At 48.0% G+C, this 143,356-nt stretch overlaps 1 protein-coding gene and 1 long non-coding RNA gene across 6 annotated transcripts; one reads left to right on the forward strand and one right to left on the reverse strand.

Moving 5' to 3' along the window:
• The first annotated feature begins 10,345 nt into the window (after positions 1–10,345).
• Sh3bp4 (SH3-domain binding protein 4) lies at positions 10,346–95,100 on the forward strand. Of its 4 annotated transcripts, none has more exons than NM_133816.3 (6): positions 10,428–10,610; positions 47,271–47,349; positions 77,572–77,816; positions 83,563–85,919; positions 92,213–92,401; positions 93,140–95,100. In NM_133816.3, exons 3-6 carry the CDS (start codon positions 77,699–77,701, stop codon positions 93,362–93,364), a joined length of 2,889 nt encoding a protein of 962 aa, NP_598577.1. In that variant the 5' UTR covers positions 10,428–10,610; positions 47,271–47,349; positions 77,572–77,698; the 3' UTR covers positions 93,365–95,100. The 4 variants fall into 4 exon arrangements, with proteins under 4 accessions (XP_030099750.1, NP_598577.1, XP_030099747.1 ...); XM_030243887.1 differs by lacking the exon at positions 10,428–10,610 and adding an exon at positions 10,627–10,975 and having other exon boundaries at positions 93,140–95,081; XM_030243890.1 differs by lacking the exon at positions 77,572–77,816 and having other exon boundaries at positions 10,346–10,610; positions 93,140–95,081.
• On the reverse strand, positions 42,268–43,566 carry Gm34331. Of its 2 annotated transcripts, none has more exons than XR_387243.4 (3): positions 42,707–43,566; positions 42,407–42,553; positions 42,268–42,307 (listed from the first exon to the last, which is right to left on the reverse strand). It is a non-coding gene; the product is annotated as a predicted gene, 34331 (long non-coding RNA). The 2 variants fall into 2 exon arrangements; XR_387242.4 differs by having other exon boundaries at positions 42,284–42,322.
• Positions 95,101–143,356: the final 48,256 nt, after the last annotated feature.

The raw sequence follows: 143,356 nt of genomic DNA on the forward strand, positions 1-143,356 counted from the left end.
ATTTCACTTAGCATAATCGTTCTCCAGTTTCATCCCGATTGTGAGGAACGACAGAATTTCCTTCCCTGCTGGACCTGGTAGCATTTGAATTGTGCATAAGCTGTTCCTTTGCTTCATTCACCTGCCAGTGAGACCTTAGGTTCCATAGCCATCGCTGGGAATAGCATTGCAAGTGACACGAAAGTGCAGCCATCCTCTGACATGCTGCTCTCAAAACTTTTGGATATATATCCAAAAGTGGGATCACTGAATCATGCTAGCTCTATTTTGTTTTCAGAAAACACTCAATACTGTTTTCCATAGTAGCACTAATTTTCATCCCCACCAACAAAGAACCAGTGTTTTGTTTCCTGTGTCCTTGACAACGTGTGTGTGTGTGTGTGTGTGTGTTGATGGAGATTGAACCCAAAGTCTTGGCTAGGCTAAGCAGACATCCTAAGTGCTCTTTCCTCTTAGGTACAACCTCAGTGCTTATTTTTCATTTGTTTTATTGCTTTTAATTTGTTTGCACTTTTGCTATTTTGAGACATGGTCTTCCTAAGGTGCCCGGCTGGCCTTGGATTCACTCTGTAGCCCAGGCTGGCCATGAGTTTGCAATCTTGCTTCTGAATGACAGGGATTACAAGGCTAAACCACTAGACCTGGCTTTTCTTCTTCTTTGTACAATTTTGGATTTTTATTATGTGTGTGTGTGGTGTGTGTTTGGGGGTGGGTATGCACACGTGAGAGCAAGTGCCTTCTGAGGCCAGGGGTGTCAGATAGCACTGGAACTGGAGGTTCAAGTCATGAGCTATTTATAATGGGTACTGGGAAGTGAACTCAGGCCCTCTGCAAGAACAATAAGTGTTCTTAACTGCTGAGCCATTGCTCATGTCCTATTCTTTGATAATATCCAGTCTGATAACTGTGAGTTAATACCTAACACTGTGGTTTATATTCCCCAAATGTTTAGTGATATTAAGTATGTTTACACACTTCTGTTGACTGTCTGTCTGTCCTATTGAGGAAAATGTTTATTTCAGGTCTCTAACCCATTTTATAATCAGATTGTTTTTTCCTGTAGAATTGTTTGCATTCCCTGTATAGTTTATAGGGTAGTCATCTCCTTCTAAGATAAAATATCCCATCTTGGAAGGAAGCTTGTTAAAACTTAGATGTCCAAAAGGGAGGTGAAACATTCCATTCTGCAGGGAAGTTGGTTAAACCTCATGAAGCAAATTTAATAGCTTTAGGAAGTTCCTGAAACTAACCAGATTCACTAGACCCCTCCCCTCCCCAGCATATATAAGCAGTAAGAGCTGCTGAGAGACACTCAAACAAGAAATCAACCTTTTCCTTCCCTACGTTACTTTCGGTTACTGAATTTATCATGACATTGAATGAAACTGTAACAGTCCAACAGCCTATCAGTTCATCTAGGTAATTTTATGTACTTGTGTAACTTACAGTACTCTCTCAGGAGCCTCTGGATTTCTGTGGTAGTTGTAACATGAAGTGGGAACTCCTGGTTTTGTTGGAGACTCGCAATGTTTTTCTGGAAGCTGTTGTATGAGAGGATGTTTTGGTGAGAACTGACACGTGGTGGTTTTCTGGGAGTTGTCTGGTAAAAGGTCATGTGATATTTTGCTAGTGCTGATACTTGAGAGCCATATGATGTTTGGAAAGAGTATAAGTATAACCCAACAGACAGTGGATGACGCCTTTGCATTGGTTCGCCTTGCTTTCTTCACTGATGACCTTTCTTCATAGAGAGAAATGCTGCTTCTTGCCACTTCTGTGGACTTGTGCTGGTGGAGCTTTGTGGTTTCTTCTGGAATGAACCACTGCTACCGATTCGGATTTGGTGTTTGCTGAGTAGACTGGACTGCTGCTACTGATTTGTGTTTGGTGTTTTGCTAGTGGACTTGACTACTGATAGCAAAGATTGGAATCTGCCCAAAGAAGTATTTCTAAACAGGTCTACAAACCCCATTTGCCAGTAACCTTTCTTTCCTCCTACCTCTGGTGAGTGGTGAACTAGAAGGGATTAAAGAACCATAATTAAGGTAGGTTTTGAAAATTCCAAGCCTACATTAACATCTCTTGTTTCTGACTCACTGAGTCTTTTCTCTTTTCCTTGTAGTTGGTCTACCTGAGAGCTCCTGGCTTTATCTTTTCAGTAAACCAGCTCTTTTTTTTTTTTTTTTTTTTTTTTTTTTGGTTTTTCGAGACAGGGTTTCTCTGTATAGCTCTGGCTGTCCTGGAACTCACTTTGTAGACCAGGCTGGCCTCGAACTCAGAAATCCTCCTGCCTCTGCCTCCCGAGTGCTGGGATTAAAGGCATGCGCCACCACGCCCGGCTTCAGTAAACCAACTCTTATGTTTACTGGTCTTTTGAGTTGCTTTTGTAGTCTGTATTTCATCCACCTCAGTTCTTCATAATTTTTCTCCTCCTCTAACGTACCACAGCTTGTTCTGTTTCTAGTTCTAGAGCCCTGATTCTATTGATTTATCCTCCTCTTCTTCTGCAGTAGAGTATTGCCAGTCCCTACAGCTAGGTTCTCCTTAGGTAGAAGGGGCTAGAATGCATATTGTCTTCTCCTCAGCTTCTCACACACTGCTTGGCATGCAGCAAGCACTCCAGATACAGTTATTGCATGCATAATGAATAAAGGAAGGAAGTAGTGACTATTTAGAGTAATTTCCAGACGTTTTCTTAAAGTCAATCATTTTGCCTGCATCCTTTCTGCATTCTGCATGGACCTTCTGGATGGTACATTGAGAGTCTAGTATTTCCATGATGTCCTAGTCAACTCTGTGTGTGTGTATGTGTGTGTGTATGTGTGTGTGTGTGTGTGTGTGTGTGTGTGTGTGTGTGTGTGTGTGTATGTGTGTGTGTACAGCCACCAAGATGGACAGACTCAACATTTTAGAGTTTGAAGAACAAACATCTCCCAGAATGACAAACAGGTCACACAATATTTTCTGACTAAATTAGACATCCTTTCCTATAGTCTGTAATATTAAATTCTTGGTAAAACTATATTCTCTGGGCTGGGAGAGAAGTACCAAAGATCAGAGCTGAGCCTGGAGTCCCTGTGACTCTTGGTTCCTGACACGGTCCCCTTAGAACTCCTTCAACGTCACCTCATCCATTCCCACCTCCGGGATTTCTTTTCAGTTATGTAACCATGCACAGTTCTTGGCAAGCCACAGGGTCTCTGCCCACCACACCCCTTCCTTTCCCTGCTGTGTCTGACCTCAGTTCTCTCCAACCTGCTCCAGCCCCAATTCCCAGAGCAGTCGCTTTGTTCTTCACAGCTCCTTGTGTTTTATTTAAAGCACCTATCATGAGCTTATGATACTCCATACTAGCACCCCAGTGATACAAGCAGATCTGCCTATCTCCCTGGGGATCATCCTCTCCCAGAGCCAGGTCCAGGGGTTGGCAAATAAATACTTCCTCAACAGCCCTTGCTGCTCTTTAGAGGGTGTTTTTCAGCAGTCCAAGTAGACATTTCTGGACTGTCCAATGACTTTTGTAGTTTAATGACTTTTTTTTTTTTTTTAGAAAGGAGGTTATATTTATTTTACTCTGCAATATTCATGTCCCTCCTTGCATACCTGGGATTTCATGAAAATAAGGAAATGTTAAAAAGTAAATTATGGATTACTGTCTCGCTGTTTACTCTGAGAATGGATATATAAAGAAGGATTCTGGGTGTAGCTCAGTGACAAAGGGACTTCTTAGCATGTTATTCGAGATCTTGGGTTTGGTCCCCAGCATATACACTGAATGAGAGAGACTTAAGAAATAAATGTATAGCCACAGCAACTTATCACAAACAATATGTCTTAGACTTTCATCCCGTGACAACAAAATATGTAACATTTTAGGCTAAATTTCAAATGGGATTCATGTTTAAAATATGAGTAGAATGTGTCTCCAAAGCAAGAAAAGCTAAAGCATGTGAGGGCGGTGGTTCTCAGTTCTGACTTCTGAGAACTCAGCTGTGCCCCTTGGCGTCACATCTGCAGCTGACCTCAGTGGCATGGCTACTACTTTTTTAGAATCACAGCTGACTTTCATTGTTTTATTTTTGAAAGTGGTTTTGAGGTAGGAGTTTTATTAAGAAAAAGTTTCACACAGATTTAAGTGTGGGTGTTAAGAGACAAAGTGAACTGCTTTTTAAAATATCAAAATTTATTTTGTGTATTTTTCAAAACAGGGTTTCTCTGTGTAGCCTTGGATGTTCTGGAACTCTGTAGACCAAGCAGGCCTCAAACACAGAGATCTGCCTGTCTCTGCCTCCCAAGAGACAGAATTAAAGGCATGAACCACCATGCCCGGCTTAAATTGTTAATGTATTAATTTTGTTGCTGTCGGCAGCTATTTATCTATCTATCTATCTATCTATCTATCTATCTATCTATTCCTGCCAGAGATTACAAGTATCTAGTTTATTTCATGCTGGGACTTGAACCTGGGTTTTGCACCTGCCAAGTAAGTACTTTACCAACTGAGCTATGTCTCCCAGTCCATTTGCTTGCTTATTTTATTGCTGATTTTATATATATATATATACACACACATACATACACACACATACACACATATATATGTGTGTATATATATATGTATATATATATATATATATATATATATATATATATATATAATTTATTTTATATATTTGAGTATACTGTTGTTGTCTTTTGACATACCAGGAGAGGGCATCAGATCCCATAACAGATAGTGGTGAGCCACCATGTGGTTGCTGGGAATTGAACTCAGGTCCTCTGGTTAGTGTTCTTAACCGCTGAGCCATCTTTCCAGCCCCTTGTTGTTGAATTTTTAAGGCAAGGGCTTGCTGGGTAGCCCAGGCTGGCCTCAGACTTGAGGTTTCCCTGCCTTAGCCCCCACAAGTACTAGCATTACATATGAGCACTGGCACACCTGGCTCATAGCTAACTCTTTTAACAACAATTAACAAAGGATATGCTATAACATTAGTTTGTTCTAAACCTTTCTACTCAAAATATTAGTCTAAGAATCATGTTGACGAATTGTCAGTTTAGAACAAAGACAAAGAAGAGGGAATTTCGTGCAGATTCTGTTGATTAGACAATCTCTTAAATGTGACTTTTAGGCAGAGAGACATTTGTTACCAGTAGAAAGCCTGAGCTTTTAAGAAGAAAGCAGCTTTGTCTTTAATCGTTCTTTGTAATGCTGTCTGCAGAATGGATGCGGGGCTGTGCTTGAAGTCCTGGGGTTTGAGGGCAAGCAGTCTCTCTTCTGAGCTCTAGTCCTTGGCGAGAATGATACATGCTCTTAACCGTTGTACCATCTCTCCAGCCCCACATCTGAAGTCCTTTTCATTCCTTCAGGTGAGTCAATTTCTGTTACATGACAGATAACAACTGTTGGCTGTTGTACATATAACTCTCTCTCTTTCCAAATAATATTCTGTGACTCTTATATTCTACTGGAAAAGTAGCAGCTACTATATGCCTTTAGCCCTTCTTTGGCGAGGTTACATATGCGTTTTTTATTTGTTCTTTGAGGTATACATACATGAATGTATACAATGTACTCATGTATCCAATGAAACATGATCATATCCACCTTCCATTCACCTGTTAACTCTCCCTAGATCTTCCTCCTAATTCCATGCCCTCTGCTTCTGCATTTTCACTAACTCACTAAGTCCAGTGAGCAGTGCCTGTCTGTGTGTGTATGTGCGTGCATGCATGTGTGTGCGGTTGTGTGTGTGATACCTACCAGAGGTTAGGTTTCATCCCCAAAGAATGCCTCTTCCTTCCCTTGGAGCTCTCGATTTATCTTATTTCCCCCTCCACACCACTGTTTTAATCCTTATTGATTTCATCCCTCTAAAGAAAAACTATCCTTTTTATCTCACGGCTGAGCCCGCACCCTGGTATATGGAGAGATGCTTTACTGGGCCCGCTCTTGATTCCTAAGTAGTTATTCCCTTCTGTGAAGTGTTTCCCAGGAGCACTGTGGTTCCCTAGAGAGTGTCTGCAGAGTTCAGCACGGTAAGAGGCACTTGGCCTTGCTCTAGTCTGAGCTGCTGTTTCTGGTAGTGTTTTAGCTGCTTTGCTGAATACTTAGCATGGAGCAGGGGTGGGGCATGGAACACTGCTGGGCTTCGTAATAAGTGTTCTATGTGGACTCTGGTCTCCACTTCTCGCTTTCCCGGATACCGATGTCAGAAGTCAGTTACTTTTGTATCAGTGTAACAAAATACTTCCTTATAGGGAGAATGAGTGAAGGGGGTAGGGGGGAGATTAAAGTTGACTCACAGTTTCAGCCGGTTTTCAGTTCAGAAAGTGAGGGAGGCAGTTTAGTTCCTGGTGGACCGGATTTATGAGAGACAGAAGGCACAGCAGAAGACAAGAACCAGGGGCTAGGCTCTCACAGGGAAAACCCCATCCTGAGTGACAATCTTCTACCTGCGACGTCTCAGCTCTTAAAGGTTCTACAGCTTTCCCAAAATAGCACCACTAGACTGGGAAACAAGGATTCCAAACGTGATTCTGTGGGATCCATTTCAGACTCAAGGCTTAACAACATATGAGACATCCCCTCAAAGGCAGTTTCATAGCACACTGTGCCCACACCTGCAAGGAACCTATGCAGAATTTAGCTGAGGCACAGTATCTTGGACACTCACTAACCTGCTTCCTGAAAGCAACATGGACATCGCTTTGTAAAGGATACTTCTATTTGGAGTTTAAGAACCAGACTCATTCACTTGGATTTAATGTGAACCAAAGAATCATTTGTCAGAACATGTACGTATAAATAATAGGTTGTATCTGTAAGTTAATTTCTGTGTGCCCAGTACTATATCGAACAATATTTACACATTATCTTCGCTAATTCTTGCAAGAGTCACACTGATCTGGTTTTTTTAAACATTTATTTGTTTATTTATTTATATTTATTTATTTATTTATTTTTGGTTTTTTGAGACAGGGTTTCTCTGTATAGCTCTGGCTGTCCTGGAACTCACTTTGTAGACCAGGCTGGCTTTGAACTCAGAAGTCCGCCTGCCTCTGCCTCCCGAGTACTGGGATTAAAGGCGTGCTCCACTAAGCCCGGCTATTTGTTTATTTATTGAGAGAGGGTTGTGTTCATGTCACGGCCTGGGTACAGAGGTCAGAGGGCAATTCCTTATGTGAAGATCTATAAGTATATATACCAAATTCATTCATATATACATGTACAAGGTCTTAGCTTATAATAAGCCTCCAGACAGACAAGTAGACCACCTTTACCATGAGATGTCCAGAAAGGGTTAGGATCAATGTTTACATTTGTACCACTTTTCTCTAATATTTTTTGCTTTTCTGTGTGTTTTGAGACAAGGCCTCATGGATCCCAGGCTGACCTAGAGCCCAATCTGTAAGAGAAGCTGTCCTTGACCCTCCTGTCTTTATCTTCCAATGGACAGACCTATAGGTGTGTGACACTGTGCCTAGCTCTTGGAATTCTTTAATCCACCAGATCACCAAGCACCGTTCTTTTGCTGAAAACCCCAAGTGACTGACTGGGTTATTGCCATCCCATTTGCACCAGGAATGCTCGCTGAATACTTGAACGCGGTGACTGCTTGGGGTGGCTCATTTTCTCCTTTCTCCTGACTTAGCAAACTTTACAAAAGAGCAAGCCATAAAAACTGGTGGAACCACAAAGCATCGGTTCGTCAGGAAGCATATCTAGAGACCTCGTTCCTTCCAGAACACTCAGAGAATGCTTCACAGATGACTTAACATAAACACAGTGTTCTCCCCCCCAACGCCCCCCCCCCAGTTTAGTTCTTCCAAAGTCAGATCCAACTCATGGCATCCTTTTTCTCTACCTTATTTTGCTTCAAGATCCTGAATTCTATCCACTCCTCGCTCAGGAAGCAAGCTGGCTTGAAGACTATACGGTATTCTATGTCCAGGTGGACAGGGGAGCCCATGCCCTCTGCTCCCCCAGGCAAAGCATCATGTTATAGTCTGGATTTCTGCCCAGCTCCATACTTTGATGTGTCTCTGACCTTTGTTTCCAGTCACCAAGCATCACCTAGGCCACACTTGGGCTTTCTCATCTTCTTGTTCCTTTGTGAGCATTTTGCTCAGTGCAGCTAAGGAGTCTTTCATGTGCGGGGCCATTTGCAGTGTTTGGGGGACTCATTTTTTTTATACCTTTGATCATTTATAACTCGCTTGTCTTTTTCAATGCTTTATAAGCAGTTCTTCTTTTGAGACAGATTCAGTATAGCAGTAGATCTAAGTTGTCTTTGAATTCATAATCCTCCTGCCTCATTTTAGCAAGTACTAGGATTAAGGTATATGACACCTAACCCAACAGGTCTTTGTTTTTTAAAAGATTTATTTTCATTTTGTGTAAATGAATGTTTGCTTGAATATATGTCTGTGTGCCACTGGTACGCCTGGTGCCGTGAAGGGCAAGGGAAAGTGTCAGATGCCCTGGAACTCCAGTTAGAGATGGTTGTGGGAGCTAGGAACCGAAGCGTGGCCCTCTGGAAGAGCAACCAGTGCTTAACCTCTGATCCATCTTTCCATTCTCCAAGACAGGGTCTCACACATCCCAGGCTGATCTTGAATTCACTATGTAGGGGAGTATGACCTTCAACTTTTGATCCTTCTGCATCCACCTTCCTTGAATCCCCCTTGAATCTCTTGAGTGTGGGCTTGAGTGACTACATCCCCATTTCTTGGCGCTGAGGATGGGACCCATGGCTTTGTGCATGTTTGGCAAGCACTCTACCAACTCTAGCTATAACCCCAGCCCACGTTCATGCATATTCTCCCTCTCCCTCTTTCTGACATGGTTTAGACAGGAGACATTCGGAGTCACGGCAGTACAAATAGCTAATATTTAGTGATGGCTACTTTGTGCTAGGCATTCTGCTGAGGCTTATGCTCTGTATTTAATTTTCATACTCAGAGGCAAGTGACTCACACAGAGGCCTAGAGATCCCAGCACAGCAGGCTGGCTCCTGACACGCCCTCCAGTCTGGATGCTTTTGTCTCCTCCACCCCCACCCCCTCCAACCATGTAAGTCACTTGCACCTTCAGGAGACTGCTTCTTTTAAGGTCGACAGCTACACTTAAGGAGTAATTGTACTCGTTTCCATGTTCTAAGAGAATATGAAATTCTACCCTCTTAGCCTTAGGTTGACCAGTATGTCTACCTGACTCCACTAGGACTACATCTAGAGCGGGGTGGGGGTGGGGGTGGGGGAAGGCGGGCAGCCCGAGTGCAAGGGTGGAGTGGAAGGGGAGCATAAAGAACACGGGAGATAGAAAACTGGCTAGTATTCCGACTCTGAAGCCCTCTCCCATGTGATCTTGCCGAATATGATAATCTGTGTTAACGTCTGAAGTCACTTAGAAAATATAAATGGTATCTGTCGCCAGCGATGATAGTGAAGATGGACTCAGTGGGCTGCTGGATTTGGATCTGTGGCAACATTGAAGACATGATTGCCACTGGTTCCAAGTGGAAGCCTTCATTCCCTGGCCTCACCACCACAGCAGTCAAAGGCTGGTTCGACCTCACTGAGGCAATCAACCCCTACAGGCCTCTGTCTACTCCCGTGAGAGATGACTCATGAGCTTGGGCTTTTGCTCCGCTGCCTCGCAGTGTGTTCATTCACTGAGCTCGCATCGAGCGTCTACTTCTGTATGTGAGTCTGGGCAGAGGAAGTGTAACTATGCTGACATGTATTCAGTTGCAATCTGCCTCGCAGGCAGCTCTCCTCCACTTGTAGTTGTTCCCTAAGCTGAGTTTTGTTTGTTTTTTCTCGGTTTTACTGCTTAACCACTCCCGGGGGATCAGAGGCTTCCCCAAAACAGAGCACCGGAGGTCTCCATCATCTTTGCTCATTTCTGGGTCCAGGGGTAAAGATCCCGAGGCCCTAACCCCACTCTCTTAACTGGCGCTGTTAAGGAAGGAGACAAGGAGTGTTGGCGGGAATCGCGCCGGAGCACTGGAGGCGCCAGTAAGCCAAGCCGCTTCTTTAAGTAAATCAGCGGCTCAGTCGGCCCCGCCCCTCCGGGACATCCCGCCCCCTTCATCCAGGCCCCGCCTTTACTAAGAACTGCCCTCCCCCAGCTCGAGGCACAGCCCCTACTTGCTCCAACCTCATATTGACCACGCTCATTTGAGCACACCCCGCCCACTTTTGCCCCAGTATCGTCTAGGCCCCGCCTCTCCGACAAAGACTCCGCCTTGAGAGTGCGATTCCGCCCCCGGTCCCTACGCCCCAGCCTGAGCTTGACCCGCCTCTTCCTCGCTCCGCCCCCAGCTTTGGCCCCGCCCCTCCCGCGGTCTCTGCTTGCGCTCCGCCCTCCTGGAGCCCGCTGTTTGCGCCCCGGCCCCGCCCGCGCTCGCGCCCCGCCCCGGCCCAGACCACCTCTGCGCCCGCTGGCGGGGGCCGAGCGCTCTGGGCTGTCGCGGCGTCTGGGCACCTCACCACCTCTGCTGCCTCGATCGCTGAGGCCGCGGTACCGGGAGTCGCGCGCGCCCCCGGCCGGGTGAGCCCCACAGGACAAGAGAACCGCAGGACCCGTGGGGCGCCATGCGAGCCAGGTAGGAGCCTAGGGTCGGACGGCGCACCCTATCCCCGCGCGCGCTGTGGCTTTGGGCAGCATCCCGGGCTCTGGGGCGCGGCTAGCCTGGAGCAGCTCCGAGCCCCTTGAGCTCCCGGTTCCCTGCCCTCTGTGGTCACAGCCCGACCTGGGCTGCGGATCGTGGTCGCTAGGGCCCGGGGCGCGGGGAGGGCGGAGGGGGTCGCGGCGCCACCCGCGCGGTTCTGAGAAGGAGCGAAGAGAGCGCGGCTTTGGGTTAAACTTGGTGACAATGCACATTTCAACTTCTTCGGAGAGCCCTCCTGGAGGATGAAATTGAAAACTCCAGTTTCTGTCTTGGTGATCGAGTGACCGCGCAGCCCCGAGGTGACAGCGCTGGGGTGTGCGGGTGGGAGCGGTTAGGATAGAGGAGCGTTGTTCTGCAAGTGCTGTTTACCGTGAAGCCGCCCTGCGCCGCCCAGTGTGTCTTGTTAGAGGGTTTGGGGGCCAGGAGGCTCCCAGCTGGGATCTGGCGTTGTAGTATGCAGGTTTGGGGGGCTTAGCGGTGCGGACTGTGGGGCTGGCTGGCGCTGGCCCTTCCCGGGTGTGGGGCGCCTGCAGATGCCGCGCGGGAGGAGTGGCGGAGAGCTGGCTGGCCGCTCTGCGTGCGCAGAAGGTTGTGGAGCCTCGTGGAGCTATGAGATTTGAAAGGGAATACCATGCTGGGCTTTATTCGTGTTTATTCTTCCCTTGTTAGTGCATCAGATTGGTGTTCTGTGATTTAGCAGCAGAAATAAAGTTCGTATAACTTTTGCTCTGATTATAAAAGCAATGAGTGTCCAGAGCGGAAATAAACACGAGATCTACGCCGATCCCACATTCGTTGGGGGTGGGGGGTGGGGATGTCGCAGCCTTGTAGATTTAATCATTGAATTATACCTGGCGCCTTCTTGCCTAACCTCAAGAAAACCCTTGCTTGAAACCCTTGATTGTCTCGTGCCCAAAGTTTGGAATTTTTGACCTGCCTTACCACAAAGGCTGTTTCTGATAGTTATGAGTACCCTTTTGATGTACTGGGGTTTCCCATGAGATGGTGGGTACAGATGGAGAGAATGGTGGTGGGAGGGCCGAAACCTCAGCCCAGTCCGTGGTTTTGGTACCGAGCCTTGTAAAAATGACAGTAATGATTCTCAATCTGCTTCCTGGGCCAACCATAAAAATTAATGGGTGGTTTGCAGAGCGTTTTTGGCATCCTTAGATGGACAGCGGCTGTATTTCAATGTGCTGGGGAGCATTTAGCTGTTACACAGTGTCATCTAGGTAGCTAGGTAAAACAAGCTACCTAGAGCTTCGCTACCCTGCCCAGGAAGCAAGATCTAGGCAGGCCCTAGGGATCCCAGAGCACACTCCTATTCTCCTGTTGGTGCTGGCTAAGTCCTTCAAAGTGAGAGGCTTGGAAGTAACTGGTCTTCTCAAGGATCCTTTCTGCAGCATCTTTTGGACTTGGGGGAGGGGGTTGTCCCAAAGTCAGGGGGCATTGGTGCCTGGTATATGCAAAGCTGTAGAATGTCCTGTAAATGCCTGCCCAGGTCACCCTCCAAGAGAGAACAGTTGGTCCTGGGAGGACACATGAAGTGAACAACCTGGTTTCCCAGCAATTTGTTTTATGTCTCACGTGTTTACCGACTGAACAATGACCGGCTCGGAGGCTGGCTGCAGAAATGCCAGCAAGGCCTCTGTGGACTTTCCTTTTTTTCCTGTTGTCCCCAGGTCCTGGCACCAGGCTTTAATGTTCTTACAGAACAATTAATAGGGACCCAGACCGAGAGGTGAGGCACAGGCTGCCTTTTGTCCTCACCCTGTCTCCCGGCAGGAGCTGGGCTGGACGATTTTCTTCGCGTTACTGGTGACCCTTTGATAGTTTCGGTTTTTTAATTGTTATCCCCACCAGCACTTTGATAAGGCCTGAGTCTAGTTGCAGATGTGAGCTCAGACAGGGCCTTGGAAGGGCCTGAAAGCTGGCTGGATACATTGTTGATGAGGCACCCTTCACTCTGGTTGTTGATCACACGGAAGTTGTGTTGCTAATTTTTTGGTTAGAGGTAGAAAGGGCTGGGGGTGGGAGGGGTCTTCCTAGTATTTCTCCTTTGCTGTTTGCTAATCCAGCAGCAGGCTGGAATTATTCCCCTTCCGGCTGTTTGCATAGACTTTCTTTCTATTCTAATGTTGATTTTAATCTGATAATGAGATGGGAGAATGAATGATGAATGGGGTTTACACCCTCGATTCGATTTCTGGGAGGCCTCTTGGGTTTGATTCCTCTGTTCCCAGCCAATTAAGAGCCTTTTGCTCTCTGAAACTGAATGGTGTGTGTGTGTGTGTGTGTGTGTGTGTGTGTGTGTGTGTGTGTGTGTGTGTGTGTATGTGTGTGTGTATGTATGTGTGTGTGTGTGTGTGTGTGTGTGTGTTTGCCTGTTTGCTTGCGCCTCCTGGGAGAGAAGGCTATTGGTGTCTCTCTGAGAGCCCATGACTTGGAGGAGGCCAGAGCCACTGTGTTCCTAACTTGCAATCCTGGCTCCGGGCACAGCATCTTAACTCCCAGTTGGAATCATATTCAGTAAGTGGACAGCTTTGTGGCTTCCTATGGCTTTGTTATTTTCAGGGTTGACACCTGTGTGAGATCGTTTTACCCTCTTTCTCCGGAGACTTGGAATCAGGTCCCTGGGACATTTCCCAGGACCCTAGAGATAAAGCACCAAGATTTCTTTGTCCCAAGGTTACTATCTGACGGCCAGGAATGGGGATAACCAGCAGATAGCTTTGTTAACCACCAGTGCACTGGCTGCTGCATTTGCCGCCCCATTTCCAGCACAGCTTCTAGTGGTTTTGTCTAGGTCCTGGCTGTAGAGAAACTTTGCACAACGCAAGCCCTACGGCTGCCCCTCTTTGGAGAAGTGACAGGAAAATTATTGACCAAAACCCAGGACACCCAGGGAACAATGCATCCACATTCAGTGTCCTCCAAGAGGCCTTGGCCAGCTACTCAGTAGGCCCCAGGGCATCTGCATTGCATAACTTCACACCCCAGGCATGGAGGCCAGCTCCTGGGAGAAGATGTGAGTCTCCAGAGGGCAGAGATTGCACAGTGCTTCAGAAATGAAGGAGCTAAGGCTGAGTTTTAAGGAGGAAGAGGAGACCATCCTATATGGAAGAACGTCTTTAGTTGTCTCCAAACCTTCAGTTGTCAGCATGCTATGGAGCACTGCTATCCATCTGATGGATGGGTAAGACAACTAGACATCTGCTGTGTAACAGTTTTCTCCATTGCATCCTGTGGGGAAGCTCCTTAAACAGTTAGGTGAGCAACTTAAAATAGCTTCAGGAAGTCCCTGAAACTGACCAGACTCACTAGGTCCCTTTCAAAGGAAGCAATAAAAGCTGAGAGTCACTCTCAGGCTAGCTAAACTGCAAAAAGGACTCAGAAATCAGATCAGCTTCCTGGAAGAGGCAGAGACAAATTGAGTTACCTAGAAAGGACATTCTCCAACCTGTTGAACTGCCTGAAGGCTATGCAGTGTGCTTCCAATTCCCAGCTCTTGTGAGCTGTCACCCATGCTCTGGTGACTCGGCTGTCTTGAGTCATTTTAGCTTCGGTAATTAAGCCCAATAAAACTCATTGGTTCACCAGCTTGGATTTTCGGTGTTGGCATTCGTACTTTGGTCTATCGAGGGCTCCCTTCTGGGGTGAATAGACGTGTATATTGTCTCCCCAGGACAAGCCTTTTCACACAGCATCACTCCTATGACACTTTCTGTATCGTTGGAATCTTCCTGTATGCACTTCAGGGAGTCTTGTTGACAGGAAAGCTGGCCGACTTCTGCTTGCTCTTCCACCTCGATAGGTTGATGCATGCTTGAGGCAGGATTTGAACTTGGACCAATGCATTCCAGAGCCTCTCCACCCCCATTCCTCCTCACAGAGTGCTGAAATGAAAGAAGCAAATAACTCCCAGTCATGCATTTGGGGAGTGTTAAGAAACAGGCATGGAAATAGCTGAAAGCCGTCTTTCTTAGGTTATTATAAACTCGCTCACACTCTGAAGGTGATGAAGTCTTTTTGGCCTCATGGAAGACAGCCAGTGTGCACCTCCTGCAGCGGGTGTCTTCATTGCTACCTGTCTGCAGGGCAGAGCTTGATGTATCTGGAAGATCTGAGGTTCTGCATCTGCAATAAGGCTAGCGGAATTGACTCAGAAGCCTGCCCCTGAACCACCGAGTGAGGTGTTCTGGCCTGATGACGTCACATGAGTTAAGATTATAGGAAGGCTGTTAAGTAAACGTAAGATAAGGACTCCACCTTCCTCTTTACAGCCAAATAAGTGACACACTAACAGGATTATTCTTATCTACTCAATGGAGGCCTGTCCCAGGAGAACTTTGTGGATGGAGGCCTGTTAGCGCAACTCTTCTGAGCTAACAACAACAACAAACCCCAAATCCTTTCTTTCAGAGAATTTTATAGATCCAAATTCTTTTCAGTCTTTTCCTGGCCACCATGAAGATCCCAGAACCTGACTGAAATCCGAGGGCCTGTTTACCCAGCCTCTGGTGTAGGAGGCCAGGTGCCAGGTGTGTGCTGGGAACCTGCTCCAGGGGAGAAACAAAGAGCCCGGGTGGCAGCCTTTGCCAATTGCTGTGGTGTAAACACTCCCACCCAGGCTGATTTTAAGCTCCCAGCGTGGGCTGGCAAAATTCCTACACGTTTAACCATATGCGGGGGCCAGCAAAAAAAAGTTTCAGATCATCTTGCATGTGCTGAGCCCCTCCACCAAACCCTTCAGTGATGTAACAGATATAATTGCCTAGCTTAGGCAGGGTCTTCCTGCGTGCAGATGTTGCAGAGGTTTTCGGTGGGGGTGGGGGGAACGACACTGTGCAACCTAATTTGACCAGCAAGAGAGCTTCAAAACTCAGACAAATCACTAGGGACTTTTAAAATGTGCTTTCTATTCCTACTTGGGCCTCTAGGTCTATAGCGGTGTGTGTGTCTGTGTCTGTGTGTGTGTGTGTGTGGTGTGTGTGGTATGTGTGTGTGTGTTGGTGTGTGTGTGTTGGTGTGTGTGTGTTGGTGTGTGTGTGTTGGTGTGTGTGTGTTGGTGTGTATGTGGTGTGTGTGTGTGTGTGTGTGTGTGTGTGGCACCGATGGAGGTCAGATCAATCTGTCACACTAAGGAGCTACCCACTGTTTAATTTTGCCTGCCTGTATGACTGTGCACCACATGAGTGTCTGGTTCCCGAGAAAGTCACAAGAGGGTATCTGATCCTCTGAGACTGGCATTACAGGTGACACCATCTTGTGGGGGCTAAGACCTGAACCCAGGTCCTCTGCAAGAGAGACAAGTGCTTTTAACCATCTCTCCAATTCTCCTCTACCTTGCTTTTGAAAACAAGGTCTCCCACTGGCCTCAGATTCACCAAGTTACCTGGTTGGCCAGTGAGCCCCTAGTCCTGGGGTTGCAAGCATGTGCTACCATGCCAGCTTCTTGAAGTGCGCGGTGGGGGATTGAATTCAGGTCCTCCTGTTTTACAAGGTAAGCACTTTACCTACTGAACTGTCCTCCCAGCTCATCTATAACTTTCAAAAGTTCCCAGATGATGCTCACATGAACCCAGGCTTCAGTATCACTGGTGTGTGTGTGTGTGTGTGTGTGTGTGTGATGTTTTCCCTGGTGCAGAAGATTATTCAAGGAAGTGCTGTGTGTTTGGGAGGAACAGGCAGAGGCCAGTTTCCCCAGCTGCCTTCTGGAGTCTTGTGTGGCCTTTTTATCACAGGGTAATGGTAGGTCCTTCCTTGCTGGGTTTTGGTTGCTTCTGGTTTGGAAGAAAACTGGCTAGAAGGGATTTGGTCCTCAGGTGTGTGTGATGAGGTGATCTTGCAGGTTAAAGCAGGGGTAAGGAGGTCCAGCAGCCTTCCTGGGGACCATCCAGGTAAAGGAGGAAAAAGGTCCAGGGCTCTGTCAAGGGTCTTTTTGAAATCATTGGGCTTAGCACACAGATAATGGGTGCTTAGATTTACTCCACCATGATGAGCAGTAAAGTAATTTTAAAGCCTAGGCATGCTCTTTAACAGCATTAGGTACACCGGAGAGAAATGCCCTTCCACTGTTAGCCATGCTTAGCAAGACATCGTCAGCCCCAGCCAGCTATGGTTAGCAGGTCTGGTAGGGAGGAGACATTGGATCCCCTCGGTGTAGTATGTATAGTATTGGAGGAGACATCAGGTCACAGGCAGGAGAAGAGAAGAAACACAGGAGAAAGGGGACAGGCCTGGGCTCTTCTCTGCTTTGTCGGCTCTGGAGACTCACTGTGAAGCTGCCACCTTGGGTCACCCGTGAAGGTGGGCCGGAAGGCTAAGGGTGTGCCGATGCCGAAGCAGGTGGCATCGGGTGCTGTGTTACAGTAAAGAGAACTGAGAGTCCTAGGATGAAGGCCTGGAGGCTTGCGGGTTAGTTCTGAAGGAGCTGTGCTGTTAAGACAAAGGAGAAGAGTTTCGAGTAGTAACAGAAGCAGATCCATCACTTGAGGGTAAGTAGATAGACAGGATGGCAGGAGCTAGGGTAGGGCCGAGATGCTCTCAGATATTCAGGGGCTGACATCACATGGGCAGTAGGATTGAAGGTCCAGGGAAGGAGGGAGAGACATTCTTCAGGTCTAGCAGCCTAAGAACAACCTGCAAATACCTGCCCAGGTGTTAATATCTGCAGCTCTTGCACAGCCTTTGTGAGGGCTGGTGGCGGGCTTTTGTTCTAAAGACATGGCTCATGATGTACCTTCATCCCCAGGGTCCATCAGGTCTCCCCAAACAGAGCCCCCCCTGGTCTCCCAAGGTCAAGAGCTGACCCGTACCATTTATCTGTCTATCCAGTGTCCTTTTGCCTTTACCTCTGTGTGTGTGGTGGTGGTGGGGGGGGGAGTTAGTCTACCTGTGTGTGTGTGGGGGGGGGGTTAAACATGCCTATGTGTGGGTGCATGTGTATCTCTGTGCAGGTGCATGTGTGTACATGTGTATGTGGAAGCCAGAGGACAGCCATGGCCATCAGTCCTTTACTTTATGAGACATTCTCTCTGACCTGGAATTCGGCAGTAAGCTCCAGGGGTCGGTTGGTCAGTCTGTCTGTCTGTCTGTCTGTATGTCTTTGAGTCCCCAGTACTGTGATTATGAGTGTGTGCTGTCACACTCTGCTTTTGCTTTTATTAGGTTCTGGAGATTGAACTTAGTCCCTTTACTGGCTGACCTCCTCCCCTGTTCTTTATATCTCATAATCTATGCATCTTCTAGGCACAACGGGGTGCACTGGCCGAGTGAAACGCAGTGGTGACTCTGTCTGACAAGCCTAACTTTCTCTTTTAAGGTATCTTGGCACTCTAAAAACTTAGCATATATGACCAGAGTAATTCCTGGCTTATTTTATGAATAATAATAAGCTTACTTAAAATGCTGTCAGGTAACCATCACAGAGTTGTATACAATTGAATTTTTAATTCAGGCAGATATACCCTGCCTTTGTCTATCAGTCTTATGTTATTGCTTTTTGTAAAGGGGCTTGAACGTTCAATAGCTTTAGGATACAAAGTTGTCTGTGGAATATGCTAAAAAATTCAAATGCATTTAAGTGTTTGAAATTCACCAAGGACTATGGCTCTGACAGACAGCATTGTCAGAAGTTTGCATGTAGTCCATGCATGTATGGAAAATCGGGGTACTACCAGAAAACAATTCACCTATGAACTACTAATGCATCGTGCTGGTCCACAGCAGCCTGTGTTCTGTGCAGCCCAGTGGCACTAAAGGGGTGAGCAGAGCATAGCCACATGGTCCTGGCTGCTACAGTTTATTCTCAGCCAGACATCCTATCACAAAACTTGTGTTTCATTTCAGAAATATGTTCCTAAAGCCTTTCAAAGAGCAGTTCTATTCCTGGCAGGTACTGGGAAACCTTTGAATAGCTCACCTTTTAAGGGTTGGGGCCAGGAAATGGCATTTGAATTTGGTACCTCTCCAAGACCATAGTGGAGATAAGACATCAGGATCCATCGTTATTCCTGTGCGCACCACCACACCGAGTTTGGCTTATGTTTTTATCAGAATTAGGAGAGAGTCAAAGGACTTGTCATTGTTTGGACACACACACACACACACACACACACACACACACACGCTCACACACGCTCACACACACACATACACATGATACCCACTTGAAACAACTGTGATTTTTAACATAAGAGTTTCTTCTGTGGTTTCAGATTCTTTCTGACTTTATCGGACTTTCCCCTCTGTCGTGCATTGCGACATGTCTGTAAGTAGCTGTTTCTTTGTGGTCTGTCAAATCTGAAATGGGCTAGTTTGCATAACCAAAGTCATCCAGGAAGATCCTGGCTGGGAATTAAGTAAATGAAAGCCTATTGGGGGTTCTCCTAGCGCGCTGCATTTGTACCAGGCCGTCGTGGCAAACAATAGCTGAAAGAGACTTTGGTGAGCTAGAATTTGAGAAGTTCCTTTCCCCAGAGGCCTCTACAGTGGCCTTTGGCTGGGCCAGTTTCGAGTCCCAGTGCAGAAGAACCTGGGCTTCCCCGGTCTTTCCTTTTGAAGTTGGGTCTGTAAGTGTTGACCTCAGGGCGGACCTCTTGCTATTGGGATTTTCAAAGGATATCATGAGAAGTGTCCACACCCTGTCCCAGGTAGATTTGGGATTCATCCTGACTTAGGGCCTCTTGTGAGTCTTGTGTGCACACTTCTGTTCTTAAATATTGAGTAAATGGAGCATTTTGTGGTCAGGGCAGTGACCTGATGGAGGTGTGACCTGGTCAGGATGTCTTCTCATCAGAACAGAGTACTGGGTTTTGGTTCTTTGGACCTTCCAGCTGACCTTTAAAGAGCAAGTGTGTTTACCTTGCCCTTTGTTCAAGGTCCTGGGAGGAGGAGGAGGAAGAGGAGGAGCCCCGTAGAGGGAGAGGAGGGGGGTAAGGTAGAGGAAGAAGAGAGATGAGATACTGCAGTTTGTGCTCCAGGACCCAGACGTAGGTTGGTCTGCTCTGCCTGAAGCAGAGAGAGACTCTAGGAAGGGAGGAAGCAGCTTGCTAGAGGATCCTGTGCCTTGCTTGGCTGGGGCTTGGGGAAGCATGGTTGCTGCACTGTGAGTACTTTATAGATGCAGGAGTTGTCCACAAAACAGATGCTTTTTCCTTTTCTAAAAATTATCACTGTTCCCCCCCCCCCCCCCAACCAAAATCTGTTTCTGCATTGAATTTGCATTATTACTCAATAACTAAATGTTCCTTTTAGAACACAGGAGAGTGTTAAAGGGGAGGAAGTTCACAGCAGTAGTCTCCACACAGATGACGGAGCCATTCACATTTTTATGTGAGATTTGAGGGTACTACGGCATGGTGCTTCTGGCTACAGGGATCTGTTTTGGACAAATACTTTTTTTTTTAAGGTGCTTGTCTGAAGTCGATGTTTTCAGGTTGATAAATAGGATCTGCATTCCTGCTTTTGACTCTAGGTTCGTGTTGAGGTTCATCATGCACATTTTATATTTATTGAGACGGGGGGGGGGGGGGTCTCAGTATGTAACCCTGGCTATCCTAAAATTCGCTGAAGAGACCACGATGGTCTTGAACTCGTGGGAGATTCTCTTGCCTCTTTCTCCAGAGTGAGGGGGGGCTGGTAGTAAAGGCATACTTAACCGTGTAACCACACAGTTCATAGTTGCTCTGATCATAAGCTACATTCAGGGAATATCTCATAAACATAAGCATCGTTCAGTACAAGCTTCCCTTAGAATGAGTCAAAATCTATAAAGCCCTTTTCACCGTGATTGACTATTGGCGACTCTCATCCTGTACAGTAAAGCCCCTCCCGAGGCGATGCTGCTGGGGGCAGGTTCTGTTTGCTCTAAAAGCAGTCCCCCTTGCCCACCTCTCCTCGGGGCTGGTTCCCTAAGGTGCACTACTCTTGGAAGTTGTGTTTCTCTTGGGACCCTCGGGTAGGGTGAGGGGCTGCACCTAGGAAGGGGACAGGTGGTGACTTTCATGTCTTCAGGTTTGAGAGCCAAGGTCTTGAGCTCTCCAGGTCGCCTAGGAGAGACTTAGGGGCTCTCTATCAGAAAGACTGCACTCTGCCTGTGATTTAGCACAGGGAAAGGCGCCGACCTGACTTTGGGAACCTCTGTGTTCATTGAGAGAAATCCTGATCCCGGCTGCTGACTGCCCCAGGTCACAGTTCTCTCTCCAGACTGCAGTTCAGTGTCACAGGACTTCTTCAGTCTGGCAAGAGAGAAAAACCAATTTATGGGTGGAATATTTTTTTGGCCTGTCTCCTGAGAGTGGTTTTGGCATTGGCTGTGCGTGTGACTCATCTACCCATTGGTAACATGAAGCAGCATTTTGGGGGCCTTGTAAAACCCTAAGGAGGGTCATGGACTGGCTTGGCTGGCGGTCTGAAACACTCAGGGCTCATTAGCTTTGCGATTTGGTTCTGAGTGCCAGGTGCTCCCTTTATTGGGTTTGAGGTCAAGCGCTGGGCTTAATGTTAACCCACTCACTGCCTGACTAAGTAGGTAAAGGAGGTATGGAGACCCCAGAGACAGCTCTGCAGGGGTGTCTACTCATCGCATGAGAGAGTGTTAAAGTACACGGGGGAGGAAGGTAGGGCTTACAGATTGAAGTTGGGGCAGGAGAGGAGTCTCAAGCCTTAGGTCATGTAGGAATGTGTAGGTCAGGGTAGGTAAGGTAGGAGTTTACCCGCTAGTTGGTCGTCAGTCAGGTTCCAGGCTTGCAGAATCCAAAGAACCAAAAGGGATGCAGTGGTAAGAGAGTTTCCAAAGCGCCTGGGGAGGATGCCAGAGGCAGGTGCCTGGTCGGACATGGCCCTTTTGGGCTCCTGTCAGCTTTGAACTTTATTTGAGGACACTGGGGAAATTTGATTAGATGTGTGAGCATGATTTGAAAGGCCAGAGGGCAAGCCACCCAGGGGGTGAGCAGTCCAGGGGGTGACATAGCTTGGGAGGTGACCTGGCAAGGGACTGAGCCCTTGAGTCCCTTCCTCAAAGTCTTGGTGTGCAGAGGAGTTGGGCTCCCTGCCTGCAACCTCACATGAATGCCACACAAGTGGAACACTTTCCCTCCAGTCCTGTTGTGAGATCTTTATAAAATTACTCTCCGTTGAAGAGCCTTTCCCTACAGTTCTACATTTTATCGCCCAGTTGCCTCTGCTGATGGGAATAGCTGTGCAAAATCTGCCTGTGGACTGGCTTCTCTGAAGTCGATCAGGAAGGTGGGTGGTCCCCTATGAAGACTATCTTTTCTACACACAAGCTTACTGTTAACTTGTAGTTCACTGACTGCCAGAATGATGTCCCTTTAGCACACATACACCTAGATAGTCTCGAGTGTTCTTTAGGAAACTTGGAGACAGCCTGCTCCTTGAAGAAAGCGGAGGTCCTCAGCACCCCCAGGCGGAGTTCTGAGAATGCTGCCACAAAACCTAAGAATGATGCTATAAATACCTTTTTAAAAACCATCTGGAAATTGACTGCTTGCTAAGCATGAGTTCGATTCTTACAGTGGAGAGAAGGAATGATTTCTGAGGGCTGGAGGAGAGGAGAATGGCATCCATTTGGCCCCACCAGGAGGCGGAGTAACAGGTGATTGATGCACTCAGAGCTAAGTGCCAATTGCTTAGCAGATGACAAGAAACTGGGCAGTATGGGAAAAACTTGGGTGCTTTGAGAGCATTCATTTGTTTGTGGTCGTCTTTTGCCCTCAGTTAGCGCTGCTGGCAGTCATTCCACAGAGCTGGCGAAGTGGCTAGGAAAGGAACATGCAGGAATTGGTTAGGTATGAGCTTTGACATGGAGACCGTTGGGTCACTACTCCCCTTATTTAAGGAAACAAAGCAAAGTGTGCCTTTGAAATAGGAGCAAAGAGGGTCAGAGAAGCGGCAGATGCTATTTGCAAAGTCCTGCCAGGCAGTCACTACAGCAGGATCTTTGATTTATTTCGTCTCTGGGGACATTCGCAGGGTTAAATGGTCCTGACCCTGGTTTGCTGAGAAAGAACGGAAGCCCCATGACGATTCGAGAACCCAGGGCATTGATACTGAGAACACCAGGCAAACATGGCTAACCAAGGCACCTGCTTAGCTTCCCGCTCCTTTCCACCTCTCCCACCTGGCTCCCGAGGTTATCCTTAGTTGTGGCTAATGTCTGGAGTCTCCTGTCTTCCTTTGAATTTCAAGGTTCTGCAGAAACTTCAGAAATTAAGTCATTTTCATGGATGGCAAGTTCTTGCGATACCGACCAGTGTGCACATCGCCCATCTAGCAGAGAATAGGATTCCTTGCTTTGTTAAGCTAGCGTTATGCATGAGCGAGGAGCTATTGGAAACCATGGTCTCACTGACCTGAGAGGCCAAGCTTGTATATTCTCTCCTCTTGAGTCTTGGATGCTTGTGCCAGACCTGTCTCTGTGGTGCCAGGATAATTGTAGTGACAGACATGGCCTCTGACATTTCTGACAGCCTGTCCAGAGTCTTCAGCATTTTGCCCGGAAATGTATTTTTCTGTCCCAGTTGAGGGAGCGGGGACTCTTACTTCATTCATGTAACAGAGAAAGTCAATCACACTGTTAGAGCCGAGAAGCCCAGAAGCCAGCAGCAGCGAGGACCAGACTGCTTTCCTTAGGCTGCTCTCAGGCCCTCCAGATTCCAGGGTGAACAGGCCATTGCTGCGACCAGTCCAAGGAGCTCACAGTGGGAGGCAGGAACCTGGGGTGTCAGGTGACATGTGAGAGAGGCCAGAAGATGTCCTGGTGGGTGATCTGAGGAGCATGGTGTTGTCCAAAGGCAGGAGGTGAGGCTTGACTGGGTGAGACCCTGAGGGAGAGCATGTGGAGGTGTTAGAGAGTTCTCCAGCCTCACCTTGATGCTTTGCTTTGCCATCATTCACCTCCTGGCTATCTCCAGGCTACCTATGCTCTTGGCCTCTGGAGCAGTCTGTATGCAGCAGTTACCACCCTGCACCCTGCTTCCTGTACACCTCCACACCTGAAGCTTAGGGCAGTTCGATCGGCCTCATTCTCGTGGTGTTGTGTCTAGCGTCTGCCCTCATGCCACAGCCCTTCCCGTCTCTTTCCCTTTTTCCATAGGCTCTTACCATCCTTGCCCTTCAGTATTCACATAGATACTGCCCTGTAGCTGCCTTGTCCAGATCCCTGATGCAAAGTATGATGTGACACTGGCTGCTTCTTCCCATGGCCTCCTTGGCTCCATCCATTGGAGCCTGCTGCCTGGTTGAGGAGATCTGCTCATGGCCCTGCCTGGTAGGTGTTGGAGAGGCATCTTTGACCTTAGTGGTCTGTGTCACACATCTCCATATGCTGTTCTTCTGATCACCCACCAGTAAGAAGCTCACCACTTGGTGGACCAGAGTACCTCCTGCCACCCATGTAGAAACCCACCCCTTCCATGCGGGTGACCTGAGACACCTGGTTCTTTTCACTAGTCCTTGGTGGAAGGAATGAAGAGTGGGGGCTCTTTGAACTGTGGTCTACCAGAGACACGTTCTCAAATTAACTGAGTGATAATAATCATGCCCGACAGAATGTTCCAGAATTACCTTTCTTCTTCTAACACAGTAGTCATGGCTGATGGAATGTTCTGAATATTTTTTGAACTCTGCTCAGAGTGGGTATTTAGGGGTGGCAGTGTTTATGGTTATTCTTGGGCACTTGCAAAGCGGTCATGTTTTCTCTATAATGGAGAACTTGACATAGACAGTTGGTGTTGTGCTTTCGGTTGTGTGTTGGGCATCTTTATCAGGCAGCCCCAGTATTGACAGAGGGCTTGCTGTGTGGCTAGTGCCTATAGTTCACACCTTGGTGATAGCTTCCTTCCTCTGTTCTTTTGAAAGGTAGACCTAGTTGTCTTTTATAGCCCAGGCCTTTTTTTTCATAGGGATTGTGATGCCCATAGTGGGCTGGACCCTCCCACATCAATTATCAAGATGATCTCTCCCAGACAAGGCCATAGGCCAATCTGATCTGGGTTATTAATTTCAGTTCTGCCTTGCCAGATGGCTCTAGGTGTTAATAAAACTAACCAGGATGGGCGGTGATGATTACTGCAGCCTGGGGTTAGACCCAGACCCCTTCTCCTCTTCCCAGTGGCCCCTGAAGGGTAGCGAGTATTGTGTCTACTAGTGCTGTAAGGTGTTTTCTTGTTTCTGATTTCTAGTTCGTTAGTGTCTGTGGTGTTTTATGTGGGATTTCCCTCCGTGTGTTTAATCTTGATCTGTGACTGACTTTGGAGTATGACAGGTCTTTCTACCTCAGTGTATAACTTTCTTCATGGAAGCTTGGAGATCGTGTGTTAACATGAATGCTGATGGTCTCCAGGGGCCTTGAAGTCCTGCTACAACCTTTTGGGAGTCACAGAGTGGCCAGTGAGTTCGCTGCTTGTCTTTGAGCCCCGCCTCCAGTTCTTTCTACTTTGCTTCCTGGATTCACCCAGCAGACACACTTGATACCCTTCACCCAAGACATGCCATTGCAGTCTTGACCCTTTTCCAAGAGCCAGACTATGGATCTGATGGTGCCTCCTCCTGGCCTGCAGGTGACCCAGGGTCTTGTAGTGTCACAGAGTGAGCCCAGACTTCTCGGATAGCACACAGAGGCTTTCCAGCATCTCACCTCTAGCCTGCCTTCCCCGCAGCCTCTGTACTGACACGACTTTTCATGGAAGGTGGGAGGGAACAAGCTTCTTCCCACCATTGCTACCTGGAGCCACTTGCAGATTAGGACTTCGGTATTTCTCTGTTGAGACGGACTGGATCTCATAGAGCTCAACTCACCAAGTAGCTGGGGGCGTCCTTGAACTCCTGACTCTTCTGCATCAACCTCCCAAATGCTGTAATTTCAGGCCTGAACTATTGTTTAGGGCCAACACGCATGGTATGGCAGCAAACAGCACATGAAACATGTCGAGGTGGAGGTTTAGACCTGAGATCGGGTTGCCTAAGGCTCTTCATGACTTGAGCCCAGTGGGAATGCTGCCTTTGTTTGAGTAATCTAAACTCACTATAGACAACTTAGAAAACATAAATCAGAGAAGAAATTGATAATCTATAGCTATTGCCATGAGATAAATCGCACAGGCATTATTTTCAAAGTGGTGTCCTTTGTTGCCAGTTTTGCAGCCTGCCATTTTTTGCTGGCCAGGGCACAAGGACAACATCCACCAGTGGACACCAAGGTCACCCACAGGCCATCCAGTTGTGCAGGTGTTCTGGAGATATCACTTTCTGAGCGTCTATCTCCAAGACTCTTCGTTGACTTAGAACATGAGGTTGCCTGCTCTGTGCGTTCTGGGTAGTAACAGTTTCAACCCGCCCTTCCTCTTCAAGATTGGAATAGCCACAGAGCTGTCTTCACAGAGGCAGAATCTTGACCTAAGCCACACCACATTTCTGGGGAAGACGGACGCCTCCTGCCCTTGGTTGGACAGCCAGGCTCATCATCATGCCTTCTAGTTGCCCTGCCCTCCTTTCTCAGCCTGGGGGCTAGGGACCACATTGCAGACAGAAACTGTATCCCTGAGTGCTTTCCCAGATCAACTGGGGCTTCAGATTTCAGCAGCTTCTTGACAGCCTGGGGGACACACAGCTATAAGATGAAGAATATTCAAGGTCCCATCCCTGGTTGTGTGGGACCCTTATGGGAACACAGGGAACTGTGAGGGATTTTTAGCTTTTGTCTTAGGGATGGGTTGGTGCAGCCCCACAGAAATTTGGTGATTGTGGGGTGGGGGTGGGGTGGGGTGGGGTGGGGGTTCTATTTCTTGCTGTGTTTTATGGTGTCGCTGGGCTGTTGCTCAGAGCCCAGGCTAGTGGCAAGTTTCAGAACATGTGAAAAGCGTGGGGCCTGTCCTTCCTCAGATTGTCCCCTGGCTAGTGCTGAGGAGACAGGGAACCTGAGCTGGCCTGCATCTCCCTGAGGTTATGTTTCACTACCACAGGCCCCGCCTGTTCATGACATAGGCCAATTTGTAATGGGGATGGCGATTAGTAACGGGGCTCATAAGAAAGCACCCCGATTAGAAGTGCTGTGGAGTGTGCCTGGCACGAGCCGTGGTCCTGCCCCTTGGAGCCAGCTGTGCCCAGTCTTACAAACAGCTGCCTTTTTCAGGGGGCCTAGGAACTGGCAAGAGAAGCTGTGAGCCTGCAGAGGCAGTGGTGTATGAGGGGGACTGGAGTATCCCCAAGGGTGAGTGTGTGCACAGAGCTCTTAGGAAGGCAGGTGTCACTGAGGGTTGGATTGTTATCACAAAATGGAATTGGTTCCTTTCCTCAGTGGCAGCTGCCAGGCGGCTTGTGGGTCTCCGGGCTCTGCCTCTCTCCTACTATCATCCTTCTGCAAGGCCCAGAGCCTTTCAGCCCCCACTGAAGTGCACAGCAGTTGCACATGAGCCCCTGAGCATGGTGTCCTTTCCCTCCCACACTTGGAACACATCGCCACCAGGCTTTCATCGATTGCCTGGGGACTCTAAATCTAGAGTCTGACCAGCAAGGCATCAGTAACCAAGACACTAAGCAATTTGCCCAAGCTTCAAGAGTCAGCAATGGGGCACAGGTAGTTTGTCCTGGAGCCATGAGATCTGAGAGATCCTGCTACCCGAGTCATCCTAGCTGCTGTGCCTGCGTGTGTGTCTGTTCTCCCTCCTCGATTTCCTGTCGTCTTGAGCACAGACCCCAGAGAAGTTGGTCTCGGAACCCTGAGCCGCCTTCTTACAGCCAAGGGGCCTAAAGCAGAGTCCAGGGCCTGATATGATATAGTCAGTGGTTGGCTGTGTCTTCTAATGGTTAGCGTACCAATTTAGCCCTGTAAAGAATCCCTGCAGACTTAAAGCCCCACTGTCAGGTGAGCACATCTGTCACTAGGAGTGACTGTCTCGGGCTGAGTGTAGGACAAATCGTGACTAGTTTGTCAGTGGTATACACTGTCTGGAACCACCAGGGAAGAGCGTCTTGATGGGTCTGGAAGAGAGATTCCGTTGGATCTGGTTAGTTTGTGGGCATGTCTGTGGGTGATGTCTCAGTTGCCTTAATTGATGAGAAGACAACCTAGTGTGGGCCCTAGACTGTAAAAGAGTGGAGAAAGCTAGGTGAGTACTAAGCACGCATATATTTATTCCTCTTGGCTCTTGATTGGGGATGTGGTGGGGCTTGCTGCTTCACATTCCTGCTGCTTTGACTTCGCTGCTATGATGGAGCTTCTAAGCAATGCACGGGTTATTCATTATTATTATTGTTGCTGTTGTTGTTACTGTTATTATATTTATATCCAGTATTATCCAGTATTACCCACTTGACTAGGTTGGCATAAAGATTCTGGGGAAGGCAGGTGGTAGTCAAGCCCCTCTTTTAGTTGTCCCACGATAAGCACAGATAACACCTTAAGACATTTTTTCCTGCCACTCTCACTGAGGCTTCAGCGAGCTTACTGACCACTCTTTTACTACCTCAACCTCAAGAGCATCCAGATGTCAGGGCAGATGTGTGGGAACGAAAGGCCTCACACATTACTTACTGCCTGCAGTTAAGCCGGGACTTCCCGCCTCTGGATTTGTGCTTCCTGTTGCAGAATGCACGTGGGGGCTGCGTCTTGGGCCTCTCTTGCTGGCAGTGGCACAGGAGCATCTGTGAGCGGAAAGGGATAGGAGCCAGAGAGGGGACGGGGGCCTGAAAGATGCTGGCCAGGTGCCCACAGTCCACCTAGCAATGCTCAACCCTGCCGACAGTCTGGTGTGATGACAGCAGACGTTCCCGTGTGATGATCCTGCCAGTGCTACATAACCCCATAGGACTATCCCAAGACAACTCCCAGCAGCAAAGCAGCTTTTAAAGCACCTGGCTGGTCCTCAGAACTGTCAAGATCACCTAACAGAAATGCATGGGGAAATTACACAGTCAAGACAGCGAGATGATGTGTGATGTCCCTGGAGCAGGTGAAAGGACCAGAGGGAGGCAGTAAGTGGGGAGGTCCAGCATCTCCATTCTCTGCGGAGCGATGCTCAGCCAGCTGGGCCTCCCTCCTCTTCCCATCAGCAGCCTCTTTGTTCAGTCCTGACCTGGACATTTAGAGGTGAGCTAAATGTCCCAGCTAGCTGTGGTGGAGCTTCTAAGCAGCGTAGGGATTATCTCTTTGCAGAGTGAACCTGAGAGAGGGAGGAGGGTGCTGAAGACAATGGGCCATTAATAAACTGCTCAGAAATTCAGAGCCCAGGGCACCTGGCCTTGGAGTGAATTGGCAGGTGTACTGGGAACCTTGTCACGGTCCTAGCTAATCCTGCCAGTGACTTGGGGGAGGGAGGGTGGAAAGTGGGATGGGATTAGCTCTTCCTGCAAAGTTGACTGGCTAAACTTTGCCCAGGTACTGAGTCACATCAAGGCACCTGTTCAATTAGATGGGCTTAGTCAGTGTACAGAGTGATCCCAGGTCTTGGGAGTAAGCATTTATGTGTGCCCTCCCCCGTGTGTCTGTGTGTGTGTATATATATATGTGTGTCTGTGGGGGGAGGGGAGGGAGGGGAGGAAGGAAGGAAGAGAGGAGAGGACCTTGTACTTAAGTTTCCAGTTTTAGGAAGAGGGCTTTCTTCCAGGGCCCAGCGTACACATGCTGGATCCCCCTAGCCCATCACTTCTCAGAGCTTGCTTGCCTGCCCAGAACTGACCTAGTGATGATATAAGATTGCATCCTTTAGCCCAGCAGGTCTGGGATGGGGGACAGCTGCAGGCACTGACTTTGGATTGTGCAGAGTTCTGGATACCTCTCAGGTGTTCCCTATCCACAGCAACCTTGTGAGGTGGTGACAGAGCTGAAGAATTGAGGGTGAGCAGACCTGTGGCTTGTGGGAGGCTCTGTAGGACACTGTGGTACTGGGTTCCGATCCTGGACCGTCTGTGGTCTGTTCCGACTTCTGCATCTGAAAGCTTCTCGGAGAACAGGCGGCAGACAGCCTATAGCTTCCACATTCACGATGGTATCTTTGTTGGATGAGGACTAGTCAGGGTAGCTAGCCACCTCTCTTGGGCCTCTGGGATTTTACAGTTGCTGGTGAATGGGTGGACACCCTGAAGGCCTTCCTGTGGCTTTCTTGGTATACACAGGGTGCTGTTCAGTGCTTGTGGTCCTCAGAGGCACCGAAGTTGATAGCCAGATTTGTCAAGCCCCGGCCCACCTTCTTTCCTAAGCACTGTTCTCCTCGGACCATGCTGTTTTGTCCTGGCTGCACCCTAACTTCATATCACCCCACTCCCACCCCTGCAGGCTTCCTCCAGAGTCCCGACATCACATTTTCCGTTTTCTTCCTCATGCCAACACACAGCTCTCTGAGCTTACTGAAGTGTACATTTGAGGTCTTATCTGTTAGACACAGCCCCCCACACTCACGTCACTTACGTGGTATGCGCCCTAGGAAGAACCTGGAGGTTTGTGGAGCACTTTCAAAAAAAAAACAAACAAACAAAAACGAAGGCCTGAGTATAGTGGTGGAGACTTGAAGGAGTTTCACTCCCTGGGCTGCCATGCACTGTGGTCACAGACATGTAGTGTCCCAGCTAACCCGTAGCAGTTCCTCCTCTGATTCTTCTGTTTGTACACACCCTTCTTCAACGCACACACAAGTGTTTAACTCCCAAGACCTGGGCTCGCTCTGTATGCCGACTAACCCCATCTGACTTAGCAGGTGCTTTGATGCGCCTCCCTTTGTGAAAAACCACAAGGACCGCGTTCACCTGTTCGTTGGCTCAGCTAGTATCTGAGGTGTGAGGGGCAGACACAAATGCCCCTCTGAGCCCCCCACCAGACCCCGGGCCCCTTCACAGAGGCTCAAGTCATCCGGTTCATGCGACACTCCGTGGTGAACCCTCCTAGCCTCCTTCCTCATTGCAGACTGGTGTCTCTCCTCGAGCCTGTTTTGGGAGTGTTTGATTGGACACTCTTACACACAGAATGCAGCTTTGTGTGACTCCTAGCTTCCGGCAGTCAACTGGTGTTTTCAGTTGCCAGAGATGCACAGACACCCCAACAAGAAGATGCTTCAGGGTCCAAGCGAGTCTTATAGCTGTGGCGCCTGTAGTTAAGACAGGTGGGGCGATCCTTGAGTACACTCACCCCACCTGGGAGGAGCAACCTCGCCTCAGAGAAGAATCCGAGGCCGCTGTTGAGGTTTAGCAAGGAGGGCAAAGAGGATTTCCGGGCAGTGGTGTGGGCTTGAGCTGGCCTGGTTCTCTTTCTGAGCAAGATAAACAGTAATGAGGGATGCCCAGCAGGAACAAGCTGAATTTTCGGAGGCTCTCAGTGGCTGTTGTCACTGCCATGCAAGGGACCAAGGAAGGTGACCCCCTAAACATATAGACAGAATGCAGGACATCAGTGTGGTCATTGAAGAGTCACAAACAGAGAGCTCTCGTCCAGACTTACACAGCCACTGCTGGCACAGACCGACTTCAGCCTGTCCTTCCTGTCCCCCTGTTTCAGATGTAGTGTTCTTCTAAAATATTTTAAATTTTAATTTTTTTATGCCTATGAGTATTTTTTTTTCCTGCATGAGTGTGACTGGTGTTGATGGAGACCAAAGCAGGGCATTAGATTCCCTGCAGTGAGAACTACAGATGGTTGTGAGCTGCCATGTAGTTGCTGGGAATCAAACCCTGGTCCTCTGAAACAGCACCAAACGCTGAGGCATCCATTGAGCTCAGTCAGTCCGTTTATCTGGTGGATCTTAAGTAATGCGGAGAGCTATTCCCGACCTTGTTGTGTTGTCGACCATCCTCTGCTTGTTTACATTTGTACCACACAGAGTTCACTCTCATGGTCTCTCCTGTCTCTGGCTGCCTCTTATAAGATTAGTTCCTCTGAAGATATTAGATCCTCAGACTGGATGCATGCACAAGTTGAAAGCAGGAGGAGCAGAAGTTCAAGGCCATCCTAAGCTATATAGGGAGATTGAGGCCAGCCTGGGCTACATGAATCTCTGTGTCAAGTCAAAACAAAACACAACAAAAGGTGAGTGTCTCTCTGTGGTTAGGTGAGTGAACTTGCTTAATAACTCGTTGGCTTTGTTCACAAACTCCCCTGAGGTGGGACGAGGGTGGTCTCGTACAGGCACAGCAAGGAAGCCACAAACCACTATTAGCTCCAACCAGGTGATCAGGTTGAACCTTGATGAGACCCTGACCTTGTTTGAGAGAGAGGCTTAGACCCCAGAAGATGGTGTCTTCGCTCAGCTAAACCAACCCTGCTTCCTGAGCCACTGAAATGGAGAAATGTCCAACCTTTGTTATCTGTGGTCATTTGCTGTGCAGAGCTGGGTTCCTTTTGACCCACCAGGCTGTCCTTGGGTTCACCTGTGTGAATTATCCCCACCTTTGCTGTGGGGATTTTTGAAGCAGGACTACCTGTAGGATGGTAGAATGTGACAGGGAAGCGCTTTGTCTGCCCCAGCATGCAAACTGCCAGTGGAAATCGGATCCTCTGCACACACCTCCCCCCACCCCCACCAGCTATTCCTCTGCATCAAGCTCCACACTGACCACCTTGTGATATTGGAGCTGGTCCGCCCGGGGTGATGTGTATCTGATAGACTTTCAATGCAGGTACATCTGCCTCCCCTCCCCCAGACTCATGTTATTATTCTCCTTTGTTCCAACTAGATTTTTTACATGGTTTCGGTTCACTTTTCTTACTGGATCCTACAAAGTCTTGGAATTTACTAGAACTAGGCAAAACGCGCTGGTTCTTAGAGTGTTCTTTCACTGCGGGGGGGGGGGGCACTCCACCGTGCAAGGCTTTAAAACAGAATGAGACTCCTTGGAACCCTTCTGTCCCAGGGGATGCTTGGCAGGATTGTTTTCTAGGTTTTCCCGGCCATGACCTGAGTGCTCAGGCCCTGGACTCCACTCTGGCTGGAGTAGAGTGATGTTTGTGGTGCATCCTCCTTTGAGAAGGCCTGCCTGAGAGCTGCTTTTTCTCTGGGCTCCCTGGAGGTGGCTGCAAAGGAATGTGGGCCCCTGGCTGAGTGTTCCAAACGCGCGCGCGCGCGCGCGCGCACACACACACACACACACACACACACATTCCTGGAGCAAAGTTAAAATTAGAAAAAAAGCTGCCACATTTCCTGCCATTCAGGCAGTCGCTGGTGTTTGTTTGCACAAAGGTTCTTCGGTAACAATCTGGAGTGGGTTTGGGAGGATGGAGCGGTTGAAGTCATGATTTTCAGGAGGGAGGTGAGCGGTTTCCATGGCGACCTTTGTTGTGGGCGTCACCCAGCTTTTGAGTCCCTGCACAATGATACTGGAATGGAAAAATGCTGTCAAACAACTCCTTTTGATAGTTCACAAGAAAAATTTAATTTTACTTGTTTCTTTCTAGAAGGCAGATGCAAAGGGGAATGAGCACAGCTGACTGCCCCTCTTTTTAAATGACCTTTAGCCTCCACTTTCTACCTACGCTGGGGTGGGGGGCACCATCCCTAATGTACTTGTCAACCAGAATCCTCCAGGTTCAGCAACTTGTCTGCACCTAGGGTATGAGAACCTAAGTCTGTGTCCATACTGTGAACACCCAGCCATCATCTTTGCAATAGTGCCTGCTAGAATCCAGAGGCTTCCTCGTGCACAAGAGATCAGGACAAAGGTCTTGTCTCAGAGAACACTTTTCCTGGAGATACAGGGACAAGGGGGAGGTGCGTTTGTGCAAGAAGGAGAGGCAAGTGAGGCTGGGAGGGGGTTGGGCAGTAAACTAAGTTTGCTAGAGTGTGCATCCCGAAAGATACCCAAGCCCTAGTGTCTGTGACCATTACCTATTAGAGCAAAGGGGCCTTTGCAGATGGGAGGAGCCTGGGGTGTCAGGATTTCTTGGTATTTTCATTAATAAAGAACTGATAAAGAAGAGATTCAAGAGCCTCCCGCCAGCATCATTGGGTGCTGAGATCCCTGGGAGAGACAGAAAACCAGAGAGTCTAGGATAGGGCAAGGTTGTTCTTTTCATCTAGCAGGGTGGCTAGATGAATTCCTTTTAGGGGCGACCCTACCACCGATTACCTTCTGCTAGGCCCCACCTCTTAGAGAATTTACCTTTTCTTAACATCTCCAGTCTGGGAGACTTAAGGTTTCAGCATTCAGACCATGTCCAGGCCGTACCATGCATGGTTCCTACTTCTGCCCTACATGCAAACACATGTGTCTTTGTAAGAGGTGGTGGAGGGAGGTTCAACCACAGGAACTGATGACAGATACGGACTAAATGAGTGTGCTTTGGGTACCAGAGGCAGGGAGATTGGTAAACTCGAGAAGCTAAAAAAGGGCAGAGAAAGGATTTGTAAGTCTAACCCTCCCTGTTCACCCTGTCTCCTTGGCTATCTCCTTGGCTTTACCCCATAAGATTGGGTTCAGATTTCTAGCCCCTAAAACTACATGGGATAAACCTGTGCTATAGCAGCAATAGGAGAGACAGGAGTGTGGGAATCCAAAGACGTGACCACTACACAGAGCCTTCCTTCCTTCCATACTGTGCGCTTCCCTGCGGATTAGCCTAGGATCATGGCACCTGCATTAGTATCCAGACCTAGCTGACAGCCCCAATCCCATCACCTCTGGTGATCTTTAACCTGGGAGTGATCCATGGTGATTGTATATATTATTGACGAAAAACCATCTCTTGGAGTACAGGCGACACTTGCTCTCTCACCTCCGATTTAGCAGGGGTATAAATGTGTTGTATTAATGGAACAAAATATTTGCATGACTTTTTAAATTGGTGTGTGTGTGTGTGTGTGTGTGTGTGTGTGTGTGTGTGTGTGCACCAACAATACAGAGTCACCCTCCAGCATTGACTAGAACCAGCCAGGAGTGCTGTTTTGTGTGTGTATATCAGCCTTGTTTGTGTCTTGGCAAAAAGCCAACCCAGTGACCTAGAGCCAGCTGTACATTTCCCATCTGTTCCAGACTGCGACCCCCCCACCCCCACCCCCAGAGGCAGAGCCTGGTATTTTAGATGGTGACTTCTCTCAGGAACAGGGTTTGGGGCACCAGGAAGATGAGGTGAGAGAGGAAAACAGCAAGAGGTGAACTGCTGAACGAGTGACCTTGTGGACACGGAGGCTGCACGGGTCTGGGACCTTCTTGAGGAGCTGTGAGACCATACCTGGGAGTTGTTCCTGGAGGGAGGGAGCATGGATCCTAGGGTTTCTTTGGGGTGTTTACTGAGGCCTGGTGTGCTGCCTTGGGGAGCACCCTCCCTCCAGAGGGAGAGAGCACCCACCATGTGCACTTAACCTGGTTGCCCCCTAAAAGGAATCTGTGTGTTACTATGGTGTGATATCCATTATGCTATGGTGTCTCTTGCTGTATGGATTTCTATTAGGCTTTCTTCCTGACCCCCGAGGCTTGTAAGAAAGGGAAATGTATTGTTCAGGGTTCTCTAGAGAAACAGAATGGATAGAATGAGTATATATATGGGATTTATTATAGTGCCTTACAGGTTATAGTCCAACAATGGCTGTTTCCCAATGGAAAGTCCCAGAAGCCAGTATTTTTTTTTTAATTGCATGAACACATATCTTAAAAGTGCACACTGGAATCCCAAAGACGAAAGCTCTAATGCCAGTGAAGGAATGAAATGCTGTCCAGAGTGAGGGCAAGCAAAGAGAGAGCTTCCTTCTTCTCGGTCCCCTGTATAGGACTAGATCTCTAGTCACTAGAGAGTGTGTCCCAGATTTAAGGTAGATCTTCCCACTTTAAATAATTCAATCCCGAAAAATCCCTCACAGGTGTGCAGGATTGTAGTTAACGGCAGATGATGTCAAATTGACAACCAAGAACAGCCCTCAAAGGGAGTATTCCTTCTCCATTCAGTGGGCTTGGGGACAGGTGACTCCAAGCCATTGTTGTGACAACACTGAGAAGAACAGGGAGAGTTTGCAGCAGCTCAGAGGAGCCTGTCCTCCCTGCTGGCTCACAGTCCTTGTCATTCCAGGATGGGGTTGCCGGTTTTTGTTTTTTTGTCTCATGCTAACACATGCAGGCAACTCTCATGATCAACCTGCCCCCCTCCCGCCTGGTTCCCAGCACACTTGGCTAATCTTGCCAAATTGCTGTTCACAGAGGCAAGGAGGAAAGGGAGCTGATGAGGACCCTGAGGTGACACAGCGATGGCCCTCTGTAACTTCACATCCCTGGGAGCCAAATGAGCCCTAGCTGTGAGGGGTGGGAACCTCGTTATAGCGGGCTAACCTTTCATGCCTAATTAATGGGGCTTGTGAAGAAGAAAATCGGGAATAAAGAGATGTGTAGAACAGTCAGGATAGCTCAGGCAGCGCCCACTTGCCACGGAGCTAGCTGATAGGTTGGGCGGATCACTCAGCCCTGTATCTCAGATCCAAAAGGTCTCTCCCAGTCCATAGTAACAAAGTAAGCCTAAGAACCCGAGTTCAGTCCTCAGCACCCACATATAAACAGTGAGTGTGGTGTGTGGTATGCACATCCCAGTCCTTGGGAGGTGGCAGGTCTCTGGGGCTCCCTGGCCTGGTGGCCTGGCCTCATTGGTGGCCTCAGGTCCCAGTGTGAAACCCTATCTCAGAAAGCAAGGGCCCACCTGTGGTTAACGCCTGAGGTTGGTCTTGGCTTCCCACGTGCATGTATGTGCACATACACACGGTGCATTAAGCAACAAATAAATGAAAGGTATTTATGGCGATGGGGGAGTTGCTTTGTGTTCTGGATAGTGCTACCGTCATCGCCGAGAGATTTAGACACCGAAGCTTCATTTAGGAGAAAAGTTTAAGATACAGACGGGTCTCTTCATGGTCTTATAACTCCCAGGGGTTTTTCCTTTCTGATTCCACCTGTGGGGGTGTGGTAGATTTGAAAGGAACAGCCGGGAGATAACCTATCAGATTAGTCAACCACAAGTCTTAAGAAAATAGCATCCCCACCCCCTTCCCACTTTGCTCAGATGTCTGGCAGGGGCTTTCTTAACTGTGACTGTCACCCCACCCCCCAGCTCATCTTCCCCCACCCCTACCCCACTGCAAAGCTGGAGAGGGAAGGAAGGCTCTTGGTCCACAATTGTTGCGGCCGCCAGCAGCTCGCAACATGAACGGTTTGACTGAGAAGGCCGCTCGAGCTGTAAGAGAGGAATCTAGACGGGGCAAAAGAAGAAATGTAGCCAAGACAGTTACTCTGATCAAGGCTTAAATTTTATTGTTGCGACACCAGTTATGAAGGAAGGGGGAGGGGACCCGATTCCCGCCGAATAATCTCTGGTCCAGTAGAAAGGTGCACGTGTGTGGCTCCTCAGGTTTTAGCAGTGGGCGTGGCAGAACGAATGAGCAGGAAGCTCCACCCCGAGCAAGCAGGTTTCAGGCTAGGGGAGGGGAGACTACATCTCCTCCCTGTTATTAACAAAATAAAAAAAAAAAAAAAAAAAAAAAAAGAAAAAGCTGGCCTGAGGGGGGAAAATTATCTATGCTCAATAGTTTTGCCTGGAATCTAGGGCTAAAGAAAAAACTTGCTTCACTGGGAATCTTTAACCTTTTTTATGGTAAACTGTATCTGGCTTAAGACTGTCCTTTCTAGTAAACAACTGAAAGGCCTGGAGCTGTAGACTCTGACTTTATAATGCTAATTAGTACTTGGTAGGTAACTTTTTAGTTGAATTTTAAGTAGGGCGTTGGAACTCTGGCTAAGTTTGACTGAACGATGTGAAAATAACACTAAGTTGAATTCCTTCGCATTTTTGGAAGATAGGTGGGAAACAGGGAGAAGGAGTGACCGGCTCTTGTAGTACAAGGCCAATTGGCTTTTTTATTTGGGTGGGAGGCAGTGAAGGGCTTGCCCTTTCAATAGTACGTCTCCAATCTCTCTCCCCCCTATTAATTAAGTTAAATAAGGCAACGCTTAACTGAGGTGATCAAATGATTTTTTTATCCGTAGATGAGTGGGCTTTTAACCTTGGCTTGGGTGGACATGGACCCGATTCTTCCCGTGGGTAAAACCCACACATGTGGCTCTTGGTACCTTTTGGGGAGGCGAGGTAGAGCCGGAGAATATTTTTTATTTTTAACCAAAATTTGGTACCAACCTCTTTTAAACCGGGTTTATCTCACAGGAAACTCAGAAATGGTCAAGCCGGACCTTTCCTTGCAGTAAGTATCTCTGCACCAAGCGGTGCCCATATTGAATTTGTACAATCACAAACCAGTATGCACAGTTTTGAGTGCTGTGCAGCTCCTAAAGGAGAACTATCAACCTCAGAATTAGCAAAGCCTAAGCAAGAATTATGTCGTTAATAACACCACGATTTGTGGGTAAAATAGGAGCTGGAAGTCGTTTCTCTTCATCCCTGTTTTTTTTACAGCCTATTGAGCTAAGGACACCTTGCAGTAACAGCAAGGGTGAAAAGCCAGAGGTCAGCTAAGGGGCTAAGCCTGTCTATTAAAATAAAAACCAATCTTTATTAATATAGAAAAATCTACTCTTCTAGCCCTCTAGGTAAACCTAAATTTTTAACTCAGACTGAAAGCCACATGCTGGAAATGTCCTGAGACTGGGGGTAACAGCTGCCACCTGTGTGCTCTAGGGGGGCGGGGATGCACATCTACTGGTCTGCCTCGGGAATGTTGATTTACCTGCTTGAAAGACAAAATCTTGAAAGACAGTGAGAAAGTAGGAAAGCAGAACTTCTTTCCGGGAAGTCTAGGTACTTTATTTAAATGCAAATTGTAAAGCTGAGGCTAGTCTCCGGCCTCCTGTCGGGAGCTGGTTTAGAGAGTAGCTGGAGAACACCTTTGAGAGCTGTTGCTCTCAGCTGAATTTTAAGCACAAAAGGAATTTTAGTCTTTAGAATGATACTTACCAGAAGAGTCAGAATCTGTGTTTATCTGACGAATTAATCTCTCTGGCAGCCACCGCGCTCTATCTTCATCTCGTGAAAAAACACAAACTGAGTCCCTACCCCAAATTAGAACTGGATCTGGACCCTTCCATTTGTTAGTCAGGGGGTATTAAGTGACCAATTGCTCTTTAATTAACTTGCTAGGTAATTTAGAATATAGGAATCTCTAACATTGGACTGAATATTAGGACCAGTCTAAGATTGAGTTAGAATGGCTGGTCACACTGAAGAAAGGAGAAAAATCATTATGACTCTATTAAATGACTAATTTTACTAAGTCTGAATATACAGTCTCTGATGTACTATTGTCATAAAGTTAAAAGGCTAGAAGCTAGTCTAAACTGGAAAAATGACAAGTAAGGATGGATCTAAAACATGAATTTAATTTAGTTTTTTAGTCAATTTAATCAGGACATGAGTCAACTTACCTACCAGCTCGTCACACGAATTTACTAATATGCTTCTGCAGCGTTCTGTGGAGAAAACCTGTTTTTCCCTTTTTTAATAAGGTAGCTGTTTTAGGATTAATCTATAAGCCAATAAGTAGATCCCTTTAAGATACTATAAAGCATTTATTAAACTCTTTGACATTAAAATATTAGATTTTGAAAATAAAGGTAAGACTTTAATAGTGTGCATGGGAATGCACTAAATAGCATGCACGGGGATACAATTTCTCTCTTTTTTGTCTTTTAAGAAGTTAAAGTTTTAAAATTTTACAATACCTAAACTTTTGAATTAATAACTAGTTGACAAAACATTTTAAATACTTGGCTGTAAAGGGTCAGTGACTAATTGCACTTTTAATCAATTTTTTTAAGGAGCAGTTGTAACTAGAAGGCTTGTAAAGTTATTAAGAGTCACATGTGCATAATTTATTTATTAACTAGAAATATGCATAAGCAATTGTAAATTTGAGAATTAATAGTATTTGAGGGATGAACAATTTAAGCAATTGTGAGCTCAGAGATATGGCATTGACTATTAATATACAAATTAAGGTTTGATAGTTCAGCATTTTAAAACACCATCTACAGCACACAACTAGATCATCTGTGCTGGAACAGGGGAAACTGTGTCTTAAGACTCCGCCCCACAGAAGCTAGTTGGGCCCACATGGGCCAACGATTGGCTGGGAGGATGAGAAAAATGACTTTACAATAATGTTTTCTTTTTGGCCAAAGAATTGTTTTGGGCACAACCAATTTTTAATTACCAATTAATAACAATTATAAAAGCTTTATTTTTTGTAGAAACTTTTGTAGTAAACTAAAACCCTAAGTAATAAAAGGATATTGTCTCTGAATCTTTTGGGTGAGAGCAAGGATTTAAGGTAAACTTTAAGAAGCATTAGTTAATAAAATACTTTTTACTTAGGAAACAATATACACTGAAAGATTAAAACTCTTGACTTCTTGTATAGAAGCAGAAACAATAAAATTTTTTTTACATAATGTAAAGTTACATTAGCCATACCTAGAGGCAAAATTTTTTAGTGATTACAGTTCACTAGAAGCAAAACTCTTTGAATTTAAGCATTATTTTAAACATCTGAATAGATCTGCAACACTGTTAAAAAGAATTTTTCTTGAACACAGGGAAAAATCTTTTTTAGGCACTGTTTGCAAAACAAAAGAAAGGCCACAAGCCACTCTGGGGCTGCCCAGAGCCCTGTATTGACTCAAACGTAAAATACTTTTTAATCTGAGCATCTTGGCCTTCTTGTAATAAGGACCGATTTTAGAGAAACAATATAACTGTCTACGCCTCCAAATTTTGATACTCTTTTTTAAGATGACTTACAGTTAAAACGTTCTTCACAACTTTAGTGTTGTGAAAAAATTGCCTGTACTACAGTTTCCTGCCAGGCAGCAACTATAACCAAACTGTTTGTCTAATCTATTCACAAAGACAAACATAACTAGATAACTCTGTCACAGTTTTGTATGAAGTGAGCTGTATGAGCGCTCTCATAAGATGATTACTCTTGTAATTATCTTAATTACAGTATACAGGTGAATTAAAGATCTTAAATTTGAAATCAAACTGCAAGCTGCAGTCAATGGAACAATAGCAGTTTTAACCATAATTTTTAAGTTTTTTGTGTAAGGTTAGGATAATACCTATAACCTTGGGAAAGTAAAACCCAAGTTTAAAACAATTTATTATCTTTAAAATCAATATTAGAAGCATTACTATCGTATTACGAAGTTTGGATGTCAATTAATACCTATGAATACCTATTAAAGCAAGCTTTAATGCTTTAATAAAGAGACATTGCTTTAAATTTTATTTTAAATTTTACTATTTAGGATACGAACCATATTAATTATTACCTAAACTAGAAATATCTTTAGAGACCCAGCCTCTTGGGCTGCCTTATGCCATGTGTTGGAAGGACTCTAAACTTGAGTTATCAAATTTAACACTAACCATCTGTAGCAATGTAACAATTATTAATCTTAACCAACAACTTATGAGCTGATTGTGAAAACACTTAGAGCACATTACCAATAAAAAAGAACCAAATGAAGCAGTTACATTTAGACCAATCAGAGAATAATAATTTTTGTAGCTACAATCATAAAATAAAAAACACTTTACCATTGTTAAACACATTAATCATGAACCATTTATTAGCTTTTTTACTCTGAAACTTAGAGGCTGTGCACTCGCCCTTATTTTCTAAAACGAACAGTTTTTCCAGCAGGGGCCCTCTCGCCACGTGTCTGATTCCTGGCTGAAACACGTGGCAGCTCTCGGCTTTGCAGATAAAGTTTTTTATACCATCTTTATTATCCAACACAAAACATAGAACATTCATTTATACAGACTGGACACGAACATACATGAATTGAACACGAGAACAGATTGGTGCACCGGACATTAGACAAGACACAAAGGGGAACAGAGTACTCCTGCTATAAGGCCCAGAGAGATATTTCTCTCTGCTTTTTGGGACATTTTTTTTCCTTATGATGTATTTTTTATTAACTGGGGCAATACGCCTATTCCTTTTAATAAACCCTTTCTTTTCTCACACCTCATGTAGCTTCGGAGAGCTACGGCCTACCGCCTGATCCATGACTTTAAACCCTTTCTTCTTTCACCTAAGCAGCTTCCTAAAAAGCTGCGGCTAACCTGCCTGTTTCTGTTTCTAGTTCCGATTAACACGCTGCTGACCCAAGCAGAACCAGCGTTGGGTTAGCACTGATTCAAGCTTAATTCGTATCCTACCGCATCCTCAGCAACACTTTACAAAACTGAAATTTTAAGCTAGCGCTAGCATGTGTACTTGTCCGTTGCTCCGATGTCCGATACGAAGATCCTTTCCTGTGGAGCTCCAATGCAGCGTTCCTCTTAGCATCTCTCTGCCATTCTTCAAGTCCCTGTTCAGGCGCCAAAATGTTGCGGCCGCCAGCAGCTCGCAACATGAACGGTTTGACTGAGAAGGCCGCTCGAGCTGTAAGAGAGGAATCTAGACGGGGCAAAAGAAGAAATGTAGCCAAGACAGTTACTCTGATCAAGGCTCAAATTTTATTGTTGCGACACCAGTTATGAAGGAAGGGGGAGGGGACCCGATTCCCGCCGAATAATCTCTGGTCCAGTAGAAAGGTGCACGTGTGTGGCTCCTCAGGTTCCAGCAGTGGGCGTGGCAGAACGAATGAGCAGGAAGCTCCACCCCGAGCAAGCAGGTTTCAGGCTAGGGGAGGGGAGACTACACACAATGAGTCAGGCACGGAAAGAATTTGGGTCTCATTGAAAAGCCTCTGGCTGCATTTCTTTCTCTTTTGCCCCTTACACTGTTGTCAAGGTGAGAGGTTGCCAGGGTGAAGATTTGACCTGTAGGAAGGAGTTCTGAAGAGGCCAGCTGACAGCCCGAGTCCTGGTGGTCCTTGGTGCTGCTGGAGGGGAGGACAGAGGACTTGTGGAGGCTGGAGCCAGTGCTCTGTAAAAACCAGCAAGTTCAGGGTCCATAAGTGCTGTTGTCTTATCACCCGGCCCAGCATCCAGGAGGGAGTATTTCACTGTATTTCAGGGCAGGGCTGGGGTTTGAGACGCCACTCACACTCACGGATAACCCAAGGTTTCACGAACTCACCTTTGCCTGGACTTTGCAGCCCTTTCCATGTTCCGTGGAGGCCTAGCCACAGCTGCCTTCATCTGCCTTAGGCAGGATATTTAACTTTATCCAACTTTTAGATCTGGGAGGTTTTGTCACCTGTAAAGGAAGGAGAAGGAAGGAAGTACAGCATAGGACCGAATTCTGTCGCTGCTTAAAGACATCCGGTCCCTGCGGCCTGCTTTGTGAAGGATTCTTTTCTTTGTATTTCATCCTCTAATTATAGAGGCCACAGATGTTGGCCCTGTACTGCATTGGTTCACAGACCCAGCTCTGCATTCTCCGTCCTCTGCAAGCCATTGAAGCCTTTCCTGGGGGTCAGTGCTTGGGGGTGGGGGTGGGGCTTGCCAAGGACGGTAACTGGAGCAGAGAGGACAGATGGAAAAGCACAGTTCAGGGTCACTATGCCAATGATTCTCAAAGTGTCAGCTGGGGTCCTCTAAGTCATATACATTCTCAGGCTTCAGCGTCAGGAACCTGGGCAGGGTGAGGATAAAGGTTGGTTGGTCTGTGGCAGTTCTCTGATACGTGCCAGTGTTTGGGAACTCCAGCCTTACTCAGATGTAAGATGCGGAGTTCTAGGCATTCTGAGACATTTCTGTGTTCTCGGTGTTGCGTGTTGCGTAGCTTCTGTTTTATTTCGAAGAACTAAAAGACAAGATCCGCTATTCTCCCAAGTGGTCTGTGGGCTTGTTGAAAAGAAGGCGGGAGAAGATAAATTCACATAGGAGTTTCTCACTTGCTATGGAGAGCCTTGTTTTAACAGATAGGGGGTATGGAGGTCCAGAAAATGTGGTGATACCAGACCCATCGGGCTCTTCTGAATGCGTGCGCGTGCGCGCACACACATACACACACACACACACACACACACACACACACACACACGTGTGACTGACAGTCACCAGTCCCCTCTTCCAGGTGGTTTCCTTACACGCACAGTTAGTGAGTCCTGCAAACAAACTGCTCATCCCCACAGTCCCCAGGAAAGTTGCCAGGTCATTATGGGAGCACAGGCTGCACTCTGCCTGGGGAAGTGGCTTGCTTCTTCCGTAGCTTTTAGATAGTAGTCACAGACATGGCTGGTGGAAGTCTTCAGCCGCAGGGGAAGGCAGAGAGATCAGGGAGTACCCTTGATATCCTTGGCTGTATAGCATATAGACCAACCTGGGCTACCTGAGACCTCGTCGCAAGAAACCGAAGGTAAATAAAAACTCTTCTGCTAGTAGAGGCCAGAGTATGAGGTGGGTCAGACTGAGAGGGCTCTGAGGGACTGACTGAGATGGAGGAGGCAGCTAAAACCTGGACAAATAGCTTTTCAGGAAATGATGAAAGCTGGTAGTCCACACCCACTTGTAGCACAGGCAGGTCTTCCCCAAGAGTGGTGCTAGGGGGTCAAGTTCACATCTCAAGCCTGTGCCGCATGCTCTTTTCCAGAAGACTGACTCTGATGAGCAGTTTCACGCAAGTCAGACTGCCAAACCGTGGGAAGCTGGGGGTTAAATACATAGCCAGGCCCTGGAATTCTGGAATTTCAGGGCATTCCTGGACCTCACAGGGGCTGGTGGAGCTGACCTGCACTTGGAGGCTTTGGGAGGCAACACGTCACCAAAGGGATCAAGACTGCACCCCTCCTTAGTGAAGGACTCTGGGGTGGTTTTTTTCCTCCCTTCCAGGTTGGAACCAGCTCAAGAGACTAACTTTGAAGTTGTGTGGGCTTTGGCCCTTGCTTTCCTCCGTGCCCACGTCCTCGCCTTTGCTCTTCCCGTGCCCTCACCGTGCTGGCTGCTCTTGGCATCTCTCCTGGCCCCCAGCCCGCACCTGTGGGTGGGGGCCCACTTGCCTCTGGCTTGAGCCTGCAGCCGCCTGGCCCAGTGCCTGTTGCGTAAGTAGCCTGGCATGGAACAGGGGCTTGTAAACATCTCTGGAAAGCCAGGAAACAGGTCTTTCAGCTTTGTGGGCCAGAAGGTCTCTGAAGCTGCCCCCGTGGTTGTAGCATGGAAACCTCAGAGCTGACATGTTGGCTTATCCAGTGAGACATCAGTATAAGGAGACTTCAATGTGAATGTCATGGAATGCCCACCTCGTGAGATACTTTTGATTCATTCCACCCCATCCCCCAACTGTTACGCATCTGCTTTTTGTGGGTCTTACAGGGGCAGATGACCATGTTGGCTTCAGCCCCCAGGCCATGGTTTGCTTCTGATGTAGGGTAAGGATTCACCTATTTCTGTCTTCTGTATTTCTTATGGAACCTTACCACTTGCCCATGGGAGGACTGGGGATGCAGGTAGGAGGCTTGGATCCATAGACATCTGCTGGAGCCTCATCTTGGGGTGCTGAGACAGAGTGTATAGAACTTGAGTTATTGGCTGGATCAGAGAGCCAGGCAAGACCCTTCATGAAGACTTGTAGCAAGCGAGGTGGGTGTGAGAATATTAGCTGTCTCAAGTCTCTCCCTCAGCAGCATCCAGAAAGGCAGGACCCTGTGACCGTCTTTTCATGTTTTGCAGATGAGAATACAGGGTGTGGTGGGTTACTTACTTGATAGACAGTTTTAACGGGGAACCACAAGGCACTGGGTAGCACCAACAACAGAAATTAGTTTTCCTAGAGTCCAGCATGTGCGTGGAGGCAGCATAGGCTCCCTCGGGGACCTGCTGTAAGGGGTGGGGCCTGGGACAGCCTATGGCAGCTGGAAGCCATTGGCCATTGCCAGCATCACGTCCATTTGTTGCTATGAATGCAGGGCCTCTCCACATTTTCCATTTCAGCAAATCACCTTGTCATAATATGTTAGGGCCTTAATCTCATTTTACCACCTGAGAGATTCTCGCTGCAGATGGAGTCACATTCTGAGATACTGCAGCCTGTGGGGAGGTCGTCTAAAAACGTGGAAACAGGACTTGCTGGCCATTCTGGAGTGTGGACAGTTGTGTCTCTCTGTAGTTTACTGCCTGAATTTGATGGGATGACGGCCACAAACCTTCTTCGCTCGGCACTAAGCTAAGGTCAAGCTCTGAAATTTCATGTCCCCCAGGACCATGAGAGATGAGCAGAGTGACATGACCACCTTTTTGGAAAAGATGGCGCTTTGAGACTCCTGAAAACACATCAATATTGTCCTCTTGGTGTTGGGGTCTGGAGGGGGTTACCCAAAGTTTTTCCACTGCTGGCACTGGTGTTTTTTGAAGCAAATGTCGAGATGTGGGCACCGGACTTTACAGTGACTTGGTCTGCCCCACATTCATTCTTAAGGTTTAACTTTGATGTTGTGACAGCTGATGGACCTTGGCTCCTTAGTCATACCCTTTCTTTCATTGTGCAGAGACCTTGGGTTTCCAGAGAATTAGAGCAGGAGGAATAGACATGAACAATGCCCACTGTTCTGTGTGCTGGGCATCCCAGCATAGTAACCCCCAGCCACCTCTCCCTCCCATTCCCCAGTACTGGGATGGCAGGTGGTTAGTGGGACACCTCTGCGTCAGCCTGGTTTTCTGTGCTCAGGGTCTCTTACCCCCTTTTGACATGAGCTTTCTGACTGTGAAGTCCTATAAGTGCTCTGACAGGGCTTACCCAATACTTCGGAGTCTTTTGACTTCAGAAAGCTGGCCCTTCTCCAACAAGCCAAACAGCTGAACAGACCATAGTACCCGGAATGGTCCTTACCCTTGGTGTCCTTTGGGATTGAGGTCTGTCTTGTTCATGAACATTTCTCCTTACGTTGTCCTAGCCTCTCAGGTGACATACGTTAAGCTGAGTGATGTTTTGCTGATGCCCACGATGCCAAACTCTGCCTCTGTGTTTACAAGGCCCATTTGTTTCCTCGAGTGGCATTTGCTGGGGTGCTTTGGTAGGACAGCTTTCTTTACTTTCCACCTTTCGGTACATCTGGGATTCGTATTTCCATCGAACCAGAGGTGAAGCCCTGTGGGTGTGCGTGACGTAGATGCAGGGACAGGGACACAGAGGTTGGTTTGTGAAGGTATGGGGCACGGATATGGGTCTGCGTGTGTGACAGCTGTTACGTGTAGAGTGGCATTTGAGGTAGGGAGGTGCTCAGAATGGACCCTTCTCCTCCTACGCTGCCCAGAGCAGCTTTCCTATAAATGTGCACAGCCGTACAAGCACCCCAGTTCTTGAAAGTTGACGTGTGGTAGATGGCGTCGGGAACTCAAGCCTTTAGCCCCACCATATCTTACATGGTGTATGGTGATCAACTCTGCCCTTGCTGGTGGTCATTCTGTGGCTGTCTCACTGTGTCACAGAGATACCTGAGGTGTGTCACACCTGCTCCATTGGGCTGGAATCTACCTGGGTTTGGCTGCTGCTCTATAATAACCAGTGGCTGGAGCAGAATAACCAGTGGCTGGAGCAGAGGTAGCCCAGAGATGGTTGCTGTGTCCTTCCAGCAGCGCAGGCCTGGGAGGCCTGCAGTGACGGATCTGCTGCCTAACTGTCTATCTCTACCCCCACCTCTGCAAAGACTTACAACAGAGTCGACTCTCAGAATCTTCTCACACTTGCCCTTTCTGTCTCCTAGGGCATCCCTCTTCTCGAGGATGGAAGGTGGAGTCTTGGAGTTTTTCCTCTGACATCAAGAGGCCAACATCCCCCAGCAGGTAAGCAGGCCCTTAATAAGGTTGATCCCTTTAACCTCTACCCAGTAGGGCAGCATTTGGTGCCTGAGATGCACAGGCCAGTGAATGCATATCAGGGTTAGAGAGGAGGAAGGCTTCCAGCACACAGAGATTCACAGAAGCAAGGGGAAATAACTTTCAGAAGTTTCCGGTGATGTGTCCTTTCACAGGTATCACCAGCACCTCCCTTATTACCCACCCCCCCTTCATCTTCTCCAGTTCAGTGAGCCCTGCCGGCAAAGGTCAGTTGCCTGAGGCTGGCACCTGTGTGTTTCCGGGATGGCCACGTTCCTGTTTATTTTCTGAGAATTCCCATTCATGTCCTATGGACAAACCAGCCCAGCAGCTTGCTGTCTCTGGTGACAGCATGGGGCAGGGCCAGTGGCCTGTCCTGCCTTTGCACAAAGGAGCTGTTATTTTAACATGAGTTTCTCAAGTCCAGTGATGAGCAGTTGGTTCCATTGGCCCTGAGGTTCGAGATCACACACACGCACACACCCTTTCCAGGAGTGTCGGGAGGAAGGGCTGAAGAGGATTAGTGGGTACATGGTGTTGTGTTCTTGGATTTGTTTCTGATCTTTCCCATCTGACTGCTGGTAGGACTGTCACTGTCCCCAGTAAAGTCAGTGGAGGAGGAATTTACACATGACATGGCGGCACCTTGTGTCTTTCTGGCTACTACCTCTGAGTGCAGAGTGCCTGCTCTGGAGGCTGCAAAAGCAATTTGAGGACCAGCTGCTGGGTCATGTCATCTTCCATTCTGGAACATATATGCACTTTCATAAAGCCCACTGCTGGCTACAAGAGTTGTTCAGGCATTTTCTTTAAATCCACGGTGCCCTCTGTGAAGCCAAGAAAGCTCCTTGGTATTTGTTTCTACGTCTCTGCTGATCTTTTTTGTCTTGTCTGTGTTCGAGTCCACATGTGCACTAGGGTAGGGAGAGTGCCTGGGTGTCCTGGGATACCACAAAGTATGCAGGAGCTGTCAGCCCTGGCTGGGGTCAGTGTTCAGGCTCCTGAGGTCTGGGGGTTTAATGCCCAGGAAGTGGCCAGCAGCAGGCCTTTTCCTTATAAGTGCAGTTCCTTGCCCTGTGGATGGTGATGTGTTTGGGTTGTGGAAACAAGCTGAGAGCCATCCACATTCCACACATTCTTTTGGCCTGGCATTGGGGGCTTGGGGGGGGAAGGGCTCTGAATTTACTATGGGTGGCTGTGGCTTGATTCTCTCTGGGTGAACACAGTGGTTTCCAGAGGGTTGTGCAACAGGAAATGGGGCAGGGGGCTGCTTCTGCTCTCCCTCTTCAGCCTTACTGCTCTTGGTTATTCGGGTCGAGGCTGGTTGAGCAGGCCCTATTCTGATCTGTGTTGGAGGAGACTAAAGGGTGCGACTGCTCTTTGGCCCCAGCACTTTCCTGGGTGGTATTTGTGTGGTTTGCTTTTTCTGGCGCTCTGCCAGATGCACAGGGCCAGCGAGATGTTAGGGAAGAGGAAATAGGAGGTGCCCTGGGGTGACTCTGTCATCTCAGGCGAGCCAGTGGGCCTTGGTGTCTCCTACCTGAGAACCCAGTGTGCTGAGGTAGGCAAAGGGTGCTTACCCCGAGATGATATATCTTTGGGTGCAGTTCAGGGACTCCCCGTCAGTCATCACAGCACTCAGAAAGCCCAACACTTGGTGGCTGTGATACATAGTGGTCAGTTCCTGTGATTTTTGTCCCAGGAAAACAACTGTCCCATGTTCTCAGTGTTTATATTCATAGCCTGATTGGCTCAGAGGTCATTGTGATAGAGAGCTGCCCAGCGTTTCGATGCCCAAAGTGCTGCGCTGCCATTTCTGTTGTTTACTTAGAACACCTGCTATATAAGGTGCAAAAGCTTAGCCTGCTCCTGACCCCAGTTGGTTCCAGTTGAAAATCTTTTGCCCTATGACCATGCATATTGCTGCTCAAAGTGATGGGGGCAGTGTTCAAGTCATCTTTGAGGCCAGTGTGACCAGCCCGTGTACCTGTGATAGATAGATAGGGGTCTTGCTTGATAGGTTCGTTAAAAGGCGGGAAAAGTCTTAAGCACCACAGGTAACATTGTAGAAATTGTAGAAACACTGCAAACAGGAGCAGGGAGAGTCAGCAGTTGAAGGAAGGGTTTTATGAGGTTAGAAACACAGGCATGCAGCAGGCACACAGAGAAAAGGCCCTCTGTCTGTAAAGCCGCATGTCTTTATGCCTGCAAAGGGATATCAGTCTCTTTAGGGCTGTGTGTGTGTGTGTGTGTGTGTGTGTGTGTGTGTGTGTGTGTGTGTGTGTCTGTCTGTCTGTCTGTCTGTCTGAAGTTTTCTCTCCCCTAATTTAGGGTTAGTTAGTTTGAAGACAGGTATGATGAATGTTGGTGGGCCCACAACTGTTATGTGACCTGTCCTGACCTAGCCTTGAATTTGCTGAGGTGGACCTTCAGCAGGGAAGGGAGACCAAAGCCTCCAGGACTTTTATTTTAGGCTACCAGGCTTTTGTCTCAAGTCTGGAGTGGGGAGGTGAGGAACCCTCCTCTTGAAATTCGACACCTTTATTACCTAGCCATGCGCTCCCCCTCCCTCTAGTCTGTCTACCAGGGAGTCTGTCTAACTCGTGCTCTCTAACCTGAGACAGTTCAGAGCTCAGCCCAGCAGGTAAGAACAAGCAGGGAGCCTGAGGTCATGGAGAGCCTGAGCTCTCTGTCTGTCCGGTGTGTCCTGTCCTCTCCCACTACGTCATCCCCCTCTACGGTCCACACCAGCTCCACACCAGCGTGTGGCTCAGAGTCCCCTGCAGCTTTGATGATCACCTGCTCCTTTTGAATTTTCTTAGGCCCCAGGGCTCTCTGTGTTCCCTGCCCATTTTACAGATGAGAAAATAGGCCTCTGAGAGGGCCTCATTCCGGCTTAGCTCAGGGGGTTAGTGTGAAATAGAAAAGCCCAGGCCTAGAATTCCACCGGGTTTGTGTGCCCTCCAGGGTACCTTAACTCACTTCTTAGTCTGTACCTGGGAGGCCACAGGAGTCATTGGGCATGTGCCACATCCCTGATCCCATCACGGACCTGTTTGGAGAACCACAAGGAGCCACAGAGTAGAAATTAACAGGTGAAGTTAATATTGGGATGGTAAATGTCTTTAAATGTCAAATATACAATTAAGAAATTAAATGGTCTAAAAGGAGGGTTCTATCAATGTATGGTGGCTTGCCTATCGACTTTTTCTTTAGAAAACCAGTTTATGCATCGTGGAGAGTCACTAACAAATTTTGAGCTTGTGTTATGTACCTTGTATCTTGAATGCCCCTTAGAGCCCCATGTGTTGAAGGCTTGACTATCAGCCTGGGGTACCACTGAGGGGTGATAGGACCCTTAGGAGGTGTGGCATTATGGGACAAAGTCATGGGCTCACTCTTGAGCTGTGGGTTAGGATCAGGACATAGAGCAGGAGATAGTGGCTCCCAGACAGAGTCAAAGTAATTAATGCCCATAGCCCGGCCAGCATGAAACCCTCAGCCGGCTCAGACCATCTCCATCTGACATTCAAGTGCCAAGTCTCTCCCTTGGGTGCCTGTGGGCCTCTCTGGGGGTCAGGTGTGACCTCACAGTTTCTGGCAGGTGATCAAGGAGGCCTGAGGCCAGCAGTGGCTACGGGAGGTTGTTCTTGGTGTCTTCCAAAACCTCTGCCTTGAGACAGCCACAAAATCTGTGCATCTTCAGTCAGTAAAGGACTTCAGCTGAAGGTGGGCAAGATCAGTGGGGGTGGAGTGGGGGACTGGGGTGGGGGGAGACAGGAAAGGAACCTAAGCCTACTTACTGTTTATAAGAGGCCGCCCATGTGACAGCCTTTTCAAGCAGGTGTGCCCTGGGGACAGGGAAGACATTCTAATCATACTTGAGGCTGGGGGGGGGGGCAGCTGTTGGGCTGTAGAGGAAGAAAAATTCCAGTGTTGTTTATATTAAGGGCCTTAGAATGTCTTGATGAAATATACTTGGACATGGGAGACCCTTCCAGTCCATTGAGAGACACTTCATTCCCAGGCCCTGTGCCCAGAGTTCCCTGTCTGCTCAGTGTTTAGAGCAGATGGAGCAGACTGGCTCTTAGGAGCAGCACATGAATGGGATGGGGTGCACAGCTCACCTGGGAGCCACGGGGTGGGCGATGAGACCCAGGACCCCTTCAGACTATCCAGTGTGAACCTCCGTGCCGCATTGACTATGACCTACATCCTCCAGCGTACTCCACTGCAGCCCTGTGTGACTCCCAGTACCCCACACAGGGCAAATGCTTGCCCGTTTTGTTTTGGTTTTTTTTTTTTTAAGATTTGTTTCACTTTTACGTATGTTTGGATATGTACAAGCCTGAGTACAGAAAGGTGCCCTTGGATTACAGAAGAGGGTGTTGGGTCCCCCATGGAGCTGAAGCTACAAGAGATTATGAGCTGCCTAGCCTGTGTGTTGGGAACTAAGCTTGGGTCTAATGGGTTCCTATGCGCTGTCTAGCCCCTGACATAATTTTCATTGACATTCTCATTCTCTGAGAACGCCATGTGTGTCTGCAGTGTATGGATTCCTGGATGAAGGAGCTCTAGTAAGGAGACTGGATTGTATTTATTTGTTTAGATAAGGCCTCAGATAGTCCAGGTTAGCTCTGATTGGCTATGTAGCCAAGGATGACTTTGGGCTCCTGATTCTCATCACTTCCTCTCCAGAGTGCTGGGTTTACAGGCATGGTCACCATGACTGTTATGCAGAACTAGAGACTGATGATTGAAACCAAAGCTTTGTGCATGCTGGGCAAATACTCTCCCACCAGAGCTACATATTTAGCCCTGTATTTCATTCTTGAATTATTACAATTATCTATGCAAAGAATGTATAGCTACTCTTCTCAAAGTTAGGTATGATGGCCCATACCCGGTAATCTCAGCCCTTGGTAGACAGAGGCAGGAGGATCTCTGCAAGTTCAGGCCAGGTAGGGTACCTATATGCACACATAGTAATACTCTCTCAAAAACAAAACAAACAATTGTCCTCGTAAGTGCAGGCAATTTTTCTTTGATTCAAGCTACAATGGAATTTGCATAAATTAGTGTGGATTTGCATAGATTAGTTTAATATTTGCATAGACTAGTTTCCTTGGACATTCCTTTCCCCATCAGTAAACAGGAATCCAGAGTCTTGTGGACTACAAGGGAATCAAATGTGTGCTCAGACTTGATGGCCAAGGAAAGGTCCAGGCAGTTGGAAGGATCCAGAGTTGTATCACAGCAGGGCCTGGGAGCCAGACCTTGGGAACTGAGGCTGCCCTTCAGGATTTGCAGAATCACATGGTTGCCCTTGTCTGTGCATCCTGCCCTGTCACCAGGTCTCTGCTTCTCACTCTAGGAGCACCTGACCCAGGGATGGCTGCCAGCCCTTGAATAGCAAGCAGTTCTTTGTGGGACATGGCCCTGGCCACTTGGGATTTCTTAGCTCACCGAGGAAGATGCTAGGACTTATGGGTAAGGGACAGACTTGGACCTTGTGCTCCTGCAGTGTGGTCTGTTGTTTTGGTGTATGGCAGACAGCTGTGAGGCTCATTTTCCCCTGGGCAGAGACAGATCCTGGAGCCTGCTGTGTGGTGTGCTGAAAAGGCCGTAGGACCACACTGCACTGGCCCATGGAAGAAGCTGGGTGAAGGTCGGTGGCTTGTCCGAAGCCTCATTAATGGGCCACCTATCTTGTCCCTGTCCAGTGCCCTGCCAGGGTCTCCAGCAGCCCTGGACTGTGCCCTCAGTGAACACATCTTGGGTCCTTTCCTTCCCCCGTGACATGGCCCATACTTGGTCCACACAAAGAGAACATTCAGTGTGTACTAGGCTCAGGAATCCCTAGTGTGGTTCACAGAGGGTTCAGAACACCTGTTGTTCCTGCAAACCTTCACTCACAGTACTTTGGTTTCCTACACACCTTTACTAGATTTTCTAAAAAATAGTTTAGAGTGTGTGTGTGTGTGTGTGTGTGTGTGTGTGTGTGTTGCCTGCATGTGTGTGTGTGTGTGTGTGTGTGTGTGTGTGTGTGTGTGTGTTGCCTGCATGTGTGTCTGTGCAGTCCCCTGGTGGCCGAAAGAGGATGTCAGACAGATCCTTGTGTATAGGAGTTACAGATGGTTATGAGCTGCTGTGTGGTGCTGGAAACCAGCTAAACTTGAGTCCTCTGGAAGAGCTCTTAACTACCGAGCCATCAGCCACCTTTACCAGATTCTTGAAGGATTGCCTATAAAAGTGGCTGACAGCCTGACCTTGGAAGAAGGCCTTAAGGCCTGTGGAACGTAACTAACCATAAGCCAGTCCTCACAAAGGAATTGAATGTCTCCCAGAAGCCACCAACCGAAGTCGTTGTCAAACCTGTGTCCTTGATACATTTTTATTTCTTTGGCATTTGAAAGGGCATATGTTAATGTGCTTGCTTTTGGAACCACCTGCCTTGTGAAATCCCTGTGGATGCCGTTGAACTTGGTTGAAATCAGAGTGTGGAGGTGCTTTCCAGTGACTCACGCAAGCCCAGGGAGCAAGCAGGTCCCTACTACTCACTAGAAGGTGCTTCCTGGTCAGGTTACAGACAGAGGGCACTCCTCAGCTGATTGAACACTTTGTGCTGAGGTGCTGGGGTGGACTTGTGAGGAGACTTGGGAAAGAGAGAGTTTTTTGTTTTGTTTATCTGAGACAGGGTTTCTCTGTGTAGACAGGGTTTCCTGACTGTCCTGGAACTCCCTCTATAGACCCTCAAACTCAGGGATTGGCCTGCCTTGGTCTCCCCAATGCTGAGATTAAAGGTGGACGCCATCAGTGTCCCTAGGAGGTGGGTTTCAAGTGATGTTCTCTTTGATCTTGACAAGGGGAATGTGGAAAGATAGCGTAGGTTTTTCTCAGCATTGGTAAAGTCCTCCGCATTGGTTTGTGATTAATCTTGCACCGTGTTTAGTAGTGTGCAAAGCTCCAGTTGATTCGCCTCTCTGCCTTGGGCTAAGCATTCATTCAAGCTGCACTTCTACAGATGAGGAACTTGTGCCTCCAAGTTGAACATTTTGAAATCCAGGGCAGCTGCTGGGAGAGATCACTCCACATTGGGTCATCCGAGCTTAGCACCAGTAGCCAGGATCCCCCAAATATTTATGAGCTCAGTTGTTGCACAGCCAGAGAAGGCTCTAGAGTGGACCAGCACGAGAAGAAATTGTCTGGCTGTAGCAGAATGCAGAGAGGCTGTTAGTGAGCCACAGGCTCTGGTGGAATGCTGAACACCCTGCCTCCTGTGTGGCTTTGATCTCTTGGTTCCAGGAGAGTTTGGCATCCTCTGCAGGATAATCTGCAGACAAGTCACTATAAAGTCCTAGACCCAACCTGGGGTGCTGAGTTTCAAGGGATTGTATAAGTTGGCCTTAACCCCTGGAAGTTCTTTAGGTATTTATTACACTTGAGTGGTTTTCAAACTGAGTACCCCAGGGGTCTTTTGGACCTGACACCCACCTCCCCACGGACAGCCCATCCCTGCCATGTGAACCTGCTCTGTCTTTGGTTTCCTTCAGAGCAGACTGGGAGGTGGTCCAGGGAGCACCCAATAGCTAAGGCCAGCTAACGAGCAGAACTGTGCTCAGGCTGGGGCCTTCAGGGCCTGAGATTCTACAGGCTCGGGCCGTATAAGTCAGAGTACTGCTCAGTAGATGGGGTGGCATCCCCACTGGGGCAGCAGGGTCCATGGCTCAAAGACGAGCAGCTATTTGTACTCTTACCTGCCAAGAGAGACCTCTTCCTTCCAACCCCACTCACCATGACTATTTTATGGGACCCTTTCCCCCACTTCCCAAGTGACTGTTGGGCTGAAGCCTGTATGTGAACTCACACCTTGCCTCTGGCTGAGCTTGCATGCCTTACTTTGTTCCTCTAGGAAACAGGAGAAGCTCAGCTCTCAGTGGACCCGTACCGGGTGAGATAAACTTCGAGTATAAAGACATTGAACCCACAGTAGGTGACAAAATGCCAGAGGACTGCCCCTCTTAAATGTCTGTATCTAGGTGGTTCTAGGGCCAGACTCCCACCCTTCTCTCAGCTAGGGTCAGGGTTTGCTCAGCCAGTTTGAGTTGGGTTTCAAGGATCCTGGAAAGCATGCACAAAAGCTGTAGGAATCTGTCCCTGTTCATGGTGTGTTGCTCCGGGGACAACACCAGATACCTGGCACCAGCCGCTGTTTGCTGGTGACACCATGGGGAAAGCTTGCTGAGACCTCCCTGGTTCTGCCTCTGCCTCTGGACACAGGTTTTCTTTGTGCCCATCTGTGCCTTGATCCTGAGAGCAGAGCATCTTCTCACTGTACACATTTCTTGGTACAAGTGACTTCTCAGATGGTGGTTCGTCATGTGGGTAAATTCATGGACTGACAGTCTTCAGTTAGGCGTGTCACTAACCCATCACAGTCCAGGGGGCACTGCACTTCCTGAGAGTGACTTTGTTAAAAGTAGAGGTCAGCGTAGTCACAAAGGAGCCACCTCTAACATGTCCTACATATACTCCTGAAGGTGGTGCTCTAGGCACTCTGTTCGGGATAATGCATTGTCTGATGACCCCCATCTCGAGTTGTTTGATTTAGGATTTCTCAGCTCCGTGGTCTGCTTGTCCAGACTAACTCCATCATGAGCTGTTAAGTTTATAGAGTTTTAGGATGGTTTGCTCATGTTTCAGGACAACCTAAGTCAAAGAACATTGGAGAATGTTCTGCAACAGTCTGTGACTTTCAGTGAGTGGAGTCTTCCACTTAGCATGACTTTTAAAGATTCAGTTATACTGTGGTGTGCACGAGCGTTTTCCGTTCCTTTCTACGGCTGTATAATAATTCTGTCTTGTTGGTCTGTTCATCATCCTTCAGGGTTCATGAGGTCGTTTTCACCTCCTGGTGGTTGTGAATGGTGTGGAATAAAAGTTGTTTCATTTTACCATTGAAGAGCTGACTTCTCATGTCCAAGTCCTCTGAGACTGTCAGCCGATGACCCCAATCCCTCCACCACGCCTGGCTCCAGTCTACCAGGAATCCCTACGCCCTAAGGCTTCGTTTGCTCTGGAATTCCAGTTGTGACCCATGTGGGTCAGTCACACATTCTTTGCTGTTGTCCCCAGTGTGGTATGTACATCACAGTAGTGTCCAGCATCCATGGCCTAGTGAGCTCCAGGTGTTTCAGGACAGCCCGAGGCCAGGTGTGCAGTCCAGGGGTGAATCACAGGAAACTTTGTGAGGAAACGGCTTCCTGGACATCCTCTGAGCTGCAGCACCTTCGTCTGCCCTGGTCACCTTGCTGCTCCTTCTGTGGGTCCATTTGAAAAGACTACATCCCAGGCTGCTGGGCCTCTCGGCTTAGTGGGTAGGGCAAGACGTGAGGCAGGAAAGAATCTTCACAGCCACACCTAGGGCTACCCAGGTTCCCCTCCTGAGGGATTCTTGTCTCCTGTAGCCACTTCCCCTTCTCCCTGACCCCTATCACCACCCTATCCACAACTTGAAAAAAAAAAAGTTCCTTTCCTGTTGGGCCTTGAGTAATGGCTGTTCTTGTTTTTGCTGGGTGAAGTCCTCCAAGAGAAGGAGCCTATATTCTGAGTCTTTATGCCACCCTGGGTTCCACAGCAGCTAGGCTAGCCTTCTGCCTAAGGTTTGAAAATCAAAGGTTGATACACACGTTCTTTCAGAGAGGGAGAATAGAAGGCAAGTGTGTTATAAGGAAAATGATGAGCCCGTCTCTGACACAGCCAACACAGGGCATGCCTGACTGAGTCCTCTCATGCCAGGCACCTGGCGGCTTCCATGGTCTGGATCCCACTGTCTGTCCAGTCTGTGCTCCTGGCCATAGAGGCGCCTCTGGTGGGGGAGAAGCAGGCTTTAGCTCCTGCAGCTGTCGGCTCCAGTCCTCCTGGCTCCATTGCTAATCCTGGCTGTAGCCACCTGTCCTGGTCCTGGTAGTCTGCTGGACAGACTGGTGACTTGGGAAGCTGAGTGTGGTGCTGCGCTTGTGCCCAGAGCATGTGTTACCACCATTCTATCTTGTTCATGGTGTAGAGGAGAAAAAGGAGGCCTAGGGCAGACAGTTGGGGGAGCCACCTGATGTTCTGCCTCACCTCCTGCAGTGCAAGTGGCTGTACCGAGGATATCTTAGGACTGTTTGCTTCCTGACTGTGTGACCCAGTGAGGAAGACAGGCAGGACCAGGATGAATACAGGACTTTGAATTCTTGAAGGCAAGCTGGAGAAGGAAGTGACCAAAGAAAGATGAGGAGTCCCCCAGCAAGGGTGAGATGAACCCTCAGTCAACAAAACAGAGCAGAAGGAGACCGCTGTGTGGCTAGGAGGGGAGGGAAGGGGAGGGGAGGGGAGGGGAAGACAGAAAGAGCTCTGGGCCCTAGAAAGGGCTTTGGGAAGATATCCTTGAATGGTTCCTGACGCTCTTCTCTGGTCTCATGAGGCCTGAGGTGGGTGCTTGGTCCAGAAAGGCAGGAAAGAGGATGTTTGTGAGCCTAAAGGAAGGAGATTTTCAGTCAGTCTCAAAGACTGCAGGGCTGGGCCAGCCGGCCAGTGGGAGGGAGAGACCCTGTCACTGTGGGAGCTGACAGGCTTCCAGCTCCTCCAGGGGCCCAAAAGAAGGGTCAGAAGCCATCAGTGAGGGGCCTGAGAGGACCATGCGGCCATAAAGCAGTGGAGGACAGAGAAGCAAGCACCTGGCAGAGGCCAAGCCCCTTGTAAGTGTTGCTTCTTTACTGGCTGCTGTGTATAACCCTGTTCCTTCGGCACTTTAAAGCTGTAGACAGAGAATCTTTGAGAAACTGCCCTGTGCCCTCTGGTTCTAGGTCACCCTGGCCTCAGTGCCAAGAACCTCTCCCCTTGTTCTTTCCATAAGAGTTGTAAGAAAACAAGTCTGGATTGACAGAAGGCTCCAGGCCTAGCTGGGCCCATTGTCCCATGGAAACCTGTCTGATAGGTTGCCCATCACCTACCTCTGCTGGTTCCAGCCGGTGGCAGAGGCTCCCCTGAATAGCAGGCAAGTTCTCACAGGGATCCCTTTGTGCCATGACTCCAAGCGGAGAAGATAAGGCAGGAAGGTGCCCATCTCTCTACCAAGTGTCCTGTTAGTGCTGATGACCACATCTGCACCAACTGGGCACCAAGTCCTGGGCACCACAGGTCCTTCAACCCAGTGAATTACATTCAAGGGAGCAGGGACTGTTGGAGGGACCAGCTTGAATTTATCTTCCAGGACTGGAAGCCAGCTGATTTGCATGAAGTTGTGTTCCCTAGCTGAGAGCTCAAGTCTTCACAAATGACCTTTTGCTGCTGGATTTGTTTGAATAAAAAAAAAAAAAAAACAAAAACAAAAACAACAACAAAAAAAAACCCCAAAAACCCAGTTCCTTTATAATACACCAATCTTCAGAGAGCTTTAAGGCCCGTTGCTTGAGGGGTTGGGGCCTGGAATGTACCTCTGCAGGGTTGTCTGACCCTTCAGCCACACAGGGACCGCTTCTGCAGGCAACCCGGCCAGGCTCCCTGCCCCACCTGTATTACTCAGCTTGGCCTGCTTGTGTGTGTATAGAATGGGGGAATGAGGTCCTTTAGTGGCTCACCCCTGCCTCCCTGAGGCTGGCAGACCTTGACCAGGTGGCCTGGTTCTTCACCTTTGTTTCCTTATCCATGGAAGTGGATGCATGAGTCTCCAGCAGAGGGTGGCCACGGCGTTTATGCAAATCAGCATGCAGAAGTACATGGAGTAGAGTCTAGTCCATCCCCACCTGGCAGGTGGTACTCCAGCAGCTAGTTGTAGTTGGGGTGCAGCTCAGTTGTAGGATGCGTGAGCTAGTATGTGTGAGGTGCTAGGTCTTCTCCCTAGTTCTGAAAAAAATTACACCCTGCTAGTTTTTCCTGCTTCTGTAGATCCAGCCAACCTCAGAGTAAATATTCTAGGGGAAAAAAAATACTGTACGGAGTTTTATATGCTGGCCATTTTCCCCCTGAATATTAACAACATAACAATGTTTAAAGGGTACTGGGGGGTATGTCTAGGTTATCTGTAAACATTACACCCATTTATATAGAAGGCTCGAGTGTCTGCCGGGCCCTGGAAGCGATTCTAAGGGAATCCCTCAGATTCTAAGGGAAGTGGAAACCATGGCAGAAATGCATTCTCTCATAACCTGGTGGCTACAAGTTTACTCTGGAAATCTGACAGGGCCCTTCTCCCTCAGGAATTCTGGGGAGCCTCTGTACTTTTGCCTCTTCTTAGCTTTTGATGATGGCAGGTGATGGCTTCAAGTGGCTTCCCAGGGCTTGTGGCTGCCATCTCCATCCTCACATGGCCGGCTCCTTTCTCTCTCTGCATCTAAACCTCTTTTTCTTTAAGAGCCGCCCATGAGTGGATGGAAGGCCCACCCTAACCCACTGTGAGCTTGCTCAACCAAACTTGACCACATCTGCAAGACCCTGTTTCCCAGTAAGCTCACATGTGCAGCCCACAGAGTGAGGACTTGGACCTATGGATCTATTGGCAAAGGGGCACAGTACAGCTTACAGTTGTGTCTCTGTTCCTTGGTGCCATCTGTATTGTGGCTTCCACCAAGTAGGGGAGCAGTCACGGCCAGTCTGGCTTTTCTCTCTGTTTCTGGTAGATGCCCATGCCAACAGCTATGACTTCAGGGAGCCTCCACTTCCACAGCTTTTGCATCTTCAGAGCGGGAGCCTGAACTATGCAGGCACCAGTCAGCGGTGCACAGAAGCACTCCTGATTTGGAGTGAGCACCAGAGAGCTGTGTGTGCTGTTTGCTGGGTGACTAATGATGGGTCTCAGGTGCTGTGTTGTGTGCTGGAGACCGAAGGACAGACATAGCTCCTGCTGTGGCCAGAGAGATGTGGGGTGGGACCAGCAGTTCCAGTGAGGTCCTTTTATAGTAAAGAACAGGCCCCTGGGGCAGATGACCACAACCTCCATGTCAACCCAGAGCAGCTTTAAAGATGTTCTGTGAACCCTCGTCTGCAGTGAAAGTGTCACAAGGTGCTGACTGCTACTCAGAGTGCCCTGGGGACAGCTGGCTGACAGGAGATATGAATGGCCCCGGACCTTCTTGGACAGGTTCCCAGGGCTCCTCTTACATTGAACATTGGTCAGTGATAGACAGTCACTGATCAAGCTCCACACACACGGTGGGGAAGGGCAAGGATAACCAGCTGTTCCTTGAAGTGCTCTGAGTGGGAGCAGGGCCACCCGTTACTTCTCTCTTTGTCCTTGTTTTCTCATGCACTTGTGTCTAGTAAAGAAATCCTGGGAGAGCCCATGGTGTGTGAGAGGGGCCCATATCCCTGAGCATGATGAGGGAGGACCTGCTGGTCCACAGACCTTGCTCTTGCCAGCCTCCCTCTCCTACCCCCGTCTCACATGAATGTGTTCACACTCAATCCAACCCCAAGTCCCACGGTTTTTTTTTTTTTTTTTTTTTTTTTTCTTGCCATGTCACCTCCCAAGCTCAGTCCCTGCTATAGACCTGTTTAATATTCCATTGAGGATCAGGTGTAGAAGCCAGGGATCACACAAGAATACCATGCTAGCCTTGGAACAGTGGACCCTGCTAGGTCTGGGTCATGGTGCTGAGGGCTGACCTGAGTGTTTAGGGTCTGGCCTTTCTCTTTTAGAGTGGTGATAACATAGTCTGCTTACCACACAGGCTTCAGGGACAATCAGCCTATTACAAGGAGACTGGGGTATGTTTGCTGGTCTCTCCCTGGATTGCTGTCTCTTTGAACAGTGGCACAATTCAGTTTCTACCAGAAGACCTGTTTTAAGATCTTGAAGGTCCACTGCAGGACATGTCTAGCCAATGTGGTAAGAGATGCATTTTTGGAGGCTCCTTGTCCATGTGGCTTTCTCTCCAGCCTATGCCATTGGTCCCCTTTATGGATCTGTGCATGCTGTAGTGCAGTAACTATGTGGATGTCCCTTTGCATGGCTTTGTTGACTGATGTCTGTTCTGCTACAGTTGTCAGGGACCAACAGAACTTCTCATAAAAGCATCCTTTAGCTATGCCTGCATGGCTTTGGGGACTTCATTCTCTGGTGCTGTTATCCCCATCCTGGTATCTGGCTGGGCGAGGAATTCCTAGTGAATCGCAGTGTGCAAACAGCATCTTCCCATAGCCATTTTCAAAGTTACTTGCCTCCCTTCCAGTGCCTCTCTATGACTCTTGAAGTAACTTAGATATTTTAAATCCTACTCCGGGGCTCGAAGTGTAATTACTGGATGCTTGCCAGCATCAGACTCATCCCTCAGGAATTTGCCAAGCAGGACCAGGCAGTGGCTGGTGGTTTTGAAAAGTTCACCCAGAAAGCGAGGAGCAAGGAAGTTTTACCCTCTTGTGTGAGGAATTGTGTCTGAGAGATGCTCAGATAGACAGAGGCTTGCTGGAGAGCGGGGCCACCCAGACCGTTCCACCAAGTCGAGTGTAGTTCTGCAGCTAAATTATAGTTTTAGCCCCTGATTTAGCAGCTGTGCAGGCTCCCTGAGTTGGACAGGGCACAAGCAGGCACAACCGTGTGTTGCTAAACAAGGAAGGTAGTTCTCAGAAGTGTGACGTCTTGTGTGAACGTTGTAGAATGTGTGTATGTGAGTTAGGCCGTCTGTGTATCGGTAGTATGCTCTTAGGAGACCACTATTACACATGCAGTCCTTCGTGGACCTTAGCACATGGTGGCTTAACCAACACAAGCATGCTTTGTGAATGCCAGAGACTAGAAGTTCAAACCCGAGTGCCTGCGGAGTTGCTTCCGTGGTAGCCGTGGAGGGGAGCATTCCCACTGGTCCCAGCTCTGGAGTCTTGGCATCACTGGGGCAGGGAGGTTTCCTGACTCTCAGTATTTTCTCTCTTCCTCTATGTCTCTGTCCACGACTGTCTCTTTTTATAAACAAGGATTGTCCATCATATTGGATTAGGGCCACCCTGATGACATTGTCACTTGGTCATCCACAAGTGTTGGGCCTCAGAAGAGTGTGCAGGAGCCAGCCCTTCCACATCTTCTCTGAAGTTTAAGATTTTAGCCAAAGCTACTGTTCACACTATCATGTTGCACTCCTGTTGAACGAGCTCTCGGCCAGTTCTTGAACATCTCAAGCAATGGAGAAGCGGGCACATGAGAGCCTTTATCTTCAGTGCACATAGCCCACGTGTCAGAAAGGCCAAAGGAGGTCAAGTGACTAATGCTTTTTATAAAGTCAGCCTGCCTGTTTCATGAAGCACCCAGAAACCCTTTGTGTTCTAACCACAGTTGGGTGGGGCCATTGGGAGGTAGCAGAGCCCTGTAAAACAGTCTACAGTACCTGGGGGTGGGGGAAAGCACGAGGCCCCTCCATGAGTTCTGACATGCTGGACAGCAGAGGCCATCTACAGAGGTTCCTTGCCTTGGTCTGAGTTCCTAACACAAGGCTGCATTTCCAGGTTTTACACCCTGTCTCTTCTTGATCCACCTTGGCTTGGATGAGACAGGCTAGGGTCTCCCTGCTTCTCAAGCCATACAGCTAAGAGCTAAAGAGTATGAACTTGGCCAGAGTATGTAGGTGTAAATTTGATGTATTCTGGGGGTCCTTGCCAGGGTACTCTGTGGGATACAAGAGTAGCTTGAAGCCCATCTCAAGCTGCAGAATTTTTCCATGAGCCCCTTTAAGTCCCTGGGTCCAGGCAACCCCCTGGTGCTTCCAGGAGGCCATGCTCAGCATACATGGTGGTATTGTTCAGGCACAACTCAGGGCTATAGGAGATGCAGGTGGGCTGCTTCATGGGCTTCTGACGCTGCTGAGTATCAGTCATAGTCACATGGAAGACACTTGCCAGGGTTGGGGGATACACTTGAGGCTCCATTGGAGTATACTCCTGCAACATTGGAGTCATTGAACCAAGATGGGAGGGGAGGAGGTCGCTGGCCAGCATCTAGAGGGTGGAGAAGAAAGGTGTAGCAGATCTTCCTGGAAGCTGAGGACAGCCCCTAGCACAGAATTGCCTGATTCCCAAATGTATGGGTAGTGCCAAAGCTGCGCAGCCTGGATCCTAGCAGTAGCAGGGCTGGAAGGAAGGGGGTAAGGAGGATCCCACATGTCCTGACATGTCTTGAGAGTTGGAAATAAGAAGTGCCCTGTATGTTGCTTCATGGTTTAGAAGGCAAGGTCATTCTATGAGGGGAAAATAGTTTTTGTGTTTGGAGTGAGAGCAGCTTGCTCCCCAAAGTTCCAGGAGTTCTGCAGACAGAGTGGGGCTGAGCCCACCCTGTCCTCAGCCCTTCTGTCATCCATTGCCAGTTCATCGTGACCACAAAAAGCCCCTGTGGTGCCGGAGTGGGGCACACATGACCTCTTCATAAGGGCATTGATAATTTGGGGGACACAGAAAGTGGCAATTAGCCTGGTCACCTGAAGCCCTCTTCTGCAGTAAGAAAGAAATGCAGACCGTGTCAGGATATTAAGATGCTCTACATCTAAGTTCTTGTGCCCGTCTGAATTGCTAATGTCTTAACTCGAACAGGGGAGAGCTCTGGGTCATAGGCCTAAGGCTGCCTGCATCTTCATACCAAACCCTGGGGGTAGAGATGGTTGTGGAGTGAGGACGATGGTGTAGTGAGTGTGTTCTACAAGAAGCCAACGGGGGCTTTCATGAACAAGGCGTGCTTCTAAAGGTGAGGGTGGGGAGTGGAGAATTGACAGCAGGCATCCTGCTGAGCCCTCTGGATTTTAGTGGAGGGCAAGCTGTAACCTCCCAGGTTTCTTCTCTGGGCTGGCAGGTACACTTCCAGAGCCCCGCTGTCTGCCCTGAACCGTCACCCGACAGGAATTTCCTCCTCCAGCCTCTCATGGTCTTGGCAAGGAAACACCATTGAGGTTTGTGAGCCATGCTTTTAATGGGAGTGGCTCGGGTGCCTTTTAAGTCTCCACCACAGAGTACCAGGAGGCTGCTGAGGCTCTGGAGTTGGAGTCCCCAGGTGGAGGGTAGGGTGCTATCTTCAGATGGGGAACCTGGGAGGCTATGGCTTGTTCTCCGCTAAAATAGGGAGGGCACGGGGCTTTGCGGTGCCAATCCTCCACTCCCTGCTCTAACTTTTAGCTTATTTTCTTGTGGCTGAGCAACTTCCAACCCTGTGCCAAGAGGCAGAGTCATCAGGGGCAGGGTTGCTTCAAATGCTCTGAGGAAGCTGAGGAACAGAACAGACCCAAAGAAGGAGATGGAAGCAAAGACGGGGGGCTAGAAAGGAACCCCCAAAGTAGGATGACTGCAGTTGAGAGGCTGAGGCATCTTCAAAATGGACACTGAATGGAGGGTCAATCAGAGAAACGGAGGCAAGTGCGGTTCTGTGGGGCAGAGCTTGACTGCCAGGGAGAACTGCCAGTCAAATAAGTTACACTGCAGTAGGAGAGCGTGGGGTATTGTGTCAGGATGGGGATGAGTCCGCAGGTCGCATTTATTCTCTTTAGGGATTCTACCAATTTATGTTTTAAAGAGCACAGCCCTGTCCCCACCTCCACTCATCAATGTGCTACTCATGTGGGGAACAGGTGTTGGTCCTGTCCTTCGCCATATGAACCCCAGGATCAATCTCCGGTTGTCCACTGAGATGTCTCACTAGCCTAAGAGTAGCATTTCAAAGCTTTTGGGTTTGTTGTTGTTTTAATATGTACGCATGGGCCTGTTTGAGTACATGTGCATTGTATGTGTGCATGGAGGCCAGAGAGGGCAGCATATCCCTTGAAACTTAAGTCACGGGTGCCTGTGAACTGTCATGTGCGTGCTGGGAACCAAACGATACCCAATCCCAGGTCCTCTGGAAGAGCGTGTGGGCTGTGAGCTCCCACAGGGATTGTATATCAGACACCCTGCAATCAGACACCCTGCATTTACATTGCAGTTCATAACATTAGCCAAATTTACAGTCATGAAATAGCAAGGAAAATAATTTAAAGGTTGGGGGTCACCACCACATGAGACTGTCTTCACTTTCAGTCATATCTCCAGCCCCAAGAGCAGAGTGTTTAAAAGAAAGAATGACAGATTAAAATTGCTGATTAGAAATGTTGAACGTGATATACACACATTGGCGTTTATTTTGTTTGGTTGGTTTGGGTTTTGAGACAGGGTCTTCACTATATATCAGGGTGACTAGGACTCACTGTGTAACCCCAGCTGCTGTTAAACTCATCCTGCTTCAGCCTCGCCCAAGGGCTAGGGTTACGTTCATGAGTCGCCATACCCAGCCTCAAATGTAGTATTTTAAATCAGTTATTAACTAGACTGTGAGAGAAGCTAGGGTGGGTCAGGGTGCCAGGAAGAGGGTGGTTTGTGCCAGACAAGGAAGTAAGGGCAGTGTGGCCACGCCAGGCAGACTGGCAGGCCGGGGCACCGAGCCCTGGGCTACACAAGTCGATACTACTTGTCAGTATCTGCAAAGCGGTGCCTCTCCACCTTCCTAATGCTGGGACCCTTTAATACCATGCCTCATGTTGTCATGACCCCCAGCCATATAAACTATTTTTATTGCTACTTCATAACTGTAATTTTGCCACTGCCGTGAATCATAATGTAAATATCTGATATGCAGGATCTCTTGATCTGTGACCCCTGTGGAGGTCATGATCCACAGGTTGAGAACTGCTCTAAAGCAAGGTTCTTGGCTGCTGAATTTAAGTTGGGTAGATACAGCAGTAAGTGATTTCCCTCTTCCAGAAATACGCCCCTGAAAATATAAAAGGGAAAAAAAAGATGCTCATGGTGGCAACTGCATTGAAGCCCAGTTTTAAATGTTTCTGGGATGCTTTCTGGACAGGAAGTGAGTTGGCTTTGTGAAACAGGTCTCATGTAGCCCAGGCTAGCCTTGATTTCTGGCTACTTATATATTCCTAACACACGCAGATAGGGATTAAGGTTTGGTGAGTACTGGACTCTGAACTGCATGTTCTTAAGCTTGACTCTGGGGGGGGGGGCAAACTGTGGCCCACCATTAATGCTTTATCAATAATACTTTATTGGAGCATAGTCACTTCATATTGCTTCATATTGTTTGTGATTCATTTTGGACTAAAAGAACAGTCTTTGTAACAAACATCTGGTTCCCCGAAGTTCAGTTTATTCTCTGTCCCTTCACAGAAAATTTAATAAATGGAGATCTACCACACCTTTAGACAAAAAGATGAACTAGCATAAAGATGTCAATTCTCATCGATGTAGCATCAAGAAAACCCAGTGGGTTCACTCTTTAAGGGAATTAAGTGGTGAGGAAACATTTTAAATAAAATTATTAAAAAGTTCATGGAAGGAAGAAAATAAGGTGTAAAAAAACTAAGATAGGATTTTGCCAGTGGAAGTGCTGTCACAAGTTCATAAGAGGGTATTACCACAGACATTGTCAGGCTGCTGGCACAGAATGGCCCCCGTGCAGACCCTCATGTCTCTATGTATTAAACTGTTTGGTGGTGACATTGAATTAGTCTGGAGGGGACATGTTGCTCAGGAACACCATGCAAAAGTAATTACTCAGTTCTTTGCTAATTAATTTTGTGACAGTCCTCACTGAGAAGCCAAATAAATTCTTTGTACATTAATGTCAGCACACAAACCAATTTTTTAAGTAAAGGAAATAGATGGGAATGCTCATCAAATTTTTCATTAAGAGAAGCCATGCTGTGCATCCAGGGAAAGCCAGACGGGAAAGATTGATAGGAGTGCATAATTCAGACTTCAAGCCAGCCAGTGGGTAAGCTCGAATAGCAGGGTGGGAAAGACACTGGCAACTGACTCCTTGTGAGAGTCCTCTGGGTGGGAAATAGGGCCAGACAGACAGACACAGGCTCTTATCTCACAGTTTTAAGAGCACTGGCTCTTACAGAGGACCTAGGTTCAGTTCCCAGCACCCACATGGCAGGCAGCTCATAAATAACTGTAATTTCAATTCTGGGGATCGGTGCCCTCTTCTGGACTCCTTGGGTACTACATGCATTTGGTGCACATTCATTCATTCATTCATTCATTCATTCATACAAATATACATACATACATACATACATACATACATACATACAGGCAAACACACACATAAATATTTTTTCTTTTTCTAAAAAGAAAAAACTGAAAGAAAGAAATGGAGGCCTGCCACGTGACAAGGTGCGCTCTGAGACACATAACGTGCAGCCATCTTGTCGCTGTTCAGACAGAAACCTGTTATTACTGTGTCACCAAGTGCTGCTCTCTCAGAACCACTGTTCTGTTGGTCAGTTGCTGGCTGCCTCACAGGACACTGAGTTCTGGGTGGTGGGGAAGGACAGGGACTCAAACTTGAATGCCTGCTCCTACTTAGTAGATTAGCAGAGCTTTCCCTCAGCTGTCTACAAAGGGTAGGAAATTAACTCCCACTGCTGTTGAGAGGCTGGGTTTCCAGAACCTTCCAGCAGAGCGTTTGGCAAGGCTTTCTTGTTCTCATCTAAAAAATTGTCCTAACAAAGTTATTTAAAAGCCAAGTGTGACCGGGCGGTGGTGGTGCACGCCTTTAATCCCAGCACTTGGGAGTCAGAGGCAGGCGGATTTCTGAGTTCAAGGCTAGCCTGGTCTACAAAGTGAGGTCCAGGACAACCAGGGCTATACAGAGAAACCCTGTCTCGAAAATAATAATAATAATAATAATAATAATAATAATAATAATAATAAATAAATAAAAGCCAAGTGTGGAAGCACAGGGTTGTGAGCCCAGCAGTTGGGAAGTAGAAGCAGAAGGACTGCTGTGTGTTCGGCCAGCCTGGGCTACAGAGGGAGACCCCACCCCTCACCCCACCCCCAAGCAGAAAAGGAAGAAGGGAAGAAAATCAGTCAAAATGCAGTAAGATTGGTTATCAGAATGAGCTGAGCGGAGGGTGCAGGGCCTCTGAAGACCTGAAGACACGAGGCTGTTGGCTTGGTCAGCCCTGGCTCCGCTCTAACTTTGCCCTCTTCTCTCAGGAAGTCCCGTCGTCATCTTAGGAGTGGGATCGTAAGAGAAAGGAAGAATGAACAATGTCCTACTGACTCACCCCAGCCACAGCACCAGGACGGGGTAGCTCAGGTTCTATCCACCTGGGGTCAGTTTCCTCCACAAATGTCATGGGAAAGTTTGAAATGTTGGGGGACCCATTTACTGTCAGACAGCATGCCTCTAAGCTGAGAAAGTGGCCACACTGTGGAGGACCTGCGGGGAGCCAAGGCTTGATGCAGGGGCTGGTAATGGGACTTGGAAGAAAATCCTCTCTTCATTATTTAGAGATGCAGAATCAGAAAGCAGGGAAGTTCAGTATTGTAAAAGGAAAAAGCCCCTTCCTTCCTTCCTTCCTTCCTTCCTTCCTTCCTTCCTTCCTTCCTTCTTTCCTTCCTTCAAAGGTCAACACTGTCCTTTTCTGTCAAATGTACACCTCTGGAAATGAGGTAGATTAAGCATTTACCTTTAAATCTACTGAATTAGTTTATTTCTGTATTAGGTTGTATGCAGTCTCTGTTCTTGGAGCTACCCTGTGTTAAGGTTGCCTTTAAAGAGCTCTGCCACCCTCCAGCTCAGGCAGGGTGCTTAGGACATTCCATATCCACGGCACTGTGGACACTCTTTCACCACCCATAACTTCCTAAGGACAAGCAGGCATGAGGGGCAGTAGGATAGGGAGAGGGTCCTCTTCCATTTCCCCAAATAAGCCTTGGCAAAGGTCGAGTTCATCGCTCTAGATATCTGGACAGTGACTCATGGGCAGTTGCTCTCCAGGAAAGAAATACGCTTTCATCCCAGGAATTTTCCCAATTACTTACTATATGCTAAATGCGCACCCCACCCCCAACCCCCAAAACATGGTCTTCTCTGTATTGTGAGTGACCTCTGCATTTGAGGCAATTCTCCTGCCTCTGCCTCCCTAGCAGTATGAATATAGACATATACTACATAGACCTAGCTCCATTTATCTACTTCATGAAGCTGATAGGTGACATTGAGACTGTCCCCTTCCATCTTGGCTCCCTACCTTCTGGCTGGGAGGCAGGCACCTATCTATTAATGACTAAGGCTGAGAGAGAGCCCTTGGGCACCCTGTCCTCACCTTGCCTGTGCAGTGCCTCTGCACGTGCTGTCAGACGCTGGGCAGTGTGGGTTATGTTGGGTTTTGTTCTCATGCTCCATTTGATGGGCACAGCTCTGCCCTATATCCTGGCTTTTGGCAAAGACTGTCGTGGGCTGCCATGGATCTGAGTGGGTTGTTGGAACTGCCTCCCACTTCGCCTCAGGAAGACCCCTTCCAGTATGGCCTGGATTCTCCCTCACTTGTAAAGTGAGCAGCGTGGCTATTCCTGAGCTTCCCAGAGTAATACCTAAGACCATCGCAAGAATCCTGTGATCAGTGGGAAAGATGTTTCCCATCCTGCCTGAGTAGACTTTTTAAAAAAGCATTCTTAAAGCAAAGGCAGCTGTCAAGTGGGTTTATTTATTTTTATTTCTATATTTATTTATGTGTATGTATGCGTATTGTCTGTAAGTGAATGCCACATGTGTGTGGTTGCCTGCAAAGGCTGAAGCTGGCATTGCAGGTGCTTGTAAGCCATTCAGTTCAGATGTGGGAACTGAGTCCTGGGTCCTCTGCAAGAGCAGCAGATACGCTTAACAACTGAACCTCTCCTCTGGCCCAAGTGGATTAATCCATTTTAAGGAGCACTGTTAAGTTACACATATGTAGCGAGGTGTCTGAACTTGGTTTTAAGACAGGGTCTTACTGTGTAGTCCAGGTTGGCCTTGAACTTGGAATCCTGACTCAATTCTTGGGTGGTAAAAGCATGTGTCGCCGCATCTAGCTGTGTGTGTTTGTTTGTTTGTTTGTTTGTCAGGTAGGTTGGTTGGTTGGTTGGTTGGTTGGTTGGTTGGTTGGTTGAATTGTTAGCTTTGTCTGTTTTCCAGTATGGAAATCAGTGACTGGTGTTGGAACTCACATCTGCTGGCTTGCAGTCTTGAGTAACGTGGCAGATGGAGTCTAGACTCAAGTTAGATGAATGAATCTCTATTTCTCACTGCTGTGACCACACTGGAGAGATAATTGTGCCCTTTCTTCAGGGTCACTGAATGGAGATCAGAGCTTACAAGTATGTGCTGTCTGGGCTGATCACAAGATCTTCCTCATGCCTCGTCTGCCGTCAGCTACACCACACGCTGGCTCGGTTTCCCACATGGCTCAGCGGAACAGACCACAGATGTGGTTGTGATGAGCAGCTCTGAGGTCCTAGGAGACAGGCATTGCTGCACTCTCATTGGCTGGCCTCCAGACTCTGAGGTTTTCAGCAGCATGGGGCACAGGGCTTGCTTTGTCTACTATGGCCTGAACAGCGTGACCAGAAAGCTCTCTTGATCCCCACCACAACCCTATGCTCTCCCAACTCAATTTTCTGTGTTTTGTTACTGACCCAGGCCATTCTAGCCTGCTTGGTCTCCATTGTTGCAAGGCAGCAATGCTTCCCTGCTGCCCCAGGCTCTTGGGCTCCCCTTCAAGTGGCTAATAGGTGCTATACACAGAAGGATAGTTCATAAAAGTGGGCAGGCTACTACCTTTCCCCCACAGGATATGGAACCTCAGCTGAGTCAGCTCTGACTTTACGCCGTGGTTGCAGTGGACATGAGAAGAACATCCCATCTTTAGAGCAGGAGACAGAGTCTTTAGGCATTCATGGTTCACACTTTCATCTGTCCCTGACTCCCTCGGTGGCAGAGCACGGGACTTCCTGCAGCTCCAAACCACGGCTGCCTCTACTCTGTGGTCTCACGTGTTCCTGAAACACTCCACACAGGCGCCAGCAGGGGAGTCTTTGGAAGCCACAGGGTAGCACTTTGCTTTATCTACAGGTGGCTGGAGGGAATGGAGGCCCATCCGGCAGGCTGTGGGCGGGGCTCCCATCCCCGTGGGCGGGGCTCCCATCTCAGTGGGCAGAGCTGACCCCCCTCAGGAGGAGGCATCTGAGCATGCTCTCCTCACCTGCTTCTCTAGGCCGCCATGCTTAGAGCCATGCTGTCCCCACATGGAATAGTGCTTACACCAGACCAGTGGAGGCTCAGAAGCAAATTCCTGCAGCTTCGCCGTCCTTGTGAGATCTGGTGTTGAAGTATTAAGACTGAGGAAGTCTTCTAGTCTCAGAATGAAGCCAAGCTCCTTCTTGCACAGCTGTTTCTTAGGGAGCCAGAAAGAGGACAGATACTGAGATTTTTGTACAGAGGCTGGAGGTGCGAATCACAGGGCAGGTCAAAACTCATACTTTTATTGTTGTTTACTGGAAGAAATCTGTTGAGATTGACCCAGTGCTCCACAGGCTGCAAGTACATGCAAAGGGTGAGTCATGTTACTACAACCAGAATCGGTGAGGAGGCTCTGGGAGCATTCATGCCCTGTTCTTCGCCAACTTTGGCTCTCCCTCTCAGACTCCTGGTTTCTGCCCAAGTCACACACGGCCCTACTACCCCAAGACACACCCCATCTTGGTGCCTTTCCTGGATTGGGTAGTTTCATTGTTCCTGAAGCCAGGGTGTTGGCAGAAAGGCCACCGCATGCAGATCCCGTGACTGGGAGGTGCAGAGAGAACAAGCTGGCAGCAGCAGGGAGGGCGCGGAGGGCCTGAGGCAGCCAGCAGGATCTGTCAGCAGGTCTGTCTGTGTAGAGTGCTTGCCAGCCTCCTAACTCCCGGGGTCTTGTCTCTAAACAAGTCAGCCCTGACCCTCAGAAAAGGAAAACTCAGTAGTTAGAGGAGTAAAACCCACCGCAGCTTTCTGGACCCAGAGAGGGATGCTTCCATACCTAGGCACCATCTGGAACATTGGAGTGGAGCTATTTATTGCCTGCCCCTGTCAGTGAGAGTGACCTAAAGGGTAGGCAACCCACCCTGGAGAAAGGATGGCTGGAGACTGAGAAGTGGAATCGTTCTTTTGGAGAAATGTGGCAATCTTCTTTCGCTCAGCTGGATGTCTGGGTACTTCTGAGATGCTCGCCCGGGCAGTCTGTCCGTGAGAATCAACAGGGTGGGTTTCCCAAGTTCAGTGTGCTGGGTGTCATCAAGTCACACCAACCTCCTGGTTCCGTAAAAGATCGTTCAAGGTGCCTATGAAATATCTCAGACCCATCATCGTGGTTGTATAGTAGGAATTCCTAACTCTCTGCCTTTGCGCCTACACAGCACAGTGGAAACAGAGACTGGGTGAGCTCATGTTCTAGGGCTGTCTTGCTAAGGAAGAGCAGGACTTTAGTGGTGATGAGACAAATACAGAAAGAGTGCGGGGTGAAGGCGTTCCTCTTTCTACCAATCAGATGCTATATGGGAGTGAGTGGGTGGGTGGATGGATGAATAGAAGTGTGGGTGAGTGGGCGGATAGATAGGTGGGTGGGTGGATGGATGGATGGATGGATGGATGGATGGATAGATGGATGGATGAGTGAATGGATGGATGGGTAGGTGATAGAGTCTAGTGAATGCCTGAGGAAAGCCTTCCAGGTCTCCAAACCAGCATGTGCTGGGGTCCTGTTGTGGGAAGTGAATTTTGGTAAGACTGTGGAGGCAGGTGGGAGGAAGACAAGACCTGTAAGGAAACTAACCCAAGAGACAGCAGGGTGGGCAGTGCAGGGAGGACCTGGAGGTGCTGTTAGCACTCCTGAGAGCAAAGAAGGGTGGGTGGAGAGACCTGGCAGCCTACGACTGCTGATTGAGGTGTGGACTGCAGTATGCAGGCAGCCTGGTGGGAAGGAGCCAATTACTGTAATTGAGCTGAGCTAAGGTGGTATGCTGGTGCTGGGAAGGGTCAGGTGGAGGTTACTCTCTGACAGTGGAGGGGTACGTGTGTAACTTAAGGGGGGGTGGGTCCTCTGGCTGTTTGGTGGATGTGAATGGGAGCATGGCCATCTATCTGAGCCTTGAAGGGCCCAGAGATCGATAAACAGTGAGGAACGGGGTGAACTTGGATGAGAGCCCTGGGGACACTGGTTGACTGAGTTGGTCTGATGAGAGCTAGTGCCTATGAGTCACCTAGAACTTGCAGAGCCCCGGGGGAAGTGGGTGGAGCCAGGAGGGAGGGGGGATGCAGAGAAGCCGGGCTTCCTGGAAGCCCAGGTAAAGCCATCCTGGTTTTTACTTGGGCACTGAATGGAAAATGCAAAGGCAGCTGTTAGGCAGGCCTGAGACACAGCAGGTTCAGATGTAGTCAGGAGGGGTGTGCAGCTCCACAAAGCTGGAAATGAAGGTGAAACTAAGCCACACGAGGGCACGGCAGGCTGGGCTGGGCTGCTGACTTGCTTCCTTCGGGACAGGACATAGTCCCTAGAGATTTGAGGGAACAAGATGGCCTAACCTTGGAGAAAACAAGGCTCCTACAAGGACAGATGATGGAAGAATCAGGAAGTCCTTAGCACCACTGTGAGGGCGTGGAAGAAGAGGCCAGCCAGGCAGCAGAGAGCCACAGCCTCTAAGGGACTGCTCCTTGGCTACGGGGCCACCTGGCCCTCTTGCCAGCCTCGAGGCTGTCACAAGGCTTCCTGGGATCAATTGCTTCTGCAAGGTGAGCGAGAGACTGAGGGTTGGTGTCCATGTCTTGTCAGCTCAGTTGGAGGGTCAGACCAGTGAGAGGCCCAAGTAAGGGGATATAAGTGTGTTCACCTGGTTGGTGATGGGGACAAGGACCTGTCTTGTGGGTGATGGGGACAAGGACCTGTCTTGTGGGTGATGGATACAGAGGACAGGGCAACTCCAAGTGCCAGTAGCTGCCATACTTTCTGTATGCAGGGCACAAAGAGATGGAGTTGGTAGAAGGGGCTTCACGTTCCACCTGCCTGGACTATATTATGAGGAGAGAGGAGGGAGACCCCAGGCAGTCTAGAGGGATGAACTGTCTGGTCTCTTTCCTTCAAGAAAATGTCCCCAAAGGATGAGGCAGTTAGTGTCCTTGTTTCCACTCAGTGTGGTATTGACAGTACCAGGATCCAATTCAAGGACCGGCTGCCACTGGAGGAGAAAAAAATATCACTCTCGGGATTTTTTTTTTTTTTTTTACCATGAGACAAAAGTCCTCCACTCCATGAGGGGAATAGGATGTGTGTGTGTGTGTGTGTGTGTGTGTGTGTGTGTGTTTGAGTGAGCAAGCTGGTACCCAGCTGTGTATGAGCAAGCGCATTGGTGCCAGCGTAAACACGAGGTATGTCAGGGTACTGGTGGTCACACTTGAGAGCTTGGCTTCTCCATCAGGTTGTAACCTGTCTGTCCCTCCTCGAATGTCTCCTCGGAAGGTGTCAATTTTTTTATATATCCTATTGGTCACTGTGTAACTGCAGTAGGAGGAACCCCTTTTGTCCCTCCCCTGGTTCAGGGCACTAGCTATGTCCCCTCTGTAAGAGACAACCGTGATTCATCTTTTTACAACTCTGTGTCCACTCCTGAGGCCCGGATCTGATCCCAGGACGTATGGTCATGAGAGGGCCCTGGTCTATTTTTCTATCTTGATCGTTTGTGTTTTCCACTGACCTCTGAGTCCTTTGTGATGATGGAGAGCCTCAGCCTCACAGATTTGATGAACCTGGATCCACCCCAGCCTGCCCCGATAAAGCTGCTCGCTCAGGAATCTCCCAGTACCTCTGTGTGTGTGGCCTTCTTCTGTTCTAGACTTGGAGGGAGGCGAGGCTACACAGCCAGTGCCTCAGTGCTGTGTTCTATGTCTGCACCTGACCAACAGCGTTCAGCTTCCCTAGACCAGAAGTAACCATTCCCAAAGGAAACAGCGGGTTTTTCTCAACTACATCATGTGACCGTTCCCAGCCAGGAGTGGTAGTTACTTTCCTGTGGTTAGGATGAAGCACCACAACCAACGAAACGTATGGAAGAGAGGACTTATTTTGACATACGGTTCCAGAGGGATAAGAGTTCACCATGGCAGGCAGGCTGGCAGGCATGGCAGCAAGTGTAATAGAAGACGCAGGAAGCTGAGGGCTCACACACTGACCCGCAGGCACAAAAGCAGGGAGTGAATGAATAGCGTGGACCTTTTAATCGCAAAAAAAAAAAAAACCCCACCTTTACTGATGTACTTCCTCCAGCAAAGCTGCCCAAGTAGGGTCACCAACTGGGGACCAAACATTGGAGCCTATGGGAGACGTGTCTCATTCAAACCACCACACCTTCAGTGGCTTCCAGAAGTCCTCAGGGGGAAAGGTGAGCTGTGACCCATGCAGCCCTGGTCCTCACTCACTTGCCGAGGCACTCCAGGGCTCACCCCAGTTCCAGTCCCAGGCTCAGGTGCCTTTAGGCAGGGCTACTCTGACTCCGTGTCCCGTGTCCCAGCACATCCCAGGCTGTTTACATGGGAGCCAAGGCAAGATTCTGCCCCTAGGGTTCTAAAGTCAGGAGGTTGCCTTGAAGCTTGTCATTAGTGCCCCTTCTTTGTGCCATTCGGACTCGGGTTCTTTAACCCTCCAGAAAATCAGTCTTGTGGCCTGGACTGGGATGGCAGAGATGACCAGCTCATTTCTGATGGAAGGACTTGTTAGACACAAGAGGAAAGCAAGCACAGGTAGTAAACACCAGTGTCCTTAGAGCAGATGAAGAACCAAAACATACTCCTTACTCACGGGTTCTCAGAGCAGCTCTGAGCTTCACCAGTGTCCTCAGGACAAGCCTGCCATCAGCTGTCACAGCCAGTAGGCATCTCCTGACCTTCCCTTCTGTATTGGCAGCACAGTCTACTGCCTCTCCTTAGACACCCCGGCCTTCAGAATCGCAGGGGACACTTGTGCGGCTGGAAAGTTGGCAAGCCCAGGCTGTGTATGGGCTCCAGCCCATTCCTGAAGTGACTTTCCCCCCCCCCCTCCCACTCTCCAACCTCTTTCCTCTGTCATGAGTTCCCCAGTGTCCGTAAATGGCACGGAGTCTCTGGCATAGAGAGCTTGCAAGCTGTGATCTTCTGGAATCTTAAGGTGGGCGGGAAGTCGGAAGCCTTTCTTGGATCTCTGCCCACTGGTCCCTGGAGCCAAGACTGGCCTCTGATGCTTGGTAGTAGTAATTGGTATTCATTGAGACCTTGCCTCACGTTGTGTATCATTCCATCGTGTGTATTTCTTAAGAAATACAGCAAGTGTAGTTAATGGGCTGGATAGGATTCAGGATTTGTATTGTTAGCAGCAGCAGGAGGTGGGTGCTGAGCCTGCACATTCTGTACATGGGTCCTTTGAGCTGGGGATGTAGTGCCTGGGGCTGGTGAGCTTACTTTGTCATAGAGAGCTGTGTGAGGGTGCCACACCTGCGTCAGAGGCCCCATTTTCAGCCATGTTCTAGGTGGAGTGTTGAGCGCCCCATTGTTTGGGGCTGAGGCGGTATGCATTGGTTTCTGGTAGAGAAGCTGCAAATTTCACGCATTGAAATCAGCTCTTATTGCTATTTCTTGCCCGTCGTCAGTCCTGGTTTAGGGTCTGCTCCAAGCCAACGAAAGACCCCGCCACAAATTTTAAGCCTGGTCTACCTCATCCTACTAAGAACCAACCGTACTCATAATTATGTCCACCAGCAGCCTAGGAATAGCAGTTTGATAGTGTGCCCAATTTCACATGTATTCATTAGCTGCACGTCATAAACCTGGTAGCCCCCAAGGACTGTGCGTATGATGTCTGTTCAGTTCTAGTGGGGACTAGGGGTACACATAGGCAGGGAGCAGCCTCCCACCCCTACCCCCACCCCCAAGCCACCATGGCAAGGCTTCAAGAGCAAATGGTGTTACTGGCTCTCTGTTCCTTGTGCCAAGCCTCCCACGGCCACTCCTCCAACAGGACCCGCCACTCTGGACAGACAGGGGCTGTTTTCTTCCTGAGTCCTGGAAGTGCCAATGTACTGCACGGTCTGAGGCTGCCCTCTTTGACTGCACTGAATGGCCATCCAGGTGCTGGGACACATTTCACAGACCCCATTGTGCCCTAGGAAGAGCATCTCTACGTGCCCACTGGGCACAGGGTCTGTGCAGCTTGCCACTTCTGCTCCTGGGCCAGAGCAATGAATTGGGTCTCTCTCTTCACTGGAATGGTCTGGAAGAAACAGGACTCCCTCCTCCCATAAGATTACCCTCGAAGCCATGCTTCACTTGTTCAGAGGAAATTATTTCTCCTCTCCCTTCAGGAAGAAGCACACTGCCAAGTTGACCCTGCCGTGCAGCGTGACTTTATGAGACAGCAGCTGCTGTCCCTGCTGGAACTAGGGGAGGAGACATGAGACCATAGTACCTCACCCACCCAAGAGGCTCACCATGGCAGCCCAGCGTATCCGGGCAGCCAACGCCAGTGGCCTCCCTCGGTGCAAGTCGGAGGGGACTCTGATAGACCTGAGCGAGGGCTTCTCAGAGACAAGCTTTAATGATGTCAAAGGTAAGTTCCTAGCCAACCCCTGCCTGAGGGGGACATGGGGATATTGATGGCTCGTGGATTTACAGGCAGCCAGTTTTACCATCAGCTCTCTAACCTTTCTGCTATTCATTCCTCCCTGAAAACAGTGCCATTTATCTCTGGATGTGTAGGGAGATTGTGTGTGCACGCATGCTCTTACTAACTTATGTGTGCAGAAATGCACATGGGTTGGGGCACACGTGGATGCAAGTTCACTTGGAGGCCAGATGTCACACAGATGCCACCGGCCTTGGTGTTTGAGGCAGGATCCTCCTGAACCTGGAACTTATTATGGAGTGTAGCAGTCTGGCTGGCTGGCTTTCAGAATTGGGCTGTTGGGCAAACCTCTCAGCTACATGCTTGGATCCCACCCGAGGTGTCATTTGATTCCCAAAAGTCTACTTTGACCTTGCTGCACCACATAGTGGCTTGTTCCTTGGGATGTATTGGTAGCATCCTGGTCCCTTGTTACAGTGTTTAGCCTTCCTACAGCATCAGCAGTTTATTACTGATCACACACACACACACACACACACACACACACACACACGTCCTCCTTGAAGAGGGCCAGATAACATTGACTGCTCACTCTGAAGTCACTCCTTGTCTTCTTCTCACACTGAACACTCAGAACTTTATCTCTGTTCCTTCTCCCTTGGCAAACTCAGAACTAAGTGATCCTGGACTGAAGCCACGGCCCCCGAGGCTTTGCACCGCTTTCCTGTTCCTCTGCCCTGGCATAGGCATGCAGTATTGAGCCCCACTGCAAGTGTTCTTTGAAAGAAGGAGAACAAACTGGAAGGTGTTATAGCAACAGAGTTAGTGGGTGTTGCTATAAATAATAGAACATTTGTTTTTAGAGTTTTTTTTTAATTTTTTTTAGCAGTCGGGTAATGGGCAATGTGTTCTTACTTCAAGCTTTAGGGAGCAGGGCGGGAGGGGGGCTAGAAAAGGTGAGTGGAACATGGAAGGATCTTGCTCAAAACATAGAGGAGAGAGCAGAGTATTTAAAGATAACAGCAGTGATCCAAAAGCAAACAGCCTTGACCAAGTGTGCAGAGCCACTGTACTGCAGGGAGGGCATCTGAGAGTCTGAGTCGCTCAGGACTGAAGAGCCTTGGTCTGCACGGGAGATCCCTCGGCCTCCATACTGGCCTGTCCCTCCTGGCTGCGTCACTTCCATTTACCTGGTGTGCACATCAAAAGGCAAGCAGCTCTTGCCACAGCACCTGCTGCGGACAGAGTCTTCCCTCATACATGTTTTGCCTACAAAACACTTATGTCAGGGGATAGAAAACGTGTTATTCAGGACCCCAAAGTTGCAAAACATCCAGGGAGGTTTTATGTATTATAAAACAACCGATCTAGGCCGTTCACCCCATATCTCATTAAGATGGGATTCGATGAGGATTTGGAGGAATAAAATCTCTGTCCCCGTGTCCTCCTGTTCCCAGGTGTTGTCGGCCATTGATGGAGATGATGCATAGATCTCCAGAAAGGAATGGAGGACACAGTCCACCATGGTCATTCCCCAAGGGATGGGAGAGACAGATCTCTGAGTGAGATGTATTCTCCTGTGCCCTAGAGGGAGAGTGCTCAGAATTTTAAGTAAAAACCATTCTTACTCTTCAGTCTGGTGAAGCGAAGACGATAATTTGTATTGATGTATTTCAGACTGTGTACAAAGCATGCTCTGGTGCTTTGGCTTTTGGTTTCTTTTTTAATTTTGAAAACCTTGGCTGTAAGAGAATTAATTACTGGAAGAGAACACAACAGGACATAACTTTGGAGGGATTCTGACAAGGTCTTAATGGCTGCCGTGTGCTATTTAATTTTCACCTGTGGGGTTTGTTTGTTTTGTTTTGTCTTTTATTTCTCGTATGTGCATCAGGGAAGAAAAATGTGTCCTGTTAACTAGAGGGCACGACCAGCCACACAGGTGTGGGAGAGAAGCGCTTCTGGGACCTCCAATCCTGCCCAAGTCTCGCTTTCCTATTCCCACGTTTCCTACAGAGTCTCTTGGGGCTGAGGGCAAAGGCCTCAGAAACACCATGTGACCAGCCCTCCTGTCTCTGCCCCTTCCTGCCGTACCAAAAAAAAAAAAAAAAAAAATTTCTCCCAGACGGTCAGGGAGATCCCTGGGCCAGGAGGAAGGCCCACAGCCTCACCTACCCTTCCCAAGCCTCTGATCTTCGTCAGATGTGAGGGATTAAGATGCTTATTCCAGAGGAGCCCGGCCCCACATCTCAGGGAGAAGTGACAGAGCCAGAAGTTAAGAGAGATGGGAGCAGACAGACCTTGCTTGGGGCTAGCATCCTCCGCATCTCCCTACTCGGCCCTCTAGGGCTATCAGTCATCAGGTCCCTCTTCAGCTGATTTCACATCTTCTCGTGGACTGTCTGAGCTTCCCTCCGGTTCCCCTGCCCCTTGACTGGTACCTGTGGCGCCGCTCACATTAGCACACTCCAGAGAGGAAGCTGGCCTGTCCCTTCGGGCTCTTTGTTTCCTCCCAACCTTTCAGGGGCAGGATCTGTGTGATGCCTCCTATTGTTCAGCTTGACCGGATTGAAAATGACCTAAGAGACAAATTTAGCCTGTGAGGGAGTTCCTAGGCTGAGTTAATAACTAAGGTTAATTAGGCTGAAGACTCAGCCTCAATGTGGGCGGCTCCATCCCATGGACTAGATAGAAAAAGAGAAAATGGGGAAGGCAGCTGAGGCCAGCATTCATTGCTCCGTGCTTCCTGATTGCGGACCAGCTGCCTCACACCTTGCTGACCATGGTACTCTCAAACATGAGCCAAAACTAAGCCTTCCTGGGAGTCCTTGCCTTGGCTGGGTATTTTGTCACAGCAATAGGAAAAGGGAACTAATACAGTTTGTCACTATTGTGACTTGGTGGCAGAAGGGCCTGGTCAGGGGAATTCTGACTTGCTTGTCTGCCAGCACCATGATTCAAACATTCTGGTCCTAACATGTGACTGTCAGCTCATGGATATTCCCTGCCCACCTACTGTGTGCCGGGATCTCTTGGAGCTTACATCCTTCTGAGAGATGAAGACTCCCACCCTTTCAGATATGGTCTCTTTAACAAAGAGACTGACAAACGTAATGCATACAGACATTCACATGCATGCTAGCAAGACCTGGGAACCTTTAGAGGGAAGTGAAGACCTCCTAATTGGAGCCTAACCTTGAAAGTTTCTAGGCAGGTTTGATGTGTGAGGAGTCTTAGGAAAAGGACAGGACAGCAAGGTGAGAGGTAAGTGTTCAGTAGCCCAGCTGTGTGACCCATGTCTGGGGCCACATTTGCCTGAGGTACAAGAGGGTGCCTCCTGGGACTCTGCACCCGATGCTGCTTACCTTCTCAAGGACTCCAGAACTCCAGGCGCTTTTGTGAGCTGTTGATTGCTACATCTCATCAAGTCTGCAGTGTGGTGATCGGGGTGGGGTGGGGCAGTGGTGTGGATACAAGGAGAGATTCCTTCTGCTAGAACTCCAGACCCAGGCAGACTGCCTCCTCCCTCCCCTGGTTTACATTGCAAACTCACACACTTGGAAAGACTTTGTCAACCTCGTTGGCCTCGGCTTCCATCTGAAAGAGAGTATGGCAGTGTATGGCAATGTTTCCAGGAACGTGATTTCCCCTTAAAGTCATGCAGTATTTTCCCCAAACGTTTCTGCCTCCTTGTTCCCCCTTCCCTTTAGAAAGGCAGAGAATACTAGTCCCTTGACTCCCTCTTTTGCACGCTAAGGAATTTTTTTTTAACCTTCTCTTCAATTTAATCGGTTTGTTTATTCCACTGAACTCTGAGGGTAAAAGAGAAATTCCCCCTGACCTTAGTAAGCGCTGTGAAGAAAAAGTGAAATTAGCAGGGAGTGGGTGGGTTTCAGATGACTTATGCATGATCCCATCTTCAAGCTGAGCAACCATGGGCCTCATCACAGCCTGCTGAGAAAGATGCCTTTTCTCCATCAGGAGAACGGGGGATCCCCAAGGCGACTCATCTCGGGTCTGGTGAGCTGGCGGCACCCAGGCATTCTCCGTTCTTGCATCCTTTTAAAAGTGAGAGGGGAGGTTCCAGGGTCCAGCTAAGCCGGATGCACCTCTGCCAGCTAAGCGATTCCTTGCCTGCTTCCCAAGCTTGGCCAGGAAGACAAAGTTGGGTTTGTTGTCTCCTTTCGAAGAAAAAGGAACCTGGCAGGTAATGGAGTCTGGGCAGCCAGTTCGACAGATGAAGCCCTAATGGCCACGGACTTCATCCTGTATCAAGCAGCTGTTAAGTTGATTTAGCTGAGAGTTTTGTCCTTTTGCCTGTTTCTGTATACACAGTTGGCTTTAGGAGATACTTTATTTGAGCCAGCAAGATGACTTAGTGGATAAGAGTTCTTGTTGCTTAAGCCTGAAGACCTGATATCAATTCCTGGATCCCACGGTGGAAAAAGAGAATCTAGTCCTGGAAGTTACCCTCTGTTTCACACACCCTTGCCATGTGCATGTATGTGTAGACAAACAACTTAGTTTCTTTTTAAAAGGAAAGAACAGCTACAGAGACCCAATGTCTACAGACTAAATAAGGCCATGGCACAGGACTTGCCCTGCAGTGGGTGGGGTGGGGTGGGGTGGCGGTTCCCCTGTCTGTTTCCATCAGAAAACATTTTCTCTGTCCCCTGAAAAGCATCTCACCTGGGCCTGGCACACAATCATTATTTTTCCAAGTACATACCCTGCGTAGATGACTTATTTCATCTGTTCTGGGTATTGTCTGTGGTATTCACAAGCATGGTGTGTTGGAGACGAACCATGCATTACCCTGGGTTGTTTTGAAAGTGATGGTTTCTTGGGCTGCGTTTAAGTAAAAGTAGTTATTGGGTACTAACACAAATGCATGGCTAGACCTCTGATTGTCAAGGTGTAGGAGAGGGAGGCCCCCATACTTTAAATAATCATTTAAAAAAAATACCCCCAAAAAATCTAGCCAGGTGGTGGTGGCGCACGCCTTTAATCCCAGCACTTGAGAGGCAGAGGCAGGTGGATCTCTGAGTAAGAGGCCAACCTGGTCTACAGAGCTAATTCGAGGACACAAAGAAACCCAGTCTGGGGAGGCAGAGTGGGGATAGACTCCCAAACAAACTCAAAAATCACTTGTGAAGAAAGGTGAGGGATGGGTGGCACTTTGTAACTTAGCTCATTCTGATTGTCAGGGACTTGTTCCTCTCCTTTTCTATCTTCCATACCAAAGAAGAACAAGGACTCAGTGATCCTGGCTGGAATCTGAGGGCTCTTGTCATTCCCAAGCTGTACGAGCCACTGCCTAGCCCAGGGCATCACTGGGCCGCTGCCTAGCCCAGGGCATCAGTGTGCTCTCTAGCATTTCACATCTGTCCTTTCTTTCATCATGGTAACAGTCCTGGTCAGAAATCAGGTAAAAACATTATCAAAATGAGCTGCTCAGCACAAGTGGGCATGTCCACTACTGTCATATAGTTTGTCTTTCTAAGGTGGCTAAGGAACATTCATTCCTCTGAGTCCTTTGCCTCACTTAGAAGGTTGACTTGGAAAGTGGCTAAGTGGATCTTCACCCTGGCTGGTTTCTGTTGTTATCCTGGCCGGGTTGGTGACTGCATCATCTGTTTCTAGCCGTCCCACCCTCCTCCACCCCCCTAACTTGGAAGTGTCTCCTGTACCTGTGGGCCTGACCTCACACTGTCTCTTTGTTCTTATGCAGTGCCTTCCCCCAGTGCCTTGCTCGTAGACAACCCCACGCCTTTTGGAAACGCAAAGGAAGTGATTGCCATCAAAGACTATTGCCCAAACAACTTCACCACCCTGAAGTTTTCCAAGGGCGACCACCTCTACGTCTTGGACACGTCTGGTGGGGAGTGGTGGTACGCTCACAACACCACCGAGATGGGCTACATCCCTTCCTCCTACGTGCAGCCATTAAACTACCGGAATTCTACCCTGAGTGACAGTGGCATGATCGACAATCTTCCGGACAGCCCTGAAGAAGTTGCCAAGGAGTTAGATCTGCTAGGGGGTGGCTGGACCGATGACCAGAAAGAATCTGGCAGGCCCTATAGTAACAACCCTTTCTGGAATGGAGTCCGAACGAACCCCTTTCTGAATGGGAATGCACAGCCCAGTACGGATGAGCTAAACCCCAAGAGTACCGTGGATTTGCTCCTGTTTGACACGGGCACATCTTCCTTCACTGAGTCCAGCTCGGCGACCACCAACAGCACCGGCAACATCTTTGATGAGCTCCCAGCCACCAATGGACTCCAGGTGGAGCAGCCTGTCAAGCGGGACAACCCCTTTTTCAGAAGCAAGCGTTCCTACAGCCTTTCGGAACTCTCCGTCCTGCAAGCCAAATCGGATGCTCCCCCAACGTCCAGCTTCTTCACAGGCTTGAAGTCGCCTGTCCCGGAACAGTTTCAAAGCCGAGAAGACTTCCGAACCGCCTGGCTCAATCACCGGAAGCTGGCCCGTTCCTGCCATGACTTGGATCTGCTCGGCCAAAGCCCAGGCTGGGGCCAGACCCAAGCAGTGGAGACAAATATTGTGTGCAAGCTGGATAGCTCTGGGGGCTCCGTGCAGCTTCCTGACACCAACATCAGTATCCATGTGCCAGAGGGCCATGTAGCTCCTGGGGAGACACAGCAGATTTCCATGAAAGCCCTGCTGGACCCTCCGCTGGACCTTAACAGTGACAGATCCACCAGCGTAAGCCCTGTGGTGGAGGTGAAGCTGAGTAACCTAGAGGTGAGTACCTTCATCATCTTGGAGATGAAGGTCTCCGCCGAGGTGAAGGGCGACATCTTTAGCAAAAGCACGGTGGTCCTGCAGTGCCTGAGAAGTGACTCAAAGGAGGGGCCTTATGTGCCCATCCCTCTCGCCTACAGCTATGGGGACACCATACAGGTACAGCTGGACAACCTGGAACCCTGCATGTACCTAGCCATCGTTGCCCAGGGCCCCAACATCCTCTACCCTTCCACCGTGTGGGATTTCATCAATAAGAGGGTCACCGTGGGTCTCTATGGTCCCAAACACATCCATCCATCCTTCAAGACAGTAGTGACCATTTTTGGACATGATTGTGCCCCCAAGACCCTCCTGGTGAGTGAGGTGACTCGGCAGGCTCCCAGTCCTGCCCCCGTGGCCCTCCAGCTGTGGGGCAAACATCAGTTCATTCTGTCCAGGCCCCAGGATCTCAGAGTGTGTATGTTCTCCAATATGACTAACTATGAGGTCAAGGCCAACGAGCAAGCCCGAGTAGTGAGAGGGTTTCAGATGAAGCTGGGCAAGGTGAGCCGTCTGATCTTCTCCGTCATCTCCCAGAACCCCAATGAGCTGTCCGACTTCACCCTGAGGGTCCAGGTCAAGGATGATCAGGACACGATCCTCACGCAGTTTTGTGTCCAGACTCCGCAGCCGCCCCCTAAAAGCGCCATTAAACCGTCGGGACAGAGGAGGTTTCTTAAGAAGAACGAGGTCGGGAAGATCATCTTGTCCCCGTTTGTCGTTACAACCAAGTATCCAACGTTTCAGGACCGCCCCGTGTCTAGCCTCAAGTTTGGCAAGCTTCTAAAGACAGTGGTGCGGCAGAACAAGAGTCACTACCTGCTGGAGTACAAGAAAGGTGACGTCGTGGCTCTGCTCAGCGAGGAGCGCATCCGGCTCAAGGGACAGCTGTGGACCAAGGAGTGGTACATCGGCTACTACCAGGGCAAGGTGGGCCTGGTGCACACCAAGAACGTGCTGGTCGTCGGCAAGGCCCGGCCCAGCCTGTTCTCGGGGCCCGAGCTGAGCACCTCAGTGCTGCTGGAGCAGATCCTGCGGCCCTGCAAGTTCCTTACCTACATCTATGCCTCTGTGCGGACCTTACTCATGGAGAACATCAGCAGCTGGCGGGCCTTTGCTGATGCCCTGGGTTACGGCAACCTGCCGCTCACCTTCTTCTGCCGGGCAGAGCTGGACAGCGAGCCGGAACGGGTGGCTTCCGTTCTGGAAAAGCTCAAGGAAGACTGTAACAACCCTGACAACAAGGACCGGAAGTCCTTCCAGAAGGAGCTGGTGATGGTGAGTGCTAGAGCAGGTGTCCAAAACTCGGATGAGCTTCCTGAGGTAGACAGGCATGGGTCACACTGGGCTGAGTCACAGGGACGCTGTTGGGAATGTCATGGGACCCCCAAGAAAGGTGTCTCTTCTCTCTTCTGTTACAGTTCCGATCCTCTATGGTTTCCTGTGGTCTTGAATTCACTGGTTAGTTTTTGACAACTTGACACAAACTAGAGAGTCTCTGTAAACTGGGAACCTACATTAAGAAATTGCCCCCATCAGATTGGCTTAAGGGCAAGTCTGTGGAGCATTTTCTTGGTTAATGAATGATGTGGGAGGGCCCTGCCCAGCCCACTGTGGGGTGTGCTGTCCCTGTCTGCTCATCCTGGCTTGTATAGAAAAGCAGACTGAGAGAGCCCTGGGCAGTGAGTTCATAAGCTCCGTGGTTCATCCTCTGCTCCTGCTTGAGTTCCCGCCCTGGCTTCCTTTGGAGACCGACTGAGATCAGTATGTGTCAGCCACATACATCCTTTCTTCCCCCTGGGTTCCTTTTGGTCACAGTGATTATCACAGCAATAGAAAGCAAAGTCGGACACCATGGGAAAAGGGCATGATCCAGAGGCTTCTACCTGGGTCTTTGAAGGGTATCTCTTGTGTCATTAGGTCCCCAGCAGACTGTGACATAGTGGTTAAAGCCTTTTTGCCCCAACGTCTGGCCTCGCTTCAATGTGAGTTCTGGCCTTATGTTGCCTGGTGCCTATAACATCTGTCTCTACTGGGATGCCTTCTTGCTCATTTGAGTCCATGGAGGACAGACTCTTGGCTGGTATAAAACAGATTGGCATTCTAAGGAATGCTTTAGAAAGGAGAGATTCTGACTCTGAGACACACTGACCTCAGGCTGGCTAGGGATGTTGTCAGAGACCTTTCCAGGTCTTGCAGCAGCCTGGGCTTTGGAGCATAAGGTAGTGGAACAGTCCTGTTTTTTCCCACAGGCTGCCCACCCTGTTGTATGGTTCTGACAGTCACCATTGACAGTAGAAACACTCGGTGAGCTCCTCTTGATCCTTCCTGCTTCCACTGTCCCCAGCGTTTGGCCGCTCTCCTACTCCATGTCTTTTCCCCACTTGCCCCTCTGTATGACATCATCAAGCCTCTCTGCATCAATACTGACGACCCTCAGAGGTAGAGCGGGGCATGTGACCCTTTGAATATGGCCCATGGTAACATGGGACAAACAAGCCTGATCCCCAGGAAGGCAGTGTGGATTGTGGTTAGGAGGGGCCCTTGACACTTAGGTCCCAGAGGATCTTGGTGGCAGCAGTTAGTTTCGCTGGGAAAGAAGCCAGGAGTGAATGGGGACAGCCATGGTCTCTGCATGTAGGTTTCCTACAGGGGTCGAACAGGTCTCTTTCAGCTACATTGAATGTGAAGTGGATTTCCAGAAGGTCGTGGAGAACCTCCCTTGCCCTGGCCGCCTTGGGTGGCTGGAGCTCCCCAGGGCAGTAGTACGTGTCCATGTATTCCCTGGGAGCATCCTTCATTGCCAGCAGAATAGGTGCTTCCATGGAACGTAAGCAGCACCTATTGTCCCTCCCACAGCTGAAGAAATTTCCCTGGAAGAGACCCAGTTTCTTCCTCTGTGGGCAGACTTCAGGAATGGGGGGCTCTATGCCCATTTTCTAAATACTTCCATGGTCTGGCTCTTAATGGTGTGGCAAGTTTGGAGAGGATTTGGGTCTCTTTGGTCTGTGGAGGGGTGTGCCACTGAGGCCCCTTTGCCTTCCTGACTGTAGTAGATGCAACTCAGCCTTGGCTGGAACTTGGCCCTGGGGCAAGGGCAGTTTTATAATAAAAAAGAATCCAGGTTCCTCTGTTTTCTTCTCCCCATCAATCTTGGGCATTGCCTCCCGAGCAGTGAAATTTTAATAGCTGTCCAAACGTCAAACACTCACTGCTAGCTAACCCCAACCTCGTTTGCCTGCTTGTTTCCTCATGATTCATGACGGAGGGTTAGTCAGGTTTTCTATAGACCTGGCTGCAGCCAGCAGGTCACAGCTAGGCCAGTGCCCTCTTCTTGTAAACTGCCTTAGCATCACCAGTACCTCTGCTTTGGCACCTATAGCTAGAGTAAGTAGGAAGTTGAAGGTTTGAGGTAGCCACTGTACATAGTGGAAGTCTCACTAGGGGCCAGAGGCTCCTCACCATGGCCACCAGACTCCTCCCCTGTACCTCAGGCCTGTGGCTGCCCATGCCTCTCTCTGCCTGTGGCCTTTTTCTCTGTGTTCTGCATGCAGCAGCTGTCCTCTTGCTGGGAGCTCCGGAAGCTGGTGTCGTCCTTGCCTGGAGCTCCTGACGATGAATTCTCTCAGATGTCCATTCCAATGTCCCTTCCAGCCCCTGATGGAGCAAGCTTGTGTTCCTGGGTCTTCATAGTGCTTGCTCAAGTCAAGATGGCTGTGTATTTGTTTCTCATTGCTGCCCTCCATTAGACCTGAACTCTATGGAGAAAAGGCACAGAGAAAATCCATGAAGAGGGAGGGAGGGAGAGAGAAAGGGAGGGAGTGACTGCGTGAGTAGTGGCTTCAGCTAAGAGACATCTGAGCCTTCTGTGTTCTTTTGGGTCCCACCGTGCTTCCTTTCTCTTCTGTAATTCACGCCCTGTGTGTAGCAAGAGCTATCAACTTAAATCACTCAAGGCCTCCATTGACCTTGACAATGGCTGCAATTTGTGGTGGGTGTTCCACAGTTGACTTTTCTGGGGCTGCCTGCTCTCTGGTACCTTGGCATATTTGATGGGAGGCACTGGTGGTTTTGATGACCATTGAAGTTCAAGACCCTCTGGGAAGCCTGTGTGTTATAATTCTAAGTCACGGGCTCTTTCCAGGGAACACTGTTGGGTACATATATAGCTAGTGTCACTTTGGAGTCAGCTGGCTGAGAGTGACAGGAGACGCTTTGAAAATTCTGAGAAGCCCCATCCCTGAAGTTACTGGCCCAGACCATGGCAGGGGTAGGAGACTTGGTTCTGTAGCCTGAAGTTTGGTATGGAGGTTTAGGGTTGTTTCCTGAAGGGGAAAACTGCAGAATGTTCTGGTCTTAAGGTGTTGAAATCCTGGTGCATCTTCTGTTGTACTGTGTGGGCCTTGGGAAAAGGGTTTTCTGAGTGTGTTTGGAAGCCAGTGGGAACACATGCTCATGTGTGTATATTCCGTGAATACACTGGGAAGAAAATAGTCTGACTGCAGGCGTGTGTGCACCTTGTAGATCTGAGTTACTGTCATCTTGCCAGCACAAGTTTGAAGTGGCCTGAGGCAAAAAGGGTCATAGGCAGGACTCCCAAAGAACTAACTCTTGAGGGACTGTGATGGGTTGTATCCAGTAATATGCTTTTTAGTTTAAGGCAATACACCAATACACTTAAAAATACATATTTAGTTTTTATTTTATATGTATGTATGTACATATGTCTCTGTGTATGTGTGTGTGTGTGCGTGCGTGTGTCTGTGTGTGTGTCTGTCTGTCTGTAAAACATGTACCCTTGAAGGCCAAAGGGGAAGGAACATCAGATCCATTGACACTGGAGTGACAGATATTTGTGAGCTACCTGATGTATGTGTTGAGACCTGAACTCTGGTCTTCATGACAGAGCAGCAAATGGTGTCGCCAACTAAGCTATCTCTCTAGTCCCAGGCAGCATGCCTTTGGTGTAAAACAATGTTTTCTATTTTAAGGACACCATCTTGAGTAGGCCCTGTGGTCTCTGTTGGTTTTTTTTTGGGGGGGGGGTGGGAAGGAGAAAATGTTGGCTGGAAATTAGAGGAAAAGAAATTTAAGTAGACGAACCCATGGTGATCTCATTAAACCCTCCCCCACCCTCTCCCCAACCTGATCCTGGAGCTACTGCTAAGGACAAGTCTCCAGTAGTCCATTGAATCACAGTATGGGGACATACAGAAAAAGGGCTACAGTGGGCCCTTTGCAGGAATGTGTCTGACAAGGAAGGGGTGAGACTGTAAGGCGCAAATCAAGAAGGCAGTTGTCTCCAGCAGGGAAGATGACCGAGCTGCCCAGGATACCAAGGAGGGTGGCTATCAAGAGAACAGAAGTGGCAAGGAGACTCAGGATGGATCATGAAGGAAAACCCACCTTATTCTGCAGACCAAGAGGTCACAGAGACTAAGCTGCTGGCTGTATAGTTAACTGGGTGAAGACGTAGGTCCATCTTGTATCATGCAGGAGAGCTTTTCCATTCAGACGAGAACATCTCAGGAGCAAACACACTAACACGAGCCCAAGTACTAGTTTACCTATTTTCCTAAGAGCTTGTAGAACAAGTTAGCATCCACATATCCTGTGCCCAACTGTTACTGTACATAATATCTTACAGAGACACAGCGTGTCCCTTGACCTCCCAGCTGTCTGCAGTTTAACTTGTGATGAATTTTAAAGTCACCTTACCACAACCTAAAATTGCTTGCAAAAAGAGTTTCAATTGAAGAATTATTTAGGTCAGGTTGTTCTGTGGTCATGTCTATGGGGAATTGTCTTGATTGATGATTGATGTATGAAGACCAAGCCCACTGTGGGCAGTGCCATTCCCTGGGCATGGGGCCCTGAAACTGTATAAAACTGAAAGCAAGAAGCAGACAGGATGGGTGTATTTGTTTCTCTCTGCTCTTGACTGTGAGTATGATATGACTGACCAGATGAATTCCTGCCTTGACTGCCCCTCAGTGATGAACTATAACCTGAAATTGTAAGTCAGATAACCCCTTCCTCCCATGTTGCTTTAAGATGTTTCTCACAGCAACAGAAATAAAACTAGAAGGGCTGCTGTCAGGCAACGTCTTTCTGCCCTGTGGAATGCTGGGACAGAAACCATGTGGCCTACAAGCCACAATTTCAATCTGCCCCTTCGCTCATATTAGCAAAATTCTATCTGAAATGAGTATTGTGTTTTATTTCCTTTGGTATTTTCCAGCATGCCTTTGTATACTTGAGTGAGCCGTGGGATGGGTAGGATTCCCCAGAGCTGGAATCCTGAGGCACACTTCCCATTGCTAGTACTTAACGTGTATCCAAAGCTCACCCGTTTGGAGAATGCACTCAAACACACTGGGTGGTATGAGCAGCTGGTAACAGGCAGAGCCAGTGCTGGGCTCAGAAAAAGTGGAGTGAGAAGAGCCCAGTCGAGTGCAGGAGAGGTGAGACGCCCTCATTGCTGACTTCAAAAGCACTAGCCTAGTCACTAACGGCTACTCCCAGAAATGGAGCCTTAGCTACCCTGGACCTGGCCCTGTGCTCTCCTAACCAATGGCCTACATTTCTCAGGACCTTTGTATTCTGTGCCCAGAGCCCCAGGGGAGAGAGCGGGTTTACTGGCTCCTGCCAAGAGTTGACTTGAATCGAAGCAGGTGATTTTGACGCACTCTGTCACCTAGGACATAAGGCCACCTCCAGAGCCAGGCACCCAAGTGCATAGACACCACGGCTTGTTTGATGTGATTAAGTGATTTATTGTCAAGCCCTCTTCATTTGCATCCTCTCCCAGGATGACACATAGAGCTGAGGTGACCTTTCCTGCCCCAGTCTATCCCTAAACTCACAGCCCTTCAAACAAAGCTTAATTCTAACTCTTGACCACTGACACATCACACATCCACTCCGAGACACATGGCTATACACATGATCATACTTTTTTTTTCTGGAATATAAACACATATTTAGTTTTATTAAAAATGATCTCTTTTCAGATACCAAAATCCAAGCGATGATCACTTTCAGAAATACATAAGTAGTTGACATAAGGTTAACCCTTTCACCCTGTCATCAGGATGGGTCAGCTCTCGATGTGCCATTGTCATGGAGAGAACCTCAAAAAACTGAGTCCTGCTTCTGCCTCTGGTCTCTCTCTCTCTCTTTCTGAGGGGCTCTGGACTTAGCTGCTCAGTGTCTGCCAGTATGTCCTATTACCAGCACAGCAGATGTGCTTGGCCAGCCTGAGTCAGGCCTTCCCGTGACTGGGAGTACCTCTCACCTTCCCTCTACTGCCTCTGGAAAGAGTATCAGTCCAGCCCTGGCTCATAGGTGGGTGGCTCTTATAAGGGCATTAGCCATGGTGGCCTGCACCCTGTCGTCTTACATTTTTCATGTTATAATCCCAAAAGCCCTTAAGGCATCTGTACCCTCTTGCACACCTGTGGTGCCAGGCAGGGGCCTTAGAACTCTTAGGATAAAGAGCATCATCTACAGGTTGACCGTCCCCTGAAGCCAAGCCTACCCTGGCCTCATGCTGCATTTCATCTTCCCAGGCTTTGCTGAAAATGGACTGCCAGGGCCTGGTGGTGAGACTCATCCAGGACTTTGTGCTCCTGACCACAGCTGTCGAAGTGGCCCAGCGCTGGAGGGAACTGGCTGAGAAGCTAGCCAAGGTCTCCAAGCAACAGATGGATGCCTATGAGTCTCCTCACCGAGACAGGAATGGGGTAGTAGACAGTGAGGTGAGTGGGGCTCCAGCCCCTTGGTTACTTTCTTTGCCCTCAGTTCCCTAGGGCCCTTGGGGTCCAATAATAAACCAATCTGCTTCATAGCACTCTAGCAGGGTAGGCTGAGGTGAAGTGAGGTTGCCCAATACAAAGTATACCCTGGCTAGGTGGGAGGCATCAGCCTGTTGTTCAGATCCTGTCTTCAAAACCTGGCATAGAGGGGTCAGGGCTGCTGTGCCACAATCTGGGCAGAGCACCGTCCTCCCTTGCTAATTTTACTTTTAAATTACCTCCTGCAACATCAATGAGTATATTAACAGAGCCGGGGGGGGGGTCCCACTATATTGGCTGAATTCCTGCTATGTTACCTAACTTCAACAAAGGTTGGGTGTGCTGGAGTCCTGCCCAGACACTGCCTGTTTGTGGAGGTGACCCTGGAAAGCTGATTCAGTCTCACGAGGCAGGGAAGCAGGAAGTCCCAAGAGGGAGGGTGCGTTCTCTATGCATGGGCAGTTTCTGATACACGGCACGGGTGAAAGTGGGTGCTGTAAGGCAGGAGAGATCCATCTCATGACTCGGACACAGGAGGACCCCACCCTTTCCCTAGTGTAGGCTAGGTTGCACTAAGGGCTCCACCTGCTGCTGTGAGTGTCACAGGAGTGACTGACTGAGGGACCTCACCATCCTGACCTTTCTCTTTCTTTCTTTCTTTTTTTTTTTTTTTTTAATGTTTCTGTTCACTGCATCACCCAGGCCATGTGGAAACCTGCCTATGACTTCTTACTCACCTGGAGCCACCAGATTGGGGACAGCTACCGAGATGTCATCCAGGAGTTGCACATAGGCCTGGACAAGATGAAGAACCCCATCACCAGGCGCTGGAAGCACCTCACAGGGACACTGATCCTGGTGAACTCACTGGACATCCTGAGGGCAGCTGCCTTCAGTCCCGCGGACCATGATGACTTTGTGATCTGAGTGGGATCCCTGCCCTACTGCTCACTGGAGTTGGGACTCTGCCCACCAGACCTGGGACTCCACCCACCAGAGCTTGGGACTCCACCCACCAGAGCTGGGACTTGGCCCATCATCTCTCCACAGTGGGCTGTGCCATCACCGGGTGGTGCAGGGAGGGATGGCTGCTCAGGTCGAGGCCTACCTGCCAGCCACGCCCAGGAGGGACTGAGGACTTTTGACTTTCTTCCCCTCCCCTCTATCCAGGGGCAGGTCCCAGGGGCTTTCTACTTCCAGTTGCCAATTGTGTTGCTTTCTATTTGTTGAAAATGTACGTTTAAATTTAAAATCACTTTTTTAAACAGAAGACTTAGAAAGGACGTAAGAAAGGTGGTATCTAATTTTTTAATGGACTGTAAAGGTTATTTAAAAATTTTTTCACCTTAGTAAAGGCAAATGCTATTGAGGTTTTTATGTTCTTTAAAGGCCTTTTCAAATTATGTTCCAGGGGTATGTAGATATTGTAAGGCCACAGGTGTTTCTGAGTCCCAGACATACTTGTATTTTGACACGCAGAGTGGGAAAGGAGTTGGCTCTGTGCAGACATTTTCCACTTGTCGCCTGTGGGAAGACGAGCCCGTGGGCCTGGTGACTTGTACGTGGCCTTGAGGCTGCCCATCCCTCCTTCCTTCTACCTTGCTGTCCTCAGTGGCCATCCACATAACATGTTGGTCTGTGTGCTTCAGTGAGCTGCAAAGTCCCCACATGGTAGCTCAGTACCATTGAGATTCTTCCAACAAATAAGGAATCAGCTGGAGTTAGGGGGCCGGGGGGAGGGGTCCCTGTCACCTGTCTATTTGGTTATTTGCAGTAACCATTCTGAAGAACAATGCCCCCTGAGAACAAGGTGGTCCCTGCCACTCTGGGTCATTGAATGCTGGCTCCCTCAGGGCAGATCCACCTCTGCTATAGGTGGGAGGAACACCCTTGCACCCAGCCAGAACCTGGTGGCCCCTGGCTCTTCTTATGTCCACCATGGTCACCTGGTGACTTTTCAGGTGACATCATATGCTGGCGTGTAGAGGTGCCATCTGCCATTGCCAAACTCCGCACTTCATCTCCACGTTTAACCACCTCCTTCCTGGTGCGCCCACATCTCCTAAGGGGATAACATAGTTATCCAGCAGTGTAAATATTAGCACGAGGAACATTTTCCCTGAATGATGCTCTCTGGAAGGTTGGGAGCTTGCAGAGGATTGTACCGAGGTGGCGGGTTATGTGGTCCATGATGACTTCCAGGGTCACACAGTATCTGGCATTTGGGGAGGAAACGGGAAGTAGAAAGATCAGCAGTTAAGTGACCCTGGTAATGGGAAAGACTTGGGCTGTCTGTTTACAGGGCCAGTTCCAGAGCCTCCCTCTGCTTTGTAGGCACAGGCTGATGACCAGTGTCCAACTTCTGCTTCCGATCAGAACCCGCAGACCAACAGACTTAGAAGTAAACAGTAGGTATTAATGCTGTAGGAACCAAGTCACAGGACTCGCAGGTCACCACAGTAATGCCCGTTACTCTGCACCTTCATTTTGCCCAGAGAGCATCTCTTTCTTGCCTTTTTTCCCCAAAGAAGAAACAAAACCAGTCGCACCTTAAACCATGGATATTTTTCCTCAGGGGCTTTGAATAGTTTCCTATGCAACAAGACTTGTAGCACAAATTAAATTCTACAAAAGTTGCAGTAAATTTTATTTGGACATTTCAACTGGTTAGCGTGTGTGTGTGTGTGTGTGTGTGTGTGTGTGTGTGTGTGTCTGTCTGTCTGTCTGTCTGTCTGTCTGTCTGTCTGTCTTTCTGTGCCCAGCCAGACTTTAAATAAAAGCCAACATAAAGTCAGTGACTAGGTTCCTGTCAGTCACTCTGACAGTGTGGCAGTTGGTATTGGGGGGGGGGGGGTGTCTCTTACTGTTAATTGCTCATTCTTTACAACCAGGGGGGAGTCAGTGTTACCCAGGGCCCCCAAACAAAGGAGGCAGAAGTCTCTCCTTGTTCCTGGTCTCTACCACCTGGAACTAGTACCACCAACCCCCATCATGGAGTTCAGACCCAGCTGTTTCTGAGTGTGCCTGGCATTTCCTGGGCCTGCTGATTGCAGCAAGCAATGGAGGCCTTGCCCAGGTGGGTGTGCCCTTCCCATTGTCAGGGGAACTGGAACAAGGAGTGTAGGCACGGGACCAACCCCAGCTAGAAGTGGTGGGAGGAGCTGTGCTCATCAAGAGCCTGCTTGAGGGTATCTTCAATTGGATAGCCCAGGATAGACCAATCAGTCCTGGACAGCAACCCCTGATTTAGTTCAGATAACCCTGTTCTCATTTTAGGGTGATCTGATGAGTTTTCACCTATTTTGTAGTTAAAGTCCCAGCTGGACTGAAAACAGGCCAGTCCTGGGAACTCTGTCTAATGTGGGCAGCATTGAGAAGCTAAGCCTCTGAACAGCAGCCTGAGCGTGGTAACTGGCTCAGAGCCCTGTGAGCTCAGCCCCTCCACCTTCTACATCTATGTCCATTCTGGCTACTCCATCTTGGATCTTGAGTGTCCCCCACAACCCCTGGAGTTAAAGGCTTGGTCCTTGGCAGGTCACTGTTGGGGGTGGGGAGTAGAACCTTTAAAAGGTAGGGCCTGATGTGAGGAGGCCAGGATACTGGAAATGTACCCTTGATAGGAGTTGGGAGACAGACCTCCTTTTCTTTTGTTGTTTTATTTAAGCCTGGCCATGTAGTCCCTACTGTGTGTGTTTTCAAAGGCTCCATAACAGCAGAACCAGTCAGTCCTTGACATCAACTCCTGATTTGTGAGTCCAGATACACCTGTTCTCATTTTAGAATGATTTTCTGAATTTTCACCTATTTTGTACTTGAAGACATAATCCCATATGGCCCCATAACTTACATGTTACACGGGGCTAATAGGAAAATGGATTTTTCTCCAAGCGATAAGCATGGAAACTACTGGAGCCTTAATTAGGTTGGGCAAGTGCTGTGCCACAAAGCCATACCACTGCTCTCCCCACCCCCCAGGCCAGAAACAAGGCGTTTACCCCAGAGCAGCCGTAACAAGCTATGAACCTGAAAACAGCATCCTCTCACCGTTGCGGAGGCCAGAAGTCTAAAATGAAGGTATCAGGTGGCCTAACCAGTTCATTCCTTCATTATTAGGACACCAATAGCCAGATCTAGCTCCTAGCATAACCTAATGTGGTTTCAGCTACAAGGTCTAATCCAAATGACTCGCGGGTAGCAGATTTAGACTCATTGTGGCTTTTGGATGCCATGCAATGCAGCATGCTGTCTCTCTCCTTCCAAGCCACTCAGTGAAAAGCAGTGTTTCAATTCTGCTGTTGACATGGATACTATTGGTACTTACAAGCAGGTCAGAGCTTGGGAATTTGTAGGTGTCCTTTGGGACCAAATACTAACGATGTAAAAATTAGGTATGGGGCTTGGTCGCATACACCTTTAATTACAGCAGGCAAATCTCTTGAGTTCATGGCCAGCCTGGTCTACATGGTAAGACCCTGTCTCAAAAAAGTAAAAACGCACAGCAAACAAAAGCAGTGTGTGTATGGGTTGCTGGAGAGGTGGCTCAGTGGTTAAAAGCCTGTACTGCTCTTGCAGGGGACCAGAGTTCAGTTCCCAGTGCCTGTACTGGACAGCTCACAACTACCTTTAACTCCAGCTCTGGAGTCTCTAACCTAACTTGCCTCTACAGGCTCTTGCTTTCACACGTACATACCCACATACGTAATTACAAATAATAAAGCTTTAAAGAAAATAGGTTTTGATTTCCAGGAAAACAAGATGGGTTTTACCCATGATAAGTTTTTGCTTTGACCTCCACCCTTGGTGTGTACTTCGTCATACTTTTGTAATTCTTCCCTTGAGAATTTATCACCTGGCCACAACGCTCAAATTCAAACTTGTCATAGAACCTTCCTGATCAGTTCTTACCAGAGCTTACCAGCCAAGCAGTGAGGCTGGAAGTGAGATCTTTGCTCTCACCATTGCCAACCCCTTGCCCAAATGCTCCAAGTCCTGTTTCCAGTACACTCTACTGTCTCTGTTCTCCCCCATGGGACGCAGAAGTCTTCTTTGAGGGAATGAATCACTGGGAGTCAAGCCTAGACCCTCACCTATTCCAGGCAAGCATTCTACCACTGGGCTAACATCTCAGCTCTTGGTGTTTTAAGATAGGGTCACGATAACTTGCCCAGTTGGTCCTTAAATTTCCTCTGGACACAAGACCTTGCACTTGTTGCATCCCTCTGCCTCAGCTTCCAAGTAGCTGCCATTCCAGGCCTGGCTCCAGAAGGCCTTGCTACCCGGAGTGTTCCCTTCCCTTCCTCCTAGCTGGGTGACACACAGAACTCTCCAACGGAAGAAGCCTGTCTGTGTCTAAACCCCAAGATGTTTGTTGCAAGGGGTGTTGTTCCTATGTATAATAGATTTTAAACTGAGATGGCTGTAGCTATTGGAGTGGATAACAGCCTTCGTGCTGGGCGTACTACCAGCACAAAAGCAAGTGAAAACTTGAATAATGAATGCATCAAAAACTGGCTCAGATCCGAAGAGGGCGAAGAACATCGAAGGAACGAACTCAGCAAACCGTATCCCAAGAGCAGGTGCGCCAAGGAAGCCTTTTTATTAGGTACCTGACACTGTCACAAATTTTGATGTTTTGTAAACTAGCTTGAAAGGAAATCAGTTAGCTCTTTGTGCCATGGACCCCTTGATGATTTAATGAAGGTGAGCGATACCTCAGAATTCTATAAATGCTTAAAATATGACCTGGGAGGACAAAGAAAGGCACTCTCCATATATGTAGCAACGCTTATGATTACAGATTTTAAGTGTGCTACATTAATAACACCACCTAGTGAAGGCGCTCATCTGCACCAGACACTAAACACAGTGATTGAAGGTCTGGGCACCACACTCCACAGAGCACACAATGGTTGGTCTTACTCGACCAAACAATGTCTGAAGTCTGGTCAGCACCAGACAAGCCGCACACTGATGGAGGTCTCATCTGACCAGGCATTCAGAGACAGTAATGGAAGGTCTCATCCACGCTAGACACTCACCACATTGGATAGACACATTGACTATCCAATCAGACACAAAATAATGGAGTTTTTATCCCACCAGACTTTCAACACAATGATAAACATTTAGACATCTACAAAAACGTTCACAGACATAGAGGTCTAAGAATTCTCTGGAGTGTCTATAACATTAGTTCCTTGCCTACAGAAACTCTTGACAGAAATGTTAATGCCCAGAAGATAATAAAAATAAAAAGGCAATTTTCCCTTCATTAAAAAAAATGATTCTGAGGAAGTCAGTCTCCCACACATTAACTATCCACATTGTTCTAAAAATCTCTTGTATTAGTATTTTTGCTCCAAGCTAGGAAGGGTGGTGTTTTAAATTTTTTGATCCTCTAATTTAATATTCTGCCTGATGGGAGAGAGGGTAAGACCTGAAGAAATTAATTGGTGTGTGAGGTGACATTTTAAGTATCTAAAGTCATTTTTCTTAATTTTTCCATTTTAATTGGTTTGCCTTAGAAATATCAGTATACACATACATAAATATATAATATATATTCATAGGCAATATATTATACATTCATATATATATATTTAATTTGGGCCACACCTTCTGCTGGAGACCTACATAATATATATATATAGTGCTGAGTGTATTTTTCATCACAGAGGTTAACCAAAGACTTCTCAGAGGTTAACCAAAGACTTCTCAGAGTGCATCATACTGTCCTGTAAGCTGTGGTTAGGTGGAGCCTATACATGCTGAACAGTGGCTACCACCAACATGGGGTTCAACGGTGTCCCATCAGTTCTTTTGGGGAAGGTCTTACTCAGGAGGGAACAGCTGAAGTTCAAGGAGGGCTGGCATGCTCGGTGGAGTGGATAAGGAAGGCAGAAGGAGGGGAGGGGCTCATTGAGGGGGTCTCTAGAGCGTGAAGAACAGCTGTGGGGAGACAGGCAGAAGAATGACACCCATAAGGTAGGTACCTGTACCTCTACTAAGACTAGGGGTGGGGAGAGGCCGTGGTGGAGATGCAAGGCAGAGAGCTGTCCTGGATGCTTTTAAAGGCAGAGGTGCTTTAGTGGTGAGCACTTGAGTAACTTTTGCTATTTGCTAGCCACTGCCCTAGACCCAAGGGGTGTGCTGTCCCCAGGGAGCCAACAAGCTGATAGGAGCCAGCAGTCTGCCAGACCAATATCCAAGGTTAGGTCAGGAAGAAGCCAGAGCTGAAGAGAAGGATTCCAACCCTGGGCAAGAATAGAGTGGGTAGTGTTGGGGGGCATCTTTGGGAAAGTACTGTGTGAAGAGCAGTGACGGCAGTTGGTTCTAGATAAGCCCACATACACAGGCATGCCTGATAAAATGTATAAATTTTAATAATTTTACTTATTATACATTTATTATTAATTCTAATTAATTTTAAAAATTAAAAAAAAAACCCATCATGTAGATTTGACAAATGTTTACACTGTATTATGGTCAAATCCAGTTAAGTACTTATCTTAAACATTTTTCTTCTTTTGAGACAGACTCTTGCATACCCCCAGGCTGGCCTCAAACTCAACATATAGCCAGGGGTGCTTAGGAAAACCTGATCCTCCTGCCTCTGTCTCTCAGGTGCTGGAGTTGCCAGTGTGCACCGCCAGCTCTCAAGGAAAGTACATTGTGGTGAAAATTCTCCAAGTCCTTCCAGCTGCTTGAAATGTGTAGGTCACTGTTGCTATAGGCAACAACAGGCAGCCTCCATCTATCAGATCATGAAGCACCCACTCCTCAGCCTCTTCCTCCTCAGCTCTTAGCTCCTGTGAGATAGGAATTCTCCATTCCATGTGTGGCTCCAAGAATACACATGTGTATGTGTGTATATGTATGTGCATATATGTTTGTAGATGTAAACATATGTATGTATGTGTGCATATGTGTGTTACTGTAGGCATGGATGTGCACATGTGTTTCTAGGGTGTATTCACCTTTGCCTACAAGTGGAGTCCTCAAGTCTAGAGCCTTTCGCTCTCTATCATACTTGTAATGGCTATTCCTGGTTGTCAGCTTGACTATATCTGGAACGAACTACAATCCAGAATTGGAGGGCTCACCTGTGAGCCAGATCTTGAGGCTGGAAGACACAAGTTTCTGACCTGGATCTTGACATGGAGATCTAGAGGCATAGTGGCCATGAAAAGCTTAGACCCAGGCAAGGTAGTACATGCCTTTAATCCTAGGAGACTGAGACAAGGAGATCTCTGAGTTCAAGGTCAGCCTGGGATAAAGCAAGTCTCAGATCCAGGCGTGGTGGTACACATCTTTAATTTGGGCCACACCTTCTGCTGGAGACCTACATAATGACATTGGGAGAAGGAAGATTTGCTCTTCTTTGCCTGCTTGCATTTACTTGCCAGCACATCTGTTGGAATTTACTGCTACTGAAGACCAGCAGAAACAACTAGCATCATTGAACTGAGCAACTACTAGATTCTTGGACTGCCCATCCACAGCTGACCATTGTTGCGTTAGTTGGACTGTAGACTGCAAGTCCTCACAATAAATTCCCTCAATATAGAGAGATAATCCATAAGTTCTGTGACTCTAGAGAATCCTGACTAATACAATACCTCACCTCATTCATTCATTCATTTAATTTTTTTTTGAAACAAGGTCTCTCTTTTTTTTTCCATTTTTTATTAGGTATTTAGCTCATTTACATTTCCAATGCTATACCAAAAGTCCCCCATACCCACCCACCCCTACTCCCCTACCCACCCACTCCCCCTTTTTGGCCCTGGTATTCCCCTGTACTGGGGCATATAAAGTTTGCATGTCCAATGGGCCTCTCTTTCCAGTGATGGCCGACTAGGCCATCTTTTGATACATATGCAGCTAGAGTCAAGAGCTCCGGGGTACTAGTTAGTTCATAATGTTGTTCCACCTATAGGGTTGCAGATCCCTTTAGCTCCTTGGGTACTTTCTCTAGCTCCTCCATTGGGAGCCCTGTGATCCATCCATTAGCTGACTATGAGCATCCACTTCTGTGTTTGCTAGGCCCGGCATAGTCTCACAAGAGACAGCTACATCTGGGTCCTTTCGATAAAATCTTGCTAGTGTATGCAATGGTGTCAGCATTTGGATGCTGATTATGGGGTGGATCCCTGGATATGGCAGTCTCTACATGGTCCATCCTTTCATCTCAGCTCCAAACTTTGTCTCTGTAACTCCTTCCATGGGTGTTTTGTTCCCACTTCTAAGGAGGGGCATTAAACAAGGTCTCTTAAGGGACCTGGAGCTCACTGTTTTTGCATAGACTGGATGGTAAACAAGCTCCCAGATAACATGTCTCCTGACCCCCAGTTCAGGGTGACAGGTGCATGCCATAACAGCCCACTTTAAGTGGCTTCACTTGGGTTGCCATGCTGACACAGCAAACCCTTTCCCCACAGAGCAAAGACATCCTGAGACTGTTCTTTGCCTTCTGTTCTGTAGCAGTCACATGCACAGATTCACACACATGCACATACATGCATACACATTACACATATGCAAAAATAAAGAAGTAAATGGCAAAGTGAAGATAGGGTGTATGTGCTTTGCTTTGGAAGGCACCACTCAAATGTTCAGTTATTAAGGCAAGTGCTATCGTGCATGGCCATGAATTGGGTGTTCTGAAAGGCGAGGCAGGAGAATTATGGATCTGAGGCTGTGGGCAACATAATGAAACCCCATCTCAGGCCTATGTATGTTGTATGTATGTATGTATGTATGTTGTATGTATGTATTTAAAATTCAGGTGCAGAGCTGAAGAGTTGGCTCACTGGTTAGGAGTACACATTGCTTTTAAAGAGGACCCAAGTTCAGTTCTCAATACCCACACCCACAGCTTACAACCACCTGTAACTCCAGTTCCAGGGGAGCTGACATCATCTTTAGTACTCCATGGGCACTGTACTCACATGCACATATTCACACACGCACACACATATATATGTGTGATTAAAAATAATACATTTTAAAAATTAGATGTGAAATATAACGGCCATTGTAGTGGTATTAATCGCCTTTAAGGAGTGATGGGATTACTGAGGGCTCCTCCATAGCATTCTTCTCACTTGCTCCCCTGCCCTCATCCTGTGAAGGAAGACACAGTGTTCATCTCTGCAGGACACAATGCTTGTGGCTTCATCCTGGAAGAAGAGAATGGTTCTTCTCCTTACTGGTCAGCTTCCACTCTCCAGAATTGGGAGGAAGTCTTCAGTATTTTGTCGTAGCAGTTCCCCAGAGAGTGAGCCAGATGAGCAATCTAAGTCAGGGAACAGTCTCCCACCTCAGACTCAGAGGCTCAGGGAGACTAGAGTCACAGAGGTTGTGGGAGGCTGGCAGAGAATCCATTCCCTCTGTGCTCAATTAGGCAGGCTGCTGTGGACCTCAGAAAGAGTGACAAGGTCCCCAGACTGTGGGGGTGAGAAGGGAGGCATTCATACAGAGCTTTCCTGGGAAGTGGGGGCAATAAGGTCAGACGCTGTGTCTGGGGAGGAAATCAGACTAAGGTGTAAATAAGAAGGGCGCCATGTATCGAGAACTTCAGCTCCACGATGAAAGACTGAGGACAGAACTAAAGACTAGACCTAAAGGAAAGCCAATGAGTAGGAAGTAAGATACAGGACTCTCTTATCACATTGACCACAGTGGACATTAGCCTTTAAAAATCAACTACCTATCTTTCTGCTCCTTCTCAGCTTCCCTGTGACTGTTACTTGAGTCTTGTCCCCTCAGCTCATCCTCTGACAGAATGGTCCTTGTGAAAATTAACCTGTGATCCTCTCTGCTTAATCTGCTTCTTGGGCTCTCCCCTTGTCTCCAGCGGAGGCATCTGTGCCACCTTTCAGGGTGTTGAGGACCCAGTATGACGTCTACCTACACACATAAAATGAGAGTTTGGACATCACCCTGTAATTGTCACTGAAACACATTTTGGCAAATTGACCCTAATCATAAAATGTTTCTTTTGGGTGGCGAAATGCCTTTTATCTGGGGACTGACATTGGTGGACAATGGGTGCCAGTGACGGCAGTTGTTCTAAATGCCTTCTTGACAGTGCGGAAGGCTGGCTGGGGGCAGGTACCACACATCTTTCAAGGCTTGAACTATGGATTTAAGGAGAGATGTGGAACACAGCTGACTCTTCATGGCTCCCTGAGCCATGCAGCTCTCGACAGTCTGGATTGTGCCTTCTGTATGTATTGCATCTTGCAAACACTCTTGCTATATCTGGAACCTTCAAAGCACAGATTCTCAGCTTCCCTTGCAGCTAAATATATACTCGTGACCAGCTTCCGCCATGCAGAGCTCTGGTTTGGAAACCAGCGAGCAGGCAAATGGATTGGGAGAAGTCTCCAGCTTTCCAACAGGGGTGAGATGATCCCATGGGGTCACAGGAGACTGTGACAGTTTACAGCTTCCTTAGCGCTTTGGCAGGCCTGCTACTGCAGAATGTTCCTCATGGAGACAGTTCTAGATATTTTATGTCTGTTTAACACTGAATGAAGGGCATCCCTTCAGGAGCTCCAGGGCCAGACAGCCCTTGCCATTGGGTAGCTGGTACCTAAGCATCTGTCTGTGGATTGTTGGCCTCCTCCAGTTTCAGCTCTGTTGGTCAGACTATGCTTAGGGCATATTCCTTTAAGATGCTAAAGTTCCTTTCTTTGCTCTCCACAGCCATATGTTCTTGTTTTGCAGCAACTTGGTGTGACCCACACCGTGAGTGGGGCAGCCAGAATACCCAAACACACATCGTCAGTTTGTGGCCAATTGAACAGCCACGGCAGACAAGTGCTCTGGGGAAAAGGAGGCCAGGTATTCATGCCCAGAGATCTCTGAGTACACCTGACTGTACTTTTTACTCTGTTAAACAGATATATGGGGTTTTGGGGGGGAAGGGGAGTGGCACTTTCTAAGCTGTTTCTAGAAAGTTCCATATCCGCTTGTCTTGGTTCCCTGGTCTTTCCGCTGTAATATTGCATCTGTTCAGCCCAGCTGAGATTCGCACATTGGGAGAACCAGTGCTTGCTTTAGTTTTCACACACCCACATGTTTTTCTGCACTCCTAAGTGCAAAATCAGCTTACACCCAGAGTGCAAGATCAACCTTCGTGGGTGTGAACAGCAGATGTGCACTGGGGAGCACCAGCAACTGAGGTCGTCTTTGAGTGGCCAAACCCTTTCTGAGTATTGGCCCAAATAATTGGGAGATGGGAGTGGGGAGCTGAGAGGGGTGCAGGTGGTTACCTGGCACGTGGCTGCTCGGCTTCCCATCTACAAGAAAAGGGGAGCTGGAGAATTTAGTCCCTTTCCTGTTTGACTCCCAGCCTAGATGGAAAAATAAATACGGAACGGATTTGTGTTGTGTCCACTCTCACAGCAGCTTGTAACAGGATCCCCCTGTGCACGAGAGTCAAAGCATGTGATAGAGGCAGATTCCTTATGCAGCCAGCAAATGCCTAGGAATGTAATTATGCATTACAAACTTGAGAAGATTGGATTACCCTTCTCTGAGGCATTCGCACGGCACCTGTATATAACCCTAATTATCACATTCTTTGTGTGACAGATGAGTTGAGAAACTGAAGGCAGAGAGGTGATGAATGTGTGCTAGAGACCTGGAGTACTTGACCTAGTTAGAAATAATTCACCCAGACCTGGGGGTTTATGTACAGTTCCTATGACGTGGGAGACACTATCATTTTCAAATATTAGATTTGTACAAAATACATAGAGATGTTCTGATGGCTAATGTCGCTACGCTACTGAAGAGTAATTCACTGAAGAGTAAATGTGTTTTGCAGGAGCATCTCTTGCTCCTCTAGCATCTCTTGCTGAACCGAGTCCTGCCCCTTTGTTTTCTTCCCCCCTTTAGTTGTCTTAGTTAGGGCTCCTGATGCTGTGATGAAACACCATGACCAAGGGCCACTTGGGGAGGAAGGGGTTTATTTGCTTACACTTCCAGGTAAGAATTCACCACTGAGGGAAGTCAGGGCAGGAACAATGGAAACCAAAGACTTGTGCTTTATAAAAAAGAAAGAAAGACAGAGCCGGGGATCTGTTTGGTAGAGGTGCTGTATGCTGAGGTGGAAGGGGTGCTTCTGCAGGCCTATGCTAAGACATCCTTTCCCCCTGAGGTACCAGCCATACGACGGATATAGTATGGAATAGAGTTTATTTAGGGCATGGGGAGGGAAGTTGAAGAGGGAGTAAAGACAGAAAAGCAGAGACAGAGTGACAGACAGACAGGCAGACAGAGGAGTAGAGGCTGACCATGAAAATGTGAAGAGAGATGGGGGAGGGGGTGGGAGAGAGAAGGGGCAGAAAGGGAAGAGGGGAAGAGAGTGAGGAGAGGGCACACAGCCCCTTTTATAGTGAATCAGGCATACCTGGCTGTTGCCAGGTAACTGTGGGGTGGAACCTAGAAGGAATGCTAACAAAGACCACATATGTGTGCAGGCAGTTGCTCTTTGAGTTTCAATGTTTCCCAAGAAAATCAAGAGCATGCAGTTGACAGTGAACCCACAGCTGGAGGGAGGGTCTCCTGAAGAGGTGTCCCCTTAGCACTTGGAGGAGCCTGTTGAGAATGAATACTGCACATAAAAAAGGTCTCCACTTCCAAAACAGAAATTGACATCCAAATGAAAGGAACTTGGTTTTGTCACGCATGACTCTATTCCGGAATATAGTTTCCCCTCCCTCAGAGGTGAGCTCTGCCTTGCAATCATATGGTACTTCAAATAGGCAGTTTTTCCCTGTCCTTATTGATAGGATTATTTTCAAGATGTATTCGGTACCTCTCTTTGCATTATTTAAATGCTTACATTAGACCAGGAATGGTGACCCTGGAAGGCAGAGGCAGGGGGATATCTGAGAGTTCAAGGGTTGCTTAGTCTAAGTTACAGAACAGCCAGGGCCTCATCAAGATAATCTGTGTCAAAATCAACCAAACCACCACCACCAACAACAACAAAAAAAGCTAATGAAAACTATTTACAATATCTGATCTTACTTTGCAAGACATTCGTATGACAACCGATTTTGGGTTAAATATTAGATATAACTATGATATTTTCTTCTCCAAGATGTGGGACGAGTCAGACTTGAGCACCAGTCTGGTAACCTGGGGAAGACAGAGAGACTTCAACCAAGACCATTTTTTCCCCTTTTTAATGGAGCAGTGCAGGTCATGGATCAACATTAGACCCAATAGAAGGTACACAAGAAAAGCAGTGGAGTTGGGTTGGGGGGCAGGAGGCTGTGGATCTGCCTTTGGCAAACCTTCCATCACACTCTCGGAGGAACTGAGGTGTGAGGACAACTTTGGTTTTAACTCAGTGCTAAGACACCAGGCTGGAAAGTAGGCTGTAGAGTGTGAGGCTGGGTGGGGGCTGGGATGCTTCTGATGTGATTCCTGTTTCAGTGACATCCCCTGCCGGCCGCGATCCCTGGCCCACTTGCAGCCACTGCCCTCTGAGCTTTAATTAAAGCCAGACCATTGTTTTCTGGGAGTTTTCTCTAATATAAACTACACAACTGACCCCAGCTGCCCCCACATGAGAGAGAGAGACGGTCCCACGGTTTAGCAATGGGGACCTTTATAGCCTTGGCTGGCGACTTCCAGCAGCACAGTGAACTCCCAGGGGAGGAGAGAAGCCACCTCAGGGTGTGAACACAGGACTGACTGGCAGGCTATTTTGGGGAACAGTGGCCTCTCAGTAGACTTGCAACATGGGCAGCTGCACGGGTCTCGAAATCGAGGTGGAGCAATCTACACTTGGGACTTTGCAAAAGGGCTTTCCCATAGCAGGACAGGCTCAGCAGGCCTTCAGCCTCAGGGAAGAAGTGGTCTGTGTGTATTTCTACAGGATGTATCACAGCAATCTGACTCCTTACTGAGGGCAGTACACTTGCTTCAGGAGGAGTCCCCAACAAGAAGCAATGCCCATGGGCCAGTAAAGAGCAAGAAGATAAATCACTCTGAAGACAGTTACAGGGACTAGCATCTGCTTTATTGCACATGAGCAACCACGTACACAGTGGGAGCCTGTCGACTGTGATTGGTTAACACATTACCTGGATAGGGAACCCTCAGACCACCAGGGTCACCACGTGGAAGGAGCACCTCGAGGGAGACGTAGGAACTGCAGACTCATCGGCAGGCCAGCTACCTGCTTCTCACACTGCTTCAGAATTCAGTGTTCTGACTTCCAGGGCATGGTGTACCATGCTTCTTCTTATGTAGAAGCACAGTGTGCCAGGTAGGCTGGCTGCCAGGCTATGCCTGAATTTTCTCCTATATTCACCCCAGTCTTCTCCCAGGGTCCTTCACAGGCACCCTGACTAATGAAACCCTCAGATTCTTGCTTAGGGCTTACTTGGTATCCATCCATTGGGGTGGCACTTCAGAGACAGTAGCTTAGTGGATCCTGGCAGTGTCTTATGTAGTAGGCACAGTTATTGCCCATGTTTCATAGACAAGAGGGAAATTGTTGAGGTCTGGTCTGTTGCTATGTATTGTAATGCTAAGTGCAGGCCCTCAAGGTCTGATTGCCCCAGAGACAAAATAATCTGCAGATAGACCCAAGTGATGCTATGTGACCTTGCCCCCAGGTTATTTCTGATTGGTGAATAAAGACAGCTGGGCAGAAGAAGGTGGCAGAGAGAGGGATAAGACACCATGGGTTAGGAGTCCTGAAGGTTGTCCAATTGGAATTAAGAGCAGCCCAAATAATAGTAAGTAATAATTTGAGGTTATTGATGGAAAATAGATTTTAGTAACATACAGGGTAGATACACACACTCACACACACACACACACACACACACACACACACACACACACACCAGCTTAATTTTGATATGCCTTGACTAACACAATGCCTGGGCCAACTCCTTGCAGCCAGCAAACCCTCTCCTCCGGTATTCCTGGCTTAACATCTTCTAAATCCATATTTTATCTTCCCTTCTCTGTCTCTTTCTGGGCTGCCCCCTACCTTTGCTCCCCAAGTCACTTCTGGGTAGCCCTTCTGGAGGCTGCTTTCCTTCTTGTGCCTACATTTCAGCCATTGTTCCTTCCTGTTCCTTCCCAGCATGGTCTGTCCTACCCCTTCTTCTGGCTGCCCTTTCTTCCTCCTCCCTGGGAACCTAGAAGTCCTGCCTCTTCCATCCTAATCAACCATTGGCTCTTTATTGATCAGTCAAAAACCAGTTGGGAACAGGGACATTCAGCATTTAGACACGCAGATTCCCAATTCTTGGGGCTGAATTAAGACAAAACATTAGAACCAATTCCTAACATCTGCCTGGCTCTAGTGAGGATTAAGGCTTATTATAAATATAAAGGTTATGTGTTTTTTATTCAGAAATTAACTGGTCTAAGGCATGGAAGAAACTCCCGGATTGGGATCAAATATTACCAACAACAGGAAACAGAGAGAGGCTAAGCAATTTTCTCAAACTCACACAGCTATGGCACTGAAGTTCGCATGTGGACAGCCAGTCTCTCGTGGCATGTGATGTCCCTTTCTCAGTGTCTTCATCACTGTTCTATTGCTGTGAAGAGACACTATGACCAAGGCAACTCTTACAAAAGAAAGCATTTAACTGTGGTCTTGCTTATAGTTTCAGAGGTTAGTCCATTATCACCATGGTAGGGAGCATGGTGGCACAGAGACATGGTGTTGGAGTAGTAGCTGAGAGTTCTACATCCTGACCTGTAGGCAGAAAGAGAGAGAGAGAGAGAGGGAGAGAGAGAGAGAGAGAGAGAGAGAGAGAGAGAGAGAGAGACTGAGACTTAGCTTTTGACACCAGGTCAGCTTCCTCAAACAAAGCCACACTTCCTTCTAATCCTTTCAAACAGTTCCACTCCCTGGTGACTGAGCATTCAAACCTATGAGCCTATGCAGGCTGTTCCTATTTGAATTCCCATACCCAGCATGCTCAGGTAGTGCTTCATGCCCTGGCTTGAAGAGATTCTCCACTGAGCAAAGTGCTCGCCACACAAGCAGGAAGACTTGGCTCTCCAGAACTCATGTAAAAAGCTGGAGGACATAGCTGCCCACCTGCTGTCTCACTTGGAAGGATGTGGAGATAGGGAACACCTGGAGCGAGTCAGCTTGCTGAAACATCCCTGAAAGACCATACGGAGGGTGGAAGGAGGACAGGACCTGACACCAGCCTCAACACACACACACACACACACACAGAAACATAGACACAGACACACACAGACACGGAAACACAGATACAGACACACAGACAGACACAAGACACACATACATGGAAACATAGACACAGACACACAGACAGACAGACACACACAAACAGACACATGCCTTAGGGTTTCTATTGTTGCATAAAACATCATGACCAAGAAGCAAGTTGGGGAGGAGAGGGTTTATTCAGTTTACATTTCCACACTGCTGTTCATCACCAAAGGAAGTCATGACAGGAACTCATACAGGGAAAAAAGCTGGAGGCAGGATATGATGCAGAGGCCATGGAGGGATGCTGCTTACTGGCTTGCTTCCCCTGGCTTGCTCAGCTTGCTTTCTTATAAAACCCAGGACTACCAGCCCAGGGATGGCACCACCCACAATGGGCCCTCCCTCATCAATCAGTAATTGAGAAAATGCCTTACAGCTGGATCTCATGGAGGCATTTCCTCAAATGGCGCGTGTGCCATTTGAAAGTTAGAAGGCAACTCTGCAGAGTTGATTCTCCCTTCCACCATTATGTGGGTTTGGGGATCAAGCCAGGCGGCAAGGCTTACACAGTGAACATTTCACTTACCCGCCATGTTGCTCTGCCCCAAAAAAGGGTTTACTATAAGCTTTTTTTTTTTTTTTTTTTTTTGGCTTTTTTAGAATTTAATTTTATACGTATGAGTGTTTTGCCCACTTGTGCATCTGTGCACCACAGGGCAGCAGGCAGGTCAGCAAGCGCTCTTAACCGCTCAGCAGTCTCTCCAGGCCCCTGGCTTTTGGGCTTTAGTTTCCTCTGGCTGCTGACCAGGAGACGGTCATGAAGCCATCTGAGCTGAGGGGACTTCCTAGAACCTGAGAGAGCATGCCGTCCACCCATAGCAGGAAAATAGATTGAAGCACATCTATGCAGCAAAACACTGTTTGGCCATGACAAGGGAAAAGGCCCATCTCTATGACCAGGGTAAGGGTTCTCCAAGATACAGTCCAGGCACAAGTCTACCCGTAAGGATGGAACTCACTCTTCACTAAAACGAACACATTTGGGCCTAGACCCCTGAGGTACTTGGTCCTGGTGGGAGACTGACATTTGAAGGGAGCCCGCTTCAGTGATACCTCCTTCGTGCTATTTAGTTTGTTTCCCTGAGCCAATGCTAGTTTCCCAGTCCTCCAGCTAGTACAGACAGTAATTTATGAAATGACAGCAATTTGGAATTGGCTGTAAGTACCCAGAAAATAGAATGAATACCCCAATTTGCAAAATTAAAAAAAAATCAGAGTATCAAATTTGCATGCTATTAATCAACAGAGTGGGCATGTATCCGCAGATAATCAAAATTAAGTGTATATACCTAGAACAAGATTATTTATTCTCCCACCCAGGGCCCATGCCTGGCTTTTAATCTGTGAAACCCCCCAATGGTGCATACATTTTGTGTTAAATTGGTCTCTGTCTTCTGAGGAGACCCACAGCTTTTTTAGAGACCCTTAAACAGATTTACTATCTGCAACAATTTAACTTCTAGCCTAGGACTGGGGAAGAGAGGACATGTTGGAAGAAAGCCTACAGTCTCCCCAGTCTTACCAGCCAGAGAGGAGTCTGTAAATGGAAGTCTGAAGCAGCTGAAGTGTCTGGGGTTCATGCCGGCTGAGCCCACCTGCACCTCCATCTTGCCAGCAACACATCTGTGCTCCCTGACCATGAAGAGCATCATCTACCAGCTGCCAGGATGGCACTGGTACCCAGGGCAGCTGTGTGAATGAAAGGACTCTTTTTTTTTCCCCTCAACTAACTGGTTATCCCTGTGGGTGAATGGGCTGCATTAGAGGAACAACCTCCTATTTCTCCCTGAATGTGCATCCACCCACAGAGTATGGCTTTCCTCCGTGGTGGAGGCGGTTGGGCACCTCCAGACAGGAGCCCCATCTGTCCTTACCAAGGAAAAAAGCAAGGACTCTGCCACAGAAGCTCTGCCAAGGCCCTGTGGCATCTCAGCTGGCAGGGCTACGCAGCGGACAGCTGGGGTTATCCGAATTTCTCAGACAGGGGCGTAGTTTCAGAATGTTACCACAGATCTCCAGGGATTCTGCACGTATGGAAGGGAAGGCCCAGGGGGGCAGCAGACAAACTGGCTTCCCTGGCCAATCAGGGGTGGGGAGTGGGGGTGCAGGACAAACTGGCTTTCCTGGCCAAGCAGGAGAGCATAGAGTTCACAACCTTGGGAAACATAAACCAGAAATAGGCCTGAAAATTAACATCTAAGTGTGGCCAGAGGTCAGAACTCCCTGTTTCACTCATGATGGCTGAGAACAATATATGACTTCTAACAGTTACGGTCCAGATAACAGAAAAGGGAGAGACACATGTGGGGCATCCCGAAGGATTCCCAGTGAAAGCAAAATATGTGTCTTTTATTCTCTGCTTACTTGCTTGCTTGTTTATTCTTTTATTCATTTATTTCAGATAGGATATCGCTGTGTTACCTAGGCTGGTCTCCATCTTGTGGGCTAAAGCAATCCTCCTGTCTCAGCTTCTCTGAGAGCTGTAACTGTAGGTAACCTCCACCCTGCCTAATACACAAGTGGATAAAAAGACCTCCTATGTGTGGATATTTTTTTTTACATTTTTAAATGTATTTATTTACTTAGAGGGCTTATGCCACATGGCACACGATGAGACCAGAAAGCAGTTCTCAGGAGTCTGGTCTCTCCTTCCAGCACATGGATTGCAGAGATCAAGCCCAGGTCATCAGGTCTGGTGTCAAGTACCTTTACTTGTCATTTTATCAGCCCCAAAATGCATTAAAAGAAAAAAAAACTAGACAGTAATGGTGCATACCTTTAATCCTAGCACTCAGGAGGCAGAAGCAGGCAGATCTCTGAGTTCGAGGTCAGCCTTGTCTACAGAACCCTGCCTTAGAAAAAACAAAACAGCCGGGGCCTAGCAAACACAGAAGTGGATGTTCACAGTCAACTATTGGATGGATCACAGGGCCCCCAATGGAGGAGCTAGAGAAAGTATCCAAGGAGCTAAAGAGATCTGCAACCCTGTAGGTGCAACATTATGAACTAACCAGTACCCCGGAGCTCTTGACTCTAGCTGCATATGTATCAAAAGATGGCCTAGTCGGCCATCACTGGAAAGAGAGGCCCATTGGGACAGGCAAACTTTATATGCCCCAGTACAGGGGAACACCAGGGCTAAAAATGGGAATGGGTGAGTAGGGGAGTGGGGGGGAAGGGTGTGGGAGACTTTTGGGATAGCATTGGAAATGTAATTGAGGAAAATGCGTAATAAAAAAAGAAAGAAAGAAAAAAAAAGAAAAAACAAAACAAAAACAACAAAACAAAACCCAAGAGAGAAGAAAAGAATATATAAAATAACCAAATGTGCTTCATTCATCTGTAGGCACAGGCAAAGTCCCAGTTTTGGGCGCAGCCCGTCTTTGTCTGCCTTTGTTATCAGCAGCCAGCTCAGTAGGCCTTGTGGGCAGACTGTGCTCTGCTCACGTTCTCACGGCCAGGAGAGCTGGGAGGTCTCTCTTTGCTGGGTACCCTGAGGGTCTGAGAACACATGCTGCATTACCTCCTAACTAGGCACTCAAGAGGGGAAGGATCCTGCTCACCAGCACCGAGGCAGGTGGAGGGCAGCAGGAGGCACCAGAAGCCAGAGGAAGAGAGTCTTCACGTGACCAAAGAGGTGGCCAAGACATACAGGACTTCCAGTGCAACCCTCTCCTTTAACACAGAGTTCAAGTTCGTGAGGTAGACTGACCTCCTGTCCTCCTGGGATGTTCCCTCATCTCCACTGCAGGCCTCCCTCTCTGACAGCAGCCAGCCTCTCAAGGCCATGGAACTCATGTCACCTCAGACACAAACAGCCCAGGGTCCCACTGCACCCATTAAACTGCCAACGAACTTCTAGGCTGGGCCACTCCTTGGAAAAGGTTTTAGGGATTTTTTCCCCCAGGGAAATTTGTCTATGTGACAATTTTCCAAAGACCAAGGACTCATTAACTGATAGACAATTCAACAGAAATCTGATTTTCTATTTTTATAGCGCCAGGTATCCTTGAACTCACAGCTATCCTTCTGCCTCAGCCTCCCGAGGGCTGGGATTACAGTCATGTGCCAGCAGGCTCAACTAAACTATTTAAAACATAAACTTAAAAGCATTCTCCCTCACCTCCCTTCCTTGCTCATTACATTAACTATGGGATCCTAATTGGAAAATCTTTAATCTTAAAGAGATATAGCTGGAAACTGCAGCCTTCTGATGTCCCCGTATTATGATATAATGGCTGTCTTGAGCAGACTGGAGATCATCTTGCTGGGCTATAATGTATAAGGGAAGACTTACTGAGTCTATCTTTAAAAAACTACGGTCTAAGAAAAAGAGAAAATTCCTTTCATCTCTGAAAGAAGATACTTAAAATACTCAATTCTTGGCTAACTCTTTATTAGAAATTATTAGAGAATAGTTTCAGACCCAACCTCCCTTTCATGGCTGCGCAAGATGGTATTTTTTAAATCACCCAAAGTACCTTTGATCTACGTTTCCTACACACCCAAGGGAATAGCTGTGCACTTCTGAGAAGCTGTAATTCTGGGGCTTGTCAGCCCTTTCATTAAAGCTCTGAGGGTGAATCGGAATCCTGGTCTCTTTTCCATAAATCTTCTTTGTTTATCGTTACTCTAACCTATCTTAAAGGAAGTGTATTTCATGTAGTGTGAGTCCTTAGAATATGTTAGGCTTTCTTCCAATGACTTGTGAATTTTAAAGTGTCTAGGGCTGCATCATGAGTTAGGCACTCACTCTGTGGGCTGTGTAAGGGATCCTAGCATCTCCGTGGAAGTTGGCCTACAATCCTGTATAATGACCAGTATAACTCCAGCCAGTCAGCAAGTGGCCAGAAACTATTTTCAAACAACTCGGGAATGGAAGGCAAGTCTGCTGGCTTGCTGCAGAGACTGTGTGAGTTCACAAGGTCACAGTTGACAGCTGAAGAAGCTAAGCCCTTGGACCCCACTCTGAGAGCACAAAGTGGCAGGCCCTTCCACGAAGATGAATCTTTTCCTTATATCCACTCCCACCCCTCCTGTGGGTGACATCCCCAATAGCATCCTAGAGTACCTCCCTGGCCCCGGCTTTGCTTTAGCTCTGCTAAAAGAACCCTCCTAGTTCCGTGGGATGTGTGACGATACTTTCTGATTTTACCTCCCTCACGAGGACTGTTGCCTTGAATTTTTTCCCAGGAGACTCGGGGTGGGGCTCTGTCTGGCTCTGCTATACCTCACATCCCTGATGACCCGTGGAAGCAGGCAGGGATGGGCACACTAAACATGGCATTAGGCAGGGCATGAATAGACAGAAAGGGAACTTGTGGGGGGAGGCAAGGGGAAGATGATGTGAGGGACACATGGCAGAGCCTCTAAATAGAAGCTGAGCACAGGGCTAATTCTGATGGTTATATTCTAATGCCCTTGTTCTCCACCTTCCTAATGCTGAGACCCTTTGATACAGTTCCTTATGTTGTGGTGACCCCAACCATCAGATTATTTCTGCTGCTACTTCACAACTGTAATTTTGCTATTGGTATGAATCATAGTGTAGATATCTGCTCTTCATTTGTTCTTAGAGTGACACCTGCAGAAGGGACCCTAGACCCTTCCAAGGGTCATGATCCACAGGTTGAGAACCACTGATCTTATGCATAGGGCTGGCCACAGCCAATGCTGGCTGGCCAGAGTTTCTTTCTCCAGAGAATTTAGCCAGCCCTGTGCTGCCTCTTCACCTCTTCTATCATTTTAAATTGTTTATGTGTATGGGTATTTTGCCTGCATATATGTCTGGACCACATGTGTGCAGTGTCTGCAGAGGCCAGAAGAGGGCGCCTGAGTCCCTGGGGCTGGAGTGAGAGATGGTTTTGGGCTGCCAAGAGAGACCTGAGCCTGGAAGAACAGCCAGTGCTCTTAACTGCTGAGCTGTCTCTTCCACCCTCTGCTTACCTTATTAATATTCCTTAAAACGGCTTCTTTAGCTGTGTTTAGGGCTGCTTAAAGGAACAAAAATACCATCATAATATATATATATATATATATATATATATGTCATAACCCCAACTCTAAATGTCTGTCCTGGTCTGGAAAATTGCAGGAGCCTAACATCATTACCTGCAGCTTTATGGCCCAGCTTTGTCAAAGTGAAGGGCTTTGTGGACCCACAGGTACTTGGGCCACACAGTCACTGTGCTGAACAGCCCAAGATCTGCCTGGGGAGGGAAGAAAGATGGCAGCCAGTCTGTTGGGCAGTTGCTAGGATACATGGTTCTGACCAGACAGGTAGAAGACTACACCAATCAGGCAAGGCATCTAGGTAACAGTTCAAAAGGTTATACTTTAGTCATAGGCAAGAACCATGGCAGAGCCAAAGCAAGTCTCAACTAGATCAGCCTAATCGAAAATAATGTAATGCCAGCCACAAATGCTGAGTCACTTCCTAAAGGAAGACAACGGAATGTAGACCCTCAGCAATGTAGGATTCACTACACCCAGCCAGTATCCAGCGTGAGAAGGAGAGAGGGACGGTGATACTCAGTTATAAGAGCAGACTGCTTTCTTTTCTTGTCTGGTTGCTATGATAAAATGACCAGTCAAAGCAATTTAAGGAAGGGTTTGTGTTATCTCCCAATTTGAATGGAGTTTGGGAGAGGTTAAGGTGGCAGGGGCTTGAAGCAACAGATCACATCAACTATTAGAAGAGAGCAATATGTGCTTGCTGGTGTTCAACTTTGTTTCTCTACTATATACAGTCTAGGATCTCGAGCCTAGGGAATGGTGGTGCCGCCCACAGTGGGCAGGTCTTCCCACCTCAATGTGATTACGATGATTCCCTACAGACATTCCCTGAGGCCTGACTCCCAGGTGATTCTAGATTCTGTCAAAATGAGAACACTAAGCATCACATATGCCCAGGAAAGAAGTAAATGATGGAGCAAGCATATTTAGCAGAGAAAGACTTTTTAAAACAGCTGTTATGAGGCTGAAGAGATGGTTCAGTTGTTAAGAGCACTTGTTCTAGAGATCCTAAGTTAGATTCCCAGCACCTATCTTCCCAACTCACAGTTCCAGAGGATAAAACACCCTCTTCTAACCTCTTCTGGCTGGCACTGTAATCACATGGGACACACACACACACCACCTATAAATACATAAAATAAATAAATGTTTTAAAAAACATATTCCATGGAGAACAATAACATAATGAGAAATGGATTTGAAAATTAGAATTAAAACAGAAAAAAGCCCAGTGGGACTGTGAGAGCTAGAAAATACAATGCTTGAAACAGACAGTCTGAGTAGATGCCAGGGAAGATTAATGAGCTTAAAGATAGAGAGGAATGACCCAAACGGAGACCAAGAGGGGGAAACTGTTTTAGTGAGCTAGTGATCAGGACTGAGCAGTCCAGTGAACATACAGACAAAGCTCCAACAAATGGACTATGTGGGGGGTGGACAGGAAAGTGTGTGAGAAAATGTTGGCTGGGATGCTCTGGATGCTGTGGGATGCTGTGGGATGGTCTGGATGCTCTGGGATGCTCTGGATGTTGTGGGCTGCTCTGGGATGCTCTAGAATGCTCTCAGACTTAACAAAACAGCCAAAAGCCACAATGACTATCATAATACAAAATATAAAGGGCATCAAAGTCCACAGATGCCAGTCTACATCTTGCCTCTTTATCTACACGTACATCCAATTCACATGTCTCTGTGTACATTTATATGACATTACTGAAAGCAGGTGCTAAAAATAAACTTAGAACATTTAAGTATGGTGGCCTATGCCTTTAATCCCTACACTCAGGGGGCTGAAGCAGGCAGATTTCCCTGAGTTCTAGGCTAGCAGGGGCTACATAATGAGACCTTGTCAAGGGTGGGGCTGCTTAAAGCTGATCAGTGAAATTAAGGCAATCATCAATCAGGTAGGAGTTATGTCTAACATATACTGGTGTGTGTGTGTGTGTGTGTGTGTGTGTGTGTGTGTGTGGCTGGAGAGGTGGCCCAGTGGTTAAGAGGACTTGTTGCTCTTGCAGAGAATCTGAGTTGATATCCAACACCCACATGGCGGCTCACAGCCACCTGTAACTCCAGTTGCAGGGGATCTGATGTCCTCTTCTGGCCTCCTCAGGCACTGGGTGTGCACATGGGGCACAGATACACATGCAAGGAAACACTCCTATGTTTAAAATAAAATAAAATTTAAAATATTTAAGAAAGACTGTACAGTTGCCATATTATTTGGAGATCTGCAGAGCAATGGATAGGATTTGCGGAATAAGAAAGAATGTCACATTTTTAAAAAGTCTGACAAAATTTGACATTGATGGCTAGCGAGAGCTCTTGAGGCTGGGAACAGTGGGAAGTTCTTCAGCTCAACGAAAAAAGTCTTTGTGAAAACAAATGTCAAACCTACACTTAAGGGAAAAAGACTGAGATGTCCTCCTGGAACCTGGTACAAGGCAAAGGCATTACATTTAACCACAGTCTGCCATGAGATGAGAAAAAGGAGGGTCGGAGAGATGGCGGTGGGTAAACCCCTTACTGCGTAAGCCTGATGATCCGAGTTCGAATTCCAGAACTCAGGGGAGAAGGAGAGAGCCAGCCCCATAAAGCCGTCCTCTAAACTCCGCACACATAGCCTGGCATTGGCACACACACACAGACACACACACAGACACACAGACACACACACACACACAGACACACACACACACACATATACACATACACACACACACACAGACACACACACACAGACACACACACACATAGACACACACACGTACACGAACTTATGCACACATACACATATATGCATGTATGCTTGCATGCACAAATAATAATAAAAGAATTTTAAAAATTAAAACTTCATAAAAAAAGGAAAAATTAGAGAGGGGAGGAAGGCAGGCAGAGGGTAAACTTCTCTTGTTCTCAGATGACAGACTTCTTTGTATGGCAAATCCCAGGGAATTTATTCAACCAGTTGTTAGGCCTATGTAAGTTTATCGAAGCCATTCGTATTAGGTTTATTTGATAAAAGTGCTATCATCTTATAAGTAATGGAAAGTAATTAGAGAGATAACAAACAAAATCCTATTTATGGCACCACAAACACACACACACACACACACACAAAACCACCCAGGAATCAATCCAGTAAAACACTGTATTGAAATAATATAATTATGAGTAAAAGGCTCAAGCTGCCGAGATGGCACAGCAGGTAAAAACTGGCCTGGACTAGTCTTTCTTATCTTTTAATAGGAAAAAAGTAGAAACAGACATAAAAGTGTAGAATATAAAGACTTCTCAATGCCCACTCTAACAGTCACCCACTTCCTGCTTTTTCTAACTCATCTGCCTTCCTAAAACTGATTTTTACTTGTTTGAAGCATTTAAAGCAACTCATGTCAGCTCATCTTAAAAAAAAAAAATCCAAGGACTTACTTGTAACCTGAAAGTGATTAAAGTTTAAACACACAATATAATTATCACAGCTGAAAGATTAGCAGTAATTCCTTAATACCCTCTAACAACCCATCTCTGCTCATTTTCCCTGATGGCCCCCATTTATTCTGCTCTCAACCGTAGGGTTGCTCATTCTCTAGTGACAATGACAGTTGTGCCCCCACCTCTGGCTCCTCTGTGCTATTCATTTGCTGGAATCGGCCTGGTCATTTCTAGGTTCTTTGATTCCCTACTGGATTTGGCTGGTTGAGTGGCTGGGGGTGATCTCAGGCTAGCCCTGTCCCTCCATATCACAGAGGCTAGGGGGCCATGTGGGCTCAGGCTGTCCTTCACAGCTCTGAAGGTTGACAGGAGCCATGAATTCTGTATGCCCCACCTTCCGTAATGTGTTCTTCAGCTTTTGGCGCTATAACAAAATCCCTGACTCTGGCTAATTACAAAGAAAAGGGACTCATGGTTTGGAGTCCAAGAATGGTGGCCCTGTTGGTCTGTCCCCTGGTGACTTTACATCATGGTGGGAGCAAGTGGTCACTTGTGAAACAGGCATTTGGGTGGGGGGAGGGTGTCATAGGGGATGGGAGAGGCTTTTATGACATCCTTCTCTGGAGACCTGCCCTTGGGGTTGTACAAGAGATTCCTCATACACCAGTGACTTAAAGACCTCCTGTGCAGTCCCACCTTCCCACAGAACCACCCTTCAGAGCAAGCCTTTGATCACAGTGGACCCTAGGGGGTGTACGCCATTTCTAAGCACAGCAGAGATGAGGAGAAGATAAACGAGAAGCAGCCAGCCTGATCCATCTATTATTTAGTTTCCTGTCAATTTGTCACCCAGTTTCCTCAGAACTTTAACATTAATAAATCTTGGCTGATACTTCATAGCTGAGAAGTTACATTGTTTGCCGGGTGATGTTCGTTAATTGGTTGGTTAGTTGGGTGATGTTTCTTGGTTCCTTGTCATCATCCCAGGAGATTCCTCTATGTCAGCATCCCAGGGGATGCTTCCATGATCCAAATTCCCTTCTTACAAGGCCTTTTCATTGCATCTTGGTCTCTGGTCTGCTCTTTGGTGTCCCTTCCCATCATCCCTTTGGGCTGCTCCATGCAGAAATGATTTCATGCATAACTCTGAGGACTCACAGCTACTTACAGCCCCACATGCGAGGCTGTAAGTAGCTATGATACCTGCTCCCCATCCTAGTTTCCTACTGACAGGTCTGCTTGCTTGTCCAAATCAAGAGTCAAGCCTTTGAAGCAGCCGGTTCTACATCAGCCTTGCTGATGTCACCATGTTGACAGGCCTGAGGCTGAGTACTCTGTTGGAGGCTGAAAGGCCAAAAATAGCTCTATTTTCCAGTGTTTTATTACAATAAGGCATCAATCATTTATAGATCTGTACAAATAGGCTAGAGAGTGAACCTGTGGGGGGACATATGGGGAGGGGAAGAGAGCACAGTGGGCTGGCCTCCCCAGTGGCTCAGCTCTCAGGAGACATGGGTCAGCACTTAGGTCATTGAGACCTATGTGCGTCCGAGTCAGGTGGTAAAGAAGTCCCTGGCTGCATCCATGGATGGAAGCATGACAGAGAGGACTTCAGGTGGGGAAGTATGGCAAAACCTGCTTTCTGAGGAGAACACCAGAAGGTTTAAAGAAGAGATATACAAAGAGGCCGGTGCTCTGCCCTAGATAGAACATCTATCTCGACTTCCTCCTCAAGGCTCAGGGACAACTCAGAAGAGGAGGTGGAAAAAAGTAAGGATGTATGTGGGGGGGGGGGGTGAGGAAGTGAAAGATTGTCATCTGGACACGACATGGCTGTCACACTCATGAACTCATGGTAGCTGAGGTTACATGCATAAGACCTTCGTAAGACCAAGCCGGGCAGACTTCCAGGACAAACAGGGAGGAACGCTCCAGGCTTTACCCTTAATGAGGACCTACTGTGCTTGATGGAGGTGGGGGGTTAGAGGAGAGAACCAATCCTTTATGAGGTTTCTCGGTGGTAGGTTTACCCTGTGCAAATGGATAACTTCACACCCATGGATCCATTGGCTTGTATGGGTTATCTCTCAATCTCCATCTCTATCTCTATCAGGAGGATAAGAGGATATTGAAGAAGAAAAATAGAGAGTGGGTATGACTAAATTTCATTGTATATATGTATGTGTAAGACCCCTGAAGCTGGGCCTCCACTCAAGTCCCGGGATAAGCTGGCCGGCACTCCAGTGACCCAAGAGAAAACCACACCTGATGCAAACTGCAAGAGATTTTATTATCAGCTAGCTGAGGACGAAGTCCCTCCGCCGTGCAGAGCAGGGGAGTTTGACCCTGAGCCATGACAGTAGGGGGCTTTTAACAGCTAGCTGAGGAATTGGGAGGAGTTAGGAGGAGAGTTGGGAAGAGTTGAGAGGAGTTGGGAAGAGTTGGGAGGAGTTGGGAAGAGTTGGGAGGAGTTGGGAAGAGTTCTTCTCTTCCGGGTGTCCTTGGTGAAATTTACAAGGCAGGAGTGGGGAGTGAGTTCTTTCTGAATTTTTATCTCTGTGTCCTCAGCACAGGAAGGCAGGTATCTCTGGTTGTAAAGTATAGAAACAAAAAGGCTTTTTGCTGGCTATAGAGAACAAAGAGCTTCTTTTTGGCTGTATTTTTAGAGATCAGGGAAAACAAGCTTGGGGAACGTCCAGGGGCTTTACCTTCCAGGGAGAAATGCTCTAAGTCGGGGTCCCATATATGTAGTTCTCACAAATAAATAAAAGGATAATTAAAGAAGGAGACACAGACCCAGGAGATGTTGATCATGAATAACAGGAGACATGTTCCTTGCCGGCTGCACTTTGATTTAAAGAAGAAAGCAATGCATGCTGGTCTCAGGGAGGGTGGAAGAAGAAACTTCTCCCTACCACACACCAAGGTAATACAGCCTCTCTGTTCAGGTCAGCAAGGAGGTGGCAGACCTGGAGACTGTGGAGGCCAGCCTCAGGATGAAGAGGATGGGCAGACCGGAAGCACTGCTTCTACCAGAGGCGATGCTTTTGTGTGGGACAATGACCTCTCAAGTGGTTAAAAGTGAGCTAAGAACTGAAGAAACCGTTTTAGGTCATCCGTGGTTCTATGGGGAGGGTTAGGTCATCCATGGATCTAATAGGAGGGTGTGTCAAGATCATTGATTCATCCAGATGAGGGTCCTGAGGCCCTGGTCAAGTGTAGGACTAGGGAGGGAGGAATTGCAGAGATCCCACGGGGATAATCTTCTCCAAGGCAGAGCTCAGAAGGGAAGTCGCCAGAGTAGACGGGGCCTGCATGTTTTCTGTTTGCTTTTCATTTCTTTGCTAATGGAAGTAGTCTGACGCGGTGGGGCTCAGAACAGGAAAGGGTGAATTTCAGGACAGACTTGATGAGGAGACAAACAGGGAGGAGATGAAGTGTAAGACAAGCCTCCCTCCTTGGGAGTGGGAATCCCCCTCCTTTCCCATGCAGCGAAGCCTCAGTACCTCCGAAGTGCTTATTCCTATGTGGCTTCAGCCTCACCAGGCAGCATGTCAAATAAGAGATGTGTGGATAGCAGGTGTGACCCAGGACACGGGCCCTGTACCCACTCATCTTACAAACCCACCCAGGTACACAGGATGCATCTTTTCATTTAGAGCTGGTGTGTCAACTTGACACAGAGAGGAGGGCATCTCAGTTTAAAAAAAAAAAATGCCTCTGTAAGACTGGACTGTAGGCAAGCCTGCAGAGCATTTACTTAGAGATGGATGGGGGAAGGCCCAACCCATTGTGAGTGGTACCACTCCTGGGCTGGAGGTCCTGGGTTCTATTGGAAACAGGCTGAACAAGCCACAGGGAGAAACCAGTAAGCACTACCTCTCCATGGTCTCTGCATCAGCTCCTGCCTCCAGGTTCTATCCCTGCTTGAGTTCCTGTCCTGACTTTCTCAACGATGGACCATAATGTGGAAGTGTAAACCAAATAAACCCTTTCCTCCCCAACTTGCTTTTTGGTCATGGCGTTACATCACAACAATAGAAACCTAAGACAGAGGGATTTGGAAAGCCGGATGAAGTCCTGGGTCTGTGGTTCTTCAAATCCTTGCTCATTGTCCCCTGGATCTTGGATAACTAAAAGACACAGATAGGGTCAGGGGTGGGAGGATGGGGGTGGAAACAGAGAAACTGCAAGTCCACGTGTTTCCCTAGAGTCTCTCTTTGTCTTTGGTTGTATTGGAGGAAGTGGAGAACTAGGGTGTAGCCTCTGGCCCTTTACAATAAGTAACAAGGGGGCAGAGTCTGGGCTCCACCTAGCAGAGCTGGATCTACCTGGGGTCCACATCCCCTCCCCCCAGTGCGGGGGGCGGGGGGGCTGAGCTTGTCTTAGACATTCAGTTTTGCCTGTAGCACGGGAGTCCCCATCCCCTCCCTTCCTGCAGCCAAAAGGAGGACCTTGTTTCCCAGCAACCATGGAAACATCTCAGAGAACGGTTATATTGTTTTGAAGTGTTTTGAAATCTTATCAATGGTTTCCAAGGAAACATGAGCTGACGAATAGTGGCCTTGCTAGGTAGGTTCAAGAAGCAGGGGGGTGGAGGAGGGCGGGGTAACAGGCGGAACTCTCTGGACCCAAGGCGGAACTCTCTGGACCCAGGCGTCTGGCTGTTTACAGAACTGGAGAAACATTGTAGCTGGGATGCTTTAACTTTGTTGCTTTCCCCACAGTCACTCTTCGGGGATGTAGCATTATTTGCACCTCAATTAAAGAAATAATACAGTGTTTAAAGATGTAGAACTTGGGTCCAGAGAGATGCTGCTCATCAGCAGTGAAAAGCATGGGCTGCCCTAACAGAAGACCTGAGCTAGGCTTCTGGTGCCTATGTCAGGTGCCTCTGTCATGACTATGTGCAACTCCAGCTCCAGGGAATCCCATGTCCTCCCAGGGCACTAGTATTCCCACACATATACACACAAGCAGACATATATGCAGAAAAATAAAATCTTTTTCTAAATAGTGGGATTTGCATAATGTTAGTTGATCCTGCATGTTATTACATTTAGGGGAAATAGAGGTTAAAGTGGCAACCCAGCTGCCAAACTTTGGTCACAGTAGTTTGTTAATCAAACACAGTTGCAGGATCCTCATGGGACAGTGGCAAACATCCCAGAGAAATAGCACAAGCCTGGAAGTTTCTGCCAGTCACCCTCAATAGGCATGGTTCCTGCAGTCGCCAATTTAAATGCTTGGTAAGTCTGAAGCCCCAACGGAGACTGTCTTTGCCATCCTTTAAATATACACTCTGAGAGGCTAGCATGTTTCAAGCTTGTTCCTGTGTGTGGACCGCAGTGGTGAAGCATTTAAGACATGGGGACTGGTGAAAGGTAATTAGGTCACGGTGTCTCTAACTTTGTGAATGGATTAAGTCTGCCTGTTGGACTAGATTAGTGCTGGAGAAAATGGGTTGATATAATCAAGTTTGGCACCTGCCCGGAATCCTTCTTCCAAATGCATTCCCACAGCCATAAGACCATCTGTCATGAGACCATCTGCCAAGGCTTTGGCGTAGCCAACCAGATGCTGCCACTCTGAAATTTCAGAATGATGGGCCAAATAAATCTCTTTTCCGTTTAAAGTACTTAGCCTCAGGGACTTTGTTATAGCAACAGAAAGCATACTAGGTATATTGTACTTTTCATCACTGAGATAGGATATCAACTTAAGAAACAAGGAGAGAAAGATTTGTTTTGATACATGGTTTCATGGGTTTTGATCCCTGATCTCTTGCTCTGTTGAGAGCACTGAACCCACCATGGTGATGCAGAGCCATGGCCAGGAGCCCATGAGATTGCAAAGCAACTCAGCTCATGGTAGACTAGAGGCAGAGAATGACAGGAAAGGGCCAGGGTAAGGCACACCCCTAACACATATCCCAGTGACCCAGTTGCTCTGGCAAAACCCACTGCCTAGGTTCCATCACTCCATGCAGAGGACCCAAGTTCATATCTCACCATCCATGATCAGGTGGCTCACAACCACCTGTAACTTCAACTCAAGAGCTATATACTGCCACATTCTGGACTCTGAGTGTACCTGCATTAACATCTCCCACCTCCTGTCTGTTTGTCTCTCTGTCTGTCTCTCTCTGTCTGTCTCTGTCTCTCTCTCTGTCTCTCTCTCTCTCTGTCTCTCTCTCTTTCACACACATACACACACACACAATACCTGAGAAACTATACCTGAGGTTGACCTCTGGCTTTTCATATACATGATCTCTCTCCCTGCTTCCTTTTTTACACACACACACACACACACACACACACACACACACACACACACACACACAACCATACATGGCCTCAATAATCCCTCACTTCTCCAAAGCCCTATCATCTGGCAAAAAAGTCCTCGGCCCTGTTGGAGATATCAGTGTCCCTTTTGAATTTTGATTTATGGAACTCACAAGATGTTCCACAGCTGCCTCACCAGACAACACTGTAACTTTCTGCATTCACCCATACCATGTCTCAGGGTTCATCTCCACTCTTGTTTGCTTAGAAAAACAGTGAAGAAAACTCATGGGAGCTGCTAAGAAATGCTGAGTCTTAGCTTGATGTCCTTGTTTTCAGGAGTGGTAAGGTGGTCCTTTCAAAACTATTGGCATGTTGTAAGAGTGGGTGACATCTATAAGTATTGGGAAATGTCAGGATGGGAGAGGAGACGTGAACTAGGAGGGAGTGTGGGAGACGTGAACTAAGAGGGAGTGTGGGAATGTGAGGAAGAGCCTACAGATACTGGGCTGGATGTAAAGGGGCCACTGGATAGATGCATGATTGACCACCATGAGAGATGTGACAAAGTTAGCTTGAAATTTCTTCTGGTCTCAGAATAAGGATGTGCCCAAAGATGGCTTGGAGGCATGCAAAAATGCCTGGCAAGAAGGAATCCCGATGGCTGAATGTATGCACAAATCCAAAATAATCCCTTAGAAAGAAGATAACGAAGAGGCGGGCTGTCTTTATGAATTGGCACCAATTAACAAGGAAGAAGAGACCTCAGTCACGGTTCATTATGGAAGGGCAGCCATTGGTCAGGTGAGGGTGAAACGCTGTTGGGAGCCACCTCTGACTGCTCACCAGGATAGGCCTGTCTTTATTGATGCTAACAGTGCCATCATTGATGCTGTGGCCTTCTTTGTCTACAGCAAGTGTCCTCCAGGCCCAGTGGAGCCCCCACCTATATAGCACAGGCTTCTTTGTTACTCTGTCATGGTTGAAATCTGCTTGTACAAACTTCCAAGTACCTTCTTGCTGATGCCCAGGGGCCCCTTTCTCTTCCTCCAGGCCCCAGGGAGGCAGCTGGCCCTGAAAGAGGGAGTCAAGTGTGACCTTGAGACCTCTACAGCCACTTTCTTAGTTGCTGGCTTTTGTTCCTTGTGCTGTTTGGACATGGCCGCCTGCCCTCTGGGGTGGTACTACTGAACACCAAATGAAAGATGGAGCACATAGGTTCCAGAGAGCACACTGGGATGTGTGCGTCCTGGAGAAGGTCGGGGTGATGCAGTGTAAGTTACTTCTGGTTCAAGACTTGCCAGAGCGGCTGGAATACGCCCAACTCAGAGCAGTTCTCATCAGACCTCCCAACCGCTTCTCCACCAAAGAAATGTTTGTGTGACCCCAGATATTTAGATCTATGGGCATAGGTGCTCATATCACACACTTACTAATAACGTATCATAAAGAAATTTAATATCTCGGTGCGCTGGCATATTCCTTTAATCTCAGCACTAGAGAGGCAGAGGTAGGTGGAGTTCTCAGAATTCAAAGCCAGCCTGGTCTATATAGTGAGTTCGTGTTAGCCAGGGCTACCTAGTGAGACTGTCTCAAAATAGAAATAAAGAAATAAAGGAAAAATATGAGACGTAATATCTATGTTTTTACTTTGTTACCTGTCACTTTGAGCATAAATGAAATGTTGGGTGATTGTGGTGGTTTGGCCCCCACAGACCCTCACAGTGGGTTTGAATGTTTGGCCCATAGGGAGTGGCGCTATTAGGAGGTATGGCCTTATTGGAATAAGTGTGGCCTTGTAGGAGGAAGTATGTCACTAGGGGTGGGCTTTGATGTCTTATAAGCTCCTGTCTGGCCAGTGTAACCCAGTCCCCTTCTGCCATCAAGATGTTGCGCTCTCGGCTCCTCCAGTACCATGCCTGCCTGACCACTGCCATGCTTCCCACCACGATTCCCGCCATGATGATAATGGACTGAACCTCTGAAACTGTAAACCAGCCCCAGTTAAATGTTGTCCTTTATAAGAGTAGCCTTGGCCATGGTGTCTCTTCACAGCAATAGCACAACTACTAGTTAGAGCACACAACTCTAACTAAGACAGTGATTTATGTGCTAAGGGTTGCTTGACTAACCAGGTCAGTATTTTTGTGAGGGAAGGTAGCTTGCGCAAGCGAGTACCCAGATGTCACCCATTTCTGCTCTGAGAACTTGTGACTGTAAATTGATTTCTCAAACCTGTTTTCACTTTATCCTCTCAGCTCTGCAAGTGAAGCTGGGCAGGAGGCACAGTGGCGATGCTGTATTGAGTTCCGTGATGCTCAAAAAAATGCTGTCGCTCTGTTCAGTCAAACCCTCGGGCTAGCCTGAGGCTCCCGAGGAAGCAAAATACAAAAATGAAATAAATCATAAGGAGGGCGGGGTTGATTATCGAAAGTCAGCACAGAGAAACTGTTAAGCATCTATAGACCAAAAACAAACAAACAAACAAACAAACAAATAAAATTCAGCCAGTACCTCACATCACATGCAACCAATCAAGCAGAAGGCTTGAACATAAGACAGGGATCTCTCAGATGAAGGAAGGAGGGAGAGAAGCTTTAGGATAGAGGTCTAGGCAAATGTGTCTTCTTAGACACCCAAAGCAGATTCAGAAAGGGGCAAAACAAAACCAACCCAGTCGAAAACAAAGAGCATGGCATTTATTTGGGACTAATTATGTCTGCTGTCTAGGAAAACACAGGCTTCAGCGGCCTCGAAAAGGAGTCTCTGGGTTTAGCTTTGAATCTCAAGGGGGTTGGCGATGACATCATCCATTAGTCAGGGGTTTGAAGTTAAGCTGTTAAGAATGGCTTGGGAGGTGACTTAATCTCTGGCTCACTTGGTGGGTGGGAGCAAGTGGGAGGTGGAGTTAAGATGGGGGGGTGTCAGAGGTGCTTCTGTGGTGAGCTATCTTCTGGGTGGGTGTGTCTGATGGCCTCCTGACACCTGCTTAATTGTCTGAACCAGGGCACTTCCATTTTGATTTTTTTCTTCCTTGAGACAGGCTTCTCCTGGAGGGTCTGCTATCTGTCTGGAATACAGAATGTGGCTGTCAGCCAGCCTGGCGGTACAGGTCTATCACCCCAGCAATTTGAGAAACTGGGATAGGAGGACCGCAAGTTCAAAACCAGCCTGGGTTACAGGACAAGTTCAAGGCCAGCCTGGACAGCTGCTGGAGACCTGGTCTTCAGATTTAAAAAGGGGAGAAGAGGATGGGATGACCGGTTTTATGTCAACTTGACACACGTTAGAGTCATTTTAGAAGAAGGAAGAGCCACTAAGAAAATGCCTCCAGCACACTGGCCTGTTGGCAAGCCTGTGATGTGTTTTGTTTGTTTGTTTGTTTGTTTGTTTTGGCGGGGTTTTTTTGATTGACAACTGAATTGGGAGGGCCCAGCTCATTGTGGGTGGTGCCAGTCCTGAGCAGGTGATCCTAGGTTATATAAGTAGGCTGAGCAAGCCAGTAAGTAGCATTCTTCTATGACCTTTGCACTAGCTTCTACATCCAGGTTTATGTTTTGATTTCCTGCCCTGACTTCCCTGAATGATGAACTACAAGCTGTAAGCGGAAATAAATCTTTTCCTCCTTACGTTGTTTTTGGGCACAGCAACAGGAAAGTTAAATAGGACAGAGAGGTAGGAATATAATTTATCAATAAAGCACTTGCCTCAAACTCTCTGTGCTGTAGGTTCAATCTCTAATACTTATGTAAATAATGAAAAATAAAAATAAGAATATAAACTGACATTAGAAGTGGCCTGTTAGTAATCAGGCACCTCCTTGGCCAGCCCAAAAAGGACCCTGCGACAATGTTAGCAATCAGGCACCTTCCTAGGCAGCCCCTGAGGGACTTGGAACAATAAGACGCGTCATCACTAGCTGCCCAGAGGCGACACATTTCCACTGTTGACCCTGTCACATGTCCTCCTGCACATGCCCTATGCTCCACCCCTCCCCTCCCCCTCCAGGCAGCATCTGTACCGCTGTCTTTTAATAAGCCTCCATATGAGACCTGCCACTTAGTTCCATCTTGACCAATCCCAGATCCCAAGTTCAAGTGTCATGATTGACAGCATTCTGTCTAAACTCCACCTCACAGTTACCTGGCTAGCCAGGTAGACCTGACCCACAAAAAAGGGGCTGATTGCCCCATTCTTCCTCTCATTCTTGTTGTCTCTTGTTTCTTTGCTTCCCTCCCCTCCCCCCCCCAACACCTCCACACCCCACGTGCTCATGGCCGGCCTCTTCTCCTCTACTGCTCTCTCTCTTTGCCTTTCTCTGCCTCTACTACCCTCTTAACTCCCCTCTGCATGCCCTGAATAAACTCTATTTTATACTATACCTTTGTGTGGCTGGTCCCCCAGCGGGGAGGGATGCCTTGGTATGGGCCTGTAGAGACACTCCCTTCCCCTCCATACTGCATCACACTTCCATAGAACATATTCCCTTCTCTTTATATTTTTTATAAACACATCAATAATTTCAGCTCTTGGGAGAAATTGACATCTTGTGTGTACTCCACAACATCTAAGAGAAAGTCCCCAGTTCTCAGGCTCTGTGGGGCAGGTGACATACCTACCACAGCCAGAGGACAAGCCTATTTTGTACAAGAAGCCAGCACCAACCTTAGTGTAAAAGGCAGTTTAAGGAGTCTGTTATGGGCCACCGAGGAAGATGCCCTATCACATAAAACCTTCAATCCATTCTATCCAGCCTAACACAGTTCACATGTCAGGGCTACCCACACATGGTTTCTCAGAAAGGGAAGCCACATTTCCAGCCGTCACATTGAACTAAGATTGTTTAAGGAGCTGAGACAAACCTCTGGATTAGCTTTATGTATCCAGAAAATTAAATTAACTAAAGCGTTGGCCCCCAAGGCAGCCGGAGAATCCGTTTCATTTTGTAAATCCAGATCTCCAAAAGCCAAAATGCATGCTCTGTGAATGGGGCCCCATGACTCTCTTCCAATCCCTTAAGCTTTCTAAAATCATTATGTATTATGCTGATAAAATAATTTACCCAGGGCTAGTTCACGGTGGAATGGTATCTCAGTGCACAGTCATTTTCTTAGACTAAAGTACCATTTCTCCTTAACGACAACGCAGCAGCGGAGGCAAATGTATTTGGAGTAATTCATTATCCTCCCTACAGTCCGGGAGATTTGCTCAAGGGGTCTTTGGCTCAAGGTCAGGTGACTGAGACCCGAGAATTGCAGAGGGAACCAAGTCAGCCATGAGGTAAAGCATCAAAGCAGAGCCTTGGAGATAAGGGGACAGGAAAGGGGGCTTCTTGTGTACAAAATTCCTTGGGAAGGATTTCCCGTCTTGTAAGAGCATTTATGCAGCTAGGTCTCAGCGTCACACCATGTTGAATAAATAAACCGGCCTCGGAACATCTGCTTCCTGGATTTGGAACTTATTATTGACTTAATCCCATAGTTTGGCCCAGGGGTGTTTTTTTTTTTTTTTTTTTATTAATTAAAAGCGGAAGTCCATATTTTTTTCACCATGGAATTTCCAAATCATCAAAGTACAAGACAGAAGTTTCTAGAATGGCTTTGATTCTTACCCTCCCCCTCCCCCTCCCCTCCCCCTCCCCCTCCCCCTCCCCTCCCCCAGGGCATTCAGCACTGAAAGAGACCAGAGGTCACTCAGGGGAGGAGGGATCCAGAGCCAACAGGTTGAGACTAGAAGAGAGGTGGGGGCGGCTATGGGCAAGTTCAGTTTTATAGAGGCTTAGAAGGTGAAGGTTTCTGGACGCCTTGGAGACTAGCTACTGCCTTGGCCGCTGGGGAGGAGGCTGATAAGCTGAAATCACATTCCAAGCATGCCATTCCAGAAGGAGGGTAAGAGTGCTCAGCAAAGTCAGCTTCAAAGAGGGGTCTGCATCTTATCTCAGTGAGAAATTGCTGAGACTTGAAGAACCACTAAAGGCCAGTGCCCTTACAGATTTCTCTGTCAAAATTTCTATCCGAAATGACGTCAAGATTGCACTAAGAGAACCGCAGTGACCCGCTGTGGAAAGCAGATTGCAGGGTTGGAAAGATTAAGAACACTTACTTCGCGCTCTTGGAGAGGACCCCAGCGGATTTCCACTGTGAGTCACAAACATTTCTAACCCCAGCTCAGAGGGATCTGGCGCCCTCTTCTGACCTTTGCAGGCACTGCATGCACATAGTCCACTTAATGCACTCAAATATGAATACAGGACTGGAGAGAGGGCTCAGTAGTTAAGAACATTGACTCTTCTTTCAGACAACCTAGGTTTAATTCCATCACCCACATGGCAGCTCAAAACTGCCGGAAAACTCCAGGTCCATGGGACCTGACTCCCTCTACTGGCCTCTTTGGGTACTAAGCAGGAAAGCTGTGCAAACATACAGGTGGGCAAACACACACACACACACACACACATCCTCATAAAATGAATAAACCTTAAAAGAAAATGGATGTCATGTCAGCAGACTCTAGGGTGTTCTAGAACACCCTGTGACAGCAGCCAAATGGTGTGGAGTCCCCTCCTCTAAAGGGACAAGAGAGACAAGACAGAGAGCACCTTTCCAGGTCAGATGTTCTGTGAGATACCGTATCTAGGTGACCTTGAATCCACGGCTCCATAGTGTCAACAGGTGACCACATGGCTGGGCCTCGAGAAAGTTCTGTATGAACTGCAGGTGAGCCTGGGAGAAAGATCTGCCTTCAAGCCGGGGAACCTTGGTTGGCCTTCAAAGCAAGGTTAAATCAAGAAATCTGTTCTGCCCTCAAAGATATTGCCACCTGAATTTTCCTCTCCTAGAAGACTCTAAAACACCAGATCCTCTCTGAGAGGCTACACACTTCTTCCAGGAACTCTCCAGAGCAGAGTTGAGCAGGAGGTGTCTGCGGCAGGGTTTGCCTGCAGCTAGACGTCTCTCTGCCTTTCACAGCTGATAAGGCTGGAAAATCTAATCAAGACATTTTAAGTAGCAAGAAAGGAAGGAAGTCCCAGACACTCCTACTTGGGACCTGACTCTCAGCAGCTAAGATAAGAGAGTCAACCAGTCCCACCGAGGCAGGGTCTATGGGGATCAGGGCTTCTGTTCAAGGCTGGAGCTGGGTGAAGTCGGCAAAGAAATGTACAGCAAGCATTCGCCTGAGGAAGTAGCTTATGAACAGTCTCCCAGTCAGAAAGTGATGGGGCCCCAGGGCACTGGTGGAAGCCAGAAGGGTGGATCACCTGCCAGCCAATCAGACAAGGAAGACTCTGCACTGGTGTCAGTCTGGGTCCCTCGCTGATGTGCTTGAACTGTGGGAATCCAAGTACTCGCCTCTCCCGTCCCCTCTCTGCCTGTGTTAATGACTGCTTGCTTGCCTAGGGTCATTGCTCCTCCATGAACCACCCATCTACTAGACCTTTGACGTTCTTCCCAGCTTTTCCTGCTTTTTAAAGGATACAAATCATGGGATCCCCAACACCCCAAGTAGCACACATTGTACTCATGAAACATGAGCATAGCCACTAGGCACTCACCGGACTCAGAGACCACAAGTGCAGTTCCTCCCTCCGCCATAAGGTGGCAGTGTTTTAAATCCAGCCTCTCATCGGAGGCCTCTGGTCCACCAAGATGCTTAGATCTGGATTTGGGCCCCACAGCTTCTTGGGAATAAGGAACTAGATCGTCTTCTAAGAAATATTTGTTTCTTTCTATGTTTCTTTGCTTCTTTCTTTTCCTTACATCCGTTGCTACTTTGTTTGTTTGTTTGTTTGTTTGAGATAAGCTCTCAAACTGGCCTTGACCCCATTAATGAGGAATCCATGGGCCTCACCTCTCAAAAGTTGAGACTAGGGGCTGGTGAGATGGCTCAGCCAAAAAGAGCACCCGACTGCTCTTCCAAAGGTCCTGAGTTCAAATCCCAGCAACCACATGGTGGCTCGCAACCATCCATAAGGAGATCTGACTCCCTCTTCTGGAGTGTCTAAAGATAGATACAGTGTACTTACATATAACAAATAAAAAAATCTTAAAAAAAAAGTTGAGACTAGAGGTATGTGCCACCACACCCAGCTATCTAAGCGACATTTCAAGATTTCCAGAGGTCCTAAGCTGCCTAGGAATTTGCATTTTTTAACGAATCCTTTAAGTGATTTCTAAATAAAATCAGTCTCCAATGCAGGAATCAAGCAGCACCCACACACACCTCAAGAAGTCGAGTTTTATGAAAGTGAACAGCTTTCAACTCCAAATAGCAGCGAGAGAGTGGGCGGCTGGAGGAGGGGCAGCTGCTGACGATGAGGAAAGGGGGAGGGGTCTCCATGGAGAAGTTGACATTCATAAAACAGTGCTTTAAGCAAATGAAACTTGCCTGAGAAGTAAGTCAATGATCCAAAAGAGAAGACAGAAAAGTTACAGTCCAACTCTACACCCCAACCCCACCCCTGCAAAGCACATCCCACCACCCGTCTCCTCGTACAGCTGGAATCTATTTAGAAGATAATGGGGGAGATATTTTACAGGTCTTGATCCATTTAGAAATAACAGATTCATTAAATTATCACCAGGCTCCATCAACTCTTCCCCTGAACCCCCTGCAGGCAGAATACCTCCCACCAATGTCCTCACCATGGTGCCCAAGACCCAAGGATATGTGATGTTTCATGACAAAAGGAGTTTTGCGAGCAGGGTTGAGTTGACAGAATTTAAAATAGGGAGGGTGAGCCTGGACTACACAGGTAAGCCTAACCTGAATGCATAGAACCTCTCTAGCTGCAGTCCTAAGATAATAACACCTGTAAAAATGTAGGAGGGTGTGAAGGACGAGACTCATCCTCTGCTGATGGCGGGACCACCGGAAAAGGAGAAACAAAAACAAAAACAAAAACGTGGGCAGCCAATAAGAAACACATTTGAGAAAAGGCTTCCTGCTTGGCAACCACATAGCTGCTGGCCCCTGGCTTCCGGGGGTTGGCACTGACCTGTGGGACTACGATATGAAAAGGGATAAGTTTTCCACACCATGTTCGTGATGTTTGTTCTCACGTGCTGTGGGGGCGGTGAACAAGGGGAGTCTGAAGTGCACACTCGACACGGCCTCACCTAAAACACATTAAACTAACTCCTGGGTGGTCACGTGGCCAGGCCATCCCTCCGCGGCAAGGTCCAGCCCAACCTGCGGGACCATGGAGAGGAAAGAATTCCTATGATGCTTCTGGGAAAGACCCGATAAGAGGAGGGGCCACAAACTGAAGGGTTGGCTGGGTGGCTCCTGTAGTGCAGATGGCCCAGCTGTCCCCTGGGCAGCTCAGGCTGAGGTTTCTTTTAGGAAGAGCTAACGGAGCTTGGGCTGTCAGTTCCAAATCCAGCCTTTACTCCCAGAAACTAATGCCTTTGTCCTTGCTGGCTTCTTGTGGCTATTGTCCATTTCCTGGTCGTTCCCTACCAGAGTTCAGGGTATGGCTGGGTTGTTAGTAGGATAGCGCTGCCTCTGACTTCTAATTTTACCCAGACAATGTATCCAAGTCTTTACACTTCGCGTCCTTACTTGTGAAATATGGTGACACAGTACAACACCCTCCCACGCTCCTGAAGTTTCTCTTTCTGAGGTTCCAGTGAAGCCATGATTGGCTGAGGTTCAAAAGTATTCGATGGAAAACTCTAGAAATAAACACTTCATAAGTTTTCAGTCGTATGTTCCTCTCAATTGTGTGACGAGATCTCATCTCTAATTCATCTCTTACAGGATGTGGCTTCAACCACTGGCTACCTTTTAATCACCCAATAGTTAGTTGTCTTGGGTACCAGACCAGTTGTCATAGTAGCACAGTGCTGTTTTAGTAACCCCTTATTTTACTTAATAATGACTCCATAACTCAAGAGCAATGATATTGACAGTTTAACTGCAGGTGGGCGGTTCTGGGAGACTCAGGCCCAGGACCCAGGGTCTTTCATGTGACTGGAGGGCCATCTTGTTCCAGAAGTTTCTTGGAGCCTTCTGGAGTAAGTAACCTTTGACTTGGACTCCAAAACCCAGATCTAGCATCTAGCTCTCAATAGCTGTTTTTCCAGTTAATTTTTTTCAATGCTAGAGATTAAAGCCAGAGCCTTGAGCATACCAGGCAAGCACGCTATACTGATCTGTGTATCCCCAGCAATATGGAGTATTAACAACTATTAGTTTATTTTATGTGTATGAGTGTTTTACCCGTATGTATGTCTGTGTACCACCTGCTGAGGTGAAAGAGGAAGTCAGATCCCCTGGAACTGGGGTCACAGATGGTTGTGAGCCACCATGTGGGTCCTGGGAATTGAACCCATGTGGGTCCTCTGTAAAAACAGGTATTTTTAACTGCTGAGCCACCTTTCCAGCTCCACGTGGACGTTTTAAAAACGGTTTTCTTCTGTATCTCCAGGAGAAACCTCCCAGAAGGCCCACTATGGGCAACTGCGTCAAACTAGGATTCTCCAGCTAGATCTCTCCAGCATCCCTTCCTGGAGATGTGCAGGTTTGGAGACTGGAGGTCAACAAATGCTCAGCTGTGTTGCTCAACAGGGGCTCAGGCAGCTGCTCAGGGCTGACTTAGATGTGAGCCAATATCCAGATAGTAAATACCCCGTCCCCCCACCCCCACCCCCACCCCCACCCCACCCTCACCCCCACCCCCACACAACCACTCATCCAGAATCTTCCATCTTCTCAACAAGCTCACTGTCCTGTCTTCTCTGTCTGAACAGGGCTTGCCAAGGCAGTGACTTGCTGTGGTCAGTCACTGTTTAGCTGGAAAGCTAGCGCCACCTGCTGGCTTAGAAGTCCCATATTTGGGTCCAGGACAGGATCTACCCATCTAGGGAAAACTCCCCAACGGTCTCAACAATGTTGCCAATTAGATCTCTTTGACGTAGACAAAAGGAACCCACCCTAGAGCAAGCTTTAGAATCTCAGTTTCATTATAGCCACCTCCCATGAAACACGGCAAAGCCAGCCCACATGGACTCCGGCACAGAGTGGCTCTAATGCTAAACCTCTGCTCCAGTGAGCACCACTACACGGAACTCAAGGAAGGACTCCTCCACAGGGCTGTGGCCTTGAAGCCACAGGCTTTACCCCAGAGCTGATATGACTTGCAGGCTGTTGAGCTGGGAGCATTTGGAAAGGAGAAGATTCGAAATAATCTGCTTACTAGTCTCCTTTAAAACAAAACAAAACAAAACAAAACCAAAACAGAGCATCCATTTCTCATTAGTGCGTCCAGAAAGTGCTAGAAAGGAACAGGACACTCATGGCAGCCGCCTGTGGTGTCTAAAAAGCACTTTTCAATGTAAAGCTGTTTGTGCCACTGTAAAGGTTTGCTTGTTTTTAATTATATTTCATTCTTTGTTGTCGGGATACATCCATGTGGAAGTTCTCCTGCCGGGCTTAGAGCACAACTCTTAGGAGTTGCTTCTCCCCTTCCACAGTGAAGGTTCTGGGCCTCAAACTCAGATCACCTGAGACCAGCAGGCATCTTTATACCAGCTGAATGACCTCAGTGGCCCATTTGTGTCCCTTTGAGATTGTGTATGTAAGTCTTGGGGAGCCATCCGAACATGTGCAGAGCAGAAGCCGATGTTGCTGTTTCTCTAGAAAGCATGACTCAGCTGCCTAGTTCTGATTTGATTTTTGAGACAGGGTCTTATAATACAGCCCGTGCTGGCCTCAAACTCACTAATTAGCCCAGGCTGGCTCCCAATGGCATCTCCTATGAACATCACTACACCCAGGTCAGTGTAGCTTTAAGGAACAGTGATAAGCATGCAAGCAGGAATAGTTTCAATGATAAAATGATAAAATCGAAGCACTTTGTATATTTTATGCTAATCTCTTTTATGGAATCCTCTTGCCATGTTAAATCTGATGTGTGGGTTTCTGGTATAATTTAAGACTTTCATTGACCATTTTAATGACCGTATTAGCTGACTTGGGTTTCTTGAAGATGGATATTATGCAAAACTACCTGAGAACCTCAATGGGTCAGGAAGTCCACCCTGACTGTTGTTCTTGTCCACAGAAAGGACCATATTAGTAGCAACAGAGGCGATGTTTCTGTTGAAATGAAGAAAAGGCAAATATGGTTACTAGGAGCCTGACTTACATAAGCTGTCACTTGGTGGCCCATTCGCTGGCCCATGGAAGGGGCATTCAGGCGTAGGCATCATTGAGTCTGCGCAGGCATTTTACGGCTACATTGGCAATTTGCAGTCATTTAGAATAACAGCTTTTCATATATTGCTCTCTTTTGGATGTTATGAAGATATTTTTAAAAATGGTTTATTGGTTTGTTAGCCATTTTATCTTTTCAAACAACAGTGTGTTATAACTATCTAGAGAGAGAGAGAGAGAGAGAGAGAGAGAGAGAACAGTATGGGTTGTTATCTCTTTGTGGCGTTTGTTGCCTCAGGCATGGACATTAGGGAACTATTACAATTGAGTTTTATAAATAGAAAACTTGTGTAAGTGGCCCCAGTAGATGGCATTCTAGTTTATAGAAGGGTTGGGGAAAACATTCATAATATTAAGCTGGCGATCTGGGAGGGAGCTCTAGAGGGAGTTCCCTGACTTGGCTACAGGGAGGACAAAGATGGCCAGCTAACAACACCAAGATCAAGAGAGGGGGGCCCAAGAAGCAGGCATGGTGGAAGGGCCTGAGCTGAGTTCAAGAATCCTCAGGGCAGCTTCCAGGAAACTCCTGTCCCTTTCCCGGAGGAACCAAGGACACTTCGGCTGCCTCTTTGACCTTCTGGGGCTACTGAGGCAAACTGCCCCAAAGAATTGAAATTTCCCCAAGATTCCATTGTAACTTTCCCTCATACATCAGCCTCTGGAAACAAAGGGGCCCAGAGAATGAAAATGTCCCCGGGAATCCCATGCTTGGGATTGCCCCTGGTGCCAACCGCAGGAGGAACTTGCCTCCCAGAAAGAGATTATCTACAGCTGGCAACTTAAATCAATGAATATTTCTTGGCCATTGTTTAATCTTTACTAAGAAATGTTGGCTCTGTCCAAGAAAAGCAGAGAAATCTAGGGCTCAGTGCACTTCTGTTCTAACTATTCCATAGCATGCAAAAGGGTGTTTGGGGTATAGGTACACCTTCCTAAGAAACCCTATTTTCAGAGGTTTTATTTTCTTCTTTCTTTTTTTGAGATAGAGTCTTAAGTAGACCAGGCTGGCCTGGAGCTCACAGAGATCCAACTGCCTCTGTGTCCTTAGTGCCAGGATTAAAGGTGTGTGCCATTACACTTGGCATATGCAACCTTTGTCTCCATTTAAAATTGTATTTCTTTTCTTTTCATGTGTTTGGATGCATGTACATGTGTGAACTCACGTGTGCCTGCTGCCCTCAGAGGCATCAGAAGAGGAAATTTGATGCTTGGAACTGGACACACAGAGGGCAGCGAGCCAGCATGTGGGTGCAGGGAACGGAACCTACACCCTCTGACAGAGCAACAAGTGCTCCTATCAGCTGAGCTCCCGTCTCTTGACTCTGACTTGAGTGTAAACGTATAGTTAAGATGACTCTTGTCCTTGATGGGCACACCACCACCATCTGTCCAGTTGTTGGGAGCCGCGCCCACATTCGCCGTTACAAGATGGCGCTGACAGCTGTGTTCTAAGTGGTAAACAAATAATCTGCGCATGTGCCAAGGGTATCTTATGACTACTTGTGCTCTGCCTTCCCCGTGACGTCAACTCGGCCGATGGGCTGCAGCCAATCAGGGAGTGACACGTCCGAGGCGAAGGAGAATTCTCCTTAAAAAGGGACGGGGTTTCGTTTTCTCTCTCTCTTGCTTCTCGCTCTCTCTTGCTTCTCGCTCTCTCTTGCTTCTTGCTCTCTTGCTTCTTGCACTCCTGGCTCCTGAAGATGTAAGAAATAAAGCTTTGCCGCAGAAGATTCTGGTCTGTGGTGTTCTTCCTGGCCGGTCGTGAGAACGCGTCTAATAACAATTGGTGCCGAATTCCGGGACGAGAAAAAACTCGGGACTGGCGCAAGGAAGATCCCTCATTCCAGAACCAGAACTGCGGGTCGCGGTAATAAAGGTTCCCGTAAAGCAGACTGTTAAGAAGGATTCAACTGTATGAATTCAGAACTTTTCAGCTGGGGAACGAGAGTACCAGTGAGTACAGCTTTACGAGGTAAGTCTGATCTTGAACTTTCTAACGAAATTCAAGACAGTCTATCAGAAGTAAAGTGGAATATGTTTGGCCTTGAATTTTTTCTGGTGTTAGGAGCCCTTTTGTTCCTTTTCACATGTTATCAAGTGGTTAAGATAGGGCGGATTCTAGAGGAAATTCAGGACAAGCTATCAGAAGTAAAGCGGGGAGAGAGAGTAGGAACAAAGAGGAAATATGGTACACAAAATAAGTATACAGGCCTTTCCAAGGGTCTTGAACCCGAGGAAAAGTTAAGGTTAGGTAGGAATACCTGGAGAGAGATTAGAAGAAAAAGAGGAAAAAGGGAAAAGAAGAAAGATCAATTAGCGGAGGTCTCTAGGAAAAGGAGCCTGTGCTCATCGCTGGATGGGCTCGGGAAGCCAGCTCTTAGTAGCTCTGAAGCAGGTGAAGAATCCTCCTCTGAGGAAACAGACTGGGAGGAAGAAGCAGCCCATTACCAGCCAGCTAATTGGTCAAGAAAAAAGCCAAAAGCGGCTGGCGAAGGCCAGTTTGCTGATTGGCCTCAGGGCAGTCGGCTTCAAGGTCCGCCCTATGCGGAGTCCCCGCCCTGCGTAGTGCGTCAGCAATGCGCAGAGAGGCAGTGCGCAGAGAGGCAGTGCGCAGACTCATTCATTCCCAGAGAGGAACAAAGGAAAATACAACAGGCATTTCCGGTCTTTGAAGGAGCCGAGGGTGGGCGTGTCCACGCTCCGGTAGAATACTTACAAATTAAGGAAATTGCCGAGTCGGTTCGTAAATACGGAACCAATGCTAATTTTACCTTGGTGCAGTTAGACAGGCTCGCTGGCATGGCACTAACTCCTGCTGACTGGCAAACGGTTGTAAAAGCCGCTCTCCCTAGTATGGGCAAATATATGGAATGGAGAGCGCTTTGGCACGAAGCTGCACAAGCGCAGGCCCGAGCAAACGCAGCTGCTTTGAATCCAGAGCAGAGAGATTGGACTTTTGACTTGTTAACGGGTCAGGGAGCTTATTCTGCTGATCAGACAAACTACCATTGGGGAGCTTATGCCCAGATTTCTTCCACGGCTATTAGGGCCTGGAAGGCGCTCTCTCGAGCAGGTGAAACCACTGGTCAGTTAACAAAGATAATCCAGGGACCTCAGGAATCCTTCTCAGATTTTGTGGCCAGAATGACAGAGGCAGCAGAGCGTATTTTTGGAGAGTCAGAGCAAGCTGCGCCTCTAATAGAACAGCTAATCTATGAGCAAGCCACAAAGGAGTGCCGAGCGGCCATAGCCCCAAGAAAGAACAAAGGCTTACAAGACTGGCTCAGGGTCTGTCGAGAGCTTGGGGGACCTCTCAGCAATGCAGGTTTAGCGGCTGCCATCCTTCAATCCCAAAACCGCTCCATGGGCAGAAATAATCAGAGGACATGTTTTAACTGCGGAAAGCCTGGGCATTTTAAGAAAGATTGCAGAGCTCCAGATAAACAGGGAGGGACTCTCACTCTTTGCTCTAAGTGTGGCAAGGGTTATCATAGAGCTGACCAGTGTCGCTCTGTGAGGGATATAAAGGGCAGAGTCCTTCCCCCACCTGATAGTCAATCAACTGATGTGCCAAAAAACGGGTCATCGGGCCCTCGGTCCCAGGGCCCTCAAAGATATGGGAACCGGTTTGTCAGGACCCAGGAAGCAGTCAGAGAGGCGACCCAGGAAGACCCACAAGGGTGGACCTGCGTGCCGCCTCCGACTTCCTATTAATGCCTCAAATGAGTATTCCGCACCCTCAAAACCTATCTTATAAAACAGAAGAGGGGAATTGAAGAGATTTTACCCCGAGCACCAAGAGTGTCGGTGTCTTTGGCACTCTTTACACTCAATTTTTTAAATATTGATGTTCATGGCCATACTGCGGCTGAACGTCATTGTTCAGAGCCAGATAGGCCCAATGAGATGGTTAAATGGAAAAATGTCCTTGATAATAAATGGTATGGCCCGGATCCTATTTTGATAAGATCCAGGGGAGCTATCTGTGTTTTCCCACAGAATGAAGACAACCCATTTTGGGTACCAGAAAGACTCACCCGAAAAATCCAGACTGACCAAGGGAATACTAATGTCCCTCGTCTTGGTGATGTCCAGGGCGTCAATAATAAAGAGAGAGCAGCGTTGGGGGATAATGTCGACATTTCCACTCCCAATGACGGTGATGTATAATGCTCAAGTATTCTCCTGCTTTTTTACCACTAACTAGGAACTGGGTTTGGCCTTAATTCAGACAGCCTTGGCTCTGTCTGGACAGGTCCAGATGACTGACACCATTAACACTTTGTCAGCCTCAGTGACTACAGTCATAGATAAACAGGCCTCAGCTAATGTCAAGATACAGGGAGGTCTCATGCTGGTTAATCAACTCATAGATCTTGTCCAGATACAACTAGATGTATTATGACAAATAACTCAGCTGGGATGTGAACAAAAGTTTCCGGGATTGTGTGTTATTTCCATTCAGTATGTTAAATTTACTAGGGCAGCTAAATTGTCAAAAAGTCTTTTTCAGTATATGTTACAGAATTGGATGGCTGAATTTGAACAGATCCTTCGGGAATTGAGACTTCAGGTCAACTCCACGCGCTTGGACCTGTCGCTGACCAAAGGATTACCCAATTGGATCTCCTCAGCATTTTCTTTCTTTAAAAAATGGGTGGGATTAATATTATTTGGAGATACACTTTGCTGTGGATTAGTGTTGCTTCTTTGATTGGTCTGTAAGCTTAAGGCCTAAACTAGGAGAGACAAGGTGGTTATTGCCCAGGCGCTTGCAGGACTAGAACATGGAGCTCCCCCTGATATATGGTTATCTATGCTTAGGCAATAGGTCGCTGGCCACTCAGCTCTTATATCCCATGAGGCTAGACTCATTGCACAGGATAGAGTGAGTGTGCTTCAGCAGCCCGAGAGAGTTGCAAGGCTAAGCACTGCAATGGAAAGGCTCTGCGGCATATATGAGCCTATTCTAGGGAGACATGTCATCTTTCATGAAGGTTCAGTGTCCTAGTTCCCTTCCCCCAGGCAAAACGACACGGGAGCAGGTCAGGGTTGCTCTGGGTAAAAGCTTGTGAGCCTAAGAGCTAATCCTGTACATGGCTCCTTTACCTACACACTGGGGATTTGACCTCTATCTCCACTCTCATTAATATGGGTGGCCTATTTGCTCTTATTAAAAGGATAGGGGGAGATGTTGGGAGCCGCGCCCACATTCGCCGTTACAAGATGGCGCTGACAGCTGTGTTCTAAGTGGTAAACAAATAATCTGCGCATGTGCCAAGGGTATCTTATGACTACTTGTGCTCTGCCTTCCCCGTGACGTCAACTCGGCCGATGGGCTGCAGCCAATCAGGGAGTGACACGTCCGAGGCGAAGGAGAATTCTCCTTAAAAAGGGACGGGGTTTCGTTTTCTCTCTCTCTTGCTTCTCGCTCTCTCTTGCTTCTCGCTCTCTCTTGCTTCTTGCTCTCTTGCTTCTTGCACTCCTGGCTCCTGAAGATGTAAGAAATAAAGCTTTGCCGCAGAAGATTCTGGTCTGTGGTGTTCTTCCTGGCCGGTCGTGAGAACGCGTCTAATAACATCCAGTGCCACCCACAAGCCACTGACAAGTAATAGAACGAATTCCGCTCTATAAATGCAACAGAGGAATCTGGGTCCATATGGG

Source organism: Mus musculus, chromosome 1 (genome assembly GCF_000001635.26).
Source record: "Mus musculus strain C57BL/6J chromosome 1, GRCm38.p6 C57BL/6J".
NCBI lineage: Eukaryota > Metazoa > Chordata > Mammalia > Rodentia > Muridae > Mus > Mus musculus.

Coding starts and splice junctions, on each gene's coding strand:
- Sh3bp4 (NM_133816.3), top strand. CDS start 77,699: ATGGCAGCCCAGCGTATCCGGGCAGCCAACGCCAGTGGCCTCCCTCGG. Junction 85,920..92,212: donor TCCAGAAGGAGCTGGTGATG/GTGAGTGCTAGA, acceptor TCATCTTCCCAG/GCTTTGCTGAAAATGGACTG. Junction 92,402..93,139: donor ATGGGGTAGTAGACAGTGAG/GTGAGTGGGGCT, acceptor TGCATCACCCAG/GCCATGTGGAAACCTGCCTA.